General features: G+C 32.0%; 2 protein-coding genes across 6 annotated transcripts; one reads left to right on the top strand and one right to left on the bottom strand.

Annotated features, from left to right (window-relative positions):
• Positions 1-572: 572 nt before the first annotated feature.
• LOC127730587 (cullin-2-like) lies at positions 573-43,140 on the bottom strand. Of its 4 annotated transcripts, none has more exons than XM_052239048.1 (18): positions 43,042-43,140; positions 40,185-40,306; positions 32,368-32,471; positions 31,340-31,437; positions 30,414-30,519; positions 28,335-28,625; positions 25,208-25,370; positions 23,804-23,928; positions 22,826-22,933; positions 20,134-20,196; positions 13,230-13,358; positions 11,809-11,895; positions 10,370-10,519; positions 9,797-9,874; positions 7,354-7,420; positions 5,248-5,441; positions 3,430-3,648; positions 573-2,868 (listed from the first exon to the last, which is right to left on the bottom strand). In XM_052239048.1, the coding sequence occupies exons 2-18, from the start codon at positions 40,300-40,302 to the stop codon at positions 2,737-2,739; spliced, it is 2,232 nt and encodes a 743-aa protein (XP_052095008.1). In that variant the 5' UTR covers positions 40,303-40,306; positions 43,042-43,140; the 3' UTR covers positions 573-2,736. The 4 variants fall into 4 exon arrangements, with proteins under 4 accessions (XP_052095008.1, XP_052095007.1, XP_052095009.1 ...); XM_052239047.1 differs by lacking the exon at positions 43,042-43,140 and adding an exon at positions 40,843-40,886; XM_052239049.1 differs by lacking the exons at positions 30,414-30,519; positions 31,340-31,437; positions 32,368-32,471; positions 40,185-40,306; positions 43,042-43,140 and adding an exon at positions 30,115-30,167.
• A 236-nt stretch (positions 43,141-43,376) lies between these two features.
• Positions 43,377-110,429, top strand: LOC127730585 (sperm-associated antigen 1-like). Of its 2 annotated transcripts, none has more exons than XM_052239043.1 (23): positions 43,377-43,434; positions 54,892-55,046; positions 56,689-56,763; positions 57,260-57,344; positions 58,195-58,311; positions 58,897-58,964; positions 60,535-60,638; positions 62,337-62,395; positions 63,495-63,594; positions 69,962-70,039; positions 72,219-72,325; positions 78,504-79,296; positions 82,409-82,583; positions 84,016-84,096; positions 85,211-85,502; positions 85,909-86,016; positions 86,406-86,495; positions 99,817-99,930; positions 100,269-100,368; positions 101,341-101,724; positions 102,002-102,076; positions 104,956-105,051; positions 108,683-110,429. In XM_052239043.1, the coding sequence occupies exons 2-23, from the start codon at positions 54,907-54,909 to the stop codon at positions 108,772-108,774; spliced, it is 3,333 nt and encodes a 1,110-aa protein (XP_052095003.1). In that variant the 5' UTR covers positions 43,377-43,434; positions 54,892-54,906; the 3' UTR covers positions 108,775-110,429. The 2 variants fall into 2 exon arrangements, with proteins under 2 accessions (XP_052095003.1, XP_052095004.1); XM_052239044.1 differs by having other exon boundaries at positions 43,377-43,462.
• Positions 110,430-111,509: the final 1,080 nt, after the last annotated feature.

The raw sequence follows: 111,509 nt of genomic DNA, 5'->3' as shown, positions 1-111,509 counted from the left end.
TGAAAATTTCAGGGCTGAAAGAACTTCACCTAATGAACATTTTTATCCCATGTCAGATTTGCTCTAAATGCTCTAGTTTTTGAGATATAAGCCAAAATCTGCAGTTTACCCCTATGTTCTATTGTTAGCTATGGCGGCCATGTTTTTTGATGAAACAGAAAATAAAACACAAACTTTATTCAAGATACCCTAAGGATCATTCAGCTTAAGTTTGGTTGGAATTGGTTCAGTAGTTTCAGATGAGAAGATCTTTGAAATAGTTTACACGCCAAGTGATGGCAAAAGCTCACATTTCCTGTTATGAATAACAGAAGTCGAAATGTAACTCCATGCAGTTTTTAACCTGCATATTAAAAATCTGCATTTTCTATTTCAGAAGTTGCAAGAAGCATCATAGCTAGTTATATGGCTGTATGTTTATTTGTGTTGAGAACTTGCTGTACACATGGAACCTTGATGATTTGGGGATATTATTATTTTCCTAAACTTCTTAAATACCTTTAAAATCAGGTGAAATACAAATGTCAAGTGTAAGAAATTTTACTTAATTTATAAGTATCAACAAAACAACATCATTTGTAGATTTTTTTTAATAAAAAGGAACAATTTCAAGCACTTATCACATGATTTACAATTTTAATAATGAAAGTAAATATAAACATTGTGTATTTGTGTAATAGCTGTGTACACTTTTGATGAAAAACATTTCTACTATACAATATGAATACTCTGAAGTGAAAAATAAAAAGCTCTAGATTCTGCCACAGTTTACATCAGCATATAATGAAAAGATTTTAGATGTAGCAATTCAATACAGATTACTTCGGTTTTGTTTTTCCATCTTTCAACCATGGGTGTTGGCAAATATTTGTTGTAACTGCTGGTTTTTTTTTAGGCTTGGTACATCTTATGTTGTCATTTTGTTTTATCGTCTAGTATATTTTTTTCGTGTCAATTTAGTTGCATATGTCCTTATTCAGACTGAAAGGGTAAAAGAAACCAAATACATCTGAGCCTTTTTATTCTTTGATATTCAATTAAAATTTTCATTATAGGGGATAACACTCTATTAAATGTTCATAATCACTTAACAGTCAATTTTCATTATAGCTAGATTGCTAACTCATAACTAAACCTAAATGACCTCAAACATAGGGGTTTCTAAAAGTTGAAAAATTGCCCTTTAAAAATGAACAGACCTGCAACTTAATTATTTCAAAATGCCACCCCACGACTTGTTATTTCATTTACCTTAATTTGTCATTTTAATAATCCGACCTCCCGGTCAGTCACATAGTTTTTGAAAAAGGGGGATATTCAATTCTATTTTACTAAAACATCAAAGTGGCAATTAACTGATATCATGTTCCCATTTGAATTTCTATATTGAAATGAAAATACTCAGAAAGTACTAATAAGATTTGTCTAATGTTTTAATGAATTTCTGTGTCATTTTATCTACTTTTTTAAATACACAATTTCAAAAAGTCCAACAACTAGAAGTGGATTAACTAAATGAGGTATATCACAATGTACAAATCATAAAAATAGAGCAAACTATCTACATATCAAAATCATTTACTCTGACAACCTTTAAGTTTATACTATAACTTTTAAGCCATTTGTCAGCTGTACATTTGTAATACAGGAACTAGTATTTTCTTTATATTAGAGACACATGCCTGACAGAAAATGTAATTATCTAAACAGGTTTAGTTGATATTGATTTATAATATCAGTGTTATAATGCCTTGTAAGCAGTCAATGAAAGATAAATTTACACGACTGATTTACTGATGACATCCAGATACAATTATCACATACAGAGTTAGAACATACCCTGCTTTGTACCAGATTGAGTCAACTAGTTTACATGCTAGTAATGTGACAGTCCTGATATAAAACATAAATCTTACTGTCAGAGCCAATAAGTCATTGCTTGTAGTTCTAAAAGCTACGTTCTTCAAGAAGTAGCAGCTAATACAGAAGTCTTTGGTGTGACCCAACTATTAATTGAACCCACACGTTATTAATACAAGTTTTGGAAAAGGTTTATGATTTATTGTTCAAAATCTTTGATAACCAAATAAACAAAAAAACTTTTGTTTTAAAAAAGTTTAAAAAGTAAACCACAGTAATTTATGTATATCCCACATTTGCTTGTACATGTATTGAAATATGTGATGACTGTGATTTCATTGTGTAATTGCTGCTTACAATGTACATTATAGTTATCAAAACAAATCAATTGACTCAGCATAGTCAGTTCTTAAATTTACAGATTATTAAAACTATAATCGTGTCCAGAAAATCATATTTATCTAAATTTAATCTGAATTTCTGAACAAAAAAAGTTCAAATTATAAGAGTTTCGGAAAACATATTACAAAATAGTTTTTGACCTAGGTAATCTGGTACAAGAAAGTTTATTTTAAATAGAAATTTTTCAGATCATACTATTTTCAAGGTTTTTATGATCCCCATTATCTGAAGTATATAAAAAATGAATAATTAAAAGATATTCCTGTCATATTCATAATTATCAAATGTTGTAACAAAAGATCATATTAAAATAAAATGCAGCTGACACAATTCCTTTAATACAGGGAACCATAGATACTAGATCCCCTATGGCTGCATTGAAACACTAGCTTTCATTTTGTCCAGTTTTTTTCCACCAAGTAATTTCACTAGTTTGAATCAGCTGACTACCAAATGATGTCTTCACAAGACTTACTATGCTACATAACTATATTCATCTGTAGAATTGCTAGTCCTTTCTAAATACTGTTTGTCAATTAATGCTTCTATACACTTTTTGATCATGGGTATATTTGGAGAAAATCTGGCTCGGGCTTGACTGATTACCTGAAATATAAATGAATTATAATTACTATAAATCTGATAATTTATCACAAAGATTAGAGTGAGATACACAAAGTCAAAGGTCAATGGTCATCAATAATTTACAAATTAAGGTATTTGTCTCGTTATATCATGGTAATATAAACACATCAAGTTTTAGGTCAGAGAAATAATATCAACTTTGGTGTACATAACACATTTCTGCATTGGTATGTGTCAAATCTAAAGTAATATGTACATTAAAATTTTTACCATTTATTCTCAAAATCAAAAGCAAGCTTGTACTTTTTGTTAAAGCTCAAAATTTAAAACATTATACTCATGTTAAAATTGCTATGCTTTTTTTTATATGACACTTCAGTAGTCAATCACCATTCAAACAATGCATTTTTAAACCCAAAATATGCTTTAAATGTCCATTACCCTATTTGCAGTGATTGATTGTACATCTTCCAGAGAATAAGCAAAATGTTATTACCATTTAAGCATTAATGATACAATCTGCAAGTTGTTCCAATTTTTTATGGATTAGAAAAAAAGAGTAAAAACTAAACAGTAATATACCTCTTGTATTAACATGGTGTGTTTTAATATTTTTCTTGCCTTCATGATTCTAACAATGGCTGCCTGAAGGTACATTTTCCTGTCTTCATCCACTGCATTATGTGTCTGTTCTATTTCCTGTGGAGTTTCTTTCTGTGATGCAGATGTAATCTTGAATTTCGTACGTTTATTGTTATAATTAAAATTCAAAGTTAGTGCACTATCAAGAGAGGCATCATCCTGTCAAAATATCAAATAAAATATTAATGGGTAAGCAATTAACAAATCTTACAAATCTTAATCTTTTAAATTTATTTTGCAGATAGGTTATGTAATATGTAACCAGTGAAATTTTACTGTGCTTAAATTAAAATCATGTACAATTAATGTCATATTTGCAAATATTAAATTATTAACAGTTTTGTATAATTATTATACATTAATGCGATTCTATGCACCATTTTATTTCAATCTATAAACCCCAAATCTAAACATAAATAAACTGTTGACACAGTGATATGTCTCACCTGTCAGCATAAAATTAAGAAAAAGACAATCTGATTGACAGCAACATTGCTTATTAATTCAGTTGCTGGACCATGATCTAGTGGGCAGGGCCTGAAAATGGTCGACAAACTGAGATGTAAAGACAGTAATGTAACTTTATAGAAAATATGGTTGTCTATTGTAAGTAGTTCCTACCAATCTAACTTAAGCAGAAAACTTAACATTGAAAATTGCTAATTAATTCAAAGTCACTGGACCATGTCCTCGGGGACAGGGCCTCAAAATAGTTGTCAAACTGATATGTACTGATAGTAATTCAACTTTATACAAAATATCACTGATCTATCACAAGTAGTTCTTATCAAACTGACTTATGCAGAAAACTTGAAAATTGCTAATAAATTGAAAGTGGCTGGGGCAGGGCCTCAAAATAGTCGTCAACCTGATATGAACTGATAGTAATGCAACTTCATACAAAGTATAATTGATCTATCACAAGTTGATCCTATTAAACTAACTTAAGCAGAAAACTAAACATTGAAAATTGTTAATTAATGCAAAGTCACTGGACCATGACCTAGGAGGCAGGGCCTCAAAATAGTTGTCACACTAATATGAACTGATAGTAATGCGACTTCAGACAAAATATCAATGATCTATCACATCACAAGTAGCTACTATCAAACTAACTTGAGTAGAAAACTAAACAATTGTTGACGCCGTCATTGCCGTCGCCGAAAAGCAATCCATATGTATCGCTTTCCGCGACTTTCATTGCAGGCAAGACAAAAATCAACACATTAGAGAAAAGAACACCAACCTAAAGAGAATTGTTTAAACAATGGCTTAAAGCAAATTTTCAATCTGCTTACATTCCTGTCAATTTGATCTTTTACATATACATGTAATTCAGGCAAAAAATGCCATTTGTATCAAAGGATAGACTTATTCATATCCCTGACTGCATAACCTAGATAGGGAACACTAAAGGAAACTATTAATAAATGTGGATGAATACAATCTGAGTAGGACTTAATTCTAATGAAGCATTATATATTAAGGACAGATCAATCAGTCTTATGTTTTACATGTTATCTTGGGGCATTTTATCTGACTTTACAGTACGAGTTTTGCTCAATGTTAAAGGCTGTCCAGTGATATATAGTTGCTTATATCTACTATATATATCTATATCATTTGGTATCTTGTTGATAGTTGTCTCATTGAAAATCATACCACATCTCCTAATTTTTCATTTATTAGTGTTTTAATGCTGTCCTTTTCATTCTGGTTTAGTTCTTGTATTTAGATTTTTTTCTTAATTTGACTTACCTCTAAAACTACAATTTTGGTTTCTGTTAAGGTTTGTAATTGTTTTTTGAGCTCAGCCTCTGACAGTTTGGTGTGTTCCATTATATCACTAAGTTTTAAAGAGTCTGATGAATTAAATAACAGTAAGATAGCCATGTGAAATGTCCCCATTGACACAAAATAAGGTCTTTTTAAATGATTAAACTTCAATTCACCTGAAACAAAATAAATCAAAGGATAAAACATATATTTTAATCTATCTGCAATCAGCAATGGTTGCAACATATAATAATGTAACCAAATATATTACAACAGAACCAAGGCAAGCAAGTAAGTAGTTATATTGCTCATAAATCCATGTTTCAACAGCAAATCAAAACAATGTTGTGATACCATAAGCTTCAATATGCTACAGTCTATTCTTTTAAAAAATCGTCAGCCAACAGGCTGTTAATGTTTCAAAGAAAAATTTGGACCAGATATTGAAACTTTTATCTATTTCTTCAGGAAAAAAAATGGTGAGCAGTTGAAGAATTCATAACTGTATTGAATTTAGTTTTACAATATAGAGGAGTGAAATTTAGTCTATAATGAAATCTTACCAAGTCCAAAATGAATACATCTTAGTGTTTCCCCTATCATTCAAAAAGGGCATGGTAACTTCAATGAAAAAGGGCACCTAGAGAATGCAAAAGATTAACAAAAGGACACATAGATTATGCTTAGAATTAAAGAAAGGGCACTGAATGGTTATATTGCATTGGTAAAATATGTGATGGAATCAGAGCTCAAGATAGCAATCAATAAAAGTGTAATGTTTTAAAATATTTCAAGTTTTTAAATTTCCCGCCTGTATTTGTATTAAAAAGTATTAAAAAGGTCCCTGTAAATATGCCATGCATGACACTTTTATTGTTTATTTATATGTGCTGTACATATGTTGGATAAATTTTTTTCAGGTAAAACTCCATATGGAGGTGCTCCTAATTAAAGGAGGCTTATACTAAGAAAAATAAGTTTACTTCCGGTTTACTGGTTTACTTTTTTTGAATGCATTACAAGGAAATTAGTCGAAGGACCAGTTTAAAATCTTTTCACAAAATGGCGTCTTGTCAAAATCGAAACATTCATAGAATTTAGTAATTCCATCGATTTTGTTTATTAAACAGATTAAAACGATCTCAATCTATAAGAAAGCAGGTGAAATTGATAATCAGTGGTACTGAGAAATGCTTACAAACTTTTTGTTCAGATAAGTACTATAATTTTCACTAGATTTCATTTTTGAAAGATTTGAATCACCATATGAATTGATCTTTTAATCGTTCAAATCGGATTGAGGAGAAATATGATATCGAAATAAATATCATCAAGTGAAAATAAGTAGAGAAACACACCCAAGCCAATTCCGGACTTTATACATCCACTTTCTGGAATTCAATCATTTACGAGACCATGGCGTCATCCAAAGAAGTGAAAAGGGGGCATGGCGTCTATCCATGCTAAACATGCCTGGGGGAAACACTACATCTTTGTTATCTGTCTTTGTTTTTACATTTATTTTTTCAGTGGAATCAGGTGTTAGCGATAAGTGTGGTCTGTTGTATTGTTTTAATTTTTCGGTAATTTCTGTTATCCTTTTTATGCATATTGTTGAACAAGAAATAAAATACATGAATATACTGACAGCTTTTTCTGAAACTTTAATGTAAACTTTAATTTTCTTTTAACTTTACCAGTATCTAGATGATAAAATTGTTATTGACTACAAGATTCAATTATTACAAAATTCAAATGAATATCAGATTTATACAATTAAATTCTAACTATATATTTAATTTTAATAATACATGTAATCAGAAAAAACATTTCCATTATTCACCTAATGATCTGTTCATGTCATTTGTATAACAAACATCTCAGGTAAATTACTATTTTCATAAAAATATCAACACCAAAAAAACAAATGTGGTAGGCTAGCAGAATTTACAGGCATTCATTAAACCAAGAACATTCAACTATGTATAATGGTGGGTTTTTCAGTCTGAAAATAATTATAACCCTCAACTGATTCTTGGATCAAAACTGGGTACTTCTTTCTATGTTATAAAATTTCCATTGACTTACCATTACAAAAACTGTGCAACCAGGTAAGTTTTCTACCACTGAATTTTCCACTGTAAAATGTTTCAAACTAAAAAATAAATATCAATCAGGTAATCTACCAGAAAATTTACTACTAAAAAGTGTCTTACATTAATATAAACCTACTAGAAAAAATCTGGTTGAAGTCTACTTGAAATGTTTATGGTGATACACAGCTTGGGTTCGTGTTTCTCAAACTGTTTTTATGCACTGGTGCATTATGTTGATAGTTTTGATTAGTTTGTCAGTTCTTCTTCCATAGGAGTTTGAATGTCCAATTAGTAGCTTCTGTCTCGGTGTTACACAGGTGCTCCTAGAACGGAGGAAATAACTCCGAGAAGAAGAAGACAACCTAGAATACTGATGATTAAAACATTTCTCAGTGGTGCTAGTTTGCAGTATTTTTTTTTTTTTTTTGAAAGGTGCGAGTCAAGTTCTGTCTCTGTGTGATACGGGTGCTCCAAGAACGGAGGAAATAACTAAAAGAAGACAATTTAGAACTCTCTGATGATTTAAAACATTTCTTCAGTGGTGTGATTTTGTAGTTTTTTGGTTTTTTTTCGAGTGGTGTGAGTTCTGTCTCTGTGTGACACGGGTGCTCTGAGAATGGAGGAATTTACAAAGAGAAGAAGAAAACAATCTAATGACAAAACACATTTCTTCGAGTTTGTTATATTTTTTTTTTGTTTTTTTTTTTTGAATGGTGCGAGTTTGATAAAGTGATGCAAGTTGTAATAATTAGTGAGAGTGTTTGAGTTGGGTGAGTTGGCCTTGGGCCTAGTTGTCATGAATTCAAGACAAATTGAATACAAAACCATTTCTGCCTGCTTACAAAACGTAGACAGTAAGGAACCAGCTATGGAACTTTATTTGGGGTTTAATTAATTAAGCTACGCTAATTAAAGCAATTACTATATGAAGTTATAAAGTACATTTCATCCACTAACTATTTATTATTATATAATACTTCAGACGATCGTCGGCCTCAGAGACAAACTGGCTAAAAAATTTTGGTCTCCAAATTTAATAGTATAGAAGATGTCAATCATACAAACTATGACTGAACTTCTCAAGGTAAAATGTACTCGACTGAAAGCAGACAAAGTAGTCAATCATTCAAACAACCTCAAACTTTTCGCTGTGAAATATCCCCTGTGAGATGGACATTTTCACCTTACAATAATTTCATAGACATATTATAGTTGACCTATCACACATAGAAAGTCAGAAATTTACTGATCAATAGACTGTTGATAGGTCAAGGTCAAATCATCCTATCAGACAGAGATCTACATTTTACATCAAAACTATAATTAGAATATAATTGATCTATTATTCAGGAGTTGAGAAACTGGTCTCAGTAAATAAACTTTGATCTCTGAACTATGAAATGAAATTCAAGTCAGGTTATTCCTGATGAACAGAAAAAAAAATCAACTATGTCACTAAATCCATATGTTTTAATTACTCATAGTTACAAAGAAACTCACTTCAGTGCAAAAACTAACATAGACAATTGAATCATGAAAATATGGTCAAGGTAGGGGACCCCTGTCAGTCATTACAACAATTCTATGGAGCAAATATAAAAGGTCCATCACTCATATTATGTCATTGAACTATGAACAGATGTAAAGGTCAGGAGATTCCTTACCTTTAGGTATGTACATCTTACAACAATATCTTAGACCAAATACAGTTGACCAATTACTCATAGTGCCTTTGAAACAGACCTAAGTGCAATATTTTAATGTTGTTTTTAGCATTGAACTATCAAAATGTATTCCAAATAAAAACTTCAGACCATAACCTTTCTTTAAATAAAACATTCTGAAATACTAAGATTGATACTAGAAGTCAGAGCAGCCTCTGCCAGTTGGATTAGCATCCATATGTCTCACATCATGTGATTTAGTCCCAGGCCAGATAAAAACTCAATGACCTCAGAATTTCTGATTACTGGCAATGTTAAACTAAAGCTTTTAGGTCAGTAAGTTTGAAAGAGTTTCCTTATAGCATGAACATTGTTACTTGTTATTCTAAATATGCTTTAAGTTTCAATTCTGCCCAGAATTAGTAGAGTGAATTCAAATATAAATGGTTAACACACTTCAGGTAAAAATTCTGCTTAAACTGTCAAAGATTTAAAGATAAGAATTTGTTGCAGTTGAAAAATTGAACAAGAATGGTGTAAAAATATACAAAATTAGCAACAAATGGTGGATTATTATTTATCCATCAGGAATATTGAGAGTTGTGAAATACAATCAACAAATATACTACTACTATTACAGGGTGTTTAATAAACTTGACTACCCATGAGTCTCTCTCAGGGTTGGCCCTTGCTTACACCTTTTTGGGCATTTGATATCATTTATATTGACAGCAAGTTATCTAATGAAATTTATTTCGATTATAACATTACCATTCTAACACTCTTTTCTAACTCTTGAGGTATTGCAAATGTAGGTAAATTACTCTGTCCAATTGGCCATGCTCCAGCCTAGAAAATATATATTAAAGTAATAAGTATCCAATATTTCACATTTATAATAATATGAATAATCTATGATTAGAAAATGTGAGTTGTTCCTCCTACTGCCGCTCTAAACCAACTTTATTTACTTAATATAGAAGAAAAATATAATTCTAAATATGACATGAAATGTAGGTCATTATGTCTCAATCTAATAAAATAAGCTTATATTAACCTACAGACATATCCAAATACCTTAGTCTATCCTATAATAATCAGTAAAATAAAATCAAGTCAATGAAGTCAATTTCACTTTTTATTTTCTTACAGGACTATAAGTAATATGACTTTACGTAATTTGTCATAAAATAAACTGAATGCTTCTGCTTAGTTTAAGGTGGACCACACTAAATTTTATAAAACTATAGTTTTTTTCTTATATTTCAAAAGACTGATGTCAGATATCAAAAATTATATAAGCAAATGTACGAGACTAATTAGGTGGAAGAAAGCTGTATTTACCTGTAACACTGATATAGAAAAGTTAACTCCCAGATCTGATGCATTCTGTCTCTTTAGGAAATCACTGAAGTCATTATTCAAACCAGTACTTATATTCATATCTGTAAACATCCTATGTAGTTTGTTTGTAAATTCATAACCACAGGCTTGCTGAAAATATTATAATTGTACAAATAATACAAGATTGCTATATTGTAGTGAAATGTCCCCACCATTTTATAAATATACAATTTATTATCTCATGAATAGAAATCTGAACAAAGGTATTTACTACAAGGAACCAACATACTAAAAAAATAATCCTTTACGACAAAAATCATTCATCTAGAGCTTGATTCAATAAGGATAAATATAAAGAAAATTCCAATAAATCCTACAAATAAACATGAAATGAAACTGGTGGTAACAAAAATAAGAAGATGTGGTATGATTGCATATGAGACAACTATCCTGGAGAGACTAAAGGAGGAGAATGTAGATAACTACAGGGCACTAGAGTATAATATAGTTTGGTATACTACACATGATCACCAAATAGACCCCAGTCCTAAATTTGAAAGCTGTTAGGCAACTGGTCATCAATAAGTCATAATGGTCAAAGTCCAATAACTCCAGCAAAAATTGTCATATAATAATGGGATATAGTATAGTGAACTATACATAACGACATAAATCTCATTAGTATGAAATCGTTCAAACATATGGTCTCAGGGGAAAATTTTACATGGTGTCAGTATGCTCACATGTATGAAACCTTTCAAACATCGTCTCAGTGGAGAATTTTACATGGTATCATTATGCTTCAATAGACCAAAAAAGATCAGTCTCAAAACTCCTGCAAAAATTGTCAATCAAAATGATAGTACCATAAGATCAACCGTCCCAAAAGTAAGGCGGCTTTTTTTGCAAACAGTCTTAGAAGAGTAGTGTTCACATTATGCTACAATAGGCCAAACATGAAAAATTCCATTACTCCTGTAAAAGTTTTATCATTATTATGACAACCAATCTCACTAAGCATGAAAGTTTCCGACATATGGTACGAGAGAAGGGTTTTAAAAAGTATTACCAAAAGACAAACATTAGGATCACTATATCTCTAAAACCTTTTCAATCCAGCCTTTCTTTCAATGCAAGTGTGTTAAAAGATCTAGTAATCAGAACAATAATTGTCACACTGTAATTTGACATTGTGTAGTATTTTTTTCACAATATTCTGATCATTTTCTTTAGAAAAGTGTTATCTCTCAATGAAAACTGGAAACAACACATTTTTCGCAAATGAATGTGCATAGTTTTGCTTTACTTATAAAAACAGCTAATAAAACAAATACACAATTTCTGTAATATACAATTACTTTTTTAACATTAGAATAGCAGAAAATGTTTGTGCCAATCCTTTCTTTTTAATTGTACCAGCTTATTACTAATATTCCTACCTTTAACTTATTAATCATGGCTTCCTCTGCATCCATTGATGCTGATTGTGTATATATCAAACGTTTGGCCAACATCTTAGAATAAAACTGAAACAATTTAAACCAGAAAATAAAGTAACCACAACACTCAGGTGTATATTTAGTACATAACTTTATAAAATGTGCACATAAATCTAATAATCGTTGTATAAAAAGAAAGCTTATTATAAGTAAACTGTTAAAACACAGTATTGCATCATTGCAAAATCTGATATATTACAATAATAATATCTCAAAAAATGAAAAGAAAAATATTAATATCTAAGCATATGTCAACTCTATATAAGATCATTCAGTACCGTAATCGGGCTTGTATAGGTCGCACTGGTACATTGTCCACACCCCCTTCTCCCCACGAAATTTCAGGTAAAAACTTTTTGTAACTGTTAGAAAATGTCTAATGAAACTCCGGTAATTTCAAATCGTGTGTGGTAGTTTGCGGTATTTTCATGGAAAAACCCGTTTTCCATCATCAAACAGAAGTTGTAACTGCTTGTAAATGATTCTAGAACACTTCACAATTGTTAAAATAAGTCAAAATCACACAAAAAAACAATTTAGAAACTTGTGTATGTTTAAACTGGAAGTTTGAATAGCACCTGTAAAACAAAATTAAAACGGTAGAGTCGAAATCCGTACTTAATAGATATCACTATAATACCACTTTGAAAGTAAAACAGTTCCATCCTTGTGTAAAATATGTTTAATATATCTATAAAATTAACGTTAGAAAGGTCTTAGGCTAATAAAAAACATATTTGTCAGTAGGAAACACCAAAACGGAACGAATAATAACCGATTACGTTTTGTAGTTTATACATCGTAAGCTGGTTTACGGTTGACTTTTATACTTTTTTCAATCCATTTCATTCAAGCAGACTCCAGTTTATTTTAAGCAATGCAGTGAAAAGAAATGAGAAATTTGTAATGAAGCATTTAATTTTTAAATTTATCAGTATTAATTTGATATTGAATAAAAATAACTTATTAATATTAATTAGGTAAAATTATTAGTTTTGAAAATGATAAGAGCGCCCTCTACAATATCAATAACAAACATGGTGGAACGTAAACAAACCACCTCACGAAATTGAATTTTCTCTCTTATTTCTTGCTTATTGTACTCTATAGTCCGCACCCTGTCTGGCTGGTTCAATTTTGTAGAATAAAACCGCGGACTATGCAAGGCTTTTAACGGTATCTAATCCTATATCATTTTATGTGGTTGTTATTATCATGGATCTATAAAGCATAAACCTTAGCCAGCTTAATTGAAAGATGTCTAGTATTCATACAAGTATTTGAATATTGCTCTTCTATTAGGCATCTATGACGTAATCTTATTTGAAATATGTGAATGTAATTTAAATTAGAACTCTTACCCTTTGGAAAACATCTTTATCATCCAGATATTTGAACACAGTTATACAATTGGCTAGTTTGTCATCTAATTCATTCTCTGATATACCTTTAGAACTTTTCTTTAGTAAATTATCACAGTATCTTGAAAGCTATAACAAAAAATTATACAATTCAATTCACATAATTCAATAAAAGTGACGCTACCCAAATTTGAACTTGATATGAGTTTTGTGGTAATAAGCATTGTGTTTAAGTTTCATAACATTTGGTTGAGGCAAACTTAAGTTGAGAACAGAAACTAATAAAATGCTCCGCTGGGGCGCAGCTTGATACGACCGCAGAGGTCGAACCCTGAACAGTTGGGGCAAATATGGACACAACATTCAAGCTTGATACAGCACTGAATTTGGATTGTAATTAAATATTTGATACAGCATAGGTTTCTGACACAGAATGAATGTGGTCCAAGAACTTAAAATTTTTTAATTTACCTATTCAAACCATATCATTATTATTTGCTTTTATATATAAATCAGAAATAACCAATTTAAAATGGAAAATTTTAAAGAAAAAAAAAGGAAAAAAATATCCCCCCCCCCCAAATTTTTTGAACCCCCTTATGATTCATTACCCCCAAACTCAATCCCAGTCTTCCCTTTGTGGTATGGTACCTTGCAGTACAATTTCAGAGAGATCCATACACTTGAACACAAGTTATTGTCTGGAAACTAGAAAAATGCTTCTTTTTGGCCCCAAATTCCTAAACTTTTAGGGCAATTACCCCCAAACTCAAACCCAGCTTTCCCTTTGTGATATGGAACCTTGTAGTACAATTTCATAAAGATCAATACACTAACACAAGTTATTGTTGTTTTTTTGCCCCTTTATGGCCCCTAATTCCTAAAATTTTGAGGTAATTACCCCCAAAATCAATCCCAGACTTCCCTTTGTGGTATGGTACCTTGCAGTACAATTTCAGAGAGATCCATATCCTTGAACACAAGTTATTGTCTGGAAACTAGAAAAATGCTTTTTTTTCCCCCTTTTTGGCCCCTAATTTCTAAAATTTTGAGGCAATTACCCCAAAAATCAATCCCAGCATTTCCTTTGTGATATGGAACCTTGTGGTATAATGTCAGAGAGATCCATACACTTACACACAAGTTAATGTCATGAAACTAGAAAAATGCTTGTTTTTTGTCCCTTTTTGGCCCCTAATTCCTAAAATTTGGAAGCAATTTCCCCCAAAATTAATCCCAGCATTCCCTTTGTGATATGGAACCTTGTGGTACAATGTCAGAGAGATCCATACACTTACAAACAAGTTATGTCTGGAAGTTACAAAAATGCTTATTTTTGGCCCCTTTTTCCTTAACTGTTGGTACCATAACCCCCAAAATCAATCCCCACCTTCCTTTTATGGTATTGAACCTTATGGAAAAATTTCATAGAGATCCATTCACTTAAACTAAAGTTAGAGTGCGAAAACCAATGTGTCTTCGGACGACGACGACGACGCCAATGTCATACCAATATACGGCCGCAAAATTTTTTGCAGTCGTATAAAAATTCAGCAATTTTTCTATTTGTAAACACGCATAACTCTAGAACGGTTGTGTATAAGTTTGAGTAACATTTGGTTGAGACAAACTAAAAAATTCAGCAATTTTTATGTTTATAAAGGGACATAACTCAAGAATGGTAAAAGTGTCGGCACCTTATTTCGTACTTAATCTGTATTATGTAGTAATATGCATTGTGTATAAGTTTCATAACATTTGGTTGAGGCAAACTAAAGTTAGAAAACGGAAACAAAAAATTTGTACTTGATCTTAGTTTTGTGGTAATGAATATTGTGTATAGGTTTCATAATGTTTGGTTGGGGCAAACTTAAGTTACAGAATGGAAACTAAAAATTTTGCAATCTTTCGATTTATAAAGGGGCATAACTCAATAATGGTTAAAGTGACACTACCCAAATTCAACTAGATCTGTGTTTTATCAGTGGAAGTCAAAATTAAACATTGCATTGTATAAAGCATTGATTGTAGTTGATTCAACTATAATCGGGGACAAAGGAAGATAACTCCAATTTTAATAAAATGCTTCGCTGGGCGCAGCTTGATACGACCGCAGAGGTCGAACCCTGAACAGTTGGGGCAAGTATGGACACAACATTCAAGCTTGATACAGCTCTGAATTTGGATTGTGATTAAATATTTGACACAGCATAGGTTTCTGACACAGAAAGAATGTGGTCTAAGAACTTCAATTTTTTTAATTTACCTATTATGGTCCAATGTCCAAAATCAAAATACATGGTTAGATTCAGCATATCAAAGAACCCCATATATTCAATTTTTGTTGAAATCAAACAAAGTTTAATTTTGGACCCCAACTTGGACAACTTGAAAACTGGTCCCATAATCAAAAATCTAAACACATGTTTAGATTCAGCATATCAAAGTACCCCAAGAATTCATTTTTTGTTAAAATCAAACTAAGTTTAATTTTGGACCCTTTGGACCTTAATGTAGACCAATTTAAAAAACGGGACCCAAAATTAAAAATCTAAAAACACGGTTAGATTTGGCATATCAAAGAACCCCAATAATTCAATTTTTGATGAAATCAAACAAAGTTTAATTTTGGACCCTTTTGACCTCAATATGAACCAATTTGATAGCAGGCCCACAAAATAAAAAATCTAAATACATGGTAAGATTCAGCATATCAAAGAACCCCATATATTCAATTTTTGTTGAAATCAAACAAAGTTTAATTTTGGACCCCAATTTGGACCAACTTGAAAACTGGGCCAAAAATCTAAAATCTAAATACATGTTTAGATTCAGCATATCAAAGAACCCCATATATTCAATTTTTGTTGAAATCAAACAAAGTTTAATTTTGGACCCCAACTTGGACCAACTTGAAAACTGGTCCCATAATCAAAAATATAAACACATGTTTAGATTCAGCATATCAAAGAACCCCAAAAATTCAATTTTTGTTAAAATCAAACTAAGTTTAATTTTGGACCCTTTGGACCTTAATGTAGACCAATTTAAAAAACGGGACCCAAAATTAAAAATCTAAATACACGGTTAGATTTGGCATATCAAAGAACCCCAATAATTAAATATTTGATGAAATCAAACAAAGTTTAATTTTGGACCCTTTTGACCTCAATATGAACCAATTTGATAGCGGGCCCACAAATAAAAAATCTAAATACATGGTAAGATTCAGCATATCAAAGAACCCCATATATTCAATTTTTGTTGAAATCAAACAAAGTTTAATTTTGGACCCCAATTTGGACCAACTTGAAAACTGGGCCAAAAATCTAAAATCTAAATACATGTTTAGATTCAGCATATCAAAGAACCCCATATATTCAATTTTTGTTGAAATCAAACAAAGTTTAATTTTGGACCCCAACTTGGACCAACTTGAAAACTGGTCCCATAATCAAAAATCTAAACACATGTTTAGATTCAGCATATCAAAGAACCCCAAGAATTCAATTTTTGTTAAAATCAAACTTAAGTTTAATTTTGGACCCTTTGGACCTTAATGTAGACCAATTTAAAAACGGGACCCAAAATTAAAAATCTAAATACACGGTTAGATTTGGCATATCAAAGAACCCCAATAATTCAATTTTTGATGAAATCAAACAAAGTTTAATTTTGGACCCTTTTGACCTCAATATGAACCAATTTGATAGCGGGTCCACAAATAAAAAATCTAAATACATGGTTAGATTCAGCATATCAAAGAACCCCAAGAATTCAATTTTTGATGAAATCAAACAAAGTTTAATTTTGGACCCTTTTGACCTCAATGTGGACAAAGTTGATAACGGGGCCCAAAAATCAAAAATCTAAATACATGGTTAGATTCAGCATATCAAAGAACCCCATATACTCAATTTTTGTTGAAATCAAACAAAGTTTAATTTTGGACCCCGATTTGGACCAACTTGAAAACTGGGCCCATAATCAAAAATCTAAATACAGGTTTAGATTCAGCATATCAAAGTATCCTAAAAATTCAATTTTTGTTAAAATCAAACTAAGTTTAATTTTGGACCCTTTTGACCTTAATGTAGACCAATTTGAAAACGGAACCAAAAATTAAGAATCTAAATACACGGTTAGATTCGGCATATCAAAGAACCCCAATAATTCAATTTTTGATGAAATCAAACAAAGTTAAATTTTGGACCCTTTGGACCTCAATGTGGACCAATTTAAAAACGGGGCCCAAAATCGAAAAAACATAATACACGGTTAGATTCAGCATATTAAAGAACCCCAAGAATTCAAGAATAAAACCCCATTGAAATTGATCAAGAAATAAGCAATTTATACGAAGTATCTTCTTTTGCACAATACTGTGCAATTGAATATTTCTTGCTATTGTGCAATACTGTACAATTGACAATTTCTTGCTATTGCGCAATTTTGTGCTATTGGATATTTCTTGCTATTGCGCAATACTGTGCAATTGAAGATTTCTTGCTATTGCGCAATACTGTGCAATTGAAGATTTCTTGCTATTGTGCAATACTGTGCAATTGAAAATTTCTTGCTATTGCACAATACTTATTATATAATAATTTACACATCCTGTTTGGTGTGTATCTCCTACCATATCATTATTATTTGCTTTTAAATATTAATCAGAAATAACCAACTTAAAATGGAAAATTTTAAAAGAAAAAAAAAGAAAAAAAAAAATCCCCCCCCCAAATTTTTTGAACCCCCTTATGATTCATCACCCCCAAACTCAATCCAAGCCTTCCCTTTGTGGTATGGTACCTTGCAGTACAATTTCAGAGCGATCCATACACTTGAACACAAGTTATTGTCTGGAAACTAGAAAAATGCTTATTTTTGGCCCCTTTTTGGCCCCCAATTCCTAAACGTTTCGGACAATTACCCCCAAACTCAATTCCAGCTTTCCCTTTGTGATATGGAACCTTGTAGTACAATTTCAGAAATATCCAAACACTTACACACAAGTTATTGTCATGAAACTAGAAAAATGCTTGTTTTTTGCCCCTTTTTTGGCCCCTAATTCCTAAAATTTTGAGGCAATTACCCCCAAAATCAATTACAGCCTTCCCTTTGTGATATGGAACCTTGTGGTACAATGTCAGAGAGATCCATACACTTACACACAAGTTATTGTCTGGAAGTTACAAAAATGCTTATTTTTGGCCCCTTTTTGGCCCCTAATTCCTTAACTGTTGGTACCATAACCCCCAAAATCAATCCCCACCTTCCTTTCAAGGTATTGAACCTTATGGTTAAATTTCATGGAGATCCATTCAATTAAACTAAAGTTAGAGTGCGAAAACCAATGTGTCTTCGGACGACGCCGGACGACGCCAGACGACGACGACGACGACGCCAACGTCATACCAATGTACGACCAAAAAATTTTCAATTTTTGCGGTCGTATAAAAATAACATGATATTCATTTATAAAGGGACATAACTCTAGAACAGTTAAAGTGACGCCACCAAATTTCAAACTTGATCTGTGTTTTGAGGTAATAAGCATTGTGTATAAGTTTCATAAGATTTGGTTGAGGCAAACTTAAGTTAGAGAACGGAAACTAAAAATTTTGCAATTTTTCCTTTTATAAAGAGGCATAACTCTAGAACGGTTAAAGTGACGCCACCAAAATTCAAACTTGATCTGTGTTTTGTGGTAATAAGCATTGTGTATAAGTTTCATAACATTTGGTTGAGGCAAACTTAAGTTAGAGAACGGAAACTAAAAATTTTACAATTTTTCGATTTATAAAGGGGCATAACTCTAGAACGGTAAAGTGACACCACCAAAATTCAAACTTGATCTGTGTTTTGTGGTAATTAGCATTGTGTATAAGTTTCATAACTTTTGGTTGAGGCAAACTTAAGTTAGAGAACGGAAACTTAAAATTTTACAATTTTTCCATTTATAAAGGAGCATAACTCTAGAACGGTTAAAGTCACGCCACCAAAATTCAAACCTGATCTGTGTTTTGTGGTAATAAGCATTGTGTATAAGTTTCATAACATTTGGTTGAGGCAAACTCAAGTTAGAGAACGGAAACCAATTTCGGGACGTACATACATACGTACAGACGGACAAGGGTAAAACTTAATGCCCCCACCGCTACGGCGGGGGCATAAAAATATGTCTAATGGCCAAATTTAATGACGGTAGCACGGTTCTGATATGAATTTACCCTGCTTTGCACTAGACTGACATACTAATTTTTCATATGCTAGCTCACAAAATAATTGTCTGCAGGGATATGTGTTATATTATTCTGACTACAAGGCCAACAATATGTGCTCTTAAACCTTAAATCTTGCATGATTGGTTGAGAAGCAGCAAATAAAATATAAACAACAACTTAAAGCACTGAAATCAAGCATGCCAACACTAGACTATCAAAGCACTGAAATCAAGCATGCCAACACTAGACTACCAAAAATGTCATTTTCCCTTTTATCTTAATTTCTGGTGCCTATCTTTATGTGGTGAAATGAAAAAGTCATAGTTTCTTACCAAAACGATTAATTTAAAATTAGTGCAGAGTTTCACTCCTAGTAGAAAAGTCTGTTACAATTTAGTGTCTGTCAATCTACTAGCATTTGTGGATTTACAAAATTCTCATGACAATCATTTGATGTTAATGGACAAAGAAAATGAATATGGATTTGTGGCTGTCAACCCTTAAACCTAGATAATACAAAATTAGTTGCACAATCACGGCAATCATACAAACAGGGTAGATCCTAGTACTAACTGAAACGACTATGCTATTGAAATATGACTCCAATGTTGTTTCTATCTACACTGATTAAACTTAAATCATTTTAAAACAGCAGGTTCTTTGATATATTAGCAGCTTACCAGCTCTGGGGATTTACAACCATGTCTAGGATTCTGTTTATAATTAATAGCAGCAGCACAAGCCTGAAAATGCAAAAAAAGAAGTAAATTATGTGTCTAACACAAATGTCTCCAATTTCCCCTATTACCCATTAACCCTGTTACTGAATACATCTTTTTTCTTTGTTCAAATAAGTAGTTATCTTGTGGATAAATTTATTGTCCTGCTTTTTACTTATTACTTTTAATTTTTACACATTTATAAACTAACTACCAGTAATATTTACAGGGAAACATATAACATACAACAAGAATGACTGTTTTACCCTTATGTTCTATTTAAAGCTACAGCAGCCATGTTGGTTGCAATATCTAACAATTTTGAAACTTTAAACTTAATAAATTGCTTCGCCAAGCGCAGCTGGATATGACCGCAGAGGTCTAACCCTGAACAGTTGGGGCAAAAATGGACGCAATATTCGCACTTGATACAGGTCTGAATTTGGATTGTAATTAAATATTTGACACATAAAAGGTTTCTGACACAGAATAACTGTAGTCAAAGAACTTAGCATTGGTTATATGATTTGAATTTATATTCAATTTTTTGCTTTTGTGCAATACACTTTGCTGTTGCAAATTGACCCCCCTCCCCCACAAAAAAAAAAAAAATTCTCCCCCCCCCCCCCCCCCCTTTTTTTTTGCTTTTGTGCAATACACTATGCTGTTTTTCTTTTTTATTTCTGAAATCAGAAATGAGAAAAAATTGACCCCCCACAATTTCTTTTTACCCCCCCTTTTTTCAAATTTCCAATGGAGTTTGCAACCATAATTACCCATTTAAATTTACCATTGTGCTAACTTAATCTATTTTATAATAGAATTTAAAATATGGTGTCAAATCTTTCATATGGATTATTTTGTAAAAAAAAAAAGATGCAACATTTGGAAATATTTTTACTGGTCTTCCTTTATAATTATGCATTTCTTTAAACATAATTTAAAAGCAGTGTAAGGGAGGTAATCAAAACGTTGTATTTGGATTACCTCCCTTACACTGCTTTTAAATTGTCTTAATTGTTCATTAACCATTACTTTATACATAATTTAAAAGTAGTGTAAGGGAGGTAATTCAAATGATGTATTTGAATTACCTCCCTTACACTGCTTTAAATTATGTTTTGAACTAAAGTATTTGTCCATTTACCAGGACACCCTTGTTTTCCCCCCTTTTCTGCCCCCAATTCCTAAACGGTTTGAGTCCTAACCCCCAAAGCAAATCCTAACTCTCCCTTTGTGGTATGGAAACTTGTGGTATAATTTCAGAGAGATCCATACAGCTGGCATGTCAGTTAACTGCTAGTAGTCTGTTGTTATTTATGTATTATTGTCATTTTGTTTATTTTCTTTGGTTACATCTTCTGACATCAGACTCGGACTTCTCTTGAACTAAATTTTAATGTGCGTATTGTTATGCGTTTACTTTTCTACATTGGCTAGAGGTATAGGGGGAGGGTTGAGATCTCATAAACATGTTTAACCCCGCCGCATTTTTGCGCCTGTCCCAAGTCAGGAGCCTCTAGCCTTTGTTAGTCTTGTATTATTTTCAATTTTAGTTTCTTGTGTACAATTTGGAGTTTAGTATGGTGTTCATTATCACTGAACTAGTATATATATTTGTTTAGGGGCCAGCTGAAGGACGCCTCCGGGTGCGGGAATTTCTCCCTGCATTGAAGACCTGTTGGTGACCTTCTGCTGTTGTCTGTTCTATGGTCGGGTTGTTGTCTCTTTGACACATTCCCCATTTCCATTCTCAATTTTACTTAAACACAAGTTATTGTCTGGAAGTTACAAAAATGCTTATTTTTGGCTCCTTTTTGGCCCCTTATTCCTTAACTGTTGGTACCATAACCCCCAAAATCGATCCCAACCTTCCTTTTGTGGTATTGAACCTAATGGTAAAATTTCATAGAGATCCATTCACTTAAACTAAAGTTATTGTGTGAAAACCAATGTGTCTTCGAACGACGATGACGCCAACGTCATACCAATATACACCATGGTCGTATAAAAATGATTGTGACCAATTTTCTTACAATTAAACAACAGGTTTTCAAGGATTTTATTTTACATTAACAGGAGATTGATGGATGCCAGGTGATGGCTCTAAATCAAGGAAGGAATGTATAATTACTTTAGGCCAATTAAGGTTTGTTGGAAGTCATGTAATTTTATGTAAAATCAACTAAAATTCCTGATATAAATGTCAATTATGTTATATCTTAGAAATCTTTTTATTAAGATTTTTTTTTACAACAATTAAAAGATAATTATTTACAAGAGGCTCCAAGACCTAAGCAGGACACTGTGTCTACAGACTGATAATTAAAATATAATGGCAAAACCATGCTGACATAATCAAAAAGAAATATGCAGTTCAATGATTCATTTCATACAAAATACTTTTAGACAAGAGGCTGTCGAGTGACAGCAAACCGGATTTTCCTGCATTTTCACAACATTTAACGGACACTGTTTGGCAGCCGCCCGCCCACCAGCCGTACATCCCTTAATCAATAACCGATTTTTACTTCGAAAATCCGGTTAAAAATGTTTTCCAAAATAATTGGTGTTCTTCATGATTAAATTCAGCACTGATCTGTTAACATATTATAATATAATTTGAAAGAGATTGCAGCACACAAGTTTATACCTTATCTAAAGCACCAACAAATTGCTGGTCTGCATGAAAGACAACTTTGATGAGCTCTGTATATTTACCATGGACCTCTAAAATTGACTCTACGAATTGGCCAGGTATCTGTAAAATAAAACCTTTCAGTATATATATTTATATAGCATGCTTGTTTTGCATTGTAAAGTCTTAGTAAAATATATTTATAATCATTGGATGCTAAAACTTATTCACAGATTTTTTTTAAAAGTTCCAGGTTAGCCCCAAATAGAGTGAAATAAAAATATTCTAACCATTCTCTTGTAGGACTGCTGATGTAACTTTATGAGTCAGAACAAACAGACTGAAGCACCAGGTTCTAGCAACCAAAAGGGGATTTTCTATAGAGGAGTTTTGTTATGATGTTCATGTGCTCTCCCAAGACAGGAACCTCATTAATAGTTGTTCTTTGTTATATCTTTATGATTTTACTGATTTTTGTTTTTTAGAGAATTTGATGTTGATGGCAGATCTTTGATTAGTTTTGTATTTGACTTTATTCACCTCTTTTTTATATTCAGAGCAATAAAGAGCTTGACATATGAAAAAGACATCTGTTTATTGTTGAAGATTGTATGTAGACTTCAAGTTGTCTTTTGATTATTTTTGTTATTGGATTGCTGTCTCATTGACACATATCTCTTACCTCCTTTTATTCATAAACACCCCTTAAAAAATTTCTTGAAAATGAATTTGAAACCTTCATTATTCCCAATAAGATTCTTGAAAGCCTGTAATGTTGAGAGTACCATGCTTTATCTCCCTTGATGCCTAAATACTTTTGACAGCCCCTTTTATTGTGAGATACCTATTAGCTTCCCTAAGAATTTTGACAGGGTGGTACAGGAGGGTATCCGATGCATTACGGACACAAACTCACTGGGGATTTGTGACAGCCTCTAAGCCTTTGTTATATCATCCAGATTTTTGGACACTTATTGTAATACATATACTTACATTATCTCCCTTGAGATTTTTTACAGCCTCTAAGCCTGTGTTTTTGATATGTGTTTCTATCTCCTGTATCAGTACACCAAGACCTCCATGTATTGGTTTCAACAACTGGTACATGTTTGATAAATCTGTCAAGGAAAATATCTAAATATATATTCTTATAACACTTAAGCAAACATCAAATTAAAAAAAAAACTTTTTATGGTTTGGAAATTTGTAGGTGATTTCATTTCCTTCACATTTCATTTTTTAGAGAAACAGTCAGACTGAACAATCTGTTTTATTTTATTTTTTAACCCTGTATATGTATTGACGTAAATAAAAGCTTTATAGTAAATAATGAAAAAATTGTTTAATTTCAAAAATTGGTGCTCTAGTTTTCTCAAGACAAAATTTTATGGAGAATAGTTTAAGGACAATAATGTACCTAATTCAGTCTTTTTTTGCCCACAGTCTTTTACTCAAAAATTAAAATTTCAAAGCAGGGGTACTAATTAATATAGAGTTCTATATTAAAGCAAGAAATAAGAGAAAAATTTAATTTAACAATGTTTGTTTAACATTCCCTCATGTTTGATATGGAAATAGTAGAGGGTGCCCTAAGTTCTTTTCAAAACTCCAATAATTTACCTAATACATATTAATGTGCAATTTAATTTTTAAAAATCCAAATATCAAAATTAAATGCTTTATTACATATTTCTCATTTCTTTTCATAGCATTGCTTAACATAAACTTGAATCCATACATTTAATGCTATGAATGAAGTATAGTAGTCAGCCAGAAACCAGCTTACGGATAATGATGTATAAACTACAAAACTAATAGGCTTTTCGTTCAGATTTGAAGTTTGATATAGCTACATGTGTTTTGTTATAGTTAAAGGTCAAATACTCTTGTATGAATAAATTTAACAGTATTCTAGTAAGGACGGTACTGTTTTACTTTCAAAGTTGTATTCTTTTGTAATATCTATTAAGTATGGATTTTCCGAACACTCTCAACATATTTTTTTGCGATTAACACATTCTTTTCCTATTTCCAGTTAATGAGAAACACAACTTTTCAAACTTTTATGGAGTAATTTTGGCTTATCTAAACACTTGTGAAGTGTTCTTGAGTCATTTAAAAGCATTTCAACTTCTACTTGATGATAGAAAATAGGTTTTTCCATGAAAATACACCAAACAATCACACAGAAGTAACCAGATTTTCTCGAAGATGTTTTCAATAAGTGACAATTTTTTTTTTTTTTTTAATTCCATTTGAAAATGGGTGTGCCAACAATGTACAAGATTGGATAATACATGACCAATTACAGTAGTTGAAATCTATGTTTTTCTTATTTTGATATTGAAATGTGTGGCTTCAAGTTAAGCCAAAATTACTTTTAGAAAGTATACTAACCTTTTCTTTTTTCTACCCTGACCATTTCTCTGCACTCTCCATGTAAGAACTGTAGATGGTCAGCCACCATTCTCTGTTGACATTCATGCGTCACTTTGCTGTAGGAGCTGGGATGTAAAAATTTCCTACTCCTAAAATCTTCATTGTCTAATTTTATTATTACCTGAAAATTTATCAGCAAGATGATAATTGTTTTTAACTTTTGAATAGCCTTTGTGCAGTAAAATTACAGACTAAATATAAAAACTTATATTGTTTCTATTACAATGACTAATTTCATATCTAATTGGATTAAAGTTTCACACTAAATTTTAATATTAAGTTGTAAATCATAATATCAGTAAAATGCTTAGCCGAGCGCATCCTGATACGACCACAGAGGTCGAACTGTGAACAGTTGGGGCAAGTTTGGACACAATATTCAAGCTTGATACTGTCTGAATTTGGATTGTGATCAAATTTTTGACATAATATAGGTTTCTGACACAAAATAAATGTGGTCAAAGATCATAAAAATTTGAAATGGGACATTTAATTTACCTAATATGGTCTGACATCCAAAATCTAACAACATGGTTAGATTCAGCAAAAAAAAGAAACACCAAAAATTTAATTTTAGTTGAAATCAAACAAAGTTTAATTTTGGACCCTTCAAACCTTAATATGGATTAAATTTGAAAACAGGGCCCAAAATAAAAAATCTAAATGCACAATAAGATTCAGCATATCATAGAGCCTCAATAATTCAGTTTTTGATGAAATCAAACAAAGTTTAATTTTGGACCCTTTGGACCTCAATGTAGACCAATTTAATAATGGGGCCCAATATCCAAAATAGTAATACAAGGTTAGAACCCTCAAAAATTAAAGACTTAATTTAATCCCATTGAAATTGGTTAAAAGATTTGTATTTATTTTCAATTGAAGATTTCTAACTATTGCGCAACACTGTGCTGTTGCACAATACTAAGTTAATCTGTTATATATAATAATTTACACACACTGTTTGGTGTGTATCTCCTGCCATATCTGTATTTGTTGCTTTTATATATAAATCAGTAATAATCAATGTAAAATTTTGGGGGAAAATAAACAAAAAAATTATAGAAAAAAAAATCACCCAAAACATTTGTCCTCCCTCCCCCCCCCCCCCCCCCCCCCCCCCCCCCCCCCCAAAAAAAATTTTTTGAAACAATTTGAAATTTTGTGGATAGTGGACACATGTGGACACAGATGATTCCCCCGCTTGCATATCATATAGTTAAAAAGGGACATAACTGAAGAACGGTTAAAGTGACGCTACCAAAATTTGAACTAAATCTGAGTTTTGTGGTAATAAGCATTGTGTGTAAGTCTCATAACATTTGGTTGAGGCTAACTTAAGTAGAGAACAGATACAAAAATTCAGCAATCTTTGTATTTGTAAACACACACAACTCTAGAACGGTTGTGTATAAGTTTTATAACATTTGGTTGAGACAAACTAAAGTTAGAGAACGGAAACGAAAAGTTCAGCAATTTTTATGTTTATAAAGGGGCATAACTCAAGAATGGTAAAAGTTTCCACCAAATTTCGTACTTAATCTGTATTATGTAGTAATAAGCATAGTGTATAAGTTTCATAACATTTAGTTGAGGCAAACTAAAGTTAGAAAACGGAAACAAAAAATTTGTACTTGATCTTAGTTTTGTGGTAATGAATATTGTGTATAGGTTTCATAATGTTTGGTTGGGGCAAACTTAAGTTACAGAATGGAAACTAAAAATTTTGCAATCTTTCGATTTATAAAGGGGCATAACTCAATAATGGTTAAAGTGACACTACCCAAATTCAACTTGATCTGTGTTTTATCAGTGAAAGTCAAAATTAACCATTGCATTGTATAAAGCATTGATTGTAGTTGTTTCAACTATAATCATGGACAAAGGAAGATAACTCCAATTAAAAAATAACTTGATATTTAGAAGAAAATAAAAAATTTGCAATTTTTCCATTTATAAAGGGGCACAATTCTAGAACGGTTAAAGTGACGCCACCAAAATTCAAACTTGAGCTGTGTTTTGTGGTAATAAGTATTGTGTATAAGTTTCATAACATTTGGTTGAGGCAAACTTAAGTTATAGAACGGAAACAAAATATTTTGCAATTTTTCCATTTATAAAGGGGCATAACTCTAGAACGGTTAAATTGAAGCCACCAAAATTCAAACTTGATCTGTGTTTTGTGGTAATAAGCATTGTGTATAAGTTTCATAACATTTGGTTGAGGCAAACTCAAGTTAGAGAACAGAAACCAATTTTGGGACGTACGTATGTACGTACAGACGGACAAGGGTAAAACTTAATGCCCCCCCACCGCTACGGCGGGGGCATAAAAAAGTATGAACCCCCAAAAAAATGAAAAAAAAAATCCCCCCCCCCAAAAATTAAAAATTTCAAGAAATAAAATATGAACCCCCAAAAAAATCCCCCCCCCCCAAACTTTTTGAAACCCCCTCCCTCCCCCGATTTTTTTTTTGAAATTTTGAAGATTATTTTCTATCAGGAAAAATGTACAATTTCAGAGAGTTCCATAAACTTTAACATCAGTTATTGTCCGGAAACTAGAAAAATGCTTGTTTTTGGCCCCTTTTTTGCCCCTAATTTTTTAACCTTTGGGGCAATTACCCCCAAACTCAATCCCAGCCTTCCCTTTGTGCTATGGAACCTTGCAGTACAATTTCAGAGAGATCCATACACTTAAACACAAGTTATTGTCATGAAACTACAAAAATGCTTGTTTTTGGCCCTTTTTGGCCCCTAATTCCTAAACAGTAGGTACCATAACCCCCAAAATATAACCCAACCTCCCTTTTGTGGTATTGAACCTTCTGGTAAAATTTCATAGAGATTCATTCACTTTAACAAAAGTTATTGTCCGGAAACCTAATGTGTCTTCCAACGATGACAACGACATGATAGCATTATATGAATGCAAATTTTTTGCGGTCGTATAAAAACACCAATAATTTCATCATTAAAACAACAACCCTTCCATTCACGATGTATGACTTTTAAAATGATTTGTAAATCATTTATCCAAAATAAATTTAAAAGTTGCAAAAATCGAACGTTTTATTAATATAACCTTTTCCATGAATTCCGAGCAGTTGCATTCATCTTTGAGTTTAGCTGCCTCTACTCTGTAAAAATCTCCAGTCTCTGACTTGAAAGGAGCTTCAAACACTTCTTCATATAGTTGTAATGGATGTTTCTTTTTATATTCCTCCACATTGACAAATGAATTTATAACACCATGAAGTACTGTTTGATGAACAGTACTACTGAGTCTGTCATTTTTAATATCTGCTAACAAAAGTTTTACTATAGGATCCTTAAGAGGTTCTACCATGAATCTTTTCCATGTATCTAGGGCAAGCTGAAAATAGGCAAGACACAACTCATTGTTTTATTTATTTCAACTCCTTTTCTCCACATTGTTAACTTTTGAAGAGTCTATAATAAAGTAACAAGAATCTTATCATTTCTATACCTGTATTTTAAAATTAAATGTCATATATATAGACAACTTTCACATTCATGCATTTTCCCATAAATTTCTGATGTCACAATACTTATGCTGACTTAACAGTATGAGTTGAATGTTTAATGACATAATTTATGCTGATTGAACTCGGTTCAACTGACGTAACTCGTTCATAAAAAGGAACTCGAAATAGGTCTATAGAAGTGCAACATGATATTCAGTAATTTTATTTTTTTTACTACGACCTGCTTTATTGATGCAAATATATCTAACTATGTCACAAACAACAAAATAAATAACAGTTATATAAAAATTAAAGAAACTCTGCCTCACTAATCAACTGACTCATATGACAATCCATTGCTTCCACAAAATCAGTTCTAAATTTCAATTTTAAATTTTTCAACCAGCTGACAAATAATAATCCACTAGTACAGAACTCACAATCTTAGATTATTGAGAGTTATGAGCAGGCAATTATACAAATAACTTAATGACTGCATAAAAGTCTACCAAGTCTTAACTATTTACACTTATCCTAACTCACAATTAACAGATTGCACATAAATCTACTATAAAGATATTATGTACAACCCGCTATACAGAGAAATAAATTCAGTATTGATTGGCAGGCACTGCAGAGAATCCGCTCTTCAGAACCTATTTCTCCTATTTCTAACTTCTGATCAACTGACTCCACAGAGAATCCGCTCTTCAGAAACTATTTCTCCTATTTCTAACTTCTGATCAGCTGACTCCACAGAGAATCAACTCATCAGAATCTACCTCTCCCGTTTCTAACTTCTGATCAGCTGACTCTACAGAGAATCCACTAATCAGAACCTACCTCTCTTATTTCTAACTTCTGATCAGCTGACTCCACAGAGAATCAACTCATCAGAATCTACCTCTCCCGTTTCTAACTTCTGATCAGCTGACTCTACAGAGAATCCACTAATCAGAACCTACCTCTCCTATTTCTAACTTCTGATCAGCTGACTCAACAGAGAATCCACAATCAGAACCTATCTCTCCTATTTCTAATTTCTGATCAGCTGACTCCACAGAGAATCCACTTAACAGAACCTATCTCTCCTATTTCTAACTTTTGATCAGCTGACTCCTCAGAGAATCCACTCATCAGAACCTACCTCTAATATTTCTAATTTTTGATCAGCTGACTCCACAGAAAATCCACTCTACTATTTCTAACTTCTGATCAGCTGACTCTACAGAGAATCCATAAATCAGAAAATCCACTCTACTATTTCTAGCTTCTGATCAGCTGACTCCACAGAAAATCCACTAATCAGAACCTACCTCTCCTATTTCTAACTTCTGATCAGCTGACTCCACAGAGAATCCACTCATCAGAATCTACCTCTCCTATTTCTAACTTCTGATCAGCTGACTCCACAAAGAATCCACTCATCAGAACCTACCTCTCCTATTTCTAACTTCTGATCAGCTACAGAGAATCCACTCATCAGAATCTATCTCTCCTATTTCTAACTTCTGATCAGCTGACTCCACAGAGAATCCACTAATCAGAACCTACCTCTCCTATTTCTAACTTCTGATCAGCTGACTCCACAGAGAATCCACTGATCAGAATCTACCTCTCCTGTTTCTACCTTCTGATCAGCTGACTCCACAGAGAATCCACTCATCAGAACCTACCTCTCCTATTTCTAACTTCTGATCAGCTGACTCCACAGAGAATCCACCATAACTGAGATCTGCTTCACTATATTTCTGTTTCTTTATAAACGTAGTATTCAAATATCTACAATGTAATTAATAGAAAATAAATGACATGTAAATGTCAATGATATTATAGTATATACGAAACTGTACTTGAAATGCAATGCTGCCATACCACTAAGATAAGGCAAATTTTTAGTTACTGATAGTGTTAAAACTTCAATGTGATTATTTGGCGCTAAAGTATAATTTCTAAAATGAGATAAAAGAAAATTAAAAATTTTATAACAACTATTACTATGTTGAATATTGATTCCCACCTCCACACAAAAATCAGCAGCAAATGCACATTTCCATAAATATAAAAAAAAAAATATTTTCATGGTTCCAATTACAAACAGTACTGAACTTTTCCTATTTTGTTTTTTATCTTTTTTATCCACCATTATTTGAAACAACACCTTAAATATTTTATCTACCTACAGATACAAAAGATTGTGGAGGCTAGAATTATCATTCAATATTTGATCTAACTACCAATGAAAAAGACTGTGGAGGTTAGAGAATCATTCAATATTTGATCTACCTACCCATACAAAGATTGTGAAGGCTAGAGGATCCTTCAATATTTGATCTACCTACCAATACAAAGATTGTGGAGGTTAGAGGATTATTCAATATTTGATCTACCTACCCATACAAAGATTGTGAAGGTTAGAGGATTATTCAATATTTGATCTACCTACCAATACAAAGATTGTAGAGGTTAGAGGGTCATTCTATATTTAATCTTTCTACCCATACAAAGATTGTGAAGGTTACAGGATCATTCAATATTTGATCTACCGACCAATACAAAGATTGTGGAGGTTAGAGGATCCTTCAATATTTGATCTACCTACCCATACAAAAGATTTAGGAAACTTGATCCTCTACTATACTCCTCCCAGTATTTATGGTATTGGCTTAAATAACTCTCGTCACCATGTTTAATCACATTCTGAAAGGTAAATATTTGTACATTACAATTCTTAGATAGTATAATACAATAAACTGTTGACAGAGATATGTCTCGCCTTTCTGCATAAAATTCAGAAAAAGACAATCTGATGGACAGCAACATTGCTTATTAATTCAAAGTCGCTGGACCATGACCTAGTAGGCAGGGCCTGAAAATGGTCGTCAAACTGATATGTACTGATAGTAATGCAACTTGATACAAAATGTCATTGATCTATCACAAGTAGTTCTTATCAACCTGACTTAAGCAGAAAACTTAACATTGAAAATTGCTAATTAATTCAGTCACTGGACCATGACCTAGGGGGCAGGGCCTAAAAATAGTTGTCAAACTGATATGTACTGATATTAATACAACTTTATATTAAATATCAATGATCTATCACAAGTAGTTCCTATCAAACTAACTTAAGAAGAACACTTTAACAATTGTTGACGCCGTCACTGGAAAAGCAATCCTTATGTCTCGCTTTCGGCGATTTTCTTTGAAGGTTATGCATAGACTGTAGTAAGAATGTATATATGATGTTATGGTTCATGACATCAGAATAGGTACCGTTCTAGGAATCAGTATTTTCTCCATATTGTTTTTTTTTTTATTTTCAAGATAATATTATTTCAGCTAAAATTTCCCATTTTTTTTTTTTTTGGTTGTAAGAGAGATGAAACTATAAATTCTGTTCTGCTTAGGATCTCTTAGGTTCTGATAGTTTAAGTCATGTATTTGGCTTCCCAAAATTTTGGTCTGAGGGACTCTGAGCCAGATTTGAGGTGGGTCACTCTGGTCATTATTTTCATATGTATTTTCACTTACCGGTATTTTCAAGTAATTAAGGTTTTCATCTAATGCCTAACTAAGTGGGATTGATTGGCAAAGCAACATCTTCAACACTATCTTTTTACTACATACCTGGTAAAGTTCTTGTACGTGGTTTTCTAAGAATTGTTTTGTTTCTACATAAAGTCTGTCACTAAGTGGTTCTGGACAAGCTACACACAATGCATAGACATCTGTACAAATCGTTAAGGAGTCATAAAGAACTTAAAACAGTAATAATATAACAATTTTCAAGTCACTTAAAAAAGTATATAGGGAGATTTATTCTTGCAAAATAAGAAGCAAGCAGACTTCTCAGAATATATGGATTATATCAGGATCAAAAACACTCTATGATTATATTCTACCTTATCGTCTCCATGATTGAAGAGTAACTACAGGTCATTAATGCCTCAACTCTCACACAGATGACTAAGTTCATTAAACCCAGTCATCTAAAAAAGAACAACAAAAAGAGTTTAAAGCATAATTTCTACTATCCCTCATTATGAAAAACCATACAACATAAAAGGTCAATTAATATGACTGGTCAAGACTTAATCTTATTTCTGACCTTCAAATGAAAATAAAATCTTTAACTGGTAAAACATAATTCAACAAACAAATAATTGTGTCATATGTTACATTGTTACTTTCACTTTCATTTTATTTTTGTACAAAAATACTTTACTGCTCAGGAAAGACATAAATGAAGGAACAAGTTGAAATGTCTTGCCATGCTTTTCATAATTGAATTTTATGTTGAGTCTTTAAGATCAAGGTCTCACTACAGGTATCACATAAACTAAATATTATGAAAAAACCATAGAGGAGATCAAGGTCAGACAGACATATACACCTTACAATCATCCTATAAACCAATTATAACAGACCTATTACTTATGTATCTGAGAAACAGACCTTATTTAGAAAACTTAACTTTGACTAATGAACCATGAAAATGAGGTCAAGGTAAAAAAAAACAGCCAGACAGACATGTTCACCTTTGTCCTTAAAATCATGTTATTTAACAAATTTAGTTGACCTATTGCTTAAAGTATTGGAGAAAGAAACCTAATCACAAAAAAAAACATTGATCCATGAAATGAAAACATGGTCAGATGAACCCTGTCTGACGAACATATATACATAATATGTACTTTGCAATGATTTCATACACCTGTTACTCCTAAATTCAAAGTACCCTTAACCAACAGTGCACTATACTCTTTATTTATGCAATTACACTCTAAAAGGAAAATTTTGTTTTAAAAGCACACGTTTTTTAGGGATGTATTCCTCTGACGTTTCAGTCTCGTTGAAATCTCGTTCTGGAATTATTTCCAAAACATGTGATACAAGTGGAAAATATCAATGAATTTAAAAATTATTATAATCAAACTTAACTCTGAAAAAATTGTGTATTTACAATAAGTAGTTTTTGAGTAATAAAAATTTCAAATTTTATAACCAATCAAGTCAGTCTCATTTGCCAAAAAGTTGAGAAAATGGGTGACCCATATCAATTTTTTTCTTTTCAAATTTCTTAGATATGTATTTTTTCAATCATTTATAACAAAGAAGTTGAAATAATATGCTTTTTGTTCCAAAAAAAGGGAAAAATCCCAAATTTACAAAACTGACAGCATGGTAAATTTGACTCCAAAAAGCAACAAAATTTTATGTAACTTTCTTATATTAACACCTACCTATATTTTTTTTTTAGCTAAATTTATTCAGATTGGTCTTCTTCTTCATCTTAAGTGAAAGTATGAAAAAAAGTTTAATTGTGAAACTGTGATTTCTTTCATGATAATAGCCTAAAAATGGGTAAAAATTTATAAGGGTTCCGCGATACCCAGTGTCTCGCCTACTTTTGCTATTAGTCGCAGGCTCAACAAAAATGGGGAAATAATTATTAAAAATTTTCCTCTAGATACTATCTTTTGAATGTAAGAAGCTTCTGTTCAAGTTTGGTAAGAATCCAGGATGGTTTATGAATCTAATAAATGTTTTAAAAACTTTAACTGCAGACTGTATGTAATGTTAACTGGAAGAAAAACTAAGTCCATTTATAAGTAATATACGGAAAAACAGGAAATTTTTTTATACAAAATTTCCTTCTACATACTAGCTTTTGATCATAAACAAGCTTCTGTCCAAGTTTGGTACAAATCTAGGATAGTTTAAGAAAGTTATTAAAATTTTGAAAACTTTAACCACAGAGTGAATGTAATGTTAACTGGCAGAAAAACTAAGTCCATTTATAAGTAAAATATGGATAAACAGGATTTTTTCTTTTGCAAAATTTACTTTTGAATACTATCTTATGATCATAAACAAGCTTCTGTCCAAGTATGGTACAAATCCAGGATAGTTTAAGAAAGTTATTAAAATTTGAAAAACTTTAACCACAGAGTGAATGTAATGTTAACTGGCAGAAAAACTAAGTCCATTTATGAGTAAAATACGGATAAACAGGATTTTCTTTTTTTTTTTTAATTTACTTCTGGATACTATCTTTTGATCATAAACAAGCTTCTGTCCAAGTATGGTAGAAATCCAGGATAGTTTAAGAAAGTTATTAAAATTTGAAAAACTTTAACCACAGAGTGAATATTTGTGGATGCCGCCGACAACGATGCCGACGGAATGTAGGATTGCTATGTCTTGCTTTTGCGACAAAAGTTGCAGGCTGGACAAAAATTGATGAAAAATGGAAAAATCATCAAAATTAGGTACTTTCAAATGGCCTTGGCAAAAAAAGAAGTGCACCACCATGTGATTTTTTTCTTCACCAATTATTTTTTTAGTCGTATAATCCCAAAAGTAAGGTTAAGAAAAAAAGTTTAATTCTAGAAATTGTTGGCTCCTCAGAGGTGTACATCCTTAATACAAGATTTATTAAATAGCTTTAAACCTGAATAAAATGCTCCGCAGGACACAGCTTGATATGACCCCAGAGGTCTAACCCTGAATAGTTGGGGCAAGTACTGACACAACATTTAAGCTTGATACAGCTCTGAATTAGGATTATGATTAAATATTTGACACAGCATAGGTTTTTGACACAGAATGAAAGTGGTCTAAGAGCTTGAAAATTTGAAATTGCACATTTACCTTTTAAGGTCCAATATCCAAAATCTAAATACATGGTTAGAATCAGCATATCAAAGAACCCCAATAATTCAATTTATGATGAAATCAAACAAAGTTTTATTTTGGACCCTTTGGACCTCAATGTGGACCAATAATCTAAAATCTGAATACACGGTTTAATTAGATTCAACATTCACATTTTGTTGATGTCAAACAAAGTTAAATTTGGACCAACTTGAAAACTGGGCCCAAAATCAATAAATTGCTTTGCCGAGCGCAGCTGGATACGACCGCAGAGGTCAAACACTGAACAGTTGGGGCAAAAATGGACACAATATTCGCGCTTGATACAGGTCTGAATTTGGATTGTAATTAAATATTTGACACATAATAGGTTAACGTTTCTGACACAGAACTTAGAATTGGTTATATGATTTGAATTTATATTCAATTTTTTTGCTTTTGTGCAATACACTATGCTGTTGCGATTTGACCCCCCCCCCCCCAAAAAAAAAAAAAAAAAATTACCCCCTCCCCCCCTTTTTTTGTTGGCAAAAAAAAAATTTTGAAGAAATTTTTTTTAATTTCTGAAATCTGAAATGAGATAAAATTGTCCCCCTGTCACAATTTCTTTTTCACCCCCCCACCCCCTTTTTTTCAAAAAAAAATTCTTTCCCTCAAGATATGGTCATAATCTCAATTCAAATTTCCAATGGAGTTTTCAACCATAATTACCCAATTAAATACATCATAAAAGTCTTTAAATAGAAAATGATATACATAATCATGGATAAAATTAATATTCCTTAATCAGCATTTTTAAATAGTAACTTCTAAAAATAAATTGACAGCTTATCACCTCAAGACAATACAACATTTCTTTATACATAATTTACAAGCAGTGTAAGGGAGGTAATCCAAACATAACATTGTACTTTTTTTTTAATTGTCCATTTACCAGGAAACCCTTGTTTTCCCCCTTTTTTGGCCCTAATTCATAAATGGTTTGAGCCATAACCCCCCAAAGCCAATCCTCACCATCCCTTTGTGGTATGGAAACTTGTGGTATAATTTCAAAGAGATCCATACACCGTTTCACAAGTTATTGTCTGGAAACTAGAAAAATGCTTATTTTGGCCCCTTTTTGGCCCCTTATTCCTAAACTGTTAAGACTATAACCCCCAAAATCATTCCCAACCTTCCTTTTGTGGTTATAAACCTTGTGTTTAAATTTCATAGATTTCTATTTACATTTACTAAAGTTATTGTCCGGAAACCAAATGTCTTCGGACGACGCTGACAACGACAACATGATACCAATATGCGACTGCAAAATTTTTTGCGGTCATATAAAAATCTAAATACATGTTTAGATTCAGCATATCAAAGAACCCCAACAATTCAATTTTTTGTTAAAATTAAACTAAGTTTTATTTTGTACCCTTTGGACCTTAATGTGGACCAATTTGAAAACGAGGCCCAAAATTAAAAATCTAATTATACCGTTAGATTTGGCAAATAAAAGAACCCCAATAATTCAATTTCTGATAAAATCAATCAAAAATTTAATTTTGGACCCTTTGTACCTTAATGTGGACCAATTTAAAAACGGGGCCTAAAAAATCCAAATACACAGTCAGATTCAGCATATTAAAGAACTCTAAGAATTCAAGACATTGAATTAAACCCCATTGAAATAGGTCAAGAAAAGGATTTGTTTTAGCCCCTAATTCAATAACGGTTAGGTCCATAACCCCCAAAATCAATCCCAACCTTCCTTTTTTGGTATGGAACCTTGTGGTACAATTTCATAGAGATCCATAGAGTTATAATCAAATGATTGTCCGGAAACCAGAAAATCTTTGTTTTTCTGCCCCTAATTCCTCAATGGTTTTGGCCATTACCCCCAAAATCTATCCCAACCTTCCTTTTGAGGTATGGAACCTTATAGTACAGTTTCATAGAGATCCACAAGTTATTGTTCTGAAACAAGAAAATTGCTTGTTTTTGGCCCCTTATTCCTAAACAGCTAGGACAATAACCCCCAAAATCAATCCCAACCTTCCTTTTGTGGTATGGAACCTTGTGTTAGTTTCATAGAAATCCATACACTTATACTGAAGTTATTGTCTGGAAACCAAATGTCTTCGGACGACGATGACGACACTGAAAACGACATCACCATTCCATTATATGGCCACAAAAATTTTGTGGTTGTATAAAAGAGACAGAATCTGTTTACATTATAGTCAAGCCTCCTAGTGTTTAAGTAGTTCTTTCCATGTTAATTCTTCACTTAAATGCTTAAGAAGAACATGAGATAACTGAAATAACTCATTTTTTTTCATTTTGAAAGCTTTTGAAAACTTTATTTAAGTTTCACACCTTTGTGCAAGCAAACACTTGAACTTGTATAAATAACATGGTTCTGTTGATTTTTCTCTAAAAAGCATTTTTAATTTAATAACTTTAATAATGGTTTTAACAAACTCAATCATGTATTGCTAAAACTAATTCAAACATTAGAAACATCTTCAAAAAGATCCAACAATGTCTTGTTCTAGTTTAATGGTCAGGTTAACAGGTAAACTCAGTCGACTAACAATCATCAACCTTAAAAGAAATAACTATATGGTGAGGGGTATTTAATTAGAGGTTGCTTTTAAAGTGATTACTCCTGATGTCACTGAAATGACTGGAAAAGGGTGACTGTGCTACAGAAAAAAGTCTTAGTCAAAAAGACTGTCTAAACCTCAGTTGAATATCAAGTGAATTTTGAATAGCTGAAACTCCCTGTTTACATTGTACGTTGACATTCCAACATTTGCACGTTGAACATACATGTATACACCAGAACTTCAATTAGTTGATTAAGAACTTTAAAAGTGCCACTAAATATCATTCTATGTTTTTAGGGTAAAGATGCTTGCACAATTAGCACCTGGCAATTGTTTATTTACATTTTCTATTTTCACAGGTGATCATTTTAAAGGCGTTTTTGATTGGATGCAGCTAGTAACACCTGCAACCAATGAAAATCCTTACCTCATGAATCACAAATTCAGACTTCATCTGCCAAAGGTAAAGAGAAGATGATCGGATTGTAATCCTTGGCAGCAAAGATGTCAGCTGCCAAACTTATTACATTGATTGCTACATTAAAATGGAAATAACATTATATGGTAATTTTTGTTTTATTCTATTTTTTTCATTATTCATTTTTCCTATAAAGCTAACTTGTGAATATATTACAAGAAGCGTCCTCATGGAGAAAATGCAAAATATTGACGAGTCTGTGTTTGCACTGGAGCTTATTTTTTGCAACTAGATACCATTTATCAATGAACAAATTGATCATGTTTAACAACATTTTGATCATTTTTGTCACTTCTTTTTAAATCAGATAACAACTGATATATATGTTGATGAAACCTTTTTTGAAGACATCTTCAAATAAATGGGGAATGTGTCCATGGGACACAGATGATGCCCCCGCTTGCATACAACATTATAAAGAGACATAACTCAAGAACGGTAAAAGTGACGCTACCAAATTCAAACTTGATCTGTGTATTGTGGTTACATTAGTGGAAGTGTTGAACACTATTTATTATATTGTAATAACTTTGCACCGCAAAGGAATGTTATGCTTACTGAACTGACCCACTTAGACATTCCTGTTACAATTGATTTGTTATTGTTTGGTAATGATAACTTAGATACAAATGACAATTCTGTAATATTTTCTTCAGTACATAAATATATAAAAGAAACACAACGTTTCTCACTTTGATAACAACCTTGCTGGTTATTGTTTTATTTACTACAGTACAGACGTTGCCTTGTTCGAATGATCGATTTGCTGTTCATAATGGTTAACATAGTGTTACGTCTCAATGGATTTCAATTATTAAGTTAATACAAAAAGGATACTTACATTAAATCTATGTTCTTGTCAACTCTTTATCTGTATTTTTAACGTCAGAATTTAATATCCGTATCACAATAATATATATTGCACGTTAATATTTACAAATTATACATGCAAATAGAATGTCATTGAAAACACACGCATATCAGTAGGTGTTTTCCCTTTGGACCGATCGTTTGGTATACACCTTGGGTGTGTTTGATTATTCAAAATTAAAACGTTTGATATCCATTGAGCCGTTTCTATTATTTTCTTGTTTATATTGTAATAACAATTAATGTTATTTATTTAATTATTTTTCATGACTTCATGCTTATTAGAAAATTACAAATTTATGTAATGTGCAATATAAATATAATGTATATTCATGTATATTATGGAGAAGACGGAACTAAGTTGAAAAACTTCTGTCTAATCCATTTGTTTTGTACAATAAAATATGTTTAAACTAAAACATTGTGTAGAAGTGTCATAACATTTGGTTGAGGCAAACTTAAGTTAGAGAACGGAAACGAAAAATTCAGCAATTTTTCCATTTGTAAAGGGGCATAACACTAGAATGGTGAAAGTGACGCCACCAAAATTCAAACTTGATCTGTGTTTTGTGGTAACAAGCATTGTGTATAAGTTTCATATCATTTGATTGAGGCAAACTAAAGTTAGAGAACGGAAACCAATTTCAGGACATACGGACATACGGACAGACGTACGGACGGACATGGGTAAAACTTAATGCCCCCTCCGCTACAGCGAGGCATAAAAAGTTATATAAGTCAGACATAAAATTTAAGGTCAACCAGGAAATCATGGACACTCACCTTTTTTTGGGGTCATGACCTTTTCAATATTTCAAATTGATCAAATAAGACTAAAGGATATGAAAATCTGTCATTCCAGGTGGTTCTGTTAACTTTGGCACAGGTAATAACACTTTTGACTGTCTCCAGTAGTACACACCAAGTTGTATCAAAGTCTACTTTTCTTGGTTTTAACGACATCTCCCTGGAAAAAAGAGAACATAGATCTGGTTAAGTTACATATGTATCATACTAAGTGACATCAAGTAAACATTAATTTCAGTTGTACATGTAGGTAAACAAAAATTTTTGAACTATCAATAAACTCTGGCAATGAGTGGTTATTAGCTCTCTCTATGTCTCCCCCTAGACATTACATGTAAACTAAAATAATACAATTCCATGCAAATTGTGTACAAAAATGTATCATATTTATTATGCAACTACATCAAAACAAAATACTAAACATGAGTTAGGATTAACTATTGTCTTTGATCTCACTTATTGTTCAATATTGTATCAATTGTCTTTGGTGGTTAAATTATGAAAATAACAATTTTATAAAGTAAACTAGTCAGCTTGAAATGAGTCGAACAATGCAAGGCCATTATATTTTGTTGCTAACCTTCTACATCATTTGGTCTCCGGTAAGAGTTGTGTCATTGGCAATCATACCACATCTTCTTATTTGTATTTTTTATGTACTAATTGTAAGAAATGAAAGGGAATGTATTTACTTACAGCAAGGCTCATTTGATCTCGTGTGTTTTGACAAATTTGTTATATTATACCATGTATACTGTCAAAGAAAATAATCATGATAATAACAAATGTACCTAGTATGTACATAACAGATTACATCAATAGAATTGAGAATGGAAACCTGAAATTTTCAAACAGTCACCAACCTGACCAATGAGCAGAAGAATGTTCAATGCTAATGTATGTAACAGATTACATCAACAATGTTCAATAGAAATTATATAATGTATCTATGTACTTTTTATTGTAATTTTCAACACACTATTACTTTAGGTAATGGATACTCAATTCAAATAATATATAATACCATTATACAACAAGACAACAAAATAAAATATGACCAAGGGCGAACCCGTGTTTAGGTAAACCAGTCCAGGGTGAACAGATATTAAGGCAAATAGAAACAAGGGCCAGTATGAAACAGGGTGCAGGGACCTGGATTCAATATTCTTTAATATATTCCCCAATAGGAGCATAAATGGTAGGAGGGTTCACTTTGGTTTATATGCTATGCCCCAAAATACGTTCAACATGGGGGCAATAAAATTCCAGTTCCTGTTTTTCCTTTACACATCATATATATATATATATATAAACATGATAAAGGAGCATACGATTTCAAGTAATCCCTTTTGAGTATTCTGTCCACACAGAGATTTGTAGGATGGCCAAATCAGAAAATTGCTCCAAACTCAGAATCTTAAAAGGGATTTGTCTCTAGATGCTATGCCCCAAAAAAACGTTCAACATGGGAGCGATAAAATTCCAGTTCCTGTTTTTCCTTTAAACATCATAAAGGAGCATACGATTTCAAGTAATCCCTTTAGAGGATTCTGTCCACACACAGATTTGGAGGATAGCCAAATCAGAAAATTGCTCCAGACTCAGAATCTTTAAAGGGATTTGGTCTCTAGATGAAATGTATAATAACAGTATATCCTATTACACCAAAAAATTGCATATACAATACACAAGATTCCAATTTCAATTTAATGAATGCACTGCCCTAGTTAACCTGAAGTCATTTGGGAGTAAGTGAGGTAATGATACATTTGTATTTGCTTTGTTATCTCAATTTTCCCAGGAAAAAGCACTGATAATAAATTTGGAAGATCATGGATACATGTATACATATTGCTATTATTGCATTATTGGACCCATCTTCCTATTTAGGTTGTACAAGCTGAAGCACAAAAATACTCTATGATAACCTAAATAAAATTCAAACATTTTGGTGGTGGGACGGGGATCGTATGCGCACCAAAATCAGTAACTATATCAGTTCATTGATTGTGGTCATAATTCACTGGTGTCAACGTGATGATCGTAACTGCAATTACAATCATCCCAATATGGCGGACACAAATTTAGGGAAATTTTATAAGGCCGATTTCTCTATTTAACAGCTTATTTTCATATTCGCATTATGTCAAGAAACAAATTTATAAGTATTGCCATCAAAGGTTTTTTCCTTCATGATGGAAAAGCAACAAGAACAAAAATCGAGATACAAAAAAATACGATGATGATCGTAACTTTTATTTATTTTTATCAACAATGATCGTAATTTTTACTTAAGATGATCGTAACTGTCTGTTCCAACGAAGCATTTTCTAATAAATAGAGCTGTATGGTATGCGAAAAAGTGTACATAATCAGCTTATATTGTGATAATAATGTTATACCAATATATCGTGACTTCTAAATAGAATGCTCATTTAAAGAAGAAACACATCGTAAATTGTGAGTTACGATCATCTTTATATAATAACAAGGCTGAGTTACAATCATCCATAGCCGAAGTTAAGATCATCATCGTGTTTTTTGTATAGCGATTTTCCTTCTTCTGGTTGTTTTTCCATCATTTTAGAAAAATACATTCAAATTATGGCAATGCTTATAAAGATTTTTAACATAAAACATATCTAAATACAAGCTGTTAAAGTGGAGAAATCGGCCATATAGAATTTCCCTAAATTTGTGACCGCCATATTGGGATGATCGTAATTGCAGTTACGATCATCACGTTGACACCAGTGATAATTTAGCTGGCAGAATAAAATATTATTCCGCTATAAGCAGGATACTATGAAAATATATAAACAATATTTACGAATAATGTTGGACGATAAAAATTTAAAATCGGGTTTAAGGTAACTATATAACACATTGCTCAACCTGTGAATTGTTTTATGAGTCGGATAACAGTTATGGGTGAAGTTTTGTCAACTTTTTATTTCTCCGATTCCGATGAACAGGAGGTCGCCATTTTCTGTCACGTGGGGAAAATATTTGCATATATTTGTTAAAAAAATAAAGAAAAGAATTTTTTAAATTTAGCGTAAACATTCATATCAAAGAATATTATATAGTCCTGGAAAATATTTGAACCCTTGAAATATTGAAATTTATTGCTTTATACAAAATAAAACTATTTTTGTACAAATATCAATTTAAATGAAATCGTAAATGTTTTATAGATTCGTTTTGTTATGACTGAACTGATTCCGAAAGATATATTGAAAGGCTTCCTTAGCAGCTTGGAACTTGCTGGAAAACACTTCTTAACACGTTAGTGCCTTTAAGAATTTATTTTGAGGTAAAAACATAAAAGCTCCCATGCAAAATATCACAGCAAACAAAAAAATTCCAACCATCTTCGGTAAAGTCTGAGATATTAAACTCAATAAGTGAATATGAGTTTCCTCAAGAGAAAGATTTTTTTGCTCTGTCAGTGTGTCAATACTAATAGCAAAGATATAATAGCCATAGATAAAGTACTCAGAATTTGTCACACTGAGCCCCATGTAGTTTCCTTTGAAATATCAAAAGCACGGCACTGCACATAGTGGCCTATGATGTAGATGATATTTGCCGACATCCTCCCAATAGACTAATTACTTATCATAATTATATTTAAATTATCGGGCACTCATCTTATCAACCGATAATTAATATGCGTTACCTGTCTCAAGTAATAATATGCCGTGACGCGGAAGCAATAAAAAGCGTCTGGTTGTAAAAGTTGTTCGGATTGTGATTTATTTGGAGAAAATCGGTCAACAAATGAAAAGGTTATGCTGTTGTTGAAAAAATAAAATAGAGAAATCATGGAAAATGGACTTAAAATTAAATTGTCATAGCACTTGCATCGGTTGCACTTGGGAAATAAGACCTGTATGATTGACAAGAAGAGACAAATCGTTTACTGATGGTATACATGATTAAGAGGTGGAACCTGGTCGAATTTTTCTATGGCGAGTTAAAGAAATTTCTTTTTTATCAAGATTCAAAATAGTGTAATCATATTTTATGCCAGAAAGAAGAAATTATTATTTTTTTAGAAAAGAAAAAAGATTTTTACAAGTGTTGAAACTTTCTGTCGTTACACGAAGTTTTAGAAAATAAAGAGAAAAAACGGACTTATTAAACGCCGTTTGGTGAAGAAAACGTATGTAGTGGACACACTGAATACATTAAATAATTGGGAAATAGCAAAATCATGTCTCTGAATTTGTTTCTTTTATATACCTTTCCGCTTACCATTTTTGTGCTTGTTTTGCTATTAAATAGATGGTGGTATAATCTGATTGTCGATTTCATATTTGAAGTAAACAATATATAGATTAAGCGTTATAATGGCTATGATAAAATGAAAATATAGGAGTTTTGTCCTGTGTCATTCATGGTTTTTTCACCTTCCTTCTTACAATTGTGTTAGAGGAGGTGTGATTTGTACTATAAATACAGCTATATATTCCTTCCGGCGCGGGGCGTTTGCGCTTTTACATAGGACGTTTGTGCTTTTTTAAATGGACATTTGCGCTTCAATTCATAGGACATTTGCGCTTTTGATAAAAGGACATTTGCGCTTTTTATATAGGACATTTGCGCTTTTACAATATTTACTTCTCGTGACTTCTTTCCTATTTTATCCGAGCTTTGGACTTGGCAGAGTTAAAAAAAAAGTCGTTTTTTTAATATGGTTAAAAGTCATTATGTAGCACATTCCTGTGTTTAAAAGTCTCCTGATTCACAATTTATTAGATATCCATCGACGGCAATTGCCAATGAAGGCTAATTAACACCAAGTGTAACATGTATATAATAAGAGGGTGATAAAATTTCGGCAAATATCATCTGCTTTTGATGTGGGTCCAGTACTTTATCTATGGCTATTATATCTATGCTAATAGTAATAGAAGTCAAAATAATTATGACGTCTTGAAAGGCTTTCTTTTTTTTTTGCTAAGACCTGATAATTATTTGGACTATGTCAATAGATGACTTTCAAATTCGTGCTCTTTTGTACATTTTATATGTCACAATGCTTTAGATATGCTATAAATTCACATTCAATTTCACAGTAAGAACCATTTCAGCATTTGTTCAATGATGTTGTTTACATGTATGCCGATTGACCTTGAGTCAACTGGTGTAACTCATTCATAAAAATCAAGATTTTTCTTGAGATTGGTCTATCATGTCTATTGGTCCTGTAAAGTGAGTTGTTTCTTCCCAGTTGACAACATATATACAGAGTAGTCTGGTGTGTCAACTTTGGTAACAAGACACTTCGACACCAAGACAAATCGGCACCCAGGTCCGAAGACATTTCGGCAATGTCTTGGACATTTCTGGACCAAGATAATTAGGCACCTCATTTTTTCTCTTTATTGAATTTCCTGTTATCATTAAAGGTTAAGAAAAACAAGTAATAGCTTTTCTTAAAAATCGTTTTTTTTAGCTTATTGTTATACACATATGGTCCGGAATATTACCATTGGAGAAACCAGAGTGTTGACCTTGTTTAGTTTGGCTTTAATTTTGTTGTTGTCTTATTTATGATCCCCTTTTTAGCTCAAAGGGCCCCATGTCAGCTTATGCCATCACTTTGCTTCCGTCGTCGTCCATCGTCTGTCGTCGTAAACTATTTCAAAAATCTTCTCCTCTGAAACTACTGGGCCAAATACCTTCAAACTTTAAATGAATGTTCCTTAGGGTATCTAGTTCATAAAGTGTATCAGAAATTTTGATCCATCAACAAACATGGCCACCGTGACTAAAAATAGAACACAGGGGTCAAATGCAGTTTTTGGCTTATATCTCAAAAGTAAAGCATTTAGAGCAAATCTGACATGGGATAAAAATGTTAAACAGGTCAAGATCTACCAGCCCTGAAATTTTCAAACAAATCAAACAAACCATTGTTGGGTTGCTGCCACTAAATTGGTAATTTTCTGTCTTACTATTTCAAAAATCTTCTCCTCTGAAACTACGGGGCCAAATACCTTCAAACTTTAAATGAATGTTCCTTAGGGTATCTAGTTTATAAATTGTATTCGAAATTTTGATCCATCAACAAACATGGCCACCGTGACTAAAAATAGAACACAGGGGTCAAATGCAGTTTTTGGCTTATATCTCAAAAGTAAAGCATTTAGAGCAAATCTGACATGGGATAAAAATGTTTAACAGGTCAAGATCTACCAGCCCTGAAATTTTCAAACAAATCAAACAAACCATTGTTGGGTTGCTGCCACTAAATTGGTAATTTTCTGTCTTACTATTTCAAAAATCTTCTCCTGAAACTACTGGGCCAAATACCTTCAAACTTTAAATGAATGTTCCTTAGGGTATCTAGTTTATAAATTGTATTCGAAATTTTGATCCATCAACAAACATGGCTGCCATGATTAAAAATAGAACATAGGGGTCAAATGCAGTTTTTGGCTTATATATCTCAAAAAGTAAAGCATTTAGAGCAAATCTGATGTTGGGTAAAAATGTTAAACAGGTCAAGATCTACCAGCCCTGAAATTTTCAAACAAATCAAACAAACCATTGTTGGGTTGCTGCCACTAAATTGGTAATTTTCTGTAATACTATTTCAAAAATCTTCTCCTCTGAAACTACGGGGCCAAATACCTTCAAACTTTAAATGAATGTTCCTTAGGGTATCTAGTTTATAAATTGTATTCGAAATTTTGATCCATCGACAAACATGGCTGCCATGACTAAAAGTAGAACATAGGGGTCAAATGCAGTTTTTGGCTTATATCTCAAAAAGTAAAGCATTTAGAGCAATCTGACATGGGATAAAAATGTTAAACAGGTCAAGATCTACCAGCCCTGAAATTTTCAAACAAATCAAACAAACCATTGTTGGGTTGCTGCCACTAAATTGGTAATTTTCTGTCTTACTATTTCAAAAATCTTCTCCTCTGAAACTACTGGGCCAAATACCTTCAAACTTTAAATGAATGTTCCTTAGGGTATCTAGTTTATAAATTGTATTCGAAATTTTGATCCATCAACAAACATGGCTGCCATGATTAAAAATAGAACATAGGGGTCAAATGCAGTTTTTGGCTTATATCTCAAAAAGTAAAGCATTTAGAGCAATCTGACATGGGGTAAAAATGTTAAACAGGTCAAGATCTACCAGCCCTGAAATTTTCAAACAAATCAAACAAACCATTGTTGGGTTGCTGCCACTAATTTGGTAATTTTCGTCGTCTCTCGTCGTAAACTATTTAAAAAATCTTTTCTGAAACTACTGGGCCAAATACATTCAAACTTTAAATAAATGTTCCTTAGGGTATCTAGGTTAAAATTGTATCCGAAGTTTTGATCCATCAACAAACATGGCCGCCATGGGTAAAAATAAAACATAGGGGTCAAATGCAGTTTTTGGCTTACATCTCACAAAAACTAAAGCAGTTAGAGCAAACGTGAAAGAGAGTTAGAGTGATGATTAGGTAAATATTTAACTATTATGAAATTTTCATGCCAATTGGAGAATTTGGAGAATTTATTGGTGGGTTACTGTTAGAAGTAGTTATTTATTAGGAAATTTTAGATTTTGATTATTTTCTTGAAAATTATACAATGTTGTAGATAAAAAGAAAGTGTAAATGAGAAAAATAGTATTGATCTATCTGCATGAACATGTTCAGAACAAATTGCCAATCTGTTGTTTGGTTACTGTAGGATATTTTTTTTTGGGAGAAATTATAGTTTTGGTTATTTCCCTTGAAAGATTTATTTTTCACAATTTTCTTCTTGAATCATTACTTTTTCTCTGAAACTACAAGACTTAATTCAACTCCTTTTCACCAGGTTTACTTATAGATAATAGATCAACTTAGAATTTTGTTCCAATACAATGATTTTTAACCAATAGGGGATTATGTATTGCCCTGCAATACTCACAGAATTCTTGTTATATTTCATCTCTTAAGCACTTTTTTAAGAGAACATACCGGTAACTTAGATATTTATTTTTAGGCAAAGATGACCCCCCACCCCCCCCAAAAAAAAACAAAAACAAAAACTAGTACGAATCGTGAAGTCTATAATCTCTCTGAAATCAATTTTCATACATGAAGAGAAGGAATACACGAATGAGACACCAACACAAATGACTAAGCTGCAATACAGTCCAATAAACAACAAAAAGAATAAACCACAGGCACTTCATAAGAGACTTCATCGATGATATACAATGTCGTAAATAGTGCAGGAATCAAATTGGTAATTGTAAAAACAGTCCAAAATATTTGCTATATTTACACTAAACTTGCAAATTGAGTTCATGCATACAAACCTACATCAGTCACAGGTAATTTTAATTTTTGGTTCAACATAATAATAATAATCTTTATTTCAAGAGGGTATGCTCAATTAGTACAAACACTATTCTCCCTTGAGACCCTCACACTCCACTCACAATGCATCACACAATTTCTTCATAACAAAGATAAACATAAGAAAACATAATCAAAATTGATACATAATCATTTAAATAATTCCTGGATTTTCAAGTAAAAACTTAAAGCAGTTTGTTTTAAAAGTATTTATGTTTGACATGTGTCTTAGTGCTTCTGGTAGTTTATTCCATAAAGTTGGGCCAGAATATGAAAAAGATCTTCTAAATGTGTTTGTTCTTGCCTTTGGTATATTAAGTAATTGGGTAGTAATTGATCTAAGTTGCATTCCATTTTTTGTCGAGCCTTCGACTTTAGTCGAAAAAGCGAGACATAGCGATCCTACATTCCGTCGGCGTCGGCGTCGTCCACAAATATTCACTCTGTGGTTAAAGTTTTTGAAATTTTAATAACTTTCTTAAACTATCCTTGATTTCTACCAAACTTGGACAGAAGCTTGTTTATGATCATAAGATAGTATCAAGAAGTAAATTTTGTAAAAATAAAATTCCATTTTTTCCGTATTTTACTTATAAATGGACTTAGTTTTTCTGCCGGGAAATATTACATTCACTCTGTGGTTAAAGTTTTTAAAATTTTAATAACTTTCTTAAACTATCCTGGGTTTGTACCAAACTTGGACAGAAGCTTGTTTATGATCATAAGATAGTATCCAGAAGTAAATTTTGTAAAAAAATAAATCCATTTTTTCCTTATTTTACTTTTAAATGGACTAAGATTTTCTGCCAGGAAACAACACATTCACTCTGTGGTTAAAGTTTTTAAAATTTTAATAACTTTCTTATACTATTTTGGATTTGTACCAAACTTGGACAGAAGCTTGTTTATGATCAAAAGCTAGTATCTAGAAGGAAATTTTGTAAAAAAAATAAATCCATTTTTTCCATTTTTTACTTTTAAATGGACTTAGATTTTCTGCCAGGAAACAACACATTCACTCTATGGTTAAAGTTTTTAAAATTTTAATAACTTTCTTATACTATTTTGGATTTGTACCAAACTTGGACAGAAGCTTGTTAATGATCAAATGCTAGTATCTAGAAGGAAATTTTGTTTTCTTCCAGTTAACATTACATTCAGTCTGCAGTTAAAGTTTTTAAACATTTATTAGATTCATAAACTATCGTGGATTTTTACCAAACTTGGACAGAAGCTTCTTACAATCAAAAGATAGTATCAAGAGGAATATTTTTATTGATTTACTTCCTCATTTTTGTTGAGCCTGTGATTAACAGAAAAAGTAGGTGAGACACTGGGTTCCGCGGAACCCTAATGAATTTTTATTTGTAACATAGGAGATTTTGTTAGACAAATATTCTGGGACAGATCCATATAAACATTTATGAACATATAAGGCCTTGTGGTAAATTACACGATCAGTAAATCCAAGCCATAATAACTTTTTAAACATTGTATTAGATTGGGTATCATAAGGAAGTTCAAGAATAATTCTAGCTGCTCGTTTTTGAAGTTTATCTAATCTATTTGTATTTTGGTCACTGGTGTTTCCCCAAATTGTACAACAGTAATCCAAAATAGGGAGAATATAACCATTAAAGTATAACTTTCGTGTTTCCAGGGGGAGGGATTTCTAAATCCTAGACAAAAGATTAAGCCTGGTACCGATTTTTGTGCACAAAGTGTCAATTTGGGCTGTCCACTCAAAATTTTCATCAATAAAAACCCCTAGGAGCTTTTCGCCATTAACATCTCTAATGTGGGAGTTACCAACAGTCAAATTAAGAACATGGTGTGTTTTTGCTAGTTTCTGTCTAGAACCAATAACCATATATGTAGTTTTTGTTGGATTTATATACATCTTATTTCCCTTGCACCATTCTTCAATTCTGTCTAAATCATTTGTAATGCTGTCCTGGATAGTATTGAGACTACGACCTGTGCAGTGAATGGTAGTATCATCTGCATAGAGGTCTGCTTGAGATGAGGTTATATGAAGGGGCAAATCATTAATGAACAATAAAAATAAAAGGGGGCCTAATATGGAGCCCTGAGGTACTCCAGATTTTATTTCTAGTGCCCTTGACTTGATTGTCCCATTTTCAACTTGTTGGAATCTATGAGATAGATATGATTTAAACCAGTTACATGATAAATTTGAAATTTTGTAGCACTGCAGTTTTTAAAGAAGGATAATGTGATCTACCAGATCAAATGCTTTTTTAAAATCTAGGAAGATAATACCTATAATTTCTCCATCATCAATGGCTTTCAACCACTGATCAATAAGTTTTAGTAAAGCAGTGTGACAAGAGTGGTGGCTTCTAAATCCAGACTGACTTGCATGAAGGAGCTTATATTTTAATAGGTATCGGTATAGGTGTTTGCAGACATGCTTTTCAAAAATCTTTGAAAGAGTAGGCAAAATAGATATTGGTCTATAGTTGTCGACAGTATCTTTAGGACCCTTTTTATGACTTGGCATGACACGGGCATTTTTAAGCTCAGAAGGAAATATACCAGCAGTGATGCTCCTATTTATAATATAAGCTATTGACGGTGAAATAACTTCTGATGATAGTTTAAGTATGCGAGGACTGATCTGATCAATGCCTGTAGCTTTTGCAACATTTAAATTGCTAAGGCAGTCCTTAACTTCTGCAACTGTAATCAAGGGGATGTAAAACCAAGTATCTCGAGGTACTTTTGCTGCTACCTCCTCATAAATCTTATTACTATCAAATTTGTATGATTTAGATGTTGATAGGCTATCTTTCGGGGCAATATTTTTAAAATGTTTGTTAAAAGCATCAACTATATGCTGAGTTTCTATATTTTGAACAAGGATTTAATAAATAGAAATAAGAAGATGTGGTATGAGTGCCAATGAGACAACTCTGCATCCAAGTCACAATGTGTAAAAAGTAAACAATTATAGGTCAAAGTACGGCCTTCAACACAGAGCCTTGGCTCACACGGAACAGCAAGCTATACAGGGCCCAAAAATGACTAGTGTAAAACAATTCAAACAGGAAAACCAATGGTCTAATCTATATAAAAAATGAGAAACACTTAAGAACCACATCAACAAACGACAACCACTGAAAATAAGGTCTGAAAGCTAATAAGTGGAGTAAACACAAGTTTTTTTTAATCTTTATGAGGTGCCGATTTGTCTAGGTGCCGATTTCTCCTGGTCCATTAGTCTTGGTGCCAAAGTGTCTAGAATTCATCAACTTGAACTGGTGCACCTAAGACCTTTGCTTAATCTTGAACAAACCTATTAAATCATTAATCAGATAATATTTTGTGAACAAATTCATGACATACTTTATTTATAAAACTTTCTCTATGGAGGACTTGCAATTCCTATTTTTTCCCGTAAATTTCTTAAATCACAATGCTAATGTTATTACCCCACAATAAGAAACCAATTGTTTGATGACATTATTAACGCCGATTGACCTCGTGTCACCTGGTGTAACTCATTCAAAAAAACAACTCCAGATTGGTGTATACCGGTAGATAGTTTTAAAAAATGACCCCAACTTTCAAGACCTCTCAACTCTTCATCTACCACTGACAGATATATAATATGCAGTTTTTATCATTTGGACTGTCAATAATCTGTTTGAAGTGACGCTGTGACTGATAAATCTGCTTGCATAAGCAAGTGTGTATTTGCATTGACTGATATATTTGTTGTAAACAAACGTGCAATTCTGATGACAGATATTTCCGTTAAATATACAACTGTTAAATTCCTTAAGATTAAACTAAACTTCTGGGGAATCCTGAAATGAACCAATGAAATTGGTTTCGTAAATTAAGAATCTTTCAACTGGTACATTTCATTTCTTTAAAATGATTGTGTTTACATTAAAAATCTATAAAATTGTGATGAATTTTACACGTTTTCGGAAAGTAATTAAACCAATGTCAGATGAATGGGCTCCATTCTTCGTAATCGGAAGACAACGGTGAATAATTAGAAGGATTTACACAATCAGATATTGACGAAAGCTAAGTTAGAAGTGTAGGGAGTGATGTTATTTTGTCGTAACCAGATTGAGAAAATAATTGGAATAATCCCCAGATATGAAATTTTCAGATCCGTTTAGGGCAGCTCTAGATCTCCAGTTTGAAAAAGAAAAGAAAGAAATTGATTTTGTATTTGTTTTATTTTTTTATTCTATACATTAATTATTGACTAATTGAACATTTAATTAGAGTACTTATATCACAGCAGTAAAAATTCTCTCACTACAAATTATCTGTGGAAGTTTTCTTAAAAATCAGCTGCAGTAGTTATCTAATAACCAATGCAATGTGTTGTTGTGAATTGTAAAGGTGCCTGTGGTAGGTATTGTAAGATGTTAAAATGATCGGAATTGTGGGTAAAATTTCTGGATCCTTGGTTAATGTGCCTGAAAATTAAAATAAAAAACCAGCAAATTTGATAATTTGTAAATGATTACCTAGTTTGATTGGATAAAAGATATCTTGTGATTATACTTACATGTACAATCATAATCTATAGTTTTTATTTAAATTTTATCAAAGCAACTTAAAATTTTAACTTGAACATTGATTTTTGTACTGCATCAGTTGAACTTTCTTTGTCTATATTTTTCAATTCAGTGCTGTTGTTGATAAGAAGTGTATGAAGGGGTTTTTGTCAATTTTTTCAACCTTGTTGAGCAGACATCATAAAACCAAGGCATTTTTGCTTTGCATCATGCTGTAAACAGTATAAGGTCAGGTGCTTTAATTCTGTCACTTAAAGATAGTGTTTACATATATCTTTATTTCATTGTACGATGTAGGAACATTTATAACCTAAAAAGACAAACATCATTGAAATTAACTATTTTTTTTTTACTCTTGACACCTGCAACAAAAGTTGTAGATTGTGAGACATAGGGGTGTTAATCTTGTAACAGTAGCAATGGTGTAAAGTAATTTTATAAAGCTTTATATTTCAGAAGGTATACAGATGCTTATTAGCCCTTTTGTTATGAACTTTCTGTCTGGCATATGTCCATAGCCCTTAACCTCATTTTCATGGTAGAGCAACTGCTTAAAAAAGCAAACAGGTTTTTTTTTGTCAAAAGAATTTCTTATGTGTAATAGGATAACTATATTTGGGATATGCGATCCTTGCAATGTCTACAGGGCCGGGGGGTTACTGACTATCATTTCGGGTACAACTGTGCCGACAGCACTTGCCAAATCATACCCTATTCTAACCAGAAACATTGAGAAAAATACCCTGTTCTAAACAGAAATATTGAAAAACATACCCTGTTCTAGACACACTCAGAAAATGTATACCCTGTTCTAGACACGCTAAAAAAATGTATACCCTGCTCTAGACACGCTAGTAAATAGAAATACGATAGTTTGGCATATTGTTAAACTGTTAAAGATGACAGTTGTTAAAATATGCACCGGGAATGATCCTGTTCTAGACCGTTTAAAATAGATGCTGTTCTAACCCGGGTTCTAGACTGTAACTTAAACAGTTAAATTAGCGATCCTGTTCTAGACAAATACTTTGTTTAAAAAAAGACCCTGTTCTCACCAGCAGGGCATGAAAAAGCGACCCTGTTCTAAACAGCAGGACATGAAAAAGCGACCCTGTTTTGCGGCACACTCGTACCACTAAAAATATAGGAAGTAACCCCCCCCCCCGGGCTACAGGATTCACCTGACCTTGACTTCATTTCATTGTCAGATCAGTGATCAAGGTTAAAGTTTTTGTGGTCAAGTCTCTGCTCAGAAACTCTATGCAATTGGTCAATTATATTTGGTGTATGGAGTGATTGTAAGGTGCACATGACTGTCTGGCAGGTTTCATCATATTATGACCTCATTTTCATGCTTCATTGGTCAATGTTGAATTTTTTGTGGTTTGGTCTGTTTCTCAGATCTTTAAGCAATAGGTTAATTTTATTTGGTATATGGATTATGGAATGATTGTTACTAAGGTGAAAATGTCAGTCTGGCAAAATTCATCTGACCGTATCCTCATTTAATACATGGATCATTGATAATGTTAAGTTTATGTGATAATTGTAGCTAAACCTTTATCTTAAACACTTTCAATCGTGATCAGGAGGGCAGGCAAGACATTTTAGTGTGTGCACTTTTGTTTACATACTTATCATAGCTTCATTTCAAGTGTTTTTATAAGTGAAATGAACAAGGTGCCGGGCATCATGGTAGCCTTATATATATTATTGTTAAAAGGTTTCATCATGATCATAGGATCTATAATGCAAATACATATATTTCAAGGTATTGCCAGTGAGATTTCACCAATCATTTATATTTTAAGGTATTGACTGTCACCATGTCAACAGTGAGTGATAATGTACTGTTCCAGTCAGAAACAACCAGGAAGTATGATATCCCTCTGACTCATCTAGATTACCCATACATACAGAAATGTACAGACACAAAAGAACTGGAGAGAATACTAAAAATCCTTAGGTATTTATTTAATTCATTTAGATTCTTCCTTTAATATCAAGAAAATTTAAAAGGTCATAATAACGGGAATCCTTGCCTAGATAATTCTTTGACTCATCACTAGTCAAACTTTTGAATGTAGGACTCCTTTTTCATAACATCAATAAAAACCTGATAGGTATGATAAAATGGTGTTGTGACCTTATTTATGATAACATTCACACCCTTTTTCACTACAGGAATCCAGGAAAAATGTTATCACTTGTTGAAACTCAAGTTAAAATAATTGAGGAATTTGAAAAGAAATTAGGAATTTTTGGAAAAATAAAAGGATCATTCAATGTACAACGTGACCATTGTGATAGTGGCCTTTGACATCTAAAAATAGCTACAAGTGCTAAAAATAACTTTATGTAACTGTGGCACAATTTGATTTTGCATCTTTCTTCAACGTTAAGATTTTATCTATCTAAGTTGGAAACAGAATATAAGCTCAATTAAAATAAGAACAATTTAATTGCGGAAAATTTAGGGAGTTGGTAATTTATTTTTACATGTTTAAAAGATAGACTTTTGTACTGTGCCTATTTAAAATTTGAATCATAAATAAGTCAGAAAGTTTGCCGATGTTTATGTAAGATATTTTTATAAGGGAAATTAAGGAATTGTTTAAACTTTATTAAAAAGAAAAGAATTTTTTTACGACCACACAGTTTGCAACGTTTACTGCTAGTTTCATGATGAAAACCGTAATTGCCAGAAAGACGAAATCAAACTAATTTTAAAAACATTATTTTACTTAAATTCTGTTAACAATGTTAACTTAGACATATTTAGTCTTTGCCTGGCCTCCCTTCTGAATATAAAATGACAAATCAATTGGACATTGCATTCACTTCAACTGTGTGTCATCCTCTGTATAATCCTCTGAAGAACTAGGAGCACTCCTGAATACAAGAAAGATAACTCAACTATAATTTTTCCTAGTATTGAAAAACCTAGTCAAGATCTGTCTGCATACTTTTGACTTTAGAACTTAAAGGTTTAGGAGGTCTTAGTATAATGGTGCAAAGTTAAGAGGGACTTGGTTTTAGGGAGGGGGATAGGGTCGTCATTTTCTGTATTTATATTTATACAAATTTTCTCTGTATTTTTAAGCACTCATTATTCTCTCTTCTTCATTTTTTTGCCAATTTATCTATATTCTTTATTTTCAATTTTGAAATATTTTCTCTATTCTGAAGCATATACATGCAGACCATAAGCTTATTATAAGAACAGGAACTTTGGGCTACATAACCTTCTCACTAAGCAAGGTTCCGACACAGTTACAAAGTAAAATTATGTTTTGCAGATTTTATAATGTAATAAATAATCAACAACACCTTATTCAATCTTTATAGTCATCATATATAGTAATACACAATGTGAACATGTGATAAAAAACAATGATTAATACACACAGAAACGTAGACAAAAAAATTGAGAAGTGCCCTTTCTTAACCTCAAAAAGTGCCCTGCTGTCCAATTGGCACTCTGCCCCTTTCAATTTCTAGCTGGAGCACTGAAGTATATACAAGTATTTGAACAAGCTACATTTTCCTGTTTTATATATATGATAGATACACCAAAATTTACCTTTTCATGTGCCTATCTTCAACAGATCAGGTGATGAAGGATTTTATCCAGATTTAGAGTCATTTTGTGAAGAAAGGATTGAGAAACTAAATCCCAAAAGGTATGTTTAAGTCATTATAAAATAACATTTCAATTGTCTATATATTTACTGTAATTTTGATTTTGAAAATAGTAAGATACAAAATGATATTATCTTATTCTACAATACATCTGCCTTCAGTAAGTTATTCAAAAAAATAATATTCTGTTACAGTATTTCAAATCTGTTGTCATAGTATGCAAATTTTTTCAGAAAAAAAATTCCTGACTCATAAAACATTTTGAATGAAATCTGATATTATTTTACTCTTTTAACACTTAGACGATAAATAGTTCTGAAGATATGGATTTTATTTCAACCCTAGCATAAAGTATGAATTTCAGAGGCTAGTGACTTTTAAAATAAACCATAACTTTAAATACAGTTTTAAAATTGTACAAATGTTTTTGAATTAATCCCAAAACATAGACAGTAGCCCTGTTAAAGATAAAGAAACAGAGATTTTATTATACTCTGCAACCAAATCATATACACATATTTTATTCTCTTTCTTCAGTCGTGTATTGAGAAAAGAAGTTCCACTTGGCAGACCTGGAGATCTTGCAAAAGATGAATGGCAGAAAATAGATACTGATTTGAAGGTGACTTGTTTGGGTGCTGTCTCAATGACATAAACCCCACATATCCTTTTAATTGCATGATAAAGGGAAAAACTTTGCAGAAAATTTTACCATCACTGCATTGTTTAGGTCTCATAATAAGTGAAGGTTTTCAAAAGGGAAAGAGAAGCTGCAGCGACACATAAGGATCACTTCTGTCATTGTCGTCCTTGTCACACTTTGTAAATCCCAAACTCCTTGAAAACTGCTTGACAGAATACTACCAAACTTGCACTAATTCTTCTACAAGACATAAAGTTGTACATCTACTATTATAATTTTTCATCTCAATGATTTTTGGGGTTTCCCATACCAAAACATGGACCTAGCCATTTCTACTTATATCATTGAGAGACAGCAGCCGACTAACATTTTTGTAACTTTATGTCCCTTTTACGGCTTTACCATAATGCATCTAAATGTTATTTCTAACAAAAAATGATGTCCTGTCCTGTGCATTGTGGCATATAGTGTTTATATCTGTGTATCTGTTTGTGTGCAGGTCTCTCTTAACAACTAGTTTCATACAGGGCACAAGTGTTGATATTGGCAAGTAAGTTTGGCTTAAATAACGGTCATATGAATGTGATGGTAGATCATTACTTAATCTACTAGCCATAAGCATTGTATGTTAACAATTGTTACCTCATGATTTAAAATAGGATATTAATGCTTTAATTGGCAAGCTTCTCTTTGAAAAATCCTTTGCACAACATGACTTGTAAAATCATCTGGTAAACAGAAATTTATGTCATTCATTTTAGGGCAATACATGTCAATGTATATATGGTATCAGATCAAATTTTATTGTTACTAATAACTTTTTTTGCAGACTTGGGAGCTGGATATGAAGACTACAGAATCTTCAAAGAAAAGATACATAGATAGTTTTGATGATCCAGAGTTACCTCCCATCAGATCAGGATTTATTAATGGCATGAGTAATCAGGTAATTTAAGCATTAACACCCTTATTGTTGAATTGTAATCCTAAAACATGAAGCAGGGTGATTAAGAGCTTGAAAAAATGCTAGAAATTGCAAGGGGCAGGATGCCAGTGAAGGACAGGACAATTGTTGAAGATCATGTCTAGATGTCAAGATGTTTTTTGGTGTCTGTATGTCTAGATGTCTTTTGGTGTCTGGAGTCTAGATGTCTTTTGGTTTCTTTTTTGTATCACCTGGTAATGTCTCAATGATGTGTACCTTAAATCTCCTTTTATTCAAATGACTTTGATTTCTCCTTTTATTCATATGACTTTGATTTCTTCTTTTATTCATATAACTTTGATTTCTCCTTTTATTCATATGACTTTGATTTATCATTACACTTATTGATTAAAAAGTGCTGTTTTTATGAAAAAAATGATCAGACTGCATGCAATGTTTAAAAAATTTGCTGGAGCTAGTATAGTCCTAACCAGGGGCAATACATTTTTACTTGCTTACTGGTAAGTGTAGGTATTTCCAAGGACTGTACTGCATCATGTAGAAATTTAGTCTTTGCTTTAAATTTTTGTTTTTGGTCTGTTTTAGAATAATGAGGCAGACACAGGAAAGAAAAGTAAGCGAGTAACACCAAGAGATTACAAGGAATGGGATAAGTAAGTTTTGTGGACATTGTGTTGTACTTTCATCTGAGCAATAGAAAGGAACATCATTCTTTTACATAGATTGTTACCACCTTGGTGATCTTATTGGAGCATGCTCACCTTAAGTGTGGGAGGTTGTGGGTTTGATTCCAGAAATTGGTAAATCCAAATACTTTAAAACTATTATTTGCTGCTTCTCTGCTAAGTATGCAGCATTTAGAATAAGAGCAAAAACAGGGTGGTAATGCAGAACAATGTGTCCAGGAAGGGTGACATTTCTTCCTGTAAATGGTTACCTTGTAATATCTAGCACATTAAAAATCGAACTCTGCATTTCAGTCTAGTACAAAGCAAGGTCCATATTCATATCACATCGACATGTTGTTTTCCTGATTTGCATGCAGTATTTGCCAATTGATGTTAAGCGCTATTTACATAGATTATTAAGGAAAACATGTATACAGGGCTCATGCTAGCAGGCGACTAGGGTGAAGAAGTCGCTTTCCCATTTGTCACTGCGCTTTGACCGACTGTCAAAAGTGATATCTAGTCGCCCAGGTGTTCACAATAGTCGCTTTCAGTCGCTTTCGTCAACATCAATTTTTCATTTATAAGAAAGAAATTCAAAGACATAAACGATTTATTTTCTTTAGAAAAAAGGTGAAAGCATTGACTTTACAGATTGGTTGTATGTTATTTCAAACAGACAACTTTATATAAAGTATTTTCTTTCACTTCCGGTATTTGTTACTCAAGAGCGTACATCAAAACGCACGACTGACACAGCTGACAGAAGAATAATGATCCCAAAAGGAAAACTATGCATTCCACACGAATTAATAGACTTTTGGTTAGATATCCTTGCTTAATGTATATATTTCCATGTAAATTCATTTTTTCTTTATTTACTTTTGTTAAATTTATATATCTTTTTGATGAAAATCAATGAATTTCATAAACATAGTAAACAGAATAATTTCTTAATTGAATTTTAGTTGATATATGATACTTTCTTTCTCTTTTTTTACATAAAAAAAAGTTCTTTTTAGTGCCAGAAATTTAGTTGGTAGTTTCTTACAAGAGGAAAAATATAATTGTTTAACTATAAATCAGCGATTATTTAAGACATAAACTGAAACAACTGTTACTTCTATTGTATACTCAGGTACAAATTGAACAATATAAAAAATAAAAATAGGATACATATGGCCCTTTATATCATAGTAAAAACCAAACACAGCAAGCGAACATGCACTTCTCTTTCAAGTCTCAACACTTCTCCCTATCCGTTTCAAAAAGAGAAGTCACTTCTCCCTATGATTCTAAAGTAGTGTGAGTCCTGGTATAGCTAAGATATAATAAAAAATACAAAGCAAATCTTTACGATCTCAGCCGATTTTTTTCTTCAATCTTACTTAAGACATACATTCAAATATCTGGCAACAGAAAGTTGACTGGAGATTTTATTACAGACAGCTTTTAAATTCCAGTGCAGTCCATATTTTAATAGAATCGCATTGAGAAATGATTCAAACCCTAGAATAACTACAGATCTAACATTTGCAATTGCTTACTTTTATAGATTTGATATTGATAAAGAATTAGATGATGTAGATAAGAAAGAAGAAAAGAAATCTACCAAAATATCAACAGTCCCCAGAATAGAAACTAACATAAATACTGCAGGTATGTGAGTGTTGAAACAAACTATACTGAATCTCAATACATAGTTTGAGGTTCAATACACAATACATTGGTAGGAACACAAAAATATGAAGAAATTTACATGCCTCATTGGTGTTAACTCTTTACCATTCCAATGACCTTTAGTTTTTTGGGGTATGAGCATTTTATTCTAAAATTTGGATTTAACCTTCAAGTTCTTGACTATCCTTCTACAGTCAGACTGAGGGCTTCAATGAAACATGGATCTCAGCTACTGCTAAAATGTCAGTTGTCTGTTGGAATTGCCCTTTTTAGAAAAATGGAACAATTATCATACCTATGTTTTTCAAAAATAAGACTACTTTTAAAGATAAAAAAATTAAAATGTTGTAGTATGGCCAAAAGAAACACGTGAATAAATCATTCATTAATATTTTTGTCAAGCCTTCAACTTTTTGTCAAAAAAGCGAGACATAGCGATCCTACATTCCGTCGGCGGCGTCCACAAATATTCACTCTGTGGTTAAAGTTTTTGAAATTTTAATAACTTTCTTAAACTATCCTGGATTTCTACCAAACTTGGACAGAAGCTTGTTTATGATCATACGATAATATCCCAAAGTAAATTTTAAAAAAAACAAATCAATTTTTTCTGTATTTTACTTATAAATGAACTTAGTTTTTACTTATAAATGGACTTAGATTTTCTGCCAGTTAACATTACATTCACTCTGTGGTTAAAGTTTTAAAATTTTAACAACTTTCTTAAACTATCTTGGATTTGTACCAAACTTGGACAGAAGCTTGTTTATGATTAAAAGCTAGTATCTTAGAAGGCAATTTTGTTAAAATTTTGTTCATTTTTTTCCGTATTTTATTTATAAATGGACTTAGTTTTTCTTCCAGTTAACATTACATACAGTCTGCAGTTTAAGTTTTTAAACATTTATTAGATTCATAAACTATCCTGGATTTTTACCAGACTTGGACAGAAGCTACTTACAATCAAAAGATAGTAAAGAGAGGAATATTTTTATTAATTTTTTTCCTCATTTTTGTTGAGCCTGCGATTAACAGCAAAAGCAGGAGAGACACTGGGTTCCGCGGAACCCTTATGAATTTTTCATTCAGTTGTGTGTTTTGCTTTACAAAATAGATAGAATTTATGTTTATTTTCCCCTCAAAGCTTCTTAAATGAAGACAAATAGTAAACATTGTTATATTGTGTAAGTGTGTTTCAATGCTTTTTTCTTAAAACTCTCATTCAATAGTCAATACACACTATATATCATTTTCCATCATACATTGTTACAGCCTAAAAGAGGTGTAAGATTAATGTTATAGATTGTTCTGTAGTGAGAGGTTTTCAGTGTGCTGCAGAATACTGTAAACCAACTTATTTTTGCGGATACTTAATTTCGTATCTTGCCCTTTCTAGCCCACTTCAAGGCAATTTAATTTCAGGATTTTAAAATTTACTTGTTGAAGTTAATTAAGAAAAGATCCAAGTTTTACGTATTCACGACGATTTATATTCACATTATTTTTCTTCTTGCGAAAATAAATTGCTTGCAAAAATTAGTTGGTTTTACAGTAAACATTTCGAAGGAGACTGAAGGCCAAGTTTTTCATACCTTTGGAACAATTGACATTTATATTAGAAGATAGTCCTGAACATAGCCTTATTAGTGACATATGCTTTCATTTTTTTTTTTTTAGGAATGACAGATGAGGAAAAGATTATGAGAGCAGGAAAGGAAAAGGATAAGGGAAACGAAGTAAAGATTTTCTAAACTGTCAAGTAGAATCATTCAAGCAGTGAAAATATTTATATAGAATTATACATTGTCTTAAACTTAAATTTTATCTGTACAAGTCTTAGAAACAGGTAGACTTTAAACTGTTCTAAGCCTCATAAATTAATAACCTCACAAACAAGGTCAGTGACTGTACAAGCCAAAAATTATACAATCAATTCCTCTTGATTGCGCAAATAACACAGTTCCTGTATAGATAGATACTGTAAGAGCAGAAATATTCGTGGGGGATTTAATTTCGTTTATTTCGTGGATAGATAATATCCACGAAATTAAAATCCCCACGAATTTTAAACCTACATATCATATTGCTTCCATTTACTGGTAACCATGAAATTAAATCCCATTGAAATCTTATTTAGAGACAAAACCACGAAATTTTAACCCCAAGAAAATTAATGTTTCTACAGTATATATATCATATAATGAGCTCCAGATAAGATGTGTATTTGCCTGATTACACAATAAAAGCCAGCAAAAACCAAAGAAATTTGTTGATTTCAGCCTTCAAAAACCCAATTAATGAAAAGATGAACCCATTAATATGTCAACACTATGCAATCTTAACCCTTTTAGTTGCTGTCCAGTGCGTTATTTACCTTAATCGTTAAATTGTTGTCACATAATTTACCTATTTTTGCAAGTTTGTAGAAAAATATTTTTCTTCAAAATAAATTAACAGTTTTAAAATATGTAGACTCAACAACTGATTAGCTTAAACACACTTGGTCTATACCAGAAGTATTTCTTAAATAAAAACAACAAGTCTCTATGTGCCTGACACACAAGAGTGAAATGAAACTCATCTTCAATAAATTGTGCACATGCTCTGCATAGATGTTACCTTAAGTAATGTTTAGAAATCGACCAGCCTAAATACTTTGAATGTGATGCTTGAGATCATTGTCAGGATATATAGTGATTTGTCATTTTCTGCATGAGATCCAAATGAAACATTACATTATATCTTGAATATTATTTGTCATAAGATTGACTAATTGGAGCATTTTTAGGATATTTTGAACATTTTTTTATCAGCGTATGTATTTTTTTCATTCAGGCATTCAGAGCAGGAGACTATGAAGAATCAATAGCATACTACACTCGTAGTATAAAACTGCATTCAACAGCTGCCTCATACAATAACAGGGCTATAGCATGTAAGTGTGTACAGTATTTCATTATAAACTTGCTAACTCAAGAACTAAAGCATATGCTTAAGTTAATATAACATTCATATAAAACTGCAATTCAGGGTTGCATCGTGTAACATCAGCAGTACCACTTCTTTGTACAACCAGATGGAGAGCGACTCAAGACAGTCAAGCAAGCATGAACAGTAATACACTGTTTATTGCTATGAGTTAATTAAATCAGACTAAGAAAATATGAACCAAGTTTAATATAAGTCAATAAAGTGTGCTATGTTGATACAATTTGATCTGCAGAGAGCAGTACTACCATTCACATATTAAATAGTAGCTTATCTGGACATTACACTTATTGTAACTGATCCATGCATTGTTGTCATTATTGTTTTTAAATTATCGAATTATTCAAAGTATTGCTTTAATTTTTCACAAGGATATTCAGATGAATGTCCTGTTTCTATATTTATAAATGGAAAAATAGTCATCAGTTATTCCTACACATGAAAACATTTTGTTGGTATTCTAGCTACATGTACCATCTTTTATACACATTAAAATAAGTACAAGAATCATGCAAATAAAAAGAAGAAAAAGGCTTATTAGCTCATTAATCTGCATACCATACGAAAAAAAGAAGAGAAATGACACTATTTCTAGAGTAAAAAACAGGCACGCAAAAAAATTGTAACCCTAAAAAATGTTGTCACGCACTTAAATTCCCATGGGGATTTTCAATAGTTGACTGGTGTGTAACTTGGAAATTTTTGATAAAATACTATGCTCTACTATGTTTTACATTTATTCCTACAAACAAATGCTAAAATATAAAACAGTAATAAAACATGTAAGTTAACTGCATAAACACATATGAAATAATAAACCTTTGTATAAAAAGAGACCCTTTCCTGGCAGTTAATTGACTTAAAATTGCTGTTCATGGAAATATTGTCTATGATTTGTTTAATTGTGAGATAATGTTATAATAGATTCAAAATAATTTCATTTTGTCACATCACATTAAAACTGAAGAAGTAATGACTCCTTAAGTATGCATTATTTTTATTGTAACGTCAGATTTGGTCAAATTTTCAAACATTGATAACAGTTTTTAGCATAATTTAATTTGGCTGTCCCCCCAGTGATCCAGACTGTTTTTGTGTCTAGGGATTCAATATCATCATTGGCAACTTTTGGTTACAGAATGTTTGGATCCTAGGTTTTGGCCAAGGGTTTCCTCAAGCTTTTAGGTCGGAAAAATGAACAAAATTTTGTATTTTGACAATATTTCAAAAATGTGGTGAGTTTGAAGCTTAAGATTTACTTAACCTAGTAGTAAGGCTTTTAAAATAGATCCATTTAAGAACCAAATTGTGGCCATTTTGAAATTTTATGATAAAGTTGAAATTCAAGTCCATATTTGGCCTAAAGTGAACCTTGTCCTTGTTAAAGATTGAAGTATTGAAGTTGGCAAAGATGTGAAATAAATATTGGGGAAATTGGCCCTATTTACCTATTTTCGATATTCTGATGCAATTTGACATGATCTAATTGCTGGCAAAATTTCATGAATTTCATCCTAGAAATTGCCCAATTTTGTATAAACTGTTACTTTTAAATGGAAATCTAAATATGTAAATGGTAGATGAAAAAAAAAACTGAATACTGTAAATTCAGAAATTATTGCGTGCATTTATTATTGCGATTGTTGAAGAATGGACAAAAATGTGAGTTCAATTATTGCGATATCAGGAAAATCTGCATATGGATATATGTATCTGATATTATAATGCGAGTTCTTATTATTGCGATACTCACCCAATCGCATTATTCGCATTAATAAAAACCTCGCAATAATTTCTGAATTTACAGTACTCTAGTTTCGGGAAAGCTTGCTCGCGACATAGAATTCTGAGTGGGTCAAGCGTTTAATTGAAAATCATGCGAGAATATGCGAGATTTAAAAGAACTGGGGGCAAAGTCATATGGTACAAATCAATGTTTGATGTTAAGGACGCCACTTTCCAGTTTACCTGTGAAGTCATTGAGTGTCAGCTGTTTTTTGTTTATGTTTAATAATGGAAAAAACACATTGTGTAGAATTTCGAGACCTTGTGTTTGGAAATTAAGGGAGAATATTGGGAAAGAAATTTGAAGGAAACTTGAAACTTACTTTATAGACAACAGCAACAAAACGTTTGATAAAGAAGGAATGAGGGCCTACAAGTCCCTTAAAGAATTCAAGTACTTTGAGGAAGTATATGTGCAGAAATGTCATCTTTGGAGAATGAGAATAATTTCCTGATACATGCTGATGTAATGGCATCTATGGCCAAAATATTATATAATTTAACGGCAATACTACACATAATTACTTTTCTTTGGCATGTGCCTGGCGGATATAGATAAACAGTTGAAAACGTAACACAGCTCGTGTGATTGTCATCCAAAATGGAGCTTTTTGAAAAGTTGTCGCTGGTCATAGCACAAGGTCAATATCATGAATGACCTTATACAAAGTTTTCAATAGAATATAACCATGGCTTCATAAATGTTATGTTTTCAATATTGTATAAATAGTCTGATCGTTTAACCCATAATAGAAACATTCCCATAAAAAACAAACAGTTACAGATTGTCGTATGAAAAAAAAAAACACAAAAAACCCACACCCACTAATAAAGCTATAAAATGTCTTTACTTGGACTGTTGCATTTTGAACCAACACGTGAAAAGTCCAGCTCAATCTAGAACAAAACAGTTTCAACATTCATATCTCATTATCATGATCTTGACCTGAATATGCATTTAACTTGCCACTGGACACAAGCAAACCATCAATTCATCTATCAATAACCCCTAATCAATAGAAATTCGCATTTCTTTTCAAATATTGTGTAAAAGAGGGACGAAAGATACCAGAGAGACAGTCAAACTCATAGATCGAAAACAAACTGACAACGCCATGGCCAAAAATAAAAAGACAAACAGACAAATAATAGTACAGATGACACAACATACATAACTAAAGACTAAGCAACATGAACCCCACCAAAAACTGGGCGTGATCTCAGGTGCTCCGGAAGGGTAAGCAGATCAGGCTCCACATGTGGCACCCGCTGTGTTGCTTATGTTATTACAAATCCGGTAAATAGTCTTAATTCGTGAAAAGGGAAGAGAATTGTAGTTACGACATAAGGAACATATCTGATATCATCTGTGAAACGGTTATTCCATACGGTCAACCGACTCATGATGGCGTCCGTAAAATTTACGAAGGGATGATTTCAACTTCACCATTTGGAACTCTTGGTTTAATAGCTTCCTTGTGAGCAGCAATCCTCCTATCAAGGAAATCATGATAGGAAATACAAGTCCTGGAATATCGTATCAATTGGGAGATATATATTCCGTATGCAGGCGCTGCTGGAATGTTGCTACATAGAAATGGAAAGTTCACAATTGGGAAGCTGAAATCATCTCTTTTGTCGTAAAGTTTTGTTTTCAACCGACCCTCATTGTCAATTTCTAGATGTAAGTCAAGATATGAGGCAGACTTAACTGTATCTGTAGTATCCTTTATCTCTAGTTTGATGGGATAGATTCGTTCAACATAGTCACCAAATTTTGTATTATTTAGTGAGAGAACACTTGACTTCCATTATAAACAACTCAAAGTCGGTTACTGGTGAAGCGATTTTCAGTAATGTTTAATGGCTACAAGGACCAGTTAACGTATGTCTGTCAAATAAGATTCCACCTCTAAAAGACAGAATTTCTCACTTAAACTGAGTATTAACAGTTAAATTGTTAATTACTCCTTTATGGTAAGAAAAGAAGGATGTATGTCGAACCAAACAGGCAGTTATTTCATAAATCCTGAAGATCTTCTTTCTTTTGACAAGACAACAACAATTATTTTTTTTTTTTTGGGGGGGGGGGGGGGTTACTTTTTTCTAAAAAAATTAAAATATTACAATACTATTTTCACATTATTTATTATTTTTCTTCCTATTAACGTGAATGTTCTGACACACAAAAAAATATATATATAACAGAACTGCTCATTAAAAGTATGTAATCAAATGCCAAACTATATAGATATGTGAAAATTTACTTTCTGAAGAAATAAAAAAGTATATAAAGTATCTTTTATATTGTTTAAGTTCTTACAAAAAGATGTCATTTAAAGTATTTAGATTTTATGCATACCATGTTATGTATGATTCACCATAAGACAAGATAAATTGCTAGACGATCCCGACCCCCCCTCCCTTTCTAAATTGTGAATATCTGATGCATTTGCATTAAACACAATACCTTGATGTAAATTAGATACACGTATGCAATCAGGGCCTAGCCTAACTGTCAAAACATAATTATCAGGGTACATTTTGTTCAACTGTCGCCTGGTGAGATTAATAGTTCAACGTAAAACTTTATGATTCCATATGGCCTAGGTATTGATTGACTTTTAATTTTATGACCTAATATATGGTAATGAAATGACACCCGCATATTTTTGTAACTTATTCAATATATCTGCTAAGTGTACTTCACAGCGTGAATCTGTCCATTTTTGCGTGAAGGTGACATGCAAAGTCAGATGACATATCAAACCGTTTATTTTGCAATTAAGATCAATTTTAAAACAACATAACAGTCTAAGTAGTCTGTTTTAATTATTTTAATCTGTCAGTGTAATCAGCATTGTTTCGTTAATAATTATGTCCAGCCAAATGCTCTTTGTGTAAATGTTAACGCTAATATGTGATTTAGTGATTATATTTCTGCCACTGCATGTTTATCAACCGCTATCGGGTGATGCCCCCTGTTGATGAATTCTTGGGAACTATCGTGTGATTTCATAACTTGACTTATTAGGTTAGACATGCACAGTTCTTTTCGAAACTAGAGTGTTCCTGTGAAGTTCAATCCAGTTAAGATTTTATACCCAGGTATTTTTTGAATGACATTAAAAATGTTGTAACCTTTGACATAGAAACGCTTTTGTTTTAGATTGTATTTGAAAAAAGTTATACAAAACAACAAAACAACATAAATAGCAAGACAGAATTAAAAGAAAAATTTAATTGTTTTCTTTAGTTTTTTATAAACTATATTTTTCTTAGTCTATTAAATTGTAGAAGGGAAATAACTCTTGTAAATTTTAAATAATTTTGCATATTGAACTATTTTTTGTTAACTAGTCTCACTTATTCTATGTACTAAAACACTGTTGATAAAATTCTAAATATTTCTGACTGAAATTTACTAGTTAAATTTATTGGAGGATAATTCTATTGAAAATAATAATGAATATTGTAGTATTTACACACCTTATTGAGAGAGAAGTTTTTCATTTATAAATAAATCTCACATATCAAGTTAAGGTTTATAACGTGATGTAAATTCTTGGTAGTGTAATTATGAATGTTTTACATTCATATTAAATTTTGGAAGCCTTTTCTGGGCTAACACTGAATTATGGGTAGAACAGGTTACACAAATCAATACAACAATTCTTCATAGTAGCTTAAAATGCTATTAGATAAAGTTACAGTTGAAGTAGAATATACATTATATTACTACAATTTTATGAAGAAAAACTTTAATTAATAAAACTTTTCAACTTACACTTAATTTAAATATAATTATTATCCTATGTTAGTTTATCAACACCAATACCTTCTGAGAATACTAAACTCAATAAAATTTTACCTACTCATAATTAAACATAATTAAAGACTTTTGATGAAGGGTAATAATGCATGAATAATAACTCATATTTATAAATTTCAATTCATTTAAATTTAAAGATCCCATTGTTGATTTATAGGTACATACACCTTATTTTTTTACCTAGTGTCAGACATAGCATTGTCATTGTAGTGATTCATTTAGGGCAATAGAATATTTGAAGATAGATTTGATTTAGGTCCAGATGTTCTTCTCCAATGATTTCAGCAAGTTTTATATATCAATTTCATTTAAAAACTAAAAGTCCAATAAATTACCAAAAACAAGAATGAGTTAATCTCTGAAGCTTTGTCTTAAAAAAGACCCCAGTTTTTGTTCACAGTAGATATGATTATTTACAAAAAAGGAAATATAAGGAAATCTTTCAAGGTAGAAATTTTTTCTAATTTCTTTTTACCTGCAAATCATTTAATTAGAAAAAAGTTAAAGTTAATTTAAAAAAAAGGAGTTTACTCAATTCAATGGTGGTTGTATATAAAACAGCTATATTCAACCTGATTGTAAAATTAATATAAAGAGTAGAGAATATCAGTTTACGTTACTTTGTTGATCATATCATGCATTTGTTTATTTGTCCTCGCTAGAATTGGCAATACATATTTGTCTTTGTCTTTTTCAGATTTAAAAATATCTCAGTGGACAAATGCAGCAGAGGACTGTAATCGTGTTCTAGATTTAGAACCAGATAACATCAAAGGTCGGTAACTCTCACATTTTTAGCTCACCGTTCTGTCATCGTCCGTTGTCGTCCATCTGGTGTAAACTATTTCATACATCTTCTCCTCTGAAACTACTGAACCAATTCCAACCAAACTTAAGATTAATGATCCTTAGGGTATCTAGAATAAAGGTTGTGTTTTATTTACTGTTTCATCTAATAACATGGCCCCAATGGCTAAAAATAGAACATAGGGGTAAAATGCAGTTTTTGGCTTGTATCTCAAAAACCAAAGCATTTAGAGCAAATCTGACATTGGGTAAAAATGTTCAAAAGGTCAAGATCTATCAGCCCTGAAATTTTCAGACAAACCGAACAACCCATTGTTGGGTTGCTGCCACCAAATTGGTTATTTTAAGGAAATTTTGCTTTTAGTTTTTGGTTATTATATTGAATATTATTGAAGATAAAGATAAACTGTAAACAGCAAAAATGTTCAGCAAAGTAAGATCTACGAACAAATTCATATGTCCAAAATTGTCAATTGACCCCTTAAGGAGTTATTGTCCTTAAAGGACAATATAACACAAGTTGTTTATGTTTTTTAACTTTAAAAATCTTCTCAAACAAATCTAGTATAAATTTTATATTTTATATCCTTGTACGTCAAGAAACATACACTATCGCTAAAATGGAACATATGGGTAAAATGCATTTATTTGCTTTTGAAGAAAATGTGACAGATATAATGAACATCTAAAAGGCATTTTTAAGCCACTCATTAATATATATTGAAAAGCAAAATTAATCATTGATGAAAGATTTAAGCAAAAAAATAACAGGTGAGCGATTCAGGCTCTTGAGAGCCTCTTGTTTATTGAAAGATTCAAGTTAAATTCTACTAAGAAAGTGAATGTTGTGTCAGAACATCATTGTTGAGTGTTTTCCATTTATGCTGTACAAAAATGAATTTGGTTTTATACAATTTTTTTTAACATCAATATGATAAGTTTATGTCTATGTGGAGCAGCATTCCACAAGGTCATAATCATGGGGTAATGTATCAGTGCTTTTTGGATCTGTCAAACACCTACTTCCTGTTTTCCCAATACTTTGAATTATGAATGCCTGTTTGTAAGCACAACTATGTGTTCATCCTTATATCTCCTAAATCTATCTTTGTGGTATATATTTTTAGTTTAACCTTTCATATTTATAACTGAAATCCTCCAAGTTGAATTGAAACAACTATTGAAAAATCAGTTATATGCTGGGTACATGGTTTATCAGGCTAACTCCTACAGTTTTCAAGCCTGAGCTTTTATACTATGTTGGGTGTTTGTTCATCTATAAATGGTGTGCAAGTTCATACTCACATGAATTTGGTTATCTTTTTGAAAAAAAAAATCACAAATGACAGAATGTTGACATTATTATTTTTAGTGAAATTATGCATACAGGGTGCATTGTTATTCAGGCTATCTTCTAATACAGCTTTCAAACTAAAACTTGATTATTATGCATTGTATTACTATGTATATCAATAGTCAGCATATTATCAGGATTTTGATTTTCGTTGAATTTTGCACTTTAGATTTTACCTTTTTTTTTGCATCAAATGTGTCTTTACAAGCTTACAATTGGTGCAATTTTGGGGGGAAAATAAATAAAGACAGTCATCAGAAAACAGTTATTTTTTTCACAATATTGCATCGATTGGGAGCTTTATTTTACTTCTTTTAGTTGCTCTTACCTGACAGAGTACCAGAATGTCCTACCACAGAGTAGGTAACCTGTCTAAGAATTATATACTCCACAGAGTAAAAATTTGGTCATAAGAAAATTGGCTATTGTGCAGTGACAACAAAAAATCATGTCTTAGATCATTGAAACACCTTGACCTGAAATTTGAAACAAGCGTTATGTGAGCATGTTATAATGTGTGATGTGTTTTCACATGTTTCACTTATCAACTTACTGTTTACTGAGTACTTATAGCAGGAGTATCATTATTGAGCAATAGCTCACAGTTCAACTTGTTTTATTTTTATGCATTTTGGGGTTCCACACAGAAACATAGAAAAACTTTGTTTTATCTATACAAAAAGGTAAGGGGGTATGAATTTGTATGCACTGCTCACTGTTTTGTTTTGTTTAATAAGGAATTAAGATTCGGGTCATGGAAGTATCCATCTTAATAACTTCACATTTGTTTCAGCTCTTTTAAGAAGAGGAACAGCCTACAAAGGAATTAAAGAGTTTAGTAAATCTTTACAAGATTACAAGCAAGTTTTACAATTAGAACCTGAGAATAAAAGAGCCCAGGTAATTTGTAACAGAATATATAATTTGTCAATACATGAATATCTTTAGAAGGAAATTTAAAGCATTTTACAGCTGATTTTGGGAAGGAAATATGTCTTTGGCTTAATCATAATATGAGAAATTTTGGTCAAGCAATATCCATTTGTTTATTCCTGAGTTTAATTCAGACTAAGTGCATTTAAGAAGTTAATAGGTGTTTCATGTCTAGTCAATGAAATCATAATTTGATTATGATTCTTTATCTTGGGCTTTCCATCATTAGAAACAAAATTTTAGATATTTGTAAAATATTTTCATTGAATTATTAATGCCAACATTTATCAAAGCAGTTTTTTTCTCACCTGTAACAAAAGTCGCGGAAAGCGAAAGATGGGGATTGCTTTTCCGGCGACGGCTGCGATGATGGCGTCAACAATTGTTAAGTTTTCTGCTTAAGTTAGTTTGATAGGAACTATTTGTGATAGATCATTGATATTTTGTTTGAAGATGCATTACTATCAGTACATATCAGTTTGATGCCAATTTTGAGGCCCTGCCCTGCCCCCTAGGCCATGGTCCAGTGACTTTGAAATAATTAGAATTTTAAATGTTAAGTTTTCTGCTTAAGTTAGATTGATAAAAACTACTTGCGATAGATCAATGATATTTTCTATAAAGTTGCAATACATATCAGTTTGACGACTATTTTAAGACCCTGCTATTATTCAGTCATTTTATATATATATATATATATACACATGTATATATATATATATATATATGTATAACCTTTTCTTGTCCCTGATTGGGATCTTCCTTAAATATCATATTTACTAATGGCCTTTTTTCATGACTTTATCTTAACTGAGAAATTAGCATAAATTTTCTTGCAAATGATCAAATATTGACATGTATACCATTAATTTAAAGGCAGCTTTTATCATGTGAACGAGGTATAAGTTGTTATAAGTTGCATAACCATGGAAATGGTTACTTCTGAGGCTACAATTTACTGTTCACTGCTCCAAATCTTACATTAACCTCTCTTGATTTTTCCCACGGTCGATATAACATTTTATCATAGAAGATTCCCTACATTTTTAGACAATGAGAAAATAGAATTTTTATAGTCATATAATAACATAAAATATCTAACTAAATTTGGCATGTGTTTTGTTTTCAAATGATGAAACTTTATGTGTATATACCCTTGACCAAAAGTAGGTACTCTGGTTTCCCTCTACCCATCAGCCAAAATGTCTGTCCATAGCACATTTCTGTCACATTTTTGTCAGCATCTATAAATCATAGATATAAGATGTGGTATGAGTGCCAATTAGACAACTCTCCATCCAAGTCAAAATTTATAAAAGTAAACCATTATAGGTCAAAGTACGGTCTTCAACACGAAGACTTGGCTCACACCGAACAGCAAGCTATAAAGGGCCCCAAAGATTACTAGTGTAAAACCATTCAAACAGGAAAACCAACGGTCTAATCTATATAAAAAACAAGAAACTCTTATGAACCACATCAACAAACGACAACTACTGAACATCAGATTCCTGACAGGTGCAAACAATTGCAGCGGGTTTAAATGTTTTAATGGTACCAAACCTTCACCCTTATTTGTAACAATAATGTAACATCACAACATAGAAATACACACTATAAAATATCAATTTAAATGGCTTAACTCAATCAGAAGACATATTAACACCAGTGAACATACACTGAACAAATAAATTTGATTTATGATACAATGTAAATACAAAATAAATAAACTAAGGGAAGAATAATGAAAGTAACATGTTATACTGCTGTGAAATGTTAAACAATTTAAGAAAAACAATATGCTTGAACAAAAATATCAGCCATTTGCAATTACTTTAAACACAGGTAAATGAAAATAATTTTGTTGTTAGGTATACGTGTACAGTTCAAATGGAGAAAGGAAATATTTTTACAAAATAAATAATTTTGATGTTCATAGTACGAAGAAGTGAAAATTTATAGTAATAACAAACACTTATCAAAGCTGGTTTATAGACCAGATATAACCCTGAATAACATTAAATAACAAAAAAGTATTACAATTAGTATCATGGCTTCTTTTGATATATAGCACAAAGCTTGGACCTTGTTGTGCCATACAGTAGGACAGTTTTTGAGTTCCTTTGATGTTCTATTTCCTGTTTGATGAAAACTTGTAGCTTTGAAATGTCATTCACATGAATTTAATTTTCATATCATATTTCTCAGCAACTACAATTTATGCTTTCATCTGTTTTGTCATACCATGTGAAATGATCTACTTCCTGTTTGCCAAAAATCTTTTTTAATTAACAGTCTTCCTTATGTTTGTCTTCATAAAATTCAGAAGGCTTGCTCACTTTTGCTCTTCCAAAATTTGATTGATTTTAGAATTTTGATACTAAAAATGATTATTGAGCAATGTCTTACAATATATCTTGTTTTTCATACAATTTAATCAAAAAGAGAAATTAAAAGATTTTTTTGACATTATAATTCAGAATTGTATGATGTACACACTAGTTTTTGTCTCACCTGTGTCACTGAAGGTTAGACGTTGGTGTTGCTTTTCTGGTGGTGACAGCATTGTTGGCGGTGTCAACAGTTATTTACGACTATTACAAAGACCTGCCCCCTAGGTCATGTTCCAGTGACTTTGAATTAATTAGCAATTTTCTATGTTAAGTTTTCTGTTTAATAGGTACTTGTGAAAGATCAACGATATTTTCTATAAAGTTGCATTACTATCAGTACCTATTTCGAGGCTCTGCAGCTGTAGGTCATGGTCCAGCGACTTACAATTAACTACCAATTTTCAAAGTTAAGTTTTCTGCCTAAGTTAGTTTGATAGGAACTCCTTATGCTAGACAATGATATTTTCTATAAAGTTACATTACTATCAGTACATTTCAGTTTGTTGACCATTTTTAGACCCTGCCCCCTAGTTCATGGTCCAGTGACTTTGAATTAATTAGCAATGTTGCTGTCCATCAGATTGTAGGGGAGGGGGCATTAAGTGTTACCCTTGTCCGTCCGTCCCGTTCGTACGTCCCCAAAATTGGTTTCCGTTCTCTAACTTTCGTTTGCCTCAACCAAATGTTATAAAACTTTTACACAATGCTTATTACCACAAAACACAGACCAAGTTTGAAATTGGGTGGCTTCACTTTTACCCTTCATAATTTATGCCCTTTTATAAACATAAAGATTGCTGAATTTTTCGTTTCTGTTCTCTAACTTTAGTTTGCCTCAACCAAATGTTATAAAACTTATACACAATGCCAATTACCACAATACACAGATCTAGTTCGAAATTGGGTGGCGTCCCTTTTAGAATTCATGAGTTATGCCTCTTTATAAACATAAAAATTGCAGAATTTTTATATCAGTTCTCTAACTTTATTTTGCCTCAACCAAATGTTATGAAACTTATACACAATGCTTATTACCACAAACCACAGATCAAGTTTGAAATTGGGTGGTGTCACTTTTACCATCCTTGAGTAATGCCCCTTTATAAATGGAAAAATTGCTAAATCTGTCGTTTCCGTTCTCTAACTTTAGTTTGCCTCAACCAATTGTTATGAAACTTATACACAATGCTTATACATATAATCACAAAATGGTTTTAACTACGTGAATCCTGCATCTGTATGTGGAAGTTGACTTATGTATATTTAAAAGCGAGGGCATCTGTGGCCCATAGACACATTCCCCATTTATTTCTGAATTATCTGCTGACAGGCGAGACATATCTCTGTGTCAACAATTTATTTTATCATGTTATCAATAGAAATCCTGAGGATTAATTTTATTTTTCAGACCAAGACTGCAAAAGGATGCTTCTTATTTCACATACTTCATTTTTCACATACTTCTTCTTAGTTCAAATACTACTTCTTTGTTCACATTTCCCAAAGTGCCACATGAACAATTGTTATCACTTTCCATCTATTGTCTGCTAACTTCAACAAAATAATTGTGAAGACAGTTTTACTTTTTGAACAGAACTTGGTCACAGTTAAATTATTGATGTTTTGACCTCGACTAAGTTTTGACGTCCATATCTACACTCATATAACTTGACATAAGGATACATCTTTATGAATAAAGCAGCATCCCACAAAAAGTACGTCAATGTGACCTATATTTTATGCTACTATTACTTGACTAAAAAGTTTACTTCAAAGTTCAGATCTCTGTTACTAAGTGAGCTTCAGTCATAGAAACTTGATGTAAGGATGCATCATGGGGAGACTCCACAAGAAGTCATTCACTCAAACCTATGTCCTCTTATAAAAAGTAGAGTCATTCTTAATTTTGTAGTCACTAGTAGAAACTGCTGACTTATTATGAGGACCTGAGTTCACCCTTAGTTTTTTATTGACCCCTTCTCCCTCTTTTTACCTTTCAGTTCATTTCCTAGATGACCTTTCAAATATATAATTTTGTTGATTCATATTGGGTTTAAACCTTAAATTCATTTTTATGATACTTATTTGCTTATATTTCAGTCCTTTTTTATACACCCATTTATGGGACGTATTATGGTATACTGTTGACCGTCTGTCTGTCAGTCTGTCCATCGTCAACATGTCGGACATTAACTCAAAAATGCTTTAACCAATATGCATGAAACTTTGGTGAATTGTTTATATCTATTGACGTGAGCTCCCTTTCGTTTTTTATAAATTTGGGATTTACCGTTTCCGAGTTTTGGGGTTTTATTAATTAAAAAAGGGGGGATTTTCCAGTTTGTGGACAATAACTCAAAAACAATTTCACCAATTTGCAAGAAACTTTGGTGCATTGTTTATTTCTATCGACATGAGCTCCATTTTGATTTTTATAAATTTTAGACCATACGTTTCCGATTTATGGGGGTTTTATTCATTACAAAAAGGGGGATTTTCCAGTTTTCAGACAATAACTCAAAAATACTTTCAGCATTTTTTATGAAACTTTGGTGAATTGTTTATATCTATTCAGTATTGATGTAAGCTCCCTTTAGAATTTTATAAATTTTAGATTATACATTTCTGAGTTATGGGGTTTTATTCATTAAAATAGGGGGGATTTTCCAGTTTTTGGACAATAACTCAAAAACAATTTCACCAATTTGCAAGAAACTTTGGTGAATTGTTTATTTCTATCGACATGAGCTCCATTTTGATTTTTTTAAATTTTAGACTACTGTAAATTCAGAAATGATTGCGTGCATTTATTATTGCGATTTTTGAAGAAGTGACAAAAATGCGAGACTAATTATTGCGATTTCAGAAAAACCTGGATACACTTATATGTATCAGATATCAGAATGCGAGTTCTTATTCTTGCGATTATCACCCTCGCATTAATTTCTGAATTAACAATATATGTTTCCGATTTATTGGGTTTTATTCATTACAAAAAGGGGGATTTTCCAGTTTTCGGACAATAACTCAAAAATGCTTTCTGCATTTTTTATAAAACTTTGGTAAATTGTTTATATCTATTGTTGTAAGCTCCCTTTTGATTTTTATAAATTTAAGATTTTACGTTTCCGAGTTATAAGATTTTATTCATAAAAAATGGTTGATTTTCAAGTTTTTGGACAATATCATTAAAGTGCTAAGAGCAGTTTTCATTAAACTTTGATGACTGATTTATATCTATTAAGATAACCTCCCTTTAGTTTTTTTTATAAATTTCTGATATAACATTGAGAAGTTATTGTTTGTTTATAGTCTGACAACAGATTTACTAAGTATTGCGCAACAGCACAGTGTATTGCACAACAGCAAGAAATCTTTAATTGAATATAAATTCAATTCATATAACCAATTTCAAGTTCTTTGACTACATTTATTCAGAAACCTATAATATGTCAAATATTTAATTACAATCCAAATTCAGACCTGTATCAAGCTTGAATAGTGTGTCCATTTTTGCCCAAACTGTTCAGGGTTGGACCTCTGCAGGCGTATCCAGCTGCGCTCAACGAAGCAGTTTATTGACACTGAAGTTCATTTCGATGTAGATAAATGTGGGTTTTTTTGTCTTGCCTGCTACTGTATTATATACCCTTAATCCAATATCAGCTTTCATAAAGAAAAATATAGTAACAAAACTATTAATAAGGGGTATCTTTTTATTTAAAAAGAGATAATTTTTTTTTTTATGATAGGATCTTATTGAAGAGTTAGCTGCTGAAGAAAGGAAACATGAGGAAGAAAAGAGGAAAAGAAAGGAGAAGGGAAGAAGAATGGTGATAGAAGAAGTTGATGAAGAATCTGATGATGAGATTGTTGTTGATAAGACACCAAAAGAGGGCCAAAAAATAGTCAATGGTTGTTCAGATGATGGTCAAAAGTCAAAAATACCGGAAATTATAAAAGAAAAGTCAGACAATAAGAAACCAGTGGAAAGTAAAAATAGCATTAAAAGTGAAAGTAAGCAAGATGTTTACAAGCATGGTAAGGTTGATGAAAATGGACACAACAAACTCAAAGAAAGTACATTTGTTAAAAATACTGATAAAAATATTTGGAAAGAAGAAGATATTGTAGAAACTTCAGCTGTGTCTGAAACAAATAAAATACAAAATGAAAGTGGACTTCCTAAAAATACCAGACAAGGAAGTAATAGTCAAAGTGAAAATAAACTGGATTTTCCCCTAACAAGAGAACAGAACACAGAACGCTCAGCTGATAGCAGTGAAAGTAAATCAGAAATGGGAGAGACTAAGGAAAAGGAAAAAGAATCCAGTGACAGTGGGAAAAATAGGAATTCAGAAACTGTTAAAACAGAAGAGACTGTAACTAATGGACATGTAGTTACAGAAAGACCTAAATTTGTACAAGGACCTTTATCCCGAAGTGTGGCAGAACTGAGGGAGTCAGGAAATAATTTTTTCCGTACAGGTCAATATGGGGATGCTATTCTTAAATACAATGTGGCCATTCAAAAAATGGAAAAAGGTAAGAACTGTGACCTTTTCAGAATTAAACATTTGTAATGATTACTTCCCTTGGACTTAGATTATGAAAATTGTCAATCATACTTAACTTATATCAGCATGAAGTCTCTTTATACATGTTATAGAACTGTTTTAATATTTTCCAGACAGATTGTGATATGTCATTCATTTTTTTTCCAAAATTTTGAGATGTTTTAGTAATTAAAGAAAAAGCATTATTTTACCTTATTCTATAAAAATGGTTTTAAATATCATTCAGTTTAAATGGCTATCAGAGGAAGTTAAAGAATCTTTGATACAGTTAAATATTTAATGACTCAGCATATCTGAATCTATTAGATACACCCATGAGGGCGTTAGCCTGAATGGGTGTATCTAATTTACACCAAGATATTATTGTCAATGCAAAATGATGGTTTTCAATAATTTAGGGGTGGGTCTTTCAGCGATTTGACCATATGCTATTGAAAAGCACGATAAATGCAGGGTATCAAATTTCATTCAATGACATCTTGGTGTAAATGTGTATACAGCAGTTGTTATTAGTTATTTGTAAATGGTAATTTAGATATTTTACAAGAAAATAGAGAATTTTGTTTCCCCTACCAATAAGTGAACTCCGAGGTGATATTTCCAAATTTTTAAGAGGAGATTTTACTACTAAAGAGAATCCCAACTTTAACAGCTGTTGTTTGTGTTGGATTAGAGATGACTCATGAAACATAAATTATCCTTTAACATGTTTAAAACTTTGCCAATATATAATATTTTGCATAAAATGCTTCATTTTATTAACAAAACTAACTTCATATAAAAGGTTAACACTACACAAATGTTCTGCTTGTTTGTATGCCCTGTTTACTTTTATTTTGATATACGATTAACAGCATGAGTGGTAGTTGAACTTTGGTTGAATGTTTATAAACTTTAATATAGGGATAAAATTGAGAATGAAAATTGGGAATGTGTCAAAGAGACAACAACCCGACCATAGAGCAGACAACAGCCGAAGGCCACTAATGGGTCTTCAATGCAGCGAGAAACTCCCGCCAGGGATGGGGTAATCGTAATCTGTAATCGTAATCGATTGTAATTGATTACATTTTTTCCAGTAATCGACAGTAATCTGTAATCGAAGACATTTTTGATTACATGTAATCGTAATTTAATCGATTACAGCAAAAACCATGATGTAATCATCGATTACTTTCGATTACATTTCGATTACTTTAGTAAAATAGTTTGATGAAATATAACCTATTTTAAATGAAAACGTGTATGTATTCATCACTTTGAAGTACTGATATGACTTAAGAGTTTATCAACTGCCTTTATATTTCTATCTATTGTCTCAAGCTGCATTATGATCAACCAGATCCCCTACCATAATTTACTTTATATCTAGCTTTTGAAACAAAAATGTGCTTGTCAATAAGTCAACACCTTTTATATTAAAATAAGAAAATAGATTTGAAATAAGAAAATAGATTTAAAATAAGGAATGTGTCTTAAGTTAAGTTCTGTACTTCCTTAAAGTAGTAAGCTTATTTGTATTAAATTTCCTAAAAGCATAATTTTCAATAAGATTTAAGCTTAGAAAAGATAAACAGTTGATTTCTTATAATGTTATGATATACATGTATATAAAAAATAAGTACACAAAATCCTTTTAACAATGAACCAATGCCTATGCATTGAAATTCTTTTCAGAAAAAGATACATGTATCCCTCGTTGACACTATAAATATATACTGTTTATAATTTTATCATAGAATAAAAAAATCTTAACAAACTTCTTGTCTTTACTAATCAGATGATCAAAGTCTTCTAATCACTATATAAGACACATACTTTGTTTTTATTTCAATTACTGTTTGTCTATTTAAGATGGAGATTTACATTATTTTGCCCCAGGTAATAAATTGTACTCCATTGGCAGTTTTATAACCTATAATTAAGGTGGTTTTCCAACAAAAGGATTAAATCATGTCTGTCATTATAATTATAAATTTTGATCCTTAAAATTAGCTGAACTAATTAATAATTCTACTTTTTTATATTTTCTTCAGAGAAAACTTCCAACATTGTAAATAACTATACCTGCTTTAAATGAATAAAAACAAAAAAGCTAACTTAAGTCAGTACGAAAGTAAAATTATTGAAAAAAACCTTAAACATATATATAAGTGATTGATGGAATGCAATGTCATCTCTAATTCATGTTGAAAGTCAAATTTCAAGATTTTTTTAATAATTCTGATCCTCAGTAAGAGATTCCATCTAGATAACAACTGTCAACTTATAATTTGGAAACAATGATTTAAATGCTGTTTTTTTGGTAAAGTTCTAGATATCTACTATACAAACGTTGATCAATATAATAGTGTTTAACTTACTTTATTTTTTTTTTAAATTTTGAAGCATGTAATTGACAGTAATCGAAAAGTAATGTAATTACTTTTGATAAAGTAATCGATTGCAATCGATTACATACAAAAATCTGAGTAATCGATTATTAATCGATTGCACAAAATACCTTCATGTAATCGATTATTAATCGATTACATTTGTCAGTAATCGTGCCCATCCCTGACTCCCGCACCCGGAGGCGTCCTTCAGCTGGCCCCTAAACAAATATGTATACTAATTCAGTAATAATGGACGTCATACTAAACTCCAAATTATACACAAGAAACTAAAATTAAAAATGATACAAGACTAACAAAGGCCAGATGTATATTTTATCTGCTTAACTCCAGCAGTTTTCAAGTTAGATTTGTTTTATAATTACCAGAATGTTTGAATGCATATGATGTGTGTTCGCTTTGTCAGGAGGATTTTTTTAACTATGGATGTGTACCTGACCATGTCCAGAATCAACTGTTTCCTTTTGATACATATTTGGGCATCATGTATGTCTTACTGAGAAAAAAATACTTGCAGGACAACAGCAAAAAAAGATTCACACATTAAAATTCTATGCCCAAGGCTTTATGGGCATGCTTTCTCTAGTTCTTTTGAATACACACTCTTTATATAAAATATTGTATCTGACAAATGTTTTCATTATTTCCTAAAATCAAGTTTTTAAGAACTTTTTTTTTAAATTGCAGAGAAGACTGATCAGAGAGTTAATATCTCTCTCATATACAGTAACAGAGCAGCTTGTTATCTGAAGACAGGGGACTGCCCACATGCTATTAAAGATTGTACAACAGCATTAGATCTGGTGCCACACTCAATCAAACCTCTGCTTAGAAGAGCCAATGCATATGAAGTGTTGGAAAGGTAAACCAGTGTAACCTGTTTTCTGATTAAAAATCTATTAATTACCAATAAATAATTTCAAGTAAAAAAATAACAACATAAAAACAGGATTGAACATTTTTAGTTGTCTGATTTTAGGTATTGGCATCATTCCATAGAAAGATTTTTAGTCCACCTTTCCAAAAATGGCTTTAATTTATCACATTGTCATCAACACTTTTGAAAGTACTGGGCCAATTTAAGAACTTGACAGGAATAGTGTATAGATGGTCTATTAAAACAGAAAACAAGGCCAACAAAGCAAAATGTTGTTAATCGTTGCAGATATGTTGATTTGGAGACCATTTTCAAGCATCTTTTATGTCATGCTGATTATATGACATATTTGGCAGGAAAGGTGCCACAAAAATGTCCTTTCAAATCTATTAAAATACTATACATTTTTTTTTGCTAAAAACAACATGGAAATCCCAACCAACCTTGGCATTCTTTTCAATAAGATAGAAAACATGGCTGTCAGAGTCAATTCTTGATTCTTATTGGTCAATTATTTTAATTTCTTCTGAAATTTATTGCAAATCCATTGCATTAAATGGAAATTACTTTCAGTGTTTCTGTTAAACTTTTTTGCCAATCTGAACTATTGTATGGATTGTATGCATTAAAAATTCTTCAATTCACTTTAATTCATGATCATGATCTTATATATGATAAAACTTGACAACCAGGAGTATTTTTTTATACTCTTTAATATAAAAAGGATAACAGGAAAAACAAAAAAAATTGGACAGTACAACAGTCAACACTAACCACTAATACTAGACATCTCTGGGAAAAAAAAACAGACAAAAAGCTAGATAGCCTGACTTGTACACAATTTCTTTTTACTTAAAGTTATATCAGATACATTTCTTTAAAAAATGTAGTTTTAAGGGGACTCTTAATTTAATTTGTACATTTTTAACAAGACTGCTTTTAGGCTAATAGATTTTCTTTATTTCAACATTAATAAAATTTTGTTCATTTTAAACTTCCAAAGAAGTGGGGGAGCTTCAGTCTTAGTTGTTCAACTACTGTATCACTAGCCTGTCGACACTGAGGTTGTGAGTTCAAACACTGCACGATGCAGGTGCGATTGATTCCAAACTTATTGTCAATTTTCCTGCTGAAGTTCGTGGTTCTCTCCAGCATTCTGGCTTCCTCCACCAATAAAAACAAAGTTGTGGTTGTGATTTCTGAAACAAACATGTTTGAGACTGAGAAATTAAAACTACTAAATTTCTCAATATTCAAATGATTGAAAGTTGTATGTTAATCAATGTTAATGATCTGAAATTTAATGTAATAAATTTGTAGATTTTTAAAGGGGTTAACCACAGTAGCCAACAACATGTCTTCTATGCAAAAATAGTTTTACATTATACAAAAATCATGTAAAATGTTTGTTTTTTAGGTATCGACCAGCTTATGCAGATTATAAACATGTTTTAAGTATAGACTCGTCGGTGGACATGGCACTTCAGGGATCTGCCAGGTTTGTTGCACCTGTTGTTGATAAGTTTAGTATTTAATCAGTGTTGTAATTATGAGAAAAAATATCAAATTTGATGTCGCCTTTAAGTATTAAACTGCCAAGAGTAGAGAAATATTATATTGCACAAGGTTCTGTTGTGTTGAAGCTTTTTATCTTTAAAAATTTCCAAGGTATAAGGATATGCTTAAAGCATATTATTGTTTTTCGCCGATACATACTTTATTAGCCAATTGATTGAATTTTCATCAACAGGGGTTTTGTTTAATCTCAGTTCTCCATCGGTCAAAATTCATGTAAGTCAATTATAACTTCAATTTTCTTGCTTTCCTCTGAATTTCTTATTGTGACATCATATAAAAAGGTGACCATATCTGATAGCATCACATATAAAGAACACATCTTTTTGCAGATCATTGAAAAAGAAAGATAAAGTTTGTCTGTATATTGTCTTAAAATCATTTGAGAAACAGATTCCACTACAGAATCTTGTGCAATATAATATTTCTCTACTCTTGGCAGTTTAATATTTAAAACTTTAACTGTCTTTAGTGAAGAAATATTGTATTGCACTACATGCAATGGTAGAATCTATATGTACTCCAGCCTTTTTAGATTTACTTCAAAACTCCCAAATTGACATGCTTTATCCAGATTGAATTTGAACCAGACTCCATTTCAGCCCAAAACTTGTCTGTGTTTTGCTTGAATAAATGATGATATGAGGAATTTCTGAGCAATAAATATACAATGTACATATATTGTTTTTATCCTGAAATTTACACCCAACACTTGAAACTTTAGTTGTTAAAATCTAAATCAGTCTCTAATTTTTCAAAGAAATCGACATAGTTTAAAAGCAGACCGCGAAGAGGACCCCAAAATGAACTGGTACGCAAAAAGTAATATCCACATTACCGCTTGCTCAACATGGAAGAGGGGTAACAAGAGACTTTATTTGTACAAGTACAAATAAAGCAAAAATTTATTTGTGTACCTGTTATTTGTACAATAGTTGGCTGATTGCAGGATAAATGTTGTTATAATATCATGCAAGTATTATTTGCAATTGTCTTGCATAACTTTGAGAACTGTATTACTTATTTTGATTATGAAGGTGTTCAAAACATTTGATAGAAGTTGATGGTTCAAAATGGAGAGAAAAATTACCCAGGGTTTCTTCTGTTCAATCATGGGAAATTCCAGAAATAGTAGACAGTTCAGTACCAATCACTGCACCATCTCAACGTATCAACACATCTGTCACATCATCAGCATCTAGTCAGCCAATCAACAACAGTGTTCCATCTTCATCACAAAGTGTTAAAACAGCAGAAAAGGTGAAAGATAAATCACCAGAAGAGAAATTTGATGAACTAAAGACAGAGGGTAATTCATTTGTCCAAAAGGTAATTTTATACAAGGAAAAGATTTTTAGGATACCATTATGAGATTAAATTAACTTTCAAGTCGAACTCATATTAGGCAAATGAATACAAAGCCACTTATTTATCATATATGAATAAATCTAGAAGTCTATTTGGTCACCAGGAGTATTACATATTTAAATCATTATCTGATTCAAGATGATGTCAACTGATATAAAATGGGCATACATGATTATCAATCAAAATAATGATATTTTACTCATGTATTTCCATTGAAAATTACTCTTTACTTCTATGCTAGATGCTGATGCCAGTCATTTCATTAGTTCAAGCTTAGTGAAGTTGATTCCATTAAAACAAACATATAACAGATAAGTTCAGAATACATAAATAATTGTAGTTTATTACAATTTGTTTTATTTTCAAGGGTGAATACCAGAAAGCAGTGTCATGTTACACAAAATGTATTGAGATTTTACCAGAAAAGGTTGTCAGTTTCACAAACAGATCTCTGTGTTATCTAAAACTTCAAAAGGTAGGTTTTAAAAGTTGTTAATCGTTAGTCGTTTTACAGTTGAGAAATGCAAACCTTTATGTGAATATATATGTTAAAATTAATTTTATAAAAACATAATAATTAACATTAAGCAAATGAATATAACATTGGAAAATTTCAAGTATTTTTTACCTGTGTAACTGTGTTGCCCCAACTGCGAAAGCAAGTCTAGTAAATGCTGTACACAGTCTGTCCGTCCGTACGAAAAACCTTATCAATAAAAGGCAAGAAGTATTTGCTCTGTAGAATGTAAAATGTACAGCTATCTCATAGGGTTTACTTGACCTTTATTGTTTTTATTTTGAGTTGAGTTTTAATTGATAGGATAGTTCCTGTGGCTTTACATGGATCAGATATTTATTTTTTAGCCTACAGAAGCAGAAACAGATTGTTCAACAGCATTGTCACTTGATAAAGATAATGTGAAAGCTTTGTTTAGGAGAGCTCAGGCTAGAAAGGTAGGATACTGGAAGTAGCTAAACAAGAACTTCAATTTTTAGAAAGTGCATGAATAAGAAGAATAAGAATAAGAATAAGAATATTTATTGAATCCAATTAAAGGGCCCTTTTTCGAGCATATACATATATATAAATTGCGGTTTTTATCCAACGCAATCATAGGTTTAAACGTTGTTTTCAATTTAGACTTGTTTATATTTTTTCGTTTGGGCTCGTATTATATTTGCCTTCAGTTTATATGATCCGTTCATCCTATTTCGACTCTTTCAAAATTCAAGAGTCTATCCTAAATTGAGGTAAATTATATGGCCTTCCAAATACCGTTTCGATTCCTAACATCACTGAAGAGACATTAATTGTCGAAATCCGGATATGGTAGACAATTTTTTGCACCTCATGTTTGCGGTAAACCATCTTTTCCGCACGTTTATTGTTTTCTGTTTGGTTATAAATTATTATAAGATCCATTTTGTTACATCTGGTGATCCGTTTATTTGGCAATCGCCAATGTCAGTCAGCAGGGTTTAAGAACATCAGTTGTTCGACCTGCTAGTCAAATGCGTTTTGTTAAAATATATTTTTTCACTTTTTTGGTCTTTTGGAAAATGTTGTTTGTGCTGTATTTAGACCCCTCTGCCAAGAAATTTGTTTTGCATGCACACGTATAAAAATTGCGGTTTTTATCCAACGCAATCATAGGTTTGAACGTTGTTTTCAATTTAGACTTGTTTATATTTTTTCGTTTGGGCTTGTATTATATTTGCCTTCAGGTTTATATGATCCATTCATCCTATTTCGACTCTTTCAAAATTCAAGAGTCTATCCTAAATTGAGGTAAATTATATGGCCTTCCAAATACCGTTTTGATTCCTAACATCACTGAAGAGACATTAATTGTTGAAATCCGGATATGGTGTACAAATTTTTGCACCTCATGTTTGCGGTATACCATCTTTTCCGCAAGTTTATTGTTTTCTGTTTGGTTATAAATTATTATAAGATCCATTTTGTTACATCTGGTGATCCGTTTATTTGGCAATCGCCAATGTCAGTCAGCAGGGTTTAAAAACATCAGTTGTTCGACCTGCTAGTCAAATGCGTTTTGTTAAAATATACTTTTTCACTTTTTTGGTCTTTTGGATTAATGTTGTTTGTGCTGTATTTAGACCCCTCTACCAAGAAATTTGTTTTGCATGCACACGTGTAAAAATTGCGGTTTTTATCCAACGCAATCATAGGTTTGAATGTTGTTTTCAATTTAGACTTGTTTATATTTTTTCGTTTGGGCTTGTATTATATTTGCCTTCGGGTTATATGATCCGTTCATCCTATTTCGACTCTTCAAAATTCAAGAGTCTATCCTTAATTTAGGTAAATTATATGGCCTTCCAAATACCGTTTCGATTCCTAACATCACTGAAGAGACATTAATTGTCAAAATCCGGTTATGGTGTACAAATTTTTGCACCTCATGTTTGCGGTATACCATTTTTTCTGCACGTTTATTGTTTTCTGTTTGGTTATAAATTATTATAAGATCCATTTTGTTACATCTGGTGATCTGTTTATTTGGCAATCGCCAATGTCAGTCAGCAGGGTTTAAGAACATCAGTTGTTCGACCTGTTAGTCAAATGCTTTTTGTTAAAATATACTTTTTCACTTTTTTGGTCTTTTGGAAAATGTTGTTTGTGCTGTATTTAGACCCCTCTGCCAAGAAATTTGTTTTGCATGCACACGTATAAAAATTGCGGTTTTTATCCAACGCAATCATAGGTTTGAACGTTGTTTTCAATTTAGACTTGTTTATATTTTTTCGTTTGGGCTTGTATTATATTTGCCTTCAGGTTTATATGATCCATTCATCCTATTTCGACTCTTTCAAAATTCAAGAGTCTATCCTAAATTGAGGTAAATTATATGGCCTTCCAAATACCGTTTTGATTCCTAACATCACTGAAGAGACATTAATTGTTGAAATCCGGATAGGGTGTACAAATTTTTGCACCTCATGTTTGCGGTATACCATCTTCTCCGCAAGTTTATTGTTTTCTGTTTGGTTATAAATTATTATAAGATCCATTTTGTTACATCTGGTGATCCGTTTATTTGGCAATCGCCAATGTCAGTCAGCAGGGTTTAAAAACATCAGTTGTTCGACCTGCTAGTCAAATGCGTTTTGTTAAAATATACTTTTTCACTTTTTTGGTCTTTTGGATTAATGTTGTTTGTGCTGTATTTAGACCCCTCTACCAAGAAATTTGTTTTGCATGCACACGTATAAAAATTGCGGTTTTTATCCAACGCAATCATAGGTTTGAATGTTGTTTTCAATTTAGACTTGTTTATATTTTTTCGTTTGGGCTTGTATTATATTTGCCTTCGGGTTATATGATCCGTTCATCCTATTTTGACTCTTCAAAATTCAAGAGTCTATCCTTAATTGAGGTAAATTATATGGCCTTCCAAATACCATTTCGATTCCTAACATCACTGAAGACACATTAATTGTCAAAATCCGGATATGGTGTACAAATTTTTGCACCTCATGTTTGCTGTATACCATTTTTTCCGCACGTTTATTGTTTTCTGTTTGGTTATAAACTATTATAAGATCCATTTTGTTACATCTGGTGATCCGTTTATTTGGCAATCGCCAATGTCAGTCAGCAGGGTTTAAGAACATCAGTTGTTCGACCTGCTAGTCAAATGCGTTTTGTTAAAATATACTTTTTCACTTTTTTGGTCTTTTGGAAAATGTTGTTTGTGCTGTATTTAGACCCCTCTGCCAAGAATTTGTTTTGCATGCACACGTATAAAAATTGCAGTTTTTATCCAACGCAATCATAGGTTTGAATGTTGTTTTCAATTCAGACTTGTTAATATTTTTTCGTTTGGGCTTGTATTATATTTGCCTTCAGGTTTATATGATCCGTTCATCCTAATTTGACTCCTCAAAATTCGAGAGTCTATCCTAAATTGAGGTAAATTACATGGCCTTCCAAATACCGTTTCGATTCCTAACATCACTGAAGAGACATTAATTGTCGAAATCCGGATATGGTGTACAAAAATCTTTGCACCTCATGTTTGCTGTATACCATTTTTTCCGCACGTTTATTGTTTTCTGTTTGGTTATAAACTATTATAAGATCCATTTTGTTACATCTGGTGATCCGTTTATTTGGCAATCGCCAATGTCAGTCAGCAGGGTTTAAGAACATCAGTTGTTCGATCTGCTAGTCAAATGCGTTTTGTTAAAATATACTTTTTCACTTTTTTGGTCTTTTGGAAAATGTTGTTTGTGCTGTATTTAGACCCCTCTGCCAAGAATTTGTTTTGCATGCACACGTATAAAAATTGCGGTTTTTATCAAACGCAATCATAGGTTTGAATGTTGTTTTCAATTCAGACTTGTTTATATTTTTTCGTTTGGGCTTGTATTATATTTGCCTTCGGGTTTATATGATCCGTTCATCCTATTTCGACTCTTTCAAAATTCAAGAGTCTTTATTAAATTGAGGTTAATTATATGGCCTTCCAAATACCGTTTCGATTCCTAACATCACTGAAGAGACATTAATTGTCGAAATCCGGATATGGTGTACAAATTTTTGCACCTCATGTTTGCGGTATACCATCTTTTCCGCACGTTTATTGTTTTCTGTTTGGTTATAAATTATTATAAGATCCATTTTGTTACATCTTGTGATCCGTTTATTTGGCAATCGCCAATGGCAGTCAGCAGGGTTTAAGAACATCAGTTGTTCGACCTGCTAGTCAAATGCGTTTTGTTAAAATATACTTTTTCACTTTTTTGGTCTTTTGGAAAATGTTGTTTGTGCTGTATTTAGACCCCTCTGCCAAGAAATTTGTTTTGCATGCACACGTATAAAAATTGCGGTTTTTATCCAACGCAATCATAGGTTTGAATGTTGTTTTCAATTCAGACTTGTTTATATTTTTTCGTTTGGTCTTGTATTATATTTGCCTTCAGGTTTATATGATCCGTTCATCCTAATTTGACTCCTCAAAATTCGAGAGTCTATCCTAAATTGAGGTAAATTACATGGCCTTCCAAATACTGTTTCGATTCCTAACATCACTGAAGAGACATTAATTGTCGAAATCCGGATATGGTGTACAAAAATCTTTGCACCTTTGTTTGTGGTATACCATCTTTGCCGCACGTTTATTGTTTTCTGTTTGGTATTAAATTTTTAATTAAGATCCATTTATTACACCTTGTGATCCGTTTATTTGGCAATTGCCAATGGCAGTCAGCAGGGTTTAAGAACATTTGTTGTTCGACCTGTTAGTCAAATGCGTTTTGTTAAAATATTCTTTTTCACTTTTTTGGTCTTTTGGAAAATGTTGTTTGTGCTGTATTTAGACCCCTCTGCCAAGAAATTTGTTTTGCATGCACACGTATAAAAATTGCAGTTTTTATCCAACGCAATCATAGGTTTGAATGTTGTTTTCAATTCAGACTTGTTAATATTTTTTCGTTTGGGCTTGTATTATATTTGCCTTCAGGTTTATATGATCCGTTCATCCTAATTTGACTCCTCAAAATTCGAGAGTCTATCCTAAATTGAGGTAAATTACATGGCCTTCCAAATACCGTTTCGATTCCTAACATCACTGAAGAGACATTAATTGTCGAAATCCGGATATGGTGTACAAAAATCTTTGCACCTCATGTTTGCTGTATACCATTTTTTCCGCACGTTTATTGTTTTCTGTTTGGTTATAAACTATTATAAGATCCATTTTGTTACATCTGGTGATCCGTTTATTTGGCAATCGCCAATGTCAGTCAGCAGGGTTTAAGAACATCAGTTGTTCGATCTGCTAGTCAAATGCGTTTTGTTAAAATATACTTTTTCACTTTTTTGGTCTTTTGGAAAATGTTGTTTGTGCTGTATTTAGACCCCTCTGCCAAGAATTTGTTTTGCATGCACACGTATAAAAATTGCGGTTTTTATCAAACGCAATCATAGGTTTGAATGTTGTTTTCAATTCAGACTTGTTTATATTTTTTCGTTTGGGCTTGTATTATATTTGCCTTCGGGTTTATATGATCCGTTCATCCTATTTCGACTCTTTCAAAATTCAAGAGTCTTTATTAAATTGAGGTTAATTATATGGCCTTCCAAATACCGTTTCGATTCCTAACATCACTGAAGAGACATTAATTGTCGAAATCCGGATATGGTGTACAAATTTTTGCACCTCATGTTTGCGGTATACCATCTTTTCCGCACGTTTATTGTTTTCTGTTTGGTTATAAATTATTATAAGATCCATTTTGTTACATCTTGTGATCCGTTTATTTGGCAATCGCCAATGGCAGTCAGCAGGGTTTAAGAACATCAGTTGTTCGACCTGCTAGTCAAATGCGTTTTGTTAAAATATACTTTTTCACTTTTTTGGTCTTTTGGAAAATGTTGTTTGTGCTGTATTTAGACCCCTCTGCCAAGAAATTTGTTTTGCATGCACACGTATAAAAATTGCGGTTTTTATCCAACGCAATCATAGGTTTGAATGTTGTTTTCAATTCAGACTTGTTTATATTTTTTCGTTTGGTCTTGTATTATATTTGCCTTCAGGTTTATATGATCCGTTCATCCTAATTTGACTCCTCAAAATTCGAGAGTCTATCCTAAATTGAGGTAAATTACATGGCCTTCCAAATACTGTTTCGATTCCTAACATCACTGAAGAGACATTAATTGTCGAAATCCGGATATGGTGTACAAAAATCTTTGCACCTTTGTTTGTGGTATACCATCTTTGCCGCACGTTTATTGTTTTCTGTTTGGTATTAAATTTTTAATTAAGATCCATTTATTACACCTTGTGATCCGTTTATTTGGCAATTGCCAATGGCAGTCAGCAGGGTTTAAGAACATTTGTTGTTCGACCTGTTAGTCAAATGCGTTTTGTTAAAATATTCTTTTTCACTTTTTTGGTCTTTTGGAAAATGTTGTTTGTGCTGTATTTAGACCCCTCTGCCAAGAAATTTGTTTTGCATGCACACGTATAAAAATTGCAGTTTTTATCCAACGCAATCATAGGTTTGAATGTTGTTTACAATTTAGACTTGTTTATATTTTTTCATTTGGGCTTGTATTATATTTGCCTTCGGGTTTATATGATCCGTTCATCCTATTTCGACTCTTTCAAAATTCAAGAGTCTATCCTTAATTGAGGTAAATTATATGGCCTTCCAAATACCATTTCGATTCCTAACATCACTGAAGACACATTAATTGTCAAAATCCGGATATGGTGTACAAATTTTTGCACCTCATGTTTGCTGTATACCATTTTTTCCGCACGTTTATTGTTTTCTGTTTGGTTATAAACTATTATAAGATCCATTTTGTTACATCTGGTGATCCGTTTATTTGGCAATCGCCAATGTCAGTCAGCAGGGTTTAAGAACATCAGTTGTTCGACCTGCTAGTCAAATGCGTTTTGTTAAAATATACTTTTTCACTTTTTTGGTCTTTTGGAAAATGTTGTTTGTGCTGTATTTAGACCCCTCTGCCAAGAATTTATTTTGCATGCACACGTATAAAAATTGCGTTTTTTATCAAACGCAATCATAGGTTTGAACGTTGTTTTCAATTTAGACTTGTTTATATTTTTTCATTTGGGCTTGTATTATATTTGCCTTCGGGTTTATATGATCCGTTCATCCTATTTCGACTCTTTCAAAATTCAAGAGTCTGTACTAAATTGAGGTTAATTATATGGCCTTCCAAATATCGTTTCGATTCCTAACATCACTGAAGAGACATTAATTGTCGAAATCCGGATATGGTGTACAAATTTTTGCACCTCATGTTTGCGGTATACCATCTTTTCCGCACGTTTATTGTTTTCTGTTTGGTTATAAATTATTATAAGATCCATTTTGTTACATCTTGTGATCCGTTTATTTGGCAATCGCCAATGGCAGTCAGCAGGGTTTAAGAACATCAGTTGTTCGACCTGCTAGTCAAATGCGTTTTGTTAAAATATACTTTTTCACTTTTTTGGTCTTTTGGAAAATGTTGTTTGTGCTGTATTTAGACCCCTCTGCCAAGAAATTTGTTTTGCATGCACACGTATAAAAATTGCGGTTTTTATCCAACGCAATCATAGGTTTGAATGTTGTTTTCAATTCAGACTTGTTTATATTTTTTCGTTTGGGCTTGTATTATATTTGCCTTCAGGTTTATATGATCCGTTCATCCTAATTTGACTCCTCAAAATTCGAGAGTCTATCCTAAATTGAGGTAAATTACATGGCCTTCCAAATACTGTTTTGATTCCTAACATCACTGAAGAGACATTAATTGTCGAAATCCGGATATGGTGTACAAAAATCTTTGCACCTTTGTTTGCGGTATACCATCTTTGCCGCACGTTTATTGTTTTCTGTTTGGTATTAAATTTTTAATTAAGATCCATTTATTACACCTTGTGATCCGTTTATTTGGCAATTGCCAATGGCAGTCAGCAGGGTTTAAGAACATTTGTTGTTCGACCTGTTAGTCAAATGCGTTTTGTTAAAATATTCTTTTTCACTTTTTTGGTCTTTTGGAAAATGTTGTTTGTGCTGTATTTAGACCCCTCTGCCAAGAAATTTGTTTTGCATGCACACGTATAAAAATTGCAGTTTTTATCCAACGCAATCATAGGTTTGAATGTTTTTTACAATTTAGACTTGTTTATATTTTTTCATTTGGGCTTGTATTATATTTGCCTTCGGGTTTATATGATCCGTTCATCCTATTTCGACTCTTTCAAAATTCAAGAGTCTGTACTAAATTGAGGTAAATTATATGGCCTTCCAAACACCGTTTCGATTCCTAACATCACTGAAGAGACATTAATTGTCGAAATCCGGATATGGTGTACAAATTTTTGCACCTCATGTTTGCGGTATACCATCTTTTCCGCACGTTTATTGTTTTCTGTTTGGTTATAAATTATTATAAGATCCATTTTGTTACATCTGGTGATCCGTTTATTTGGCAATCGCCAATGTCAGTCAGCAGGGTTAAAGAACATCAGTTGTTCGACCTGCTAGTCAAATGCGTTTTGTTAAAATATACTTTTTCACTTTTTTGGTCTTTTGGATTTATGTTGTTTGTGCTGTATTTAGACCCCTCTACCAAGAAATTTGTTTTGCATGCACATGTATAAAAATTGCGGTTTTTATCCAACGCAATCATAGGTTTGAATGTTGTTTTCAATTTAGACTTGTTTATATTTTTTCGTTTGGGCTTGTATTATATTTGCCTTCGGGTTATATGATCCGTTCATCCTATTTTGACTCTTCAAAATTCAAGAGTCTATCCTTAATTGAGGTAAATTATATGGCCTTCCAAATACCATTTCGATTCCTAACATCACTGAAGAGACATTAATTGTCAAAATCCGGATATGGTGTACAAATTTTTGCACCTCATGTTTGCTGTATACCATTTTTTCCGCACGTTTATTGTTTTCTGTTTGGTTATAAATTATTATAAGATCCATTTTGTTACATCTGGTGATCCGTTTATTTGGCAATCGCCAATGTCAGTCAGCAGGGTTTAAGAACATCAGTTGTTCGACCTGCTAGTCAAATGCGTTTTGTTAAAATATACTTTTTCACTTTTTTGGTCTTTTGGAAAATGTTGTTTGTGCTGTATTTAGACCCCTCTGCCAAGAATTTGTTTTGCATGCACACGTATAAAAATTGCGGTTTTTATCAAACGCAATCATAGGTTTGAACGTTGTTTTCAATTTAGACTTGTTTATATTTTTTCATTTGGGCTTGTATTATATTTGCCTTCGGGTTTATATGATCCGTTCATCCTATTTCGACTCTTTCAAAATTCAAGAGTCTGTACTAAATTGAGGTTAATTATATGGCCTTCCAAATACCGTTTCGATTCCTAACATCACTGAAGAGACATTAATTGTCGAAATCCGGATATGGTGTACAAATTTTTGCACCTCATGTTTGCGGTATACCATCTTTTCCGCACGTTTATTGTTTTCTGTTTGGTTATAAATTATTATAAGATCCATTTTGTTACATCTTGTGATCCGTTTATTTGGCAATCGCCAATGGCAGTCAGCAGGGTTTAAGAACATCAGTTGTTCGACCTGCTAGTCAAATGCGTTTTGTTAAAATATACTTTTTCACTTTTTTGGTCTTTTGGAAAATGTTGTTTGTGCTGTATTTAGACCCCTCTGCCAAGAAATTTGTTTTGCATGCACACGTATAAAAATTGCGGTTTTTATCCAACGCAATCATAGGTTTGAATGTTGTTTTCAATTCAGACTTGTTTATATTTTTTCGTTTGGGCTTGTATTATATTTGCCTTCGGGTTTATATGATCCGTTCATCCTAATTTGACTCCTCAAAATTCGAGAGTCTATCCTAAATTGAGGTAAATTACATGGCCTTCCAAATACTGTTTCGATTCCTAACATCACTGAAGAGACATTAATTGTCGAAATCCGGATATGGTGTACAAAAATCTTTGCACCTTTGTTTGCGGTATACCATCTTTGCTGCACGTTTATTGTTTTCTGTTTGGTATTAAATTTTTAATTAAGATCCATTAATTACACCTTGTAATCCGTTTATTTGGCAATTGCCAATGGCAGTCAGCAGGGTTTTAGAACATTTGTTGTTCGACCTGTTAGTCAAATGCGTTTTGTTAAAATATTCTTTTTCACTTTTTTGGTCTTTTGGAAAATGTTGTTTGTGCTGTATTTAGACCCCTCTGCCAAGAAATTTGTTTTGCATGCACACGTATAAAAATTGCAGTTTTTATCCAACGCAATCATAGGTTTGAATGTTGTTTACAATTTAGACTTGTTTATATTTTTTCATTTGGGCTTGTATTATATTTGCCTTCGGGTTTATATTATCCTTTCATCCTAATTTGACTCGTCAAAATTCGAGAGTCTATCCTAAATTGAGGTAAATTACATGGCCTTCCAAATACTGTTTCGATTCCTAACATCACTGAAGAGACATAAATTGTCGAAATCCGGATATGGTGTACAAAAATCTTTGCACCTTTGTTTGCGGTATACCATCTTTGCCGCACGTTTATTGTTTTCTGTTTGGTTATAAATTTTTAATTAAGATCCATTTATTACACCTTGTGATCCGTTTATTTGGCAATTGCCAATGGCAGTCAGCAGGGTTTAAGAACATTTTTTGTTCGACCTGTTAGTCAAATGCGTTTTGTTAAAATATACTTTTTCACTTTTTTGGTCTTTTGGAAAATGTTGTTTGTGCTGTATTTAGACCCCTCTGCCAAGAAATTTGTTTTGCATGCACACGTATAAAATGACGGTATTTATCCAACACAATCATAGGTTTGAACGTTGTTTTCAATTCAGACTTGTTTATATTTTTTCGTTTTGGCTTGTATTATATTTGCCTTCGGGTTTATATGATCGGTTCATCCTAATTTGACTCCTCAAAATTCGAGAGTCTATCCTAAATTGAGGTAAATTACATGGCCTTCCAAATACTGTTTCGATTCCTAACATCACTGAAGAGACATTAATTGTCGAAATCCAGATATGGTCTACAAAAATCTTTGCACCTTTGTTTGCGGTATACCATCTTTTCCGCAAGTTTATTGTTTTCTTTTTGGTATTAAATTTTTAATTAAGATCCATTTATTACACCTTGTGATCCGTTTATTTGGCAATCACCAATGGCAGTCAGCAGGGTTTAAGAACATTTGTTGTTAGACCTGTTAGTCAAATGCGTTTTGTTAAAATATACTTCTTCACTTTTTTGGTCTTTTGGAAAATGTTGTTTGTGCTGTATTTAGACCCCTCTAACAAGAAATTTGTTTTTGCATGCACACGTATAAAAATTGCGGTTTTTATCCAACACAATCATAGGTTTGAACGTTGTTTTCAATTTAGACTTGTATATATATATATATGTATATAGAAGTCTATAAAAAGGACCAACCAGCAAATTTACTATGTACCGGATCGTCTAGAATAGACGATACTGTGCAGATAAGGAAAAAAATTATATAAGTCTAGAGATTTGCACAACGATACTAATATAAGATGGTATTATACGAAGATGTTGTTAATAAATCGTGTTGACAAATACTTCGGCTTAACAAATAGCCTTCTTCGGTGTCAATTATTTTAACAATATTAACAGTATTGTTAAAATAATTGACACCGAAGAAGGCTATTTGTTAAGCCGAAGTATTTGTCAACACGATTTATTAACAACATCTTCGTATAATACCATCTTATATTAGTATCGTTGTGCAAATCTCTAGACTTATATATATATATATATATATATATAGTATTAATTATACAGTAATTTTTATACGACCGCAAAAAAATTTTTGTGGTCGTATATTGGTATGACGTTGGCGTCGTCGTCGTCCGAAGACACATTAGTTTTCGCACTCTAACTTTAGTTTAAGTGAATGGATCTCAATGAAATTTTACCATAAGGTTCAATACCACAAAAGGAAGGTGGGGATTGATTTTGGGGGTTATGGTACCAACAGTTAAGGAATTAGGGGTCAAAAAGGGGCCAAAAATAAGCATTTTTGTAACTTCCAGACATAACTTGTGTGTAAGTGTATGGATCTCTCTGACATTGTACCACAAGGTTCCATATCACAAAGGGAATGCGTGGATTGATTTTGGGGGTAATTGCCTCCAAATTTTAGGAATTAGGGGCCAAAAAGGGGCAAAAAACAAGCATTTTTCTAGTTTCATGACAATAACTTGTGTGTAAGTCTATGGATCTCTCTGACATTGTATCACAAGGTTCCATATCACAAAGGGAATGCTGGGATTGATTTTGGGGGTAATTGCCTCCAAATTTTAGGAATTAGGGGCAAAAAAGGGGCAAAAAACAAGCATGTTTCTAGTTTCATGACAATAACTTGTGTGTAAGTGTATGGATCTTTATGAAATTGTACTACAAGGTTCCATATCACAAAGGGAAAGCTGGAATTGAGTTTGGGCGTAATTGCCCAAATATTTTAGGTAAAAGGGGCCAAAAATAAGCATTTTTCTAGTTTCCAGACAATAACTTGTGTTCAAGTGTATGGATCTCTCTGAAATTGTACTGCAAGGTACCATACCACAAAGGGAAGGCTGGGATTGATTTTGGGGGTAATTCCCTCAAAATTTTAGTAATTAGGGGCCATAAAAGGGCAAAAAAACAAGCATTTTTCTAGTTTCAGGACAATAACTTGTGTGTAAGTGTATGGATCTTTATGAAATTGTACTGCAAGGTTCCATATCACAAAGGGAAAGCTGGGTTTGAGTTTGGGGGTAATTGCCCTAAACGTTTAGGAATTTGGGGGTAATTGCCCTAAACGTTTAGGAATTTGGGGCCAAAAAGGGGCCAAAAAACAAGCATTTTTCTAGTTTCCAGACAATTACTTGTTTTCAAGTGTATGGATCTCTCTAAAATTGTACTGCAAGGTATCATACCACAAAGGGAAGGCTGGGATTGAGTTTGGGGTGATGAATCATAAGGGGGTTCAAAAAATTTGGGGTTTTTTTTTTTTCTTTTTTTTTCTTTAAAATTTTCCATTTTAAATTGGTTATTTCTGATTTATATATAAAAGCAAATAATAATGATATGGTTTGAATAGGTAAATTAAAAATTTTTAAGTTCTTAGACCACTTTCATTCTGTGTCAGAAACCTATGCTGTGTCAAATATTTAATTACAATCCAAATTCAGTGCTGTATCAAGCTTCAATGTTGTGTCCATACTTGCCCCAACTGTTCAGGGTTCGACCTCTGCGGTCGTATCAAGCTGCGCCCCAGCAGAGCATTTTATTAAGATATATTACATTAAAGATAAATGATAAAATAACTATACTCCATACCAGATGGTGTTTGTGATTTTTATGAAATTTTGTATGCATTTAGAACTCTTTGAACTGCATCTAAATATGTAATAATTAATATACTGTGAATTCATTATTATTCGTGGGATACTTATTTTTGTGGGTACACACGAACCACGAATTTAAATTGTCAACTAAGTACATATTTTCTATAGGTTTGAATGCAGACTCAAGTAAAACCACGAAATTAAATATCCACCAAAATACAATTTTCCTTAATGAGCCTAAATCATTTCATATTTTCAAGAACATTGGAGTTTTTAAGGACCATTTTATAAAGATATTTTTACATAAAAGATTTAGAAGAAGCTGTATAGATATGAATCAGTTGTTGAAAGTAGTTTCCATAGAATATTAATTTAAATTAGTATCTAACACAAGAAATATATTTCAGATGTTGGAGAAACACAAAGCGAGTTTAGAAGATTTAAATCAGCTGTTGAAAGTAGATCCTAAAAATACAGCAGCTAAAAAAGAAATGGATTTAGTGAAGGCTTTATGGAGAGAGGTAGATACTAGATATTCATTACACAAGCAAAAAAAATATCAAAATAAAATGTCTTTGAGAACAGGAAAGAATTTAATGACCAAAATAGGTTTTCTCTAATCTGTAAAATATCCATGAACATTGTTGTGGCGAAATAAATTTTAATTGCAACATTCAATCAGTTTTTAAAATAATTGGAAAAAATTATCCATGACGTTAATGACATTTTATCCATTGAATTTTTATAGAATTCAGAAAACTCCTGATACTTTAAATATTAAAAAAATGAAAGCAAATATAAAGCGATGTAGGAGATGCATGAATTAGTACTCATCTAAACCTGTGTTTTTAACTTATAGGAATTTAATTCCTTAAAGAAACAGATGGGGAAACCTGCTGAAAACAAGCCAAGGAAGAGGATAGTTATTGAAGAAACAGACTCAGATTCTGAGGAGGAAGGTTAGATCAATATATTATAAACATGACAAAATAAAGACGATTTCTAAGGCATTTTTCAATTTTCAATTGAAATTAAGTTTCATATAAAAAAAATTCATGATGTTTGTAAAAGGTGAGACAGCCATTCATATTGTCAATCTGTAGGTTTATTGTATTGCTAAACAGCATTCAGCTGAAACAACACGCAAGAATCGCTCGCAATGTTGTGGGCATCACACTTTTTGAATCAGCAACTCTTTAAAAATGGCTCGACAGTGTTCGGGACATGAAGCTGCGCTCCTGCTGTTTTAATTTTTAATCTGGTTGATTTTGGGGATTTCCATACAAAAACATAGACTAAACAATTTCTGCTTATATCAGTTTGTAAATCTGCAACTCATTGAAAACCAATTGACAGAATTCCACCACATATTCTTCTGCATGACATGATGGTGTGAACCTGTTATTTAAATTTTGATTACAAGTGATTTTTTGGGTTTTCCATACTTAACACTGGACTTGACAGTTTCTGCTTATATTATTTTTGAGACGACAGTTGACACACACTTTCATTGGAAGATCTCAACATTTTTGTCTCACCTCAACACACACTCTCTATTATGGTTCATTGACACTAGAATTTTTGCATTGTTTACATGTTAAAAATTGTGATTAGGTCAGTTTAAGAGAAAGCACTTATGACAAGTAAATCATATTAGGTATGCAGTTGTATTATCATTAGCATATCTCTTTTCAGTTGAGATTATTTGGCCCTGAATCTTCAGTCATGGTTCAATGACTTTGGATGTTTTGCATAGTTAACAAAGTATTTTAAGTGAAAGTATTACCATTTTAATATTAGAATATGCATTTTATTATCAAAAAAACATACCAACAAGTCATATCTCTGTGTCAACAGTTTATTAGTTGCATTAATTATAGAATGTAATTTTAGAACTTCTATATATTTATAAAATTGTTATGGTTTTTCAGGTTCAAAAGACCAGCCTAAAGTATCCAAATCACCTAGTACATCAACAAAGGTAGACACAAAGATCGATAAACAGTCAGCTAAAAAGGGGTCTTCTTCAAAGCAGGAACAAAAAAGGACACTTGAAACAAAGTCAAAAGAAACAAAAACAGATTCAGAAAAATTCAAAGAGAAACAAAAGGAAAAGAAATCAACACAGCCTTCTAGTGGGATAAAGTCATCTACAATCAAGCCAACAAGTTTTGGATTGCCACAGTCTATTCCTAAGCTAGAGAAAGCCACACCATATGAATTTATAACAACCTGGAATTCATTAAAACAGTCAACAGATTTACAGCCATATGCTGATCTTCTGAGACAGATTCCACCAAAAGACCTCCCTAAAGGTATCACATTTTTCAGTTGTAAAACTTAAAAAGTAACAGATTTATTTTTTAAAACCAGAGATCAACCAAACTTGGAACTGTCTTCTCTATAGGAAGTAATTAAGTTGTGCACTCCAGTTTCAATGTTTTATCACATAGGTTTCTTGAGGTTCATAGAGCCATAACCATAGGTCTTTTAGTATTGACATTGCCTACAAAATAAAGTTAGCAAACATGAAGATACACAACATATTTTAAGTAAAATTTGTAATTCAACAATGATTTCATTATCTTTCAGTGATAAGCAATAAATTAGATGGAGGGATGCTGAGCAAAATAGCAAAATGTGTGGCTGAAAAGTTTACTGGTGAAGGTATGAATGAGTGTTAATGATTACTTTTACTAGTTGTAAATAATAGGGAGCAACCAAAGTTGTGACTCTTATGTTCAAGAAATGGGAACACTTGGAGAAAAACAGTTGTTATGACGACTGTTCCAAATCTATTTGTAATTTAACTTAAGTGTTGGGGTTGTATCTCTACAAGCAATCTAAATTATATTTTGTGACAGTTATCTGCAAAAAAGATATATCCCTATTAGCAGCTTGTTTCATTGTCTATAGTGATCTGTGATCAGTTTCACAATAAATCTTACTAGAAAAACACTCAAGATAAAAGTCATGAACATTTCAGTATCAATTTTTGTTGTAAGATTTTTTGTGAAAGGAGCCCCTAGCCCTAGAAAACATTGTTGTTAAATTCTTATTAATTAAAAAGATACCAAATTTAGTGGAAAAGTTTATTTATTGCATCAGTTTTGTAACTTTGAAAGATGTAGTCTTAAGATGAATTTGGTATAACTGGACAAACTTTCCCTTTCCAGTACTAATTAGTTGCATGCTGTTTGTCTCTACACAATCCAGACTTGAATGTTACTGATTATACTTAAATAGATGATTTAGATGATTTTGGAACAGGGCTTCCAAAAAATATTTGAGCCAGCCGGTCATTTTTTTTTGTCTTATCCCGATTTTAATCCCTTAAGACTTAATAACAAAAGGCAACAATAGTAATCAGTTGGGCATCATATGAATAATGATTGGCGCAAAAACGGCATTTGACTTGATTTTTAATATAAATTCGATGTTCTGGCGCTAACTGTTAAATTGACAGTGCACCATTCGAAATGTGCAACATCAACGGCTGCGTATTAATATCTGTCTAAGACTCTTTATTTGTGCAAAATTATGCTGTCAATAACTTCACTTTCGTTTTTAAAAAGTACTTTTCCTATTACCGGATGTTGACTTGATAATGGTAAAGCACGGACCAGAGACAGATACGTAAAATCCGTGTACATTTTCAAAGCAGGATTGAGTTTAAGTAGCTCTTTCCGCGTTATTTCTACAGGAAAAGACTCGAAATGAACGTTAGATATACATGATATAGTTATCAATGATATTTTTAGCATTTTTGAAAATGCGGATGCATAATTTAATCTCACACCTGTGCACATGGGCACGAGTGTACTAGTTCAAACAATGTGGTTCTGACGATTTTTCACTTAAAACCTTGATTACTACCTTTTTAAATTTTCATCAAATCATATTTATATACGTTTTCTGGTAATCTGAATCTTGTTGACTAAATTAATTCGATGCAAACCGCTGAAATTTAAGAAAATAACTTTTAATACTAGACCGATCAATTTCCGTTAAAAAAAAGTTTACCTGTCGCCTGAACAGGTAAAATCAGCTGTCAGAGAACTAATTAACCTTGATTGTAATGAGAGGGTTTGTTTTGATAGTAATTATTAATCATGTCACTTATATATATGACCGGAAATGTGTGGCTGTATAAGGCAAAAGGTCAGGTCAAAAAGATCGCATAAACTTCAATTTTTTTTCTGAACTATATTAAAATGTCCGTTTCAGCCTTGGCACAACAAGTCATTTATATAATTTATCGGACTTGTCCGGAAAATATGACCATTTTGGAAGCCCTGTTTTGGAACTAACCCTACACATTTAATAATGGTTAGATTATAATTTATTATTTGATGATCGTTAGTCCTTTTCTCTGGATCTTCAGTTTCAACCACAAAAACTGACAAAGTCACTTGAAACTTACATTTTTGTTATAGTATGTACAAGTGCTGCTTTTGTCATCTTTTCAAGTTCTTCCAAAAATTTGTTGATTATTCATACCCAGACAGTTTTTTTGGCCTTATTTATTATGCAGTTAAATTTTTTTGTCCCCACCCCCTTCACCACAAGTATGGTACCGGTAATTGTCTTCATCCTTCCGTCTGTCAATCTGTCTGAAACACATCAATACTCTGCAACCATTTGAAAAGCTTGTATTCATGGCAGGATTATTTGTCGTTATATTTTCATGACGGTGCTGTATAGTCAGTTAGATTTGACAATTTTTATTGGAGTAATTGGACTTGGACCATTTATTTTAGTATTGTAATAATGACACCTTGTAAACCCAACTCCTCTGAATCCATTGAACAGAAAGCTCTCATACTAAGTAGGAATGTTTGTTATCATTTGCTGTTGACCGTATTATATTGTCATTTTAATCTGGCTATTTTTATGGGAGTTATGGGACTATTATTTTGGAGTAATCTAGCAATAACAGTTACATTTTTGAAGTAATCTGATGTCAACAACATCTTGTGAATGAATCTCCTCTAAGACGGTTTTACAAAAAGCTCTCCTACGTGGTTAAGTTGTTTGCTATCATGTGTAGTTAACCATATTATACTGCCATTTTGACTTAACCATTTTAACAGAGGTTATAGGACTTTGACTATTTATTGGAGTATTTTGACTATAACACCTTGTGGTCACAACTCCTCTGAGACCATTTGACAGAAATCTCTCATAGTAGGATTGTTTGCCATCATGTTTAGTTGACTGCATTATACCTTCATATTGTTTTGATAATTTTTATGGGATTCACCATATCTTAACTATCACAGTGACGCAATTAAATTCCTCCTTTATACAGTGCTAGGGACATTTCACTTAATCTTGTTGGTGTTGCTGTTGCAGAAATAAAGATATAAATTGTCAACAATTTTATTATTTATCATGAATAAGAAATCCATAATTTTAACCATATAAGCTACGTCTTGAAATAAATTGTTAGCTGACTACTAACCTTTAATAATTTTAAAAACATATGTTAAATTCACCAGTTTTCTGGGATAATTTTTACGTAATGTTTTTGATCTTTTTTGTAGATGATCTGTCAACAAGTTATCAGATTTTGATGAACGTGAGCAAGGTGCCCAGATTTGATACAATTGCCATGTTCATGTCTAAAGAAGAAAAGAAAGGTACTTTTATAAAATCTTTCATGTAGTGAAAATGTTCCACTGAATGTCATATTCACACATAAGTCAGTGAGTGCATTGAATGCTATACTTTCTTTTATTATTATTACATTTCTTGTGTGGCGGTATAATGTTTTTGCCATGTCAGCCCTGCCATCTTTTTGTTGTGTCCATGCTTATGTCTTTATTTTTATGTCTGACCCTCTTCAAATTTGGATGAAGATTTCTACTAATCAAAATTGATTAATTAATTATGGGATTTGTATTTAATGAACATAATAAAGTTGTCTGTGCCAAAGGTTTTGAAATTTTTATATTTGCGCTTAGGCCAGAATTATTAGTGAAAATGTATTCCTGGTTATCCTGGTAATTAGTAAAATCTTTGAAAAATAACCATGGGAAATTAAAAGTTGAATCATAAGTTACATTATAAATGTAAACTTATGGTGACCTGTAGCTGTTAACATCCTTGTCCTTTGGTCTTTGTTGGACAGTTGTCTCAATGACAGTCATACAACAACTCCTTATTCTTATATTGACTAATGGTGTAGGGATTTTCATGCAACCCCAGGGGGCATGTCCTTGAACTCCTCTCACACAATATGAGATACGATAATGAAAATTGGTATGTTTATAAAACAATTAGAGATGTCTATTTCCAATGTTAAGGAATTTTTATGTTATCCAGTAATTGGTGAAATATTATATGTATATTGTGAAAGAAGTTGATACTTGAATCATAGCTTACATTATAAATAAGAATGAAGCAGATGATGTTGAAATTTTTCTATGGGACTGGAGGCATGGTATTTTTGATTTGATACTATCAACATACACTGGCACTCTGGTATATGCAGTATGGATGCCATTTTTATGTCATATATTGTTATCACATCGTCGTCAGCGTTGTCCGGAGACATTTGGTTTCTGGATAATGACTTTAGTCAGTGGCGGATCCAGAAATTTTCATAAGGAGGGGCCTACTGACTGCCTAAGAGGGGGCCCGCTCAAGTCATGCTTCAGTGATTCCCTATATAATCAATCAAATGTTTCCCACAAAAGGGGGGCCCAGGGCCCCCCTCTAAATCCGCCTCTGTTAGTAAATGTAAATAGAAATCTATGAAATTTAAACACAAGGTTTATAGCCACAAAAGGAAGGTTGGGATTGATTTTAGGGGTTATAGTCCAAACAGTTTAGGAATTAAGGGCCAAAAAGGGGCCCAAAAAAGCATTTTTTCTAGTTTCCAGACAATGACTTGTGGAACGGTGTATGGATCTCTCTGAAATTATACCACAAGTTTCCATACCACAAAGGGATGGTTAGGATTGGCTTTGGGGGGTTATGGCTCAAACCGTTTAGGAATTAGGGGCAAAAAAAGGGGAAAACAATGGTTTCCTGGTTAATGGACAATTAAAAAAAAGTACAATGTTATGTTTGGATTACCTCCCTTACACTACTTTTAAATTATGTATAAAGAAATGTTGTATTGTCTTAAAAAGAAAATTTCTTCAAATAATTTTTTTTTTTTGAGGGGGGGGTCAATTAGCAACAGCATAGTGTATTGCACAAAAGCAAAAAAATTGAATATAAATTCAAATCATATAACCAATTCTAAGTTCTTTGACTACAGTTATTCTGTGTCAAATATTTAATTACAATCTCAATTCAAGCGTGAATATTGTGTCCATTTTTGCTCGAACTGTTCAGGGTTGGACCTCTGTGGTCGTATCCAGCTGTGCTCGGCGAAGCAATTTATTCATTTTGAAATGCAGAATTGTAAGGTACTGTTTTGAGCAATCTAATATATATATTTTTTTTAATGACAAATATATCTGGCATTTTATCATTTTTGACAAAATTACTGACATCAAGGGAAACACTGGCCATCTTTTCCCCCAAGACCTTTTCTATCAAGCTCTTTGATTGATCATTAGTATACAGAGAGTTTTAGGTGTAGTTTGTCTTTCATATTGGATGACATAATTGTCAGTGAATTACAGCCCTTGGATTTAGAAAATTTTATGAAAAATACATTTGTTGTGACATTTATCATTATGCTTGTACATATTAAGCTGATTCTTAGGTTCATTATATAATGGTAGATTGATGAGTTATAAATAGAGTTTGCATTTTGATACAGAAGTCATTACTTTCTTGGAATTGTTGCCCTTGAGAAAATTTCAAGAAAAGTGTATTTATATTTTGACTTTTTGTCTCGCCTTGACGGCATCGGCAGCGACGGCGGCGGCGGCGTCAACAATGTATTAGTTTGTGATTAGGTCTAGTTCATGGTAAACCACTAGTGGTAGGTCAATGATATTTGGTATGCAGTTGTATTAGAATTGGCACATCTCATTACCATGTAGATTATTTGGCCCTGCCCCCTCAGTCAAGGTCTATTGATTTTGAAACTTTCATAGTTTACATGTATTAGTTTGTGACTAGGTCAATTTATTGGAAACCACTAGTGGTAGGTCAATGATATTTGGTATGCAGTTGTATAAGCATTGGCATATCTCATTTCCATGGAGATTATTTGGCTCCGCCCCGTTAGTCATGGTCTATAGACTTTGAAAATTTTGCTAAGTTAACATGTATTAGTTTGTGATTAGGTCAGTTCAAGGGGAACCATTAGTGGCAGGCCAATGTTAATTGGTGTTCAGTTGTATAAGCATTAGCACATCTCATTTCCATGGGGAATATTTGGCCCCGCCCCCTCAGTCATGGTCTATTGACTTTGAAACTTTTGCTTTGTTTACATGTATTAGTTTGTGATTAGATCATTTAAGATGAACTGCTAATGTTAAGTCAATGATATTTGGTATGCAAATGTATTGGCATTTGCAAGTATCGTTTCCATGGAGATTATATAGCCCCACCCCTGATCATGGTTCATTGACTTTGAAACTTTTACATAGTTTACAAGTTAATGTTTGTGTTTAGGTTTGTTTAAAGGGAACGACTTATAATAAGTTAATGGTATTTGGTATGCAGTTGTATTAGCATTGGCACATCTCATTCCATGGAGATTGTTGAGCCATGTACCTTCAGTCATGGTTCATCGACTTTGAATATTTGCATAACTTACATGTTAAAGTATTGCTATTTTAAACATTTGCATTATCAAAATTACAAAAAGGCGAGACTTATCTCTGTGATAACAGTTTATTTGTTTCTACATATTGAGTAGATTTTTGTTCATTGTATATTATGTGGAGTTTCATTTTTGGTAGCATATTTATTTTAATTTATAAAAAGTGTATTTGTTGGGACTATGGCTTCAGATGGGGGCATTCATGTGATCCTGACACATCTTGTTGATCTATTTGACCTTCAAAAAATATAAAAATTTACTGCAAAATGAATGAAATAATATCATAGGTAAGTCTATGTTTTAATAAACAATTGGTAGATGGCATATATCAGAAAATGGTATTGTTAGATGATCAGCATTACTCAATATGTGTTTTTAAACTACATTGTTAGACAAAATTATTTGGATAAGTCTGTCACTAAATTCATTATATTAATAAATCCAACATGACAGATTTGCTACATTATCATTTCTGGATAAACCATTTTTGATAGAGTTTCAGTATTAAATTTATACATATAACCTTTGTTTTTTTTTAGATATAGAGACAGTATTGAAGAAAGTAGAATCTTCAGGAGATATGGCCAGGAAAGAAGACATCAGTCAACTCAGGGAAAAATTTTCTTTATGAAAATTCTTGTAGTGTTTTATATATGTAATGCCAAATCTGATTATTTATCTGGAGATTTTGAATAGATTAAGAATCAGTATAAACTTTCCTGCATTGATGTTTATCTTGGTACAAGTTATGGCACCTCTATGATTAAAAAACAGATAATTCATGAACTTAAAGTGTATTAAATATTGACAATTAAATCAGATATGGTACTGGCAATATGTAAGACAAGCGAGACCCTGTGAATTCATTTATTTCAATAGAATTTATATAATTCTTTAAAATGTTATATGTCATGATATTTTTACATGAAATATTCAATGTCATTGTGTGTAATGGAATTATCCTAGACAAGGTGCACTAATTTGCTTAGCATAATATTGAAATTATTTTCACAGAAACAAATCTGAAAAATCATCATTAAAAATGGTTGTGTGAATATCTTAATTTAATTTATGTTGTTGACTCTTCATATCAGTGATAAGATAAATTTGTTTGTCAAAACTTTCATTTCATAAATTTATTGGACAAAGCGTTTATAACAGTGAGCAGTATTGTTATAAATTCATTGATATCAAATTTAGTGCATACAACTTGATTTCAAACAACTGTGTTGTTTACTGTAATCTGTGATATGGGTTAATACAAATCATCTTTAGTGCTAAATTTAAAGCCAGAGTGTGAACTGTACATATTCCTATATCTAACAGTTGTAACCATCTTACTAGGCATGCATCAGTATATACTTTAAAAACGATTTCTTATTTTTGTGCTAACTGATGTAAAGTTATCTGACATCAAATTTATAATAAATACTTAAAGTTTGAAATTATCTTTTAAAGATGTTGTGGATTATTTATGAATCAATTTTAAAAAATGGGTTATACATTGTATTTTTTCAACTCGACAAGATATAAGAGAATGAAACTCTATAATTTGGACAAAAGCAACATAATTTATAGTGTTAAATGTGTTACTAGTAAAATAAGTTTAATCTCTAGATGTCTGATGTGGGTTTTGTTTTTTTTTGTTTTTGTTGTTGTTTGGTTGATATCTCAAATGTCCCCAATGTCCTTTTACTCTAATTGAGCTTTTTTTTAATCTAAAGTTGTGTTTTTAAAGAGCTTAAAAATCAGAAATATCAAAAGCTTTTTTTCTGCTTTTAAAGTTTCTTTTTTTTCGTAACCCTTCAACGTTAATATATGGCTTAACAGTTTAAGGAAAGATCTGGCCGATTCAAATGTTGCGGCCTTCTAAAAAGACCGTTTGTTACACTTTTTTATTTATTATTCAGCATTAACATTTTGTCAAAAGGTAGTTGATGCCTGCTATTAAAGGTAATTTAATGATGCTGTTATTTGTTTTCTGTAAGTTATTGCTGACCTCCTAGTACTTTTGACAATTTGGTGCCCCAAAGAAAAGTTGCTACAATGAAATCATACAACCACATCTCCTTACCTTTATAAGAAAAGTAGAGTAACCCATCTCTCAGTCACTTGTTCACAGAATCAAGTAGTTTTCATAGATTTTTTATTTAAAATTTTGTTTTTTCAGTTGTGCAATTTACCATAACGTAAAGTATTAAACTCCATCCACTGACTTTCAAAAATGTGATCTTGTTGAATATTGTTATTTGATGCAAAGACAATAAATCACTGTTTTACAATGTTTGATTTATTTTAACTGTACCTAGTTGACAGGATATGTATTAAACTGCTAGGTCAAACAGTCTAAATAGCTACTGGGATAATAAGAGAAGATTATTTTCAGCTGAAGAATTTCAACAACTGATGACATAGAGAAATACAAAACAAAAATATTCTAACTACATGTACTAGTTCAAACAGTAAAATATGCAACAAAATATAGGTCAAATAGTCATAACTATTGACAAGATAATACCAATTGTAATAAAATAGTTGGTGTTATAGCTACAAATGAAGAGATATACAACCAAATATACTGAATATCTAGTCAAATGATCAAACTACTGGTATAATAATTAACTAGACTAAAAGATCAAAAGGAGTCACAACCACAGGCTAGAAAATACAGAAAACAAGATACTGAACTGCAAGGTCGAACATGTTTTCTCAATTAAATCTTGGTCATAATTTCTGAATTTACAGTATTTTGTTTATGCTCTTTTGGTTACACTGCTCTTGGTGTATTGATCCCAATGTGACGCAAAGCATTCCCGAAACTGGTAATAAATGCAGCAAGAGTTATATATATATATACCTTATTTCATTTAGAAAAATAAGAAGATTCCAAGGAGGCAATGAAAATCAGAAGGATACACACACCACCATGGTCAATTGAACAAATAGGAATAGTCCACAAAACATTTAAAAAAACTAAATATCACTCTTACCAAATTAAAACAACCAGAGTGAACTCAAGAAAGGTAAACACTTCCTTCCTCCATGTTACTTCTGTTGTCATACTAAATTGGTAGTTGTCTCTTGTCTAACCCATAATATATCTACCATGTACTTGTAAAATCTCTACAAATACTATTATATTCTAATTTATAAACTCAAAGAAAACATATAAAATATTTATCAAATAACCACAAACTCTCACATGGGAGACACCACTAGCAGAGAAAAGTGCACATTTTATTATGCATATTAGTATAATAATATGGAAAGTTTTTGTAAATACATCAACATTTAGCAGCTGGTACTGGTTGTGGCATAGTAGTAGTGAACAAATCTGAAAATAATTATATATTATTGTATTATTTA

Source organism: Mytilus californianus, unplaced genomic scaffold (genome assembly GCF_021869535.1).
Source record: "Mytilus californianus isolate M0D057914Y unplaced genomic scaffold, xbMytCali1.0.p SCAF_2, whole genome shotgun sequence".
Classification (NCBI taxonomy): Eukaryota; Metazoa; Mollusca; class Bivalvia; order Mytilida; family Mytilidae; genus Mytilus; species Mytilus californianus.
Note: the sequence above shows the minus strand (reverse complement) of the source record. Positions and strands in the feature narration are given on the sequence as shown.

Excerpts from the sequence above, each read along its gene's own strand:
- LOC127730587 (XM_052239048.1), bottom strand. The coding sequence starts at position 40,302 with ATGTCGTTAAAACCAAGAAAAGTAGACTTTGATACAACTTGGTGTGTA. Across the intron at positions 22,934-23,803 it reads AAAATCTCAAGGGAGATAAT|ATACCTGGCCAATTCGTAGA; the intron begins GTAAGTATATGT and ends TTTATTTTACAG. Across the intron at positions 5,442-7,353 it reads GTTGCACAGTTTTTGTAATG|GTGAATTGAAGTTTAATCAT; the intron begins GTAAGTCAATGG and ends ATTTTGTTTCAG.
- LOC127730585 (XM_052239043.1), top strand. The coding sequence starts at position 54,907 with ATGTCAACAGTGAGTGATAATGTACTGTTCCAGTCAGAAACAACCAGG. Across the intron at positions 84,097-85,210 it reads GCACTTCAGGGATCTGCCAG|GTGTTCAAAACATTTGATAG; the intron begins GTTTGTTGCACC and ends TTGATTATGAAG. Across the intron at positions 86,496-99,816 it reads GGAGAGCTCAGGCTAGAAAG|ATGTTGGAGAAACACAAAGC; the intron begins GTAGGATACTGG and ends AATATATTTCAG.